Genomic DNA, 141,712 nt, shown 5'->3' with positions numbered 1-141,712 from the left:
CACCTTCTGGAAGTTCTTGTTGGCTGACTGGCCAGTTGACTATTGTCACCCAGGAGGCAGGTCTGCATGGGGTGTCAGGCCCTTCTTGGAGAGCTTTAGGTGAGCCTGACATCAGTGAGGGGCTGGGTAGGACAGTTTGAAACACCTGGAAGCCCAGGCCCTTGTGCAGGCTTTAGTAGGGTGATGCACCTCCCTTTTCCTCTACAACCCCCCTCTTCCCTCTAATTCTGCTGGCACTTTTCTCTTTGACAGAATGACTGTTTGGCTGCAGTCAGGAACTCAGGTTCCCTGCTCTTGCCCTGGGTTAGCTTTGGTTTTGGGGTTGACTCGTGTACATACTATCTGTCATTGCTTAGGTATGCACTTAAAAGTAGATGAGAGCTGGTGGGTAGCCTGTAGTCACCCTACTCAATCGCCTAAAACATTTTAGAAATAATTAACTGTTAGGAAAACTAATGATTTGAGCCATAAGCATTTTCTTTTCTAAAAGGACCACTGTATCATTTTTTTTTATTATGAAAGTGTTGAAAAGGTATTATTAAGGTCCAAAGCTCAGAAAATGGATATAAGTAGTTTTTCAAGTTTTCCTTTCTTATTCTTTTCCCTTTTTCTTTTACCAGGGCACTGCCTAGCTCTGGCTTATGATGGTGCAGGTGATTGAATCTGAGACCACAGAGCCTAAGCCATGAGGCTCTATATGTTATCTCCCTTGTCTGATATAAGTAACTTTAAAAAAAATATTTATTCATTAATGAGAAAGATAGGAGGAGAAAGAGAAAGAACCAGACATTATTCTGGTACATATGCTACTGGGGATTGAACTTGACAACTCATGCTTGAGAGTCCAGTGCTTTATCCACTGCACCACCTCCCAGACCACAATATAAGTAACTTTTCATTTAAAATGTCAGGTCTGGCAGAAGTGTGGAGGTGGCTCAGTGGGTAGCGTGCAATATTCGTAAGCATGAGGCTCCAGGCTTGATCCCAGGCACCTCATATGCTAAAGTGGTTTTCTGGCACCCCACCCCACACTGACTCTATCTCATAAAATAAGCCTTTATTTATTTATTTTTAAATTATCTTTATTTATCTATTAGATACAGACAGCCAGAAATTGAGAAGGGGGAGATAGAGAGGGAGAGAGACAGAGAGACACCTGCAGCCCTGCTTCACCATTCACAAAGCTTTCCCCCTGCAGGTGGGGACCAGGAACTTGAACCTGGGTCCTTGCACGCTGTAACATGTGCGCTCAACCAGGTGTGCCACAAAATAAATCTTTTTTAAAATTTCTTTTTTTTTTTTCCTCCAGGGTTATTGCTGGGGCTCCGTGCCTCCATGAATCCACTGCTCCTGAAGGCCATCTTTTTTCCCATCTTTTGTTGCCCTTGTTGTTGTAGCCCTGTTGTGGTTATTATTGTTGTTGTTGATGTTGCTTGTTGTTGGATAGAACAGAGAAATATGGAGAGAGGAGGGGAAGACAGAGAGGGGAAGAGGAAGATAGACAGACACCTGTAGACCTGCTTCACTGCCTGTGAAGCGACTCCCCTGCAGGTGGGATGCCAGGGGCTCAAACCAGGATACCTACTCTGGTCTCTGCGCTTTATGCCATATGCGCTTAACCCGCTGCGATACCTCCCAACCCCCTTAAAATTTCTTTTTAATTTTATTTATTTTTATTTATTTATTGGGGAATTAATGTTTTAAATTCAACAGTAAATACAATAGTTTGTACATGCATAACATTCCCTAGTTTCCCATATAACAATACAACCCCCACTATGTCCTCTGTCATCCTTCATGGACCTGTATTCTCCCCACCCACCCACCCCAGAGTCTTTTACTTTGGTGCATTACGCCAATTCCATTTCAGTTTCTACTTGTGTTTTCATTTCTTTTTTTTTTTCTTTTTTTTTTTTTTTCTAGGCTGCACCCATTGCCAGACCCATCTTCCTTAAGTGGTAGAGAATTTTGGTCCAACCTCCCTTCTGAGAATGGGTCAGTCTCTACCATTGTTGATCCACATTGAGGGCAAGGTCCTATAGAGGCCCATGTAGGGGTCCATTATATTGTTCCTGATGGAGATGACCAGTGACGGGGAGAGAGGGATCTATTAGAGGTCTAGGTACATCATGTCTGTGTGGGAATCCCAGGATTCCCTGACTAGGGTCCGAGGAGATAAGGTAGTCTGGTAGTAAGCCAAAAAGCCATCATATAGCAATATGCCATCATGTAGCAATCTCTTGCCCTTATCCAGTTTTTGTAGTCCGTACTTTGTCTGACCAGGTTAGCCTTGGAGTGATTGAGGTAAATGAAATAGGAAGTAGGTGAGGAGGGTATCCAGGTCTAAGTAGGAACTATTTGATTAAGTACTTTATGTTGTCTTTTTTAGGTCTTTCTACTTGCTTGCTGCACTTACTGGGTCACTACAAACTATTGTGTACTTTTGTTTTAAGGTTTATATTTTCAGGGGCAAAGTTTCATGAGCAGTGCTGTAGGTGTTTCTCTTTCTTTCTTCCTATCTTCCCTTTCCTTCTCTATTTCTTTCTGTCATAAATAAATATAAAAGAAGAATGTGAGTTAGAAGTAAAAACCAAATGGGGAGACTGGACTGGACTGCCCTGCTGAAGGGAGGGTGGATAGGGCTATGGTCATCAGAGACCTCACCCCAAGGAGCCTTCCATTGCCATTCCCCTCTACTCTGAACTCTCTTCAAGTTTAACCTCTCCCCCTTCAGTTCTCAGCATTAGGTAGGGAACATACCCGGGAATGGGAGTTCACATTGGTAAATTACAGCAACCGTGTGGAAGGAAGGTTTTTTGTTTTTTGGGTTTTTTTGTGTTTTTTTATTGGGGTTAATGGTTTACAGTAAATGGGGCTGGCTGGTGGTGCACCTGGCTAAGTGCACAAAGTTACAATGCACAAGGGCCTGGGTTCGAGCCCCTGGTCCCCACCTGCATGGGGAAAACTTCAAGAGTGGTGAAGTAGTGCTGCAGGTGTCTCTCTGACTCTCTCCCTCTCTATCTCCACTGCCCCTCTTGATTTATGGATGTTTCTATCCAACAAACAAATAAAGATAATACAGTAAATACAGTTGTTGGTTCATGTGTAAAATTTCTTAGTATTCTCCAAAAACACTCTAACCCCCAGCCTAGGTCTTTCTCCACCATCTTGAACCAGGACCTGAAAAACCCAACCTCCCCCAACCACCAGTCTTTTTACTTTGATGCAGTTCACCAAACACAGTCCACGGTCTTATTTGTGATTCCCTTTTTGTTCTTACTTCTTAACTTCTGTCCATGAGTGATATCATCCTATATTTATCCTTTTTCTGGCTCATCTTGCTTAATATGATTCCCTTAAGCTCTGTCCAAGGTGAAGAAGGTGAAGTCATCCTTTTTTTTTTTTTAAATATTTATAAAAAGAAACACTAACAAAAACCATAGGATAAGAGGGGTACAACTCCACATGAATTCATCATTCTTTTTTTTTAATAATTTATTTATTGGGGAATTAATGTTTTACATTCAACAGTAAATACAATAGTTTGTACATGCATAACATTCCCCAGATTCCCATTTAACAATACAACCCCCACTATGTCATTCATCATCTTTCATGGACCTGTATTCTCCCCACCCACCCATCCACCCCAGAGTCTTTTACTTTGGTGTAATACTCCAATTTCATTTCAGGTTCGACTTGTGTTTTCTTTTCTAATCTTGTTTTTCAACCTCGGGCTGAGAGTGAGATCATCCCATATTCATCCTTCTGTTTCTGACTTATTTCACTCAACATGATTTTTTCAAGGTCCATCCAAGATCGGCTGAAAACAGTGAAGTCACCATTTTTTACAGCTGAGTAGTATTCCATTGTGTATATATACCACAACTTGCTCAGCCACTCATCTGTTGTTGGATACCTGGGTTGCTTCCAGGTTTTGGCTATTACAAATTGTGCTGCCAAGAACATATGTGTACACAGATCTTTTTGGATGGATGTGTTGGGTTCCTTAGGATATATCCCCAGGAGAGGAATTGCAGGGTCATAGGGTAGGTCCATTTCTAGCCTTCTGAGAGTTCTCCAGACTGTTCTCCACAGAGGTTGGACCAATTGACATTCCCACCAGCAGTGTCCTCCTAGGGTTCCTTTGACCCCACACCCTCTCCAGCATTTGCTGCTGTTACCTTTTCTGATGTATGACATTCTCACAAGAGTGAAGTGATATCTCATTGTTGTCTTTATTTGCATTTCTCTGACAATCAGAGACTTGGAGCATTTTTTCATGTGTTTCTCAGCCTTTTGGATCTCTTCTGTCCATGTCCTCCCCCCATTTTTGGATGGGGTTATTTGTTGTCTTGTTGTTGAGTCTGGCAAGCTCTTTATATATGTTGGTTATTAAACTCTTATCTGATGTATGGCATGTAAAGATCTTCTCCCATTCTGTGAGGGGTCTCTTGGTTAGGGTAGTGGTTTCTTTTGCTGTGAAGAAGCTTTTTAATTTGATATAGTCCCATAGGTTTATACTTGCCTTAGTCTTCTTTGTAATTGGATTCGTTTCATTGAAAATGTCTTTAAAATTTATGCAGAAAAGAGTTCTGCCAATATTTTCCTCTAAGTATCTAATAGTTTGTGGTCTAACATCCAAGTCCTTGATCCACTTGGAATTTACTTTTGTATTTGGTGAAATACAGTGATTCAGTTTCATTCTTCTGCATGTTTCAACCCATTGTTTCCAATACCATTTGTTGAAGAGACTCTGCTTTCCCCATTTAATAGTCTGGGCACCTTTGTCAATATTTATTTTATTTGATAGGACAGAAAAATTTAAAGAGAAGAAAGAGATAGAGACATGCAGATCTGCTTCACCACTTGTGAAGCTTTTCCCCTGCAAGTGGGGACCGGTGGAGTGAACCCAGGTCCTTGCACGCTGTAATGTGCACTGAACCAGGTACACCACCACGCAGCTCCCTAAAGTAAACCATTTTCTAAAATTCTTTTTAATTTTTTAAAAGATTTTATTTATTCATGAGAAAGAGGAGGAGAGAGAGAAAGAACCAGACATCACTCTGGTACATGTGCTGTTAGGGATTGAATTAGGGACCTTATGCTTGAGAGTCCAGTGCATTATCCACTGCGCCACCTCCCGGACCACTCTTTTTAATTTTTTTTATGATAGAGATAAATTGAGAGGGAAGGAGGAATAGAGAGAGATACACAGACACCTACAGCACTGCTTCACCACCTGCGCCCTGGACATGGGAATCCAGGGATTTGAAGCTGGATCCTTGGTTCAACCAAATGTCACCACTCCCAAAATAAACCTTTAAAAAAAAAATAGAATCTTGGGCGGAGGGTAGATAGCACAATGGTTATGCAAACAGACTCTCATGCCTGAGGCTCCAAAGTGCCAGGTTCAATCCCCTGTACCACCATAAAGCCAAAGCTGAACAGTGCTCTAGTTAAAAAAAAAAAGAATCTCGGGGGCTGAGCTCAGCAGGTTAAGCGCACATGGCAGGAAGCACAGGATCCTGGTTTAAGTTCCCGGCTCCCCGCCTGCAGGGGGGTCGCTTCACAAGTGGTAAAACAGGTCTGCAGGTGTCTATCTTTCTCTCCCCTTTTCTGTTTTCCTGTCCTCTCTCGATTTCTCACTGTCACAACAACAGTAACAATAATAGTGGCAATAAGGGCAACAAAAATGGGGGGAAATGGCCCCCAAAAGCAGTGGATTTGTAGTGCAGGCACTGAGCCCCAGCAATAACCCTGGAGGCAAAAAAACAAAATAAGTAAGTAAATAAATAAATAAATAAAATAATAAATTAACTAATTAATAATAATACCTCCCATCCTGGGAGGTAGCACAGCAGGTTGATTGCCAGATTCAGAAACAGTGCAGTCTCAAGCTCTGTCCCCAGCATCGCAAGTGCTGATGTAATGATCTGGTTCTTTCTCTCTCTCTCTTCTTTTCTATTGCTCTTATCCCACAATCTTGTTGATCATTATTAAATTACTACTAATAATAAAAAAGTTGAAAAATAAGGAAACACAAAGCAAAACTTGGACTGGGTTTGGTGTAGTGCACCAAAATAAAGGGCTCTGGGGTGGCGGGGTGGGGGGGGGTGGTCCTGGAACATGATGTCACAGGACCTAGAGGGGATTTAATTGTTATGTAGAAAACTGAAAAATGTTATTAATGTAAAAACTACTGTTTTATTTTTTGTTACTATATTTTATTGTTGACTGTAAATCATTAATCCCCCCAATAAAGAAAAAAAATTGGGGCTTCCATGTAGGAAATTTCCTTTTAAAATTATTCCCTTTGTAGATGAGGAACTCAGTGGCAGTCTTAGGGTAAGAGGGTCATGAGTCTGGGAGAGGGGGGTTAAAGTTGCTGGATTTCAGACTTTACCACTTAGAGTGCAGAGTGACCCAGTAATGAAGGAAACCAAGCTGTGAATGCTGTGCTTTGTCACCTCTTTGGATGTTTTCCTTGGAAAGTGAAATGTACTAACTTACTGTCTGCTTTGTCTGCTAGAATATTCAAGATAAGCTTGTGGTAAAAGTGGTTCATATCTGTTCTAGAGATGAGCACATAACAAGTCAAGTCAGAGAAAGGCTCTGTTTCTGATGATGTCCCCAGAGTCCAGCAGCCCTGAATCCCTGGCAGCACCCACTCATGCCCATCATTGGTTCTTGGTCTGGACTGGCAGTGTGGCAGCTGTGTCATAGAAATTAAAGAAGAGTTGGTTTTTCCTTGGTAAAAAGGTTAAAATCCTGTCTTTCAACATCATGCATTGACATCTGGGTCTTTACCATAGGAATATCCAACCCTCACAACCTTCTTCGAAGGAGAAATAATCAGCAAAAAGCACCCTTTCTTAACCCGAAAGTGGGATGCGGATGAAGACGTTGACCGGAAGCACTGGGTAAGTGCTGTGGAGCTGAGAAGCTTAACTCCAGAGACTTTGTCACTTTCCCCCAACCCCCCTGCTTGCTGTCTATCTCCTGTCACTGTCTTCAAGGGTTTTCACTGGGTGTCACACCAGTCTTGTGTGTGATGAAGCCAGTAAATTTAGACCTGAACCCTGGAGTGGGGCAGTTCCAGGGATGCCTGTCTAGTTAAGATGACCCAAGGCATGAATGATTCCAGAGTCTATTTGGCAGGGTACTTGCCCACAAACAAAGCCAAGATTGACTAGCTCCCAGTAAACAAATCAACAGAACCAGTCTGACAAGTCCCAGGGGAGAAAGGGTTTAGGAAGTGGGGTCTTCTGTTACAATGTAGTGGTTTGGGGTCAGTTTGTTTGTAGAAACTGTCTCTGATTACAGTTTACAGTGGAAAAATTACAGCACAGAAGCTTCCACCAATGCAGTGGAGGCCAGGCTCAAACCTGGCCACACAGATGGCAATGCAGCACACCAGGTGAGCTATTTCACCAGCCCTGAAATGAAGTTATCACTGGCCTTCAGAGATTGTGATTTCTATAGGATCAATTTGAAATGAGAATCAAAGTTGAGTAGGAAGCAAGACCTTCTCACGGAGACTGTCCAAAAAAGGAAGGGTTCATCTTCTGAGGTGGTAGGCCACACAGGAAAGGCTAGTGCTGGGCAGGGAATGGGAACAGAAAGCACAAAGGAGCCCTCCATCTCTCTCTTCTGACACTGGCATCTCAGGCACTACTAGGGTTCCTTCATCTCTTTGATAATTGGATTTTATTCCTTCTCTCAGATAAAGACTGAAAACTGTCTTTTAGTTTCTATTTGCTATAAAGTCAAATATTTTAAGGAGTTTCAGCTGGGTCAACAAAGTAGCTCACTGGAATAGCATACTGATTTCACCATGTGTGCAACCTAGGTTTGAGTCCAGCCCCCGACTCACTGTAGTCTCCTATATTATATCTTTCTGCCTCTATCATAAATATATAAAAATTCAGTTTAGGGGCTGTATGCTTATCTGGTAGGGTGCAACTTTTGTGATGCATGTGGACCTGGGCTAGAACTCTACTCTGGCATCACATAAGAGCATCATACATGGCACCAAGGGGAAGCTGTGGTATCTCTCCTCTCTCTGCAACTGAAAGAATAAAACTAACTGCCAGGAGCAGTGAAATGGTGCAAATACAAAGCCCTGGTAGCAATATGTAAAAAAAGAAAAGAAAAGAAAAGCTTAAGTTTTAAAATTTAACTTTAATTGAAGGGTCAGCAAAATAGCTCACTTTGATTGTGCGCTTCTTTGCCATGTGTGTGACCCAGGTTCTTGCTTTTGTTGGGCCCACATTTGTCAGCTTCTTGCCTCTGAAAAGGCAGTGATCACAACTGGGCTTAGAAGGTGTTCCCAACACCTATCTTCTTTCCTTGATCAGTTCTCATAGAATTTATTTATTTGTTTATTTGTTTGTTTTTGCTTTCAGGGCAAATTCCTAGCCTTTTATCAATATGCAAAATCATTTAATTCAGATGACTTTGATTATGAGGAGCTGAAGAACGGGGATTATGTCTTCATGAGGTGGAAGGTAAGGTGAGGTCCCAGGCATTTACCACCTTGCCAGTACTTCCAGAGTATTCCCCTCATCCTCCTACCCCCCAACACACACACACCCCTGCTTCCCAGAGATAGTGCTTATCCCTGCTCATCTTTAAGGCAATGTCTCCACATGCTTAGAGAAGGCAGCACAGTAGATACACTTTCCTTGGGTAGACTATCTAGTAGTTAGTGCTCACCCCCCACATTGTTGTTGGTGTTTTTCCCTCACCTTTCTACTGCCCAGAAACCCTTTTGACCTTCCAGGTAGAATAATTCCAAGGCTCTTGTCAAGTCAAAGGAGAGTGGTCCCCACTCTCTATTCTCAGCAAGAGGCTGAAATGTGAGAACCAGCTCTGATAAGATAGCTCCATAGTCCCTTTATTATGGCCACATGACAATCAGCTCACTTTGTGATGTATATCCGCCTCTAAATCTTACCAGCTTTCAACAGATAAATCATTGAATGCTAGTTTCTAGTCTTTGTTCTGTGTGGCTAATAATTTGGGAGCTGGGGAAGAGGTCACTGTCTCAGTAGATATTTGCTAGGTGCAGAGAAGGAGTGCTGAGCCCTACCTACATGACTATGCCATCTAGCTATTATTTATTTTTCAAATTACGACTTCAGCAGTTGAGACGGAAGGAGAATGTCTTCAGAAAGTGACTGGGTCACAAAAGTGGTCCAGTTTTCTAAAAGGAACCAGAGCCCTGGTGACAGTTACTAGGGTGGAGCAAAAACGAGCTCTCTCAGCCCCTTCTGCTCATGGACTTAGACAGGCAGGCAGTGAGGGAATGGGACTGAAGTGTTGGACTGTGGTACTTACTGCTTTTAGTTGCTGCCCCTGCAATGAGCTCTAGACATAGTCCACCCAAGTTATAGGTTACTTGAATGACACATAGATTCTGTTGAAGATCAGCCAAGATGCATAGGTGTGATAACAGACCTTCACAAACCCTGAAGATTGGCAGGGAGAACCAGAGGCAGAGATAGCATGCCATCTGTCACTGTCCCTCTTCCATCTCTCTGTAGGAACAGTTCCTGGTGCCAGACCACACAATCAAAGACATAAGTGGTGCTTCCTTCGCTGGGTTCTACTACATCTGCTTCCAGAAGTCAGCAGCATCCATCGAGGGCTATTATTACCATAGGAGTTCAGAATGGTAAGGGGCCACTTGCCAGAGCAGGAACCAGCCACCCAGCTCTCCCCTGGCTTACCAATTCCTAAAGGAAATCTCTTCTCATGCCTCTGCAAAGACTATGTGCTTTGTCCACATACTGAGACCCTCTTGAATGATACCATTTGTTCCCTGTAGGAGCTCATCCCTGGCCCAGATAAAGTGCCAGGTGATGGAGAATGAAGTGCCAGGTGAAGAAACCTACTGCTAAATGCTGTCATGCAGTGCCATATTGCCAGCAGTGTGTACCTGTTCCTCCCAAGTGTAGCCAATAACTAGAAAATAAGATCTGGCAATCAGCAGCCTCTCTCTCCCTTTATGTCCCTTTACATTCTGTAGACACTGGTCCCCTGGTGAACTCAGGGCCCATGTGAGTTGACAGTCCTGTCCCATGAGGAAGGACAGAATGCCATCTCACAGACTTTCATGCTCTCCATGGTCTTTCCAGCCTCACTGCCACTTTTTTTTTTTTTTTTTTTTTTTTGTCTCCAGGATTATTGCTGGGGCCTGCACTACGAATCCACTCCTCCCGGAGGCTATTTTTTCCCTTGTTGCCCTTGTTTATCCATTGTTATTGTTGTTGTCGTTGTTATTGTTATTGTTACTGCTGTCATTGTTGTTGGATAGGACAGAGAAATCAAGAGAGGGGAAGAGAAAGATAGATACCTGCAGACCTGCTTCAGAACCGCTGTAAAGCGACCCCCCTGCAGGTGGACAGCCATGCTTACGCTGGTCCTTGGGCTTTGTGCCATGTGCGCTTAACCCCCTGCACTACTGCCTGGCCCTCCTCACTGCCACTTTTTTTTTTTTTTGCCTCCAAGCTGACTGTTGGGGCTCAGTGCCTGCACCGCAAATCCACTGCTCCTGGAGGCTATTTTTTTGTGTGTGCCAGAGTGATGCTCTTGTTTTCTCTCTCTCTCTCTCTCTCTCTCTCTTTCTGCCTCCAGGGTTCAGGGTTATTGCTGGGGCTTGGTGCCTGCAATATGAATCCACTGCTCCTGGAGGCCATTTTTTTTTTTTTTTTGCACACCAGTCTGTAATTTTTTTAAAAATATTTATTCCCTTTTGTTGCCCTTGTTTTATTGTTGTAGTTATTATTGTTATTGATGCCATCGCTATTGGAGAGAGAAATGGAGAGAGGAGGGGAAGACAGAGAGGGGAGAGAAAGATAAGACACCTTCAGACCTACTTCACCGCTTGTGAAGCTACTCCCCTTTAGGTGGGGAGCCAGGGGCTTGAACCAGGATCCTTACGCCAGTCCTTGCACTTTGCGCCACCTGTGCTTAACCCACTGCGCTACCGCCCAACTCCCTCAGTCTGTAATTTTTTTTTTTTTTTTTTTTTTTTTTTTTTTTACATGCATAACATTCCCCAGATTCCCATTTAGCAATACAACCCCCACTATTTCATTCATCATTTTTCATGGACCTGTATTCTCCCCACCTACCCACCCACCCCAGAGTCTTTTACTTTGGTGTAATACTCCAATTCCATTTCAGGTTCGACTTGTGTTTTCTTTTCTAATCTTGTTTTTCAACTTCGGCCTGAGAGTGAGATCATCCCATATTCATCCTTCTGTTTCTGACTTATTTCACTCAACATGATTTTTTCAAGGTCCATCCAAGATCGGCTGAAAACGGTGAAGTCACCATTTTTTACAGCTGAGTAGTATTCCATTGTGTATATATACCACAACTTGCTCAGCCACTCATCTGTTGTTGGACACCTGGGTTGCTTCCAGGTTTTGGCTATTACAAATTGTGCTGCCAAGAACATATGTGTACACAGATCTTTTTGGATGGATGTGTTGGGTTCCTTAGGATATATCCCCAGGAGGGGAATTGCAGGGTCATAGGGTAGGTCCATTTCTAGCCTTCTGAGAGTTCTCCAGACTGTTCTCCACAGAGGTTGGATCAATTGACATTCCCACCAGCAGTGCAGGAGGGTTCCTTTGAGCCCACACCCTCTCCAGCATTTGCTGCTGTTACCTTTTCTGATGTGTGACATTCTCACAGGAGTGAAGTGATATCTCATTGTTGTCTTGATTTGCATTTCTCTGACAATCAGAGACTTGGAGCATTTTTTCATGTGTTTCTCGGCCTTTTGTATCTCTTCTGTGGTGAATATTCTGTCCAATTCCTCCCCCCATTTTTGGATGGGGTTATTTGTTGTCTTGTTGTTGAGTCTGGTAAGCTCTTTATATATGTTGGTTATTAAACTCTTATCTGATGTATGGCATGTAAAGATCTTCTCCCATTCTGTGAGGGGTCTCTTGATTTGGGTAGTGGTTTCTTTTGCTGTGAAGAAGCTTTTTAATTTGATGTAGTCCCATAGGTTTATACTTGCCTTAGTCTTCCTTGTAGTTGGATTCGTTTCATTGAAAATGTCTTTAAAATTTATGCGGAAAAAAGTTCTTCCAATATTTTCCTCTAAGTATCTGATAGTTTGTGGTCTAACATCCAAGTCCTTGATCCACTTGGAATTTACTTTTGTATTTGGTGAAATACAGTGATTCAGCTTCATTCTTCTGCATGTTTCAACCCATTGTTTCCAACACCATTTGTTGAAGAGACTCTGCTTTCCCCATGTAATAGTCTGGGCCCCTTTGTCAAAGATTAGATGTCCATACGTGTGGGGCCTCATTTCTGGGCTCTCAATTCTATTCCACTGGTCAGTGTGTCTGTTCATGTTCCAGTACCAAGCAGTTTTGATGACAATGGCCCTATAATACAGTTTGAGATCTGGGAGTGTGATGCCTCCGGTTCTGTTCTTTTTTCTCAAGATTGTTTTGGCAATTCTAGGTCTTTTCTGGTTCCAGATAAACATTTGTAGCATTTGTTCTATTCTCCTAAAAAATGTGCTTGGGATCTTGATGGGGATAGCATTAAATTTGTAGATGGCTCTGGGTAATATATTCATTTTGATGATGTTAATTCTTCCAACCCATGAGCATGGAATATCTTTCCACTTCTTTGTGTCTTTTTCAATTTCTTTGAGTAGTGACTCATAATTTTCAGTATACAAGTCTTTCACTTCTTTGGTTAGGTTTATTCCTAGATATTTTATTGTTTTTGTTGCTATAGAAAAAGGAACTGATTTCTGGATTTCAATTTCTTCTAACTTAGTGTTTGCATAGAGGAATGCCACTGACTTTTGAATGTTAATTTTATAGCCTGACACATTACTGTATTGCCTGATGATTTCCAAAAGCTTCTTGCTAGATTCCTTAGGTTTTTCCATGTATACTATCATGTCATCTGCAAATAAGGAGAGTTTGACTTCTTCTCTTCCAATCTGTATTCCTTTAATTCCTTGCTCCTGCCTGATTGCTATGGCAAGAACTTCCAACACTATGTTGAATAGTAATGGTGATAGTGGGCAGCCCTGTCTAGTACCTGATCTGAGGGGAAATGCTTCCAGTTTTTCACCATTGAGTATGATGTTGGCTGTAGGTTTGCTATATATAGACTCCACTATCTTCAGGAATTTTCCATCTATTCCTATTTTTTGTAGTGTTTTGATCATAAAGGGATGTTGTATTTTGTCAAAGGCTTTCTCTGCATCTATTGATATGACCATGTGGTTTTTGGTCTTGCTTTTGTTGATGTGGTGGATCACATTGATTGATTTACGTATATTAAACCAACCTTGCATGCCTGGGATAAACCCCACTTGGTCATGATGAACAATCTTTTTGATATACTGCTGTATCCGGTTGGCTAGAATTTTGTTCAATAGTTTTGCATCTATGTTCATCAGAGATATTGGTCTGTAGTTTTCTTTTTTGGTTGTGTCCCTGTCTGCTTTTGGTATCAGGGTGATGTTGGCTTCATAGAAGCTGGCAGGGAGTGTTCCAGTGTCTTCAATCTTCTGGAAGACTTTTAAAAGTAGAGGTATTAGTTCTTCTTTGAAAGTTTTGTAGAATTCATTTGTAAAACCATCTGGTCCAGGACTTTTATTTTTGGGAAGATTTTTGATAACTGTTTCAATTTCATTAGCTGTGATGGGCCTGTTCATGTTATCCACTTCCTCTTTACTTAGTTTTGGAAGTTGGTAGGTATCTAGGAAATCATTCATTTCTTCCAGGTTCTCTAACTTGGTGGCATATAGTTGTTCATAGAAGCCTCGCATGATATGTTGAATTTCTGCAGTGTCTGTTGTGATATCTCCTCTTTCATTTACTATCCGATTTATTTGGGTCTTCTCCCTGTTTTGTTTTGTGAGTCTGGCTAAAGGTTTGTCGATTTTGTTTACTCTTTCGAAGAACCAACATTTACTTTCATTGATCTTTTGTATGGTTTTCCTATTCTCAATGTTATTTATTTCTGCCCTAACTTTAGTAATTTCTGTGCTTCTGGTTGCTTTAGGGTTCCTTTGTTGTTCTTCTTCTAGGTCTTTAAGATGTGCAATCAGGCTGTTTATTTGTGCCTTTTCTTGTTTCCTAATGTGTGCTTGTATAGCTATGAACTTCCCTCTTAGGACTGCTTTAGCTGTGTCCCAAATATTTTGATAGCTTGTGTCTTCATTTTCATTGAACTCTCGAAACATTTTGATTTCTTCCTTGATTTCCTCTTTGACCCAGAAGTTGTTAAGAAGTGTACTGTTGAGCTTCCACATTTTGGCACTGTTACTAATCTTTTGTTGATTGTTAAGTGTTAGTTTAATTCCACTGTGGTCTGAGAAGATGCTTGGGATGATTTCAGTGCTCTTGAATAGGCTGATGCTGTCTTTGTGGCCTAACATATGGTCTATCCTTGAGAATGATCCATGTGGATTTGAGTAAAATGTGTATTCCAGTTTCTTGGGATGAATGACTCTGAAAATGTCCAATAGTTCTAGTTTATCTATCTCTTCATTTAGCTCCCTTATGTCTTTACTGATTTTCTTCCTGGATGATCTGTCAAGTTGAGAGAGTGGGGTGTTGAAGTCCCCTACTATGATTGTGTTACTGTTAATATATTGCTGTAGCTCTTTCAGTAGAAGTTTGATGTATTTAGATGGCTTCTCATTGGGTGCATAGATATTAATAATTGTTAAGTCCTCTTGATTGACTGATCCTCTGAGCATTAAGTAGTGTCCATTCCTATCTTTTTTAATCTTATCTATTTTAAAGTCTATCATGTCAGATATGAGAATAGCTGTTCCTGCCCTTTTTTGTGGGCCATTGGCTTGAATGATAGTTTTCCATCCTTTCACTTTAAGTCTGTGTTTGTCTTGTTGCGTTAGGTGAGTTTCCTGTAGACAACATATTGTTGGGTTGTGTTTTCTGATCCATCTTCCTACTCTGTGTCTTTTAATAGGTGAATTCAGGCCATTCACATTTATTGATATCAAAGATTGAAGATATTTTAACGCCATTCTTGTAGAGTTTTAGAGTGTTCTGATATATGTTCTATTTGTGGTGGTCTGGTTGTTTATAGGAAACCTTTCAGAACTTCTTTCAAGGCAGGCTTGGTGATGGTTGCTTCCTTCAACTGTTGCTTGTCTGAGAAGGTTTTGATGCTTCCATCTAGTCTGAATGACAATCTAGCAGGATATAGTATTCTTGGCTGAAAGCCTTTCTCATTGAGCACTCGATAGATATCTTGCCATTCTCTTCTGGCCTGTAGTGTTTGTATGGAGAAGTCTGCTGCTAATCTTATGGGTTTTCCTTTGTAGGTGACTCTTTGTTTTTCTCTTGCAGCCTTGAGGATCCTTTCTTTATCCTTATTCCTTTCCAATCTAAGTATGACATGTCTTGGTGTCTTTAGGTCTGGGTTAATTCTGTTTGGGACCCTATGGGCTTCTTGAATCTTTATGTCTTTGGTGTTGTCTAGACTAGAGAAATTTTCAGCTATTATGGCCTGGAGAACGCTTTCTTCCTCCCCTTCTCTTTCTTCCTCTGGTAAGCCAATAATGCGTATATTGTTTCTTTTGAAGTCATCCCATAGGACTCTGTTGTTGTTTTCAGCATCTCTTAATCTCTTTTTGAGATCTCTTACTTCTTTTTTAGTTGTCTCTAATTCATCCTCAATCTTGCTAATTCTGTCTTCAGCCTCATTGATTCTATTCTCTCTGCCCTCTACTGCTTTCTGGAGTTCATTTATTTTGTTGCCCTCCTCTGATACTGTTTTAGCTTGTTCAGCTAGTTGCCTTCTTAGCTCAGCAATTTCAGCTTTCAGCTCTCTAATAACCATGAGATTATTAGAATTTTCTTCCATAATCTCATTTGTTGTTCCTGCAGTTCTGATTACAATTTTTTCAAATTCTTTACTCACTCCTGTTATTATTTCCTTAGCTAATGTTTGGATGTTGAACTCGTTGTTTTGTGCTTCGCCCTCTAGAGGACTTTTAGCTGGACTCTTGTCCTGGTTCGAGTCTCCATTATTTTTTCTTGTTGTTTTAACCATTTTATATAAGTTAACAGTTTTTTCAATCCCTGAGTTGGAGTTCAGTGGTGTAAAAGCCTTTTTTTTTTTCCCCTGTAGGCTATGGTAGCCTGAGGGCTTTTAAACTATCAATAGGCTTCTTGGCTTAATCAATGACTCCTGACCAAGAGATAAAGCAGGGTGTGGCAGAGATAATCCAATGGTTATGCAAAGAGACTTTCACAGCCCTTCAGCTATGCCACCGAGGTATAGGTCTTCTCCTGAGTTTCCTGGTTAGATCTCTGTGCCCTGGTGTCCCTCCCTGTTGCTGCTCCAGATTCTGAGGGTAGTAGCAATGGAGACTCAGAGTTGTACTTGGTGAGTCTCTGGGGAGTCCTTTCCTCCCTTCAGCTGTCCCCTTGTTGGTGGAGCAGACTGGAGGTGGTGTCTCCACTGACAAACTGTCTAACTGTTAGCAGTCACTTAATCTCTCCTTAGGCCCCTCTCTCCTCTCTGTCACCAGCCACGCGTGATTGTACTCACGGGTGATTTACTGGGTTTCTGTGGTCATTCTAGTCCTGTCTTGTTTCGGTCCGGGTGGTCTCCTTTGGTATTCCTAGTTGATCCGGGAGAGGAGAGGAGAGGAGAGAAAGCGATCTGGAGTCTGTAATTTTTAATGAGTATTGATGATAAGATACTACCTTTCAAGTCTGATTGAGCTTAACAGTGTTTAACAGTTGCTTTATTAAATGAGTGAAAGTATTCAACATTAAGTTCAACTTGCTTCACATTAATGTTGCAAATACATTATTAGCAATTGTAAATATTTCACACCAATCAACTTGAAGTAGGAAAGACTTGCTCTCAACTTTTCTGAGGTGACATGAAATCTGAAAGAAGCCTATGACTTGAGTCCATGTCTCTAACCAACAATAACTAAATCATCACTGGTGAATTCATATGAGGCAACTTCAAGGCTGAGCGGTGCAGGCCCCTTCCTGATTCTGCCAGATGTATCATAGTGTGACCCATAGCAAAGGCAGTAATAGCCACCAAAATCTCCTGCATTTGCAATGGGTACACAACCAAGATGAGTGCAAACACCTATCAGGATAACCCATTCAGGCTTCTTTACTCGATCTAAGTCATGGGACACTTCAACTGCAGCTTCTTGGTCAATTTCCTTCTGGGTTCTATGGTGCACAGACAGGGGTTTGCCTCTCCATTTGAAAGCTGTGTATTTGCCTTCTGGAATATTGGATAACGATTTCAATTTTTGACAAAGCTAGCACATCAGCAGAAGCACTCATGCTGGAAAGAAACTGGGAGACAAAATTCTTGGCAGCATATGCAACACCCACTGTAGTTGTTGTAGTTACCAAATAGGAAAAACCTTTTCTTGCTTTATTTACTGCTGTCATTTGAAGATTTTGTACTAACCCTTTAGCACAATGATAGTCAGAGAAGTCAGGCACTCTGATGTCTGTATGAGAATACTGAACAGAAGCAGGGTCATTGAGGCCCACAGAGGCAACCAAAGGTCGGGCTGTGGCCTGGCCATTCAGCGACTCCTAGTACAGGAAAGGCTGCTTCACATCCAGCGCTGGTGGTTCCGGGGTGGCAGGCACTGTGGCCTGCATCAGGGACTGCAGTGTGCCTGCCACCCTGCAGGAGGTGGCCAACAGGACCAATGCAAATGTTTTTTTTTTAATAAGGTAAGACAGAGAGAAGTTGAGAAGGGCCAGGAAAATAGAGAGGGGGAGAGAAAGATAGAAACCTGAGGGCCTGCTTCACCTCTTGTGAAACGACCCCCCTACGGGGGGCGGGGAGCAGGGGGCTCAGATTGGGACCCTTGTGTGGGTGGGTCCTTGCACTTCATATACTATGTGCACTTAGCCTGGTCCTCCTCACTTTCTATCCTTCATAAATAAAGTCTTTAAAAAGCTATCCATGCAGAGTGCCAAGCTGTTTTAGTGGCTCTGCCTGTGGACTCTGAGGCAGACAGAGCTTTAGGTTCAAAACCTGTCCTCACCAGAAGCCGGTGGTTCACAGCTCCAGGGGAGAAAAAAAAAAAAAAGACTAAAAAGCGATCCATAGAATGCAAAACAGACATGTTTATATTTTATTTTATTATTATTTTTATTATTATTTATTTTCCCTTTTGTTGCCCTTGTTGTAGATATTGTTGTTGATGATGTCATCATTGTTGGATAAGACAGAGAGAAATGGAGAGAGGAGGAGAATACAGAGGGGGGGAAAGAAAGATAGACACCTGCAGACCTGCTTCACAGCTTGTGAAGCAACTCCCCTGCAGGTGGGGAGCTGGGGGCTTGAACCGGGATCCTTACGCCGGTCTTTGCACTTTGCACCACGTGCGCTTAACCCGCTGCACTACCGCCTGACTCCCCAGACACCCATGTTTAAAATATTATTCATAACAGCCAAAAGGTGGAAACAACCAAAGTGTCCATCAGTTGGAAAGTGGGAAATAAAATGGGTTCTATTTTCTATCATAAAATTTTATGATAGAAAATTTAGCAATGAGAATCAAGTATTGACATATGCTACTACATGGGGAACCTTCAAAGCATTGGGCCAAGTGGAAAGAAGCCAGGCAGCAATGTAAAGTGGAATCCCACTCACACTAACTACTCAACACAGGCTGGTCTACACATGAATAAAATTAACCAACAGTTGCCTTGGAAAGTTGTGAAGAAGGCTAAGAGGTGAAGACCTCTTCCTTCCTTCCTCCTTCTTTCTTTCTTGGGCAGAGAGAAAAATTGAGGGGGGTGGAGAGATAGAAAGTGAGAGAGGCCCGCAGTCCTGCTTCATCACTTGTGAAGCTGTCCTCCTGCAGGTGGGGACCAGGAGCTTGAATCTGGGTCCTTGTGCACTGTAACGTGTGCTTAATCAGGTGTGCCACCACTTGTTCCCCAGGCCTTTTTCTTTTTTTCGTAAATATTTGGATACGAAAGATAAGAAGAGACAGAGAAAGAAGCAGGCATCACTCTTATACAGGTGCTTCCAGGGACTGAACTCAGGACCTGATGTTAGAGAATCCAACACTTTATCCACTGCACCCACCACCTCCCAGACCATGGTGCAGGTCTTTTTCTTGTGGTGATGAAAATTTTGTGGGGATTGTGAATCTAAAGCTGACTGTGGTGATGGCTGCTCTCTGCAGTGACTTGTCTAGTGTATGATTCAGTTCTCAATTAAGCTGTCATTTAAAGAAGGATACAGTAAAAGCTTTCCTATACTCATTTGAAGACAGAATAATACTGAGAATATAAGCTGGTGGCTCTGGGAGCTGAGGCTGCATTTATCTGCAGATGTCATTGATTGTCACTAAACAAGGAATGAGTCAATCAAGGGTAGTGTCACTTACAAGTCGCCTAAATGTGAAGGTGTGAAAGGAAACAGTTTCTACCTTCAGAGAGGGGATCAGATAGTTTATATAGGGTTTGACCTTTGGTTAGTCTGATGCCTTAAAAAAGTGGCAGTAGGGAGTCGGCGTAGCGCAGTGGGTTAAGTGCACATGACGCAAAGCACAAGGACTGACACAGGGCTCCCGATAAGAGTCCCTGGCTCCCCACCCGCAGGGAGGGTCGCTTCACAAGCGATGAAGCAAGTCTGCAGGTGTCTATCTTTCTCTCCCCCTCTCCATATTCCCCTCCCCTCTCTATTACTCTCTGTCCTATCCAACAACAATGACATCAATAAAAACAATAATAACCGGGAGTTGGATGGTAGCGCAGCGGGTTACGCACACGTGGCGCAAAGTGCAAGGACCAGCGTAAGGATCCTGGTTCAAACCCCCGGCTTCCCACCTGCAGGGGTGTCGCTTCACAGGCGGTGAAGCAGGTCTGCAGGTGTCTCTCTTTCTCTCCCCCCCTCTGCCTTCCCCTCCTCTCTCCATTTCTCTGTCCTGTCCAACAGCATCAATAACTACAACAATGATAAACAACAAGGGCGACAAAAGGGAATAAATAAATAAATATTTTTTTAAAAACAATAATAACCGGGAGTCGGGCTGTAGCTCAGCGGGTTAAGTGCAAGTGGCGCAAAGCACAAGGTCGGCATAAGAATCCTGGTTCGAGCCCCCGGCTCCCCACCTGCAGGGGAGTTGCTTCACAGGTGGTGAAGCAGGTCTGCAGGTGTCTATCTTTCTCTGCCCCTCTCTGTCTTCCTTTCCTCTCTCCATTTCTCTCTGTCCTATCTAACAATGACAACATCAATAACAATAATAACTACAACAACAATGAAAAACAACAAGGACAACAAAAGAGAAAATAAATAAATAAAATATTTTTAAAAAAACAATAATAACCATAACGATAAAACAAGGGCAACGGCAGTCGGGCGGTAGCGCAGCGGATTACATGCAGCTGGTACAAAGTGCAAGGACTGGCGAAAGGATCCCCGTTTGAGCCCCTGGCTCCCCACCTGCAGGGGAGTCGCTTCACAAGGGGTGAAGCAGGTCTGCAGGTGTCTATCTTTCTCTCCCCTCTCTGTCTTCCCCTCCTCTCTCCATTTCTCTCTGTCCTATCCAATAATGATGACATCAATAACAATAATAACTACAACAATAAAATAACAAGGGCAACAAAAGGGAATAAATAAATAAATACTTTTTTAAAAATTACAGACTGGTGTGCAAAAAAAAAAAAAAGGCCTCCAGGAGCAGTGGATTCATATTGCAGGCACCAAGCCCCAGCAGTAACCCTGGAGGCAGAGAGAGAAAAGAGAAAACAAGAGCATCACTCTGGCACAAGTGATGCTGGAGTTGGAACTTGGGCTTATGCTTGTAAGTCTAGCAATCTCACTTCTGTACCACCTCCCAGGATGCTGAGTTCCATGTTTTTATTTCCATTGAGAGTGGGGTTGCTGGACTGTGTGTTCATTTCACAAGCACCTCGGGGACTGGGAGAGAGTTCTCCCATGCATGGAGTCCAGGGTTAAAACCCCACGCACTCTGGGAGCATCATAGATAACACCAGGGAAGCCCCATGGGTATTGTAATACTGCTGTATTATCTTTCCTCTCTCTTCCTCCTCTCTAAATAAATAAATGAGGGGGGTGGTGTGTGCCAACAAGGTAACTCAACTGGCTAGACATCTGTTTTGCCATGGGTGCATCCTAGGTTTGAGTCCAGCTGCTACTGCACTGGAAGAAGCTTTGGTGCTGTGGTGTCTTTCCCTCTCCCTCTGTCATTATCTCTCTCTACCTGAAAAAGTTATTCTCAAAGTAATAGTAGCCCTCTCAGAAAGAAAGAAAATGGGCTTGTGTGGTAAAATGCAGATTAGGATGGTTGTAAAGTACCCTTTTCCCTGTTCTCATCAGCTTTCGAGAGAACTGGGATGTGCCTGTAGCTTTGAGGCTATTACCACCCAAACAGGACTAGTTGCCCAGATCACACTGGGAGTCAGAGCAAGCCCTAGGAGCAGCAGGGGAGGGTGGCTTCAAGAACTCACACAGGCTCTTGATTTGTGAGACATGGTGTAATTGCTTCACAGAGCAGCAGGCCTGTCAGTAGCTTGCCTTGTGTATTGTTGGGGGAGGGGGGGCTAATCAAGGAGAAAATAAACAAAACCAAGAGGTGTAAAGCTCACACATAATCATGCAGGAGGACCCAGTTTCAAGTCCCTAGTCCCCTCCTGAAGGGAGAAAGCTTCACAAGTAGTAGAGTAAAACCGCTCTTCCTGTCTCCCTCTCCCTCTCTATCTCTGTTGTTCTATTAACAAAAACAGTGTGTGGGGGGTAAAATGGTTACCAGGGGGGCTAGGTGGTGGTGCACCTGGTTGAGCGCACATGTTATAATGCACAAGGACCCGGGTTCAAGCCCCTGGCCCCCACCTGCAGGGGGAAAGCTTTTCAAGTGGTGAAGCAGTGTTAAAGGTGTCTCTCTGTCTCTCTTCCTCTCTATAATCCTCTGCCCTCTCAATTTCTGACTGTCCAGTAAATAAAGATAATACAAAAAAATTTTTTTAATGGTTACCAGGAGTAGTGCAGTCATCAAGCTATAGCAATATATAAACACGTATTGATAATTAATATCAAACTAGGTCCAGCTAAAGAAATATGAATTAACCAAACTTGTGCTCTGGTCCCAAGTCCAGGTTTACAGGACCCACTGGCTAGTTGCTCCTCACATCCTCTATCCTGTCTTCAGGAAACTTAGCTAGTTACCTGGGTTTCTGTCTCTCTCCCCTGTTGCAGGTATCAGTCGCTCAACTTAACGCATGTTCCTGAACACAGCGCGCCCATCTATGAGTTCCGGTGACAGCGGTTCAGGACAGCAACTAAATAAAACTGAACTTGGCAGAAAAACAAAAGAACTTTGCCCAGAAAGTTGTGTCCCGCCAGAAGCAGGAGAGCGTGTGTTCCTGTTTCTTCATAAGCAGACCCGCATCTGAAAGCATGAATGTTGACCCACGGACTCCAAGGAGCATGGCTGAGCAAGCAGTGGGGCAGATGGTGGGCATGGCTCCAGCCTCCCTCCATCCCAGCCTCCCTATGGCAGAGGGTCTCCATCTGCTCTAAGCTACCTTAATTGCACTTTCCCTCCTGCACAACTCACCTCTGCTACACCCTCACACCCAGTCCTTCCTTCAGCCCCTTCCTCCTCAGCCTTGGTGCTCCCACATCATCCCTCAACCTCCAGCTGCTTAGTCTGGTAGCTTGAGAGATGGCTGAGACCCGGGCTCTGTGCACAGCAACAGCCAGAGGCAGACCCTCGCAGCTCAGCCCTGTAGCACTGATGCCAGGCTGGCCCGCCCTGCAGGTGCCCTGGGCCAGCCAACAGGGATCTCTACCTTTGAGGTTTCCAAGATCCTTGGCAGGAGGAGATGCCAATCCTGCCCATTCAGCATGTTCTGCTCCAAACTTTTGAACTTGAGGGCAATACTAAACTTTAAAAGAAAAAAAAAGATTTTTTTATTACAAAAATTATTTTTATGGTCCCTCGAGGGAGGACCCTAGGGCAAATGCACAAATTATTCAGAATTACCTTTTAGTGTTTTCACATTGAAAACAGCTAATGTTGACTTAGTAATTTTTTACCTATATCTCTATGGAAATGTATATTTAACCAGCCAGCGGAAGTTCATGGTGAGTTATCCTGGTACAAGTTTTTGCAGTGTTGCGCAAATGGCCGTGCCAGACAGAACTGTCTGGGGGAGTTGAGTTAGTGTTGGTGCCCTCTCTTCCTGCTATTTCAAATAGCAGTGCTACTGTAGCTGTCTCAGCAGGTGGAAGGCACCACCCTTTTCTGAAACAGCAGGTCTGAAATCTGGGACGGGGAGGGTTAGGACAAGAACATGCTTAAATAACTCGGGGCTCATGTGCCAAAGTGTGTGTGTATTTTGTTTCGTTTTGTTTTGTTGTTCTGTTTTTGTATGTCAGAGAAGCTTGGTAGGTTGGCACCAGCTGTAACCCACAGAGTTGGCCACAGCTCTGAGAGAGAGACTGGCATTTGCTGGGGGTTTATAAATTTTAGCTCAGAATCCAAGAGAGGAAAGCTTTAAACACAAAAGATCATTCTAACCCATAGGACTGAAAGCAGGCAGGAAGTTGGCTTGTCCAAGGGCAGTATGAAAACACACACACACATACACTTTAGGTACATGATGGAGAGGTTTTCCATTCTGTAAAAAGTGACTTTACTATGTATGTATTGTACATTACTGAGAGTGAATGTTCGGGGAAGCCTTAAAAGAGAAGGATTTAGGAGAGCTGTCAGGACCTTTGGGGTGTGTGGTTGTTCCTAAGGCTTTATCAGAGGAGTAGCGAAGCTTTCTAGAAGGGCCAGGGCCTTTGAATTCTGGGGAGCAGTCCTGGTGACATCAGATGAATCAAACAGGCTTTTTGATTTTGAAACCTCAAAGACAAGCTGGCTGGCACTGGTGACACACAGCTGGTGGCCCTTTAGCCAGGAGACTGTGCCTGCTGTGGTATCAAGTCAGCTGATGGGGTTGCCTTCCAAAAACTCCCATGATGTAAATGGCAAATGGAGGAGAGTCACACCCTAGAGCTGGGTGGTTTTCATCTGTGCAGCTCTTAGAGGTGTGAGTCTGGGGAAGTAGGGGCAGGTTGTCGTAGTGTTTCTTCTTTTAGTGAGGTAAAGGCATGCTCCTCCCCTTGTACCAGGAGGAAATGGATTAATAGCTTCATTTCACCTTTTGGACACATCTGTGCTAAAATCTCACCTGTGTGATGATCTGACCACCAAGGATCAGAAAGGGATGGATCCCTTCCCACCTCCTCATAGTGACTCCTGAATGGTTGGCATTGACTCCTCTCCTTCCTCTTCGGTTCTGGAAGAAGTGCCGGGGGTCCTCCTTCCTGAACCTTCTTATTGGTTTACACACCTCTGGTACTATGTGCAATATTTTTGGTTGACACTGGTATTCATCATTGAGAAATTAGCACAGATTTTTCTACCGTCTTCCATCACCCAAAAATAAAAACCTGCCATGACAGGTAGAGTCCCAGGGATAGGGCTGTTTTCTTACTCCACTGCTCAGAAAGCTTCCATTCTGTAGCGCCAGCCTCTCCTCTCCCTCTCTCCCTCCCTCCCTCCCTTTTCTCTGTTGAAGTTGTCCCTTCCTATTCACCCAGCATCAGACTTTCAAGCAGCCCAGCTGAAGTCCAAAATTTACTAAGCAATGCCCGACATTGAATAGAGTATTGAAGTCATAAACTCTAGGGGAACAGTGAGGCTTTCCAATATCTATTTGCTTTTCAGAAACAGGGAATTTCTATTTCTATGGCCTTGAATTGATTTATTTTCCTCATAAAATAGTTTGATAAGCTAATTTTTTTATCTTTTAAAAGAAATGCCATTAAGTCTGTTGCATTGTGGTTTAAAAATTACTAACGAGTTCTGGAACAAAGATATTTAATTTTGAGACTTCATGTTTTTAAAAAATTATATTTGAGTGGATGCTGAGTGTGACTTTTTTTTTCTTTTTTGTTTAAGAGGGAGGACATGTGGGAAGGGTTGGAGGGCTTGGGATGGGAGAAGTATTTTACAGAGCTATCAATGTCCAAATAATTTTTTTAAAATAATAAAGGTATTTAAGCAGTGAGTTTGTTCCTTTCTAAATAAAATCTGTTGCATTGGGGTGACCAGGAAAGGGATGTGTGGAGGGAAGCAGCCTGGGGGATAGAACACTGAACTCTCAAGCATGTGGGCTCTCAAGCATGAGGTCTTGCGTTTGATCCCCAACATCACATGCCACAGTGAAGCTCTGGTTCTCTATCTCTGCCATTAAAATCAAGCCCTGCAAAATAGCTCACTTGGATAGAGAGCTGCTTTGCTATGTGTGCAATTCAGGTTCTAGCCCAGCCCACACTATTGAAAAGAAGCTTCTAAGAGTTGAGTGTTAATGCGGGTTAAGCGCTTATGGCTCAAAACGCAAAGGCCGTCGTAAGGATCCCGATTCTAGCCCCCGGATCCCCACCTGCAGGAGGTCGCTTTGCAAGCGGTGAAGCAGGTCTGCAGGTATCTATCTTTCCTCCTCTCTGTCTTCCCCTCCTCTCTCCATTTCTCTCTGTCCTATCCAATAATAACAGCTATGACAACAATAACAACTACTACAAGCACAACAACATGGGCAACAAAATGGGAAAAATAGCCTGCAGGAGCAATGGATTTGTAGTGCAGGCACCGAGCCCCAGCAATAATCCTGGAAGCAAAAAATAGAATCCTTTGTCTCTCTAAAAATAAAAAATAGATTAAATCTTTTTTAGAATCACATGGGTCAGAAGATAGCTTAGTGGGTACAGTGCATCTTTATGGTGCATGAGAGACCCTGGCACCAGTGGAACTTGGGATAGTGACATGGTACATAGGTATCTTTCCTTCTCTGTCTCATCCCTTTTCTCTCCTGCTCCCCTCCCCCAAATATAGATTAAAATTGGGCCAAGGAGACTGCTCACCGGTATCACAAAAAGGGGCCCTTGGTTCATTTTCTGGCACAGTTAAAAATACACAGTCACTCCCACCTGCAGGGAGAGTCACTTCACAAGCAGTGAAGCAGGTCTGCAGGTGTCTGTCTTTCCTCCTCTCTGTCTTCCCCTCCTCTCTCCATTTCTCTCTGTCCTATCCAACAACAACAACAAGAATAACTACAACAATAAGGGCAACAAAAAGGGAATAAATAAAAAAATAAAAATACACAGGGCTAGGTGGTGGCACATCTGGTAGAGTGCCCAAATTACCATGCTTGAGGACTCAGATTCAAGTCCCTGGTCTTTACCTGCAGAGGGGAACTTTATTTTATTTATTCATGAGAAAGGAAGAGAGAAAGAACCAGACATCACTCTGATACATATGCTGCCAGGGATTAAACTCAGGTCTTCATGCTTGAGAGTCAGTGCTTTATCCACTGTGCCACCTCCTGAGCCACATAGGGGGACATTTTATGCATAATACTTCAGGTATCTATCAAAGGAGGTGGTGGGGGAAGAACTCTGGGAGCAGTGGAGTTGTGTAATCATCAAGCCCCAGTGATTATCCTGATGGCAAAAAGGAAATAAAACACTTTACCAACTGCTTCACAGACTGGTGCTGCTGGCACCAGTGGTGTGGACAGGCACAGGCTTCAGGCCACCTCCATGCCAGGCCTGGTCCTTGGAGAACATGCTGAGCCCCACCACCACCACTGCAGTCCCAGGTGTGGGCAGCTGCTCTGCCCTTGGTGTTCCTACACCCTGTGACTGAAGATCTTCACCCAATCCATTGCACTTGACCGTGAGAAGCTACCCTGACTGCTGCCTGCACTCACTGGCTCTCACTCCAGTGTTGGTTTCAAACACTACCTCCCTGGGCACTGCCAGGGAGCACAGCTGGAGTCACCATCTGAATTTCTAGAACTGTTTAGAACTTTGACAAATTTGAAGCTTTAAGCAGACTGAATGCACAGGAAACTCACACCAGCATCAGGGTCAAGTCCCCCTGTGTGTGCAGAGTATCATCTGGTCATTTTTCTTAAAGGTTTATTTGTGAGAAGCAGAGGATTGAACTCAGGAGCTCATGCTTGAAAGTCCTTTGCATCACTTCCCTTGCTGCTGACTGTCATCTTACGTGGTTTAAACAATGATAGCCAACTTTTTTCTCCTAAGATGGCATATGATGCTGTTCTCCTATAGCTGAAGACACCACCAGCAAAGTCACTGGCAAGGGGTTGTGTGGTATGTGTGTGGTGGGGTGGAAGTAGACATTACACAGATTCTCCTACCTCTGTTCTTAATCCTGATATGACTTCCTGTTCACTCACTAAAAACTGACCAGATCTCCTCACCTGTAAGGTGAAGCAAGACACCTCTTCCACCTGCACCAAAGCATTGTTGGAGGATTCCTAGAGAAGCTCCTGAGAACATGCTGCACATTAAAAATTCTTCAGGAGGCAGTCAGGCGGTAGCACAGCGGGTTAAGCGCACGTGGCGCAAAGTGTGGGGATCGGTTAAGGATCCCAGTTCGAGCCCCTGGCTCCCCACTTGCAGGGGAGTTGCTTCACAGGTGGTGAAGCAGGTCTGCAGGTGTCTATCTTTCCCCTTCTCTGTCTTCCCCTCCTCTCCTCCATTTCTCTCTGTCCTATCTAACAACAACGACATTAATAACAACAACAATAACTACAATAACAATAAAAAACAAAGGCAACAAAAGGGAAAAATAAATAACCTCTCATTCCAGAGGTTGCAAGTGAAGCAGAAATAAACCTGTTTCCTTGCTCAGGAAGCTGGGACTCATTCCTATAGGCAAAAAAAAAAAAGGTTTCAATGAGAGAAGCAGAGCATCACTGGTACATTGCTGGGGATCAAACCCATGGACCTCATACTTGAGAGGTCAATACTCTATATTCACTGCCCTTTAGCTTGTTTTTAAGTTACCCATATAACAGAATGTGTATACTCAGTGAAGTGAGAAACCAACAAGCAGAAATTAATATCAGCTTTCAAGGGTGCATAACGATTCTGTGCAAAAAAAAGAAAAGAAAAGAAAAAGAAAGAAAGAAAAAAAATTCATGCTTGAAAATCTGGAGTTCCAGATTCAATCCACAGCACCATCACCGAGTAGTGCTTCACAGATGTGAGAAAATAAATACATAAATAAATAAATTAAATAAATGCTTAGAGTGGAGAAGGGAGGATCTGGCTTACGTGGTAGAGTGCAAACATCATGTGCAAGGACCCAGGTAACCTGGGTTAGAGCCCCAAACCACCACATGGGAGCACTTGGTGGGGGGTGGAGTGGGAACTCCATGAGTGGTAGAGTGGTACCTCTCCTCTTTTGTTCTCTTTTCCTGTCTCTCCACTTCTCACCCTCTAAAAGAATATATATATATATGTCAGGAGCAGTGGAGTTGTGCAGGCACTGAGTGCCAGCAATAACCCTGGTGGCAAAAAGAAAGGGAAGGAAGGAAGGAAAGAAAGAAAGGCTGCATCTGTTTCTTTCATGGTCTGTGCACAAGTCCATTAGGACTTTCATTCACTGAGCAAATACTCTTGAGCACTTTATACTAGCTGCTGTTCTATGCTCTTGGGATGCATTTGTACATAACAAAAGAGCCAAGAGGGCTGGGGAGATAACATAGTTGTTATACCTACAGACTCTCATGTTTGAAGCTCCCAGGTCCCAGGTTCAATCCCCAGCACCATGTGCATACACCAAAGCTAAACAGTGAAAAACAAAACAAGAATGGCCAATGTTCTCTTGGAGAGAGCTAACAGCAGACATAACTCACATGGATTTAGAGAGAAAGCTCACCACATAGTGGTAGATGCCTTGAAATGTGCACCAGCTGGGTTTAAACCCTGGCACCACAGAGAAGGTGCTATGGCACTGGAGGAAGTGGTGTGGTATTTTTCCTCTCTTGTTTCTCTGAATAAAAAAAAAAGTGACTCAGAGCAGTGATTAAGGCTGTGCTCTGCAAAATTCATCTAAGATGGGATGTGATATTAGCAGAAAACAATGTCCTAGAGTAAGCAATGTTTCAGCAGAGGGAACACAGCACAGAGGTCCTGGGGAATGGACCACTGGTGCCAGAGTAAGAAGAGAAAATGAGGGAGGGCAGAGGTGCCAAGGAGATTGGGGACCTTGCTGCTTATTGTCATAAAGATCTGTCCCAAAGGGTGAAAGGTGGCTCACCCAGTAGAGTGTGCATGTTACCATGTAAGAGGACTCGAGTTGTGGCTTGGAAGATGGCCCAGTGGCTATTGCTTTGGACTTAAAAGCATAAAGTCCAGAGTTCGACCCCCAGCATAACATGTGCCAGAGCAATGCTCTGGTTCTCTTTCTCTTACTTTCTCTGCTCCTCTCATATTCATAGATAAATCTTAAGGGGATGGGGTGGGTGGTAGCAACTAGTTAAGTTTACATGTTACCATGTGCAAGTACCTGGGTTCAAAATCCTAGTCCCCACCTACAGGGAGAAAGATTCACAAGCAATGAAGTAGTGCAGCAGGTGTCTCTGTCTCTCTCCCACTCCATCTCTCTTCCCTCTCAATTTCTTTCTACCCTATAAGGTTAACTAATGTTTAAAAAATTGGGAGAGGGGGAATATGACTTGAGTTTAAATCTTCAGCCTTTACATGAGAACACCTGCAGGGAGAAAAGCTTCAGCTTCACCAGTGGTAGAGCAGTGTTGAAGTAGTTCTCCTCTCCCTTTCTCTTACCTTTTACCTTAAAATCCTCTGAGAACATGAATCCCAGAGATAAACCTGATGGCAAACAAAAAAAGGGGGGGAGGGAGAGGCAGAGGAAAGGAAAAGTTTTTTTATTATTATTAAAGATTTTATTTATTTATTAATGGAAAACATAGGAGAAAGAACCAGGCACCACCCTGGTACATGTGCTGCCGGGGATTGAACTCAGGACCTCATGCTTGAGAGTCCAGTGCTTTTTCCACTGCACCACCTCCCATACCACAGGTTTTTGGTTTTTTTCTAACTTATTATTATTATTATTATTTATTTTCTCTTTTGTTGCCCTTGTTGTTTTTTATTGTTGTTGTAGTTATTATTGTTGTTGTTGCTGATGTCGTCATTGTTGGATAGGACACAGAGAAATGGAAAGAAGAGGGGATAACAGAGAGGGGGAGAGATATACATCTGGAGACCTGCTTCATCACCTGTGAAGCGACTCCCTTGCAGGTGGGGAGCTGAGGGATCAAACCAGGATCCTTACACTGGTCCTTGCGCTTAACCCACTGCACTACCACCCAACCCCTGGGGTTCTTTTTTTAAATGTTTATTTATTTATTCATTTATATATTATTATAGACAGAGGGAAATTTGAGAGGGGAGGAAGAGATAGAGGAGAGATACAGAGAGGCACCTGCAGCCCTACTTCACCACTCATGCAGTTTTCCCCCTGCAGGGGGGGACCAGGGACTTGAACCTGGGTCCTTGCACACTGTAATGTGTGCACTTAACCAAGTGTGCCACCACCTGACCTCAGTGAAAGGGGTTCTTTAATTTTTTTATATTTATTTATTTATTTTTAAAAGATTTTCTTTATTTATGAGAAAGACAGGAGAGAGAAAGAACCAGACATCACTCTGGCACATGTGCTGCTGGGGATCAAACTCGAAACTTCATGCTTGAGAGTCTAAAGCTTTACCACTGCGCCACCTCCTGGACCACTATTTATTTATTTTTAACCAGAGCACTGTTCAGCTTATGGTAGTGTGGGGGATTGAACCTGGGACTTTGGAGCCTCAGGCATGAGAGTCTGTTTGCATTTCCATTATGCTATCTACCCTCTACCCAGTGAAAGGGGTTCTTACTTCAAGAGAGTTGTAACTAGAAGATGTGTGTAGTGGTCTGGGAAGTGGCGCAATGGATAAAAAGCAATGGACTCTTAAAGCATGAGGTCTTGAGTTCGATCCCCAGCAGCACATGTACCAGGGTGATGTCTGGTTCTTTCTCTCTCTCCTATCTTTCTCATCAATCACTAAATAAAATCTTTTTTAAAAAAAAAGATGTGTGTAATAAATAAATAAAATGTGTGTAGAGGAGGGCTGCCATCAGACTTGGGTGTAGATGATATGGAGCTAAAGGACTTCAAGAGGAGCAAGCCACCAGTCGAGGGAGAGCAGTGAAGACGCCATTGTAAAACCTGTGGCAGACAGGACTTATCAGCAAGAGCACCTCTATCCAGGGGAATGCTGACATTTGTGACTTTGGCAGCTAAAAAGATGGAATGGCCGTGTGTGTGTGTGTGTGTGTGTGTGTGTGTGTGTGTGTGTGTGTGTGTGTGTGTGTGTTTGTGTGTGTGTGTGTGTGTGTCTTAGGCACACACATGCAGGATTTCACTGCTCTGGGTCAAATTTTCAGCTAGAAAGAGACAGAGGGAGATACAAATTACTTTGTTCCATTATGTGTAGTCTTTTTTTAGTTGCGGTAAAATGTATGTAATATAAAATGTATCACCTTAACAGTTTATTAGTATTTTTGCCACAATTCCCAGAGGATTACCTCTGGGACTTGATGCCTGTACAGCTCCACCATTCCTAACAGCTATTTTCTCCCCTCTAGATAGAGGATAAGAGATGGGAGAGTGAAATACACACACACACACTCACACACACACACACACACACACACACACAGATGGAAAGGAGAGACATCTGCAGTACTTTCCACCACTTGTGAAGTTTCCCCATGCAGGTGGGGTCTGGGGGCTTGAAACCAATTTTTTATCATTGTAAAATATACTCTAGTAACTGTGCCACCACTCATCCCTGAGTATTCTTTTTTGTTTTGTTTTGTCTTCACATTCCAGGCTGACTTCAGACAGAGAGAGACAGAGAGAACCACAGCACTGATGCCTATACCCTCCACGCCCCCCCACACAAGTGTGTGGAGGCTGGAACCTGGGTCATCTACATGGCAAAGCAAGTGAGACTTGCAAGTCTGGAGTTGCCTGTTCAGTCCCTGGTACTCCATGTACCATAGTAATGCTCTTGCTTCTCTCTGTTCTCTATGTTGCATATGAAACTCTCTCTCATATGTAATAGTAATAATAGTAATAAAAGACATAGGGGGCTGGGTGGTGGCGCACCCGGTTAAGTGTACATAGTACGAAGCACCAAGGACCCACAGGAGAATCTGGGTTTGAGTGCTTGCTCCCCACCTGCAGGGAGTAGGGCACAAGTAGGGCAGCAGGTCTGCAGGTGTCTAGCTTTCTCTCTCCTGCTCTATCTCCCCTCCCATCTCAATTTCTGTCCTATCCAATAAAATGGAAAAAATGACTGCCCGGATGGTGGATTCATAGTGCAGCCATCCTGGAGAGAAAAAAAAAAAAGACATGCTTCTGCATAATCACATCCAGGAAAATTAAAAAAAAAAAAAAAACTTGCTAGGAACAATGGAGTCCTCATTCAGGCACTGAACCCCAACAATAACCCTGGTGGAAAAAATTTAAATCTTCAAGTAGAATCCAAGCCGGGTCTCCACCTTGCTGTTATATTTAACACCTTTTAATCGAGGGAGTCCTCCTGCCTCCCCTGCCTCCATCTATCATCAATACTTCTGAAGGTCACAGGACGTTCTCTTTTACTAAAGGGCGTGGAGCATAACATACGATGCAATGCTGGGGATTAAACTCAGGGCCTGCTGCTTGAAATTCCAGTGCTTTACCCATTGGGCTTCCTCCCAGGCCGTTCAGTGTATTTTTTCTTTTTTTTAATTATTATTTTTTTTATAATTTATTTCTTTATTGGGAAATTAATGTTTTACATTCAACAGTAAATACAATAGTTTGTACATGCATAACATTCCCCAGTTTCCCATTTAACAATAAACCCCCCACTATGTCATTTATCATCCTTAATGGACCTGTATTCTCCCCACCCACCCACCCCAGAGTCTTTTACTTTGGTGCAATATGTCAATTCCATTTCAGGTTCTACTTCTGTTTTCTTTTCTGATCTTGTTTTTCAACTTCTGCCTGTGAGTGAGATCATCCCATATTCATCCTTCTGTTTCTGACTTATTTCACTCAACATCATTTTTTCAAGGTCCATCCAAGATCGGCTGAAAACAGTGAAGTCACCATTTTTTATAGCTGAGTAGTATTCCATTGTGTATATATACCACAACTTGCTCAGCCACTCATCTGTTGTTGGACACCTGGGTTGCTTCCAGGTTTTGGCTATTACAAATTATGCTGCCAAGAACATAAGTGTACACAGATCTTTTTGGATGGATGTGTTAGGTTCCTTAGGATATATCCCCAGGAGAGGAATTGCAGGGTCATAAGGTAGGTTCATTTCTAGCCTTCTGAGAGTTCTCCAGACTGTTCTCCACAGAGGTTGGACCAATTGACATTCCCACCAGCAGTGCAGGAGGGTTCCTTTGACCCCACACCCTCTCCAGCATTTGCTGCTGTTACCTTTTCTGATGTATGACATTCTCACAAGAGTGAAGTGATATCTCATTGTTGTCTTTATTTGCATTTCTCTGACAATCAGAGACTTGGAGCATTTTTTCATGTGTTTCTCAGCCTTTTGGATCTCTTCTGTGGTGAATATTCTGTCCAAGTCCTCCCCCCATTTTTGGATGGGGTTATTTGTTGTCTTGTTGTTGAGTCTGGCAAGCTCTTTATATATGTTGGTTATTAAACTCTTATCTGATGTATGGCATATAAAGATCTTCTCCCATTCTGTGAGGGGTTTCTTGGTTAGGGTAGTGGTTTCTTTTGCTGTGAAGAAGCTTTTTTAAAAAAATATTTTATTTTATTTATTTATTCCTTTTTGTTGCCCTTGTTGTTTTATTGTTGTAGTTATTATTGTTACTGCCGTCGTTGTTGGATAGGACAGAGAGAAATGGAGAGAGGAGGGGAAGACAGAGAGGAGGAGAGAAAGATAGACACCTGCAGACCTGCTTCACCGCTTGTGAAGCGACTCCCCTGCAGGTGGGGAGCTGGGGTTCGAACCAGGATCCTTATGCCGGTCCTTGTGCTTTGCACCACCTGCGCTTAACCCGCTGCGCTACAGCCCGACTCCCTGAAGAAGCTTTTTAATTTGATGTAGTCCCATAGGTTTATACTTGCCTTAGTCTTCTTTGTAATTGGATTCGTTTCACTGAAGATGTCTTTAAAATTTATGCGGAAAAGAGTTCTGCCAATATTTTCCTCTAAGTATTTGATACTTTGTAGTCTAACATCCAAGTCCTTGATCCACTTGGAATTTACTTTTGTATTTGGTGAAATACAGTGGTTTCATTCTTCTGCATGTTTCAACCCATTGTTTCCAACACCATTTGTTGAAGAGACTCTGCTTTCCCCATTTAATAGTCTGGGCCCCTTTGTCAAAGATTAGATGTCCATACGTGTGGGGCCTCATTTCTGGGCTCTCAATTCTATTTCACTGGTCAGTGTGTCTATTCATGTTCCAGGACCAAGCAGTTCTGATGACAATGGCCCTATAATACAGTTTGAAATCTGGGAGTGTGATGCCTCCGGTTCTGTTCTTTTTTCTCAAGATTGTTTTGGCAATTCTAGGTCTTTTCTGGTTCCAGATAAACATTTGTAGCATTTTTTCTATTCTCCTAAAAAATGTGCTTGGGATCTTGATGGGAATAGCATTAAATTTGTAGATGGCTCTGGGTAATATATTCATTTTGATGATGTTAATTCTTCCAACCCATGAGCATGGAATACCTTTCCACTTCTTTGTGTCTTTTTCAATTTCTTTGAGTAGTGACTCATAATTTTCAGTATACAAGTCTTTCACTTCCTTCGTTAGGTTTACTCCTAGATATTTTATTGTTTTTGTTGCTATAGTAAAAGGAATTGTTTTCTGGATTTCAATTTCTTCTAACTTAGTATTTGCATAGAGGAATGCCACTGACTTTTGAATGTTAATTTTGTAGCCTGACACCTTACTGTATTGCCTGATGATTTCCAAAAGCTTCTTGCTGGATTCCTTAGATTTTTCCATGTATACTATCATGTCATCTGCAAATAAGGAGAATTTGACTTCTTCTCTTCCAATCTGTATCCCTTGAATTCCTTGCTCCTGCCTGATTGCTATGGCAAGAACTTCCAACACTATGTTGAATAGTAATGGTGATAGTGGGCAGCCCTGTCTAGTACCTGATCTCAGTGGAAATGCTTCCAGTTTTTCACCATTGAGTATGATGTTGGCTGTAGGTTTGCTATATATAGACTCCACTATCTTCAGGAATTTTCCACCTATTCCCATTTTTTGTAGTGTTTTGATCATAAAGGGATGTTGTATTTTGTCAAAGGCTTTCTCTGCATCTATTGATATGACCATGTGGTTTTTGGTCTTGCTTTTGATGTGGTGGATCACGTTGATTGATTTACGTATATTAAACCAACCTTGCATGCCTGGGATAAACCCCACTTGGTCATGATGGACAATCTTTTTGATATACTGCTGTATCCGGTTGGCTAGAATTTTGTTCAATATTTTCGCATCTATGTTCATCAGAGATATTGGTCTGTAGTTTTCTTTTTTGGTTGTGTCCCTGTATGCTTTTGGTATCAGAGTGATGTTGGCTTTATAGAAGCTGACAGGGAGTATTCCAGTGACTTCAATCTTCTGGAAGACTTTTAAAAGTTGCGGTATTAGTTCTTCTTTGAAGGTTTTGTAGAATTCATTTGTAAAACCATCTGGTCCAGGACTTTTATTTTGGGGGAGATTTTTGATAACTGTTTCAATTTCATTAGCTGTGATGGGCCTGTTCATGTTATCCACTTCCTCTTTACTTAGTTTTGGAAGTTGGTAGGTGTCTAGTAAATCGTCCATTTCTTCAAGGTTCTCTAGCTTGGTGGCATATAGTTGTTCATAGAAGCCTCACATGATATGTTGAATTTCTGCAGTGTCTGTTGTGATATCTCCTCTTTCATTTACTATCTGATTTATTTGGGTCTTCTCCCTTTTTGTTTTGTGAGTCTGGCTAGAGGTTTGTTGATTTTGTTTACTCTTTCAAAGAACCAACATTTACTTTCGTTGATCTTTTGTATGGTTTTCTTATTCTCAATGTTATTTATTTCTGCCCTAACTTTAGTGATTTCTGTCATTCTGGTTGCTTTATTGTTCCTTTGTTCTTCTTCTTCTAGGTCTTTAAGATGTGCAATCAGGCTGTTATTTGTGCTTTTTCTTGTTTCCTAATGTGTGCTTGTATAGCTATGAACTTCCCTCTTAGGACTGCTTTAGCTGTGTCCCAAATATTTTGATAGCTTGTGTCTTCATTTTCATTGAACTCTAGAAACATTTTGATTTCTTCCTTGATTTCCTCTTTGACCCAGAAGTTGTTAAGAAGTGTACTGTTGAGCTTCCACATTTTGAGACTGTTACTAATCTTTTGTTGATTGTTAAGTGTTAGTTTAATTCCACTGTGGTCTGAGAAGATGCTTGGGATGATTTCAATGCTCTTGAATTGGCTGATGCTGTCTTTGTGGCCTAACATTTGGTCTATCCTTGAGAATGACCCATGTGTATTTGAGTAAAATGTGTATTCCAGTTTCTTGGGATGAATGACTCTGAAAATGTCCAATAGTTCTAGTTTATCTATCTCTTCATTTAGCTCCCTTATGTCTTTATTGATTTTCTGCCTGGATAATCTGTCAAGTTGAGAGAGTGGGGTATTGAATTCCCCTACTATGATTGTGTTACTGCTAATATATTGCTGTAGCTCTTTCAGTAGAAGTTTGATGTATTTAGATGGCTTCTCATTGGGTGCATAGATGTTAATAATTGTTAAGTTCTCTTGATTGACTGATCCTCTGAGCATTAAGTAGTGTCCATTCCTATCTTTTTTAATCTTATCTACTTTAAAGTCTATCATGTCAGATATGAGAATAGCTGTTCCTGCCCTTTTTTGTGGGCCATTGGTTTGTATGATAGTTTTCCATCCTTTCACTTTAAGTCTGTGTTTGTCTTTTTGTGTTAGGTGGGTTTCCTGTAGACAGCATATTGTTGGGTTGTGTTTTCTGATCCGTCTTCCTACTCTGTGTCTTTTAATAGGTGAATTCAGGCCATTGACATTTATTGATATCAAAGATTGATGATATTTTAATGCCATTCTTGTCGAGTTTTAGAGTGTTTTGATATATGTCCTATTTGTGGTGGTCTGGTTTTTTAAAGGAGACCTTTCAGAACTTCTTTCAGGGCAGGCTTGGTGATGGTTGATTCCTTCAACTGTTGCTTGTCTGAGAAGGTTTTGATGCCTCCATCTAGTCTGAATGACAGTCTAGCAGGAGATAGTATTCTTGGCTGAAAGCCTTTCTCATTGAGCACTTGATAGATATCTTGCCATTCTCTTCTGGCCTGTAGTGTTTGTATGGAGACGTCTGCTGCTAATCTTATGGGTTTTCCTTTGTAGGTGACTCTGTTTTTCTCTTGCAGCCTTCAGCATCCTTTCTTTATCCTTATTCATTTCCATTCTAAGTATGATATGTCTTGGTGTCTTTAGGTCTGGGTTAATTCTGTTTGGGACCCTCTGGGCTTCTTGAATCTTTATGTCTTTGATGTTGTCTAGATTAGAGAAATTTTCAGCTATTATGGCCTGGAAAATGCTTTCTTCCTCTCCTTCTCTTTCTTCCTCTGGTATGCCAATAATGCGTATATTGTTTCTTTTGAAGTCATCCCATAAGACTCTGTTGTTGTTTTCAGCAACTCTTAATCTCTTTTTGAGATCTCTTACTTCTTTTTTAGTTGTCTCTAATTCATCCTCAATCTTGCTAATTCTGTCTTCAGCCTCATAGATTCTATTCTCTCTGCCCTCTATTGTTTTCTGGAGTTCATCTATTTTGTTGCCCTGCTCTGATACTGTTTTAGCTTGTTCAGCTAGTTGTATTCTTAGCTCAGCAATTTTAGCTTTCAGCTCTCTAATAACCATGAGATAATTAGTATTTTCTTCCATATTCTCATTTGTTGTTCCTGCATTTCTGATTACAATTTTTTCAGATTCTTTACTCACTCCTGTTATAATTTCCTTAGGTAATGTTTGGATGTTGAACTCGTTATTTTGTGCTTCAGCCTCTGGAGGACTTTTAGCTGGACTCTTGTCCTGATTCGATTCTCCAATATTTTTTCTTGTTGTTTTAACCATTTTATATATTATGTTATGAGTTCCCTTTATCAGAACTTTTCAAATTATTGATCACTATTGCCTGGATTGACTTGTGTCTAAGTAAGTTAATTAAAGGGTTCACAGTGGTGGAAGTTAACAGTTATTTCAATCCCTGAGTTGGAGCTCAGTGGTTTAAAAGCCTCTTTTTTTTTTTCTTCCCTTTAGGCTATGGGAGCCTGAGGGTTTTTAAACTATCAATAGGCTTCTTAGCTTAATCACTGACTCTTGACCAAGAGATAAAGCAGGGTGTGGCAGAGATAATCAAGTGGTTATGCAAAGAGACTTTCATAGCCCCTCAGCTATGCCACCGGGCAAACGCTAGAAGAAGAAATTATGCCACCGAGGTATAGGTCTTCTCCTGAGTTTCCTGGTTAGATCTCTGTCCCCTGGTGACCCTCCCTGTCGCTGCTCCAGATTCTGAGGGTTGTAGCAATGAAGACTCAGAGTTGCACTTGTTGAGTCTTTGGGGAGTCCTCTCCTCCCTTAAGCTGTCCCCTTATTGGTGGAGCAGACTGGAGGTGGTGTCTCAACTGATAAACTGCTGAACTGTTAGTAGTCACTTAATCTCTCCTTAGGCCCCTCTCTCCTCTCTGTCACCAGCCACACATGTTTGTACTCACCCGTGATTTAGTGGGTTCCTGTGGTCATTCTAGTCCTGTCTTGTTTCAGTCCCGGGTGGTCTCCTTTGGTATTCCTCTATTTATTAATTTTACCAGAGCACTTACTCAGGTCTAGTTGATGGTGGTGCAGGGGATCAAACCTCTTCTTCTTCTTTTTTTTTTAATATGGAACGCTTCACGAATTTGTGTGTCATCCTTGCGCAGGGACCATGCTAATCTTCTCTGTGTCGTTCCAATTTTAGTATATGTGCTGCCGAAGCAAGCACTCAGTGTATTTTCTATTCACCAGCAAATCACTACGGACCCGCAGGCCAGACAACGCCAGACCCCCTCTGCTTTCTCGCCTGTTTTTTAGCCTTGCCCTGCCCCGCCCCTCCCTGTAGTTCCCAGGCACGCTGTTACAGCGGGCGGAACAAATACCTGGCTAACTTGTCGCCCACCCGGACTCTGAATCCTAGTGCGCTAGGTGTGCGCGAACAGTATTCTCTGCGGACTTCCGGTCTTTGGGCCGCTACGGTTAATGAGCGCTCAGAAGTTCCGCCGCCATGGGGATCCTAGAAAAGATCTCCGAGATCGAGAAGGAGATCGCGCGGACGCAAAAGAACAAGGGTGAGGGCTGGCAGGCGGAGTTCCCCGCGCCTATCACGGGTTTTCTGCCTGTACCGCGGGGGGCGGGCATCGGAGTAGCCTGCAGGTGGCCGGACAGAGACATCTCTGCTCACAGGAGACCGGAAGCGCAGGGCGGGGGCCCGGTGCCCGCAGCTCCTCTCATGGCGCCGCCTCCCCGCACAGCGGGCCCTGGGGTCAGTGTGTGTTAGGAGGGTGGGGTGGGGGTCGACCCGGGTCTGAACCCCTGCGCCACTATGCGCCTCCTGGTTTCCCCTGGGAATGTCCTTTGAGCCTCAGATGTCCTGACCCGGAGACGAGAACCGAGCTCCCTGCCCCGTGCAGCTCACAGCCAGGTGAAATCAGGACACGTCTGCTGGGCGCGGGCAGGAGAAGCGAGGAGAGACTGGTTACACCCGGGAAGGGTGAATAGGATAAATACATCTTGGGGGACTCGGGTGGTAGCGCTGCGGGTTAAGCGCATGTGGCGCAAAGCGCAAGGACCAGAGTAAGGATCCCAGTTAGAGCCCCCAGCTCCCCACCTGCAGAGGAGTCGCTTCACAGACGGTGCAGCAGGTCTGCAGGTGTCTATCTTTCTCTCCCCCTCTCTGTCTTCCCCTCCTCTCTCCATTTCTCTCTGTCCTATCCAACAATGACAAGAATAACTACAACAATAAAACAACAAGGGCAACAAAAGGGAATAAATAAATATTTAAAAAAATACATCTTGGGCCCAGGAGATAGCTCAGTGGGTAGAGTTTATGCCTCACTGTGCTTAAAGTCCTGGATTTGATCCCTGGCACGTGAAGAACACCATGGACAGTGAAGTGGTGCTTTGCTTCTTTTTTCCCTCTCACATAACCTTCTCTGAATATATAGAATTAAAAAAAAAATTAGACCAGGAAGGCATGAAACCCTCCATCCATTTCCCTGGCACCACATAAAATGTTTCAAAATAAATAACTTAAGAGCATTGCTTATCTGTGGCTTACGGTAGAACTGGGGGTCGAACCTGTACCTCAGTTCAGGCTTAAGACTTTTTGCATAACCACTATGCTGGCTTTTTTGTTTGTTTGTTTTTTGCCTCCAGGGTTATCTGGGGCTTGAATCCACTGCTGCTGGAGGCCATTTTTCCCATTTTATTGCCCTTGTTATTGTTGTTACCATTGCTGTTGTTGGATAGGACAGAGAGAAATCAAGAAAGGAGGAGAAGATAGGGGAGAGAAAGATTGACACCTGCTTCACTGCCTGTCAGGCTACCCCACTACAGGTGGGGAACTGGGTGCTGGAACCGGGATCCTTATGCTGGTCCTTGTACTTCATGCCATGTGCGTTTAACCCATTAAGCTACTACCTGGCCTGCCACTATGCTGTCTTATCTCCTAAAGAGGGGAGATTAATGGAGAAGTGGGAACAAAGCTGTAGGTGTTTCTTCTCTCAGTTTCTCATCACTTACCTGTACAGAAATAAAAGGCTACTGGAAATAGTGGAGCTGTACAGACACCAAGCCCCAATGATAATGCCAGGGATAACCCAGTGGCTAAAATAATAATGTTTCCACTGACTACCCTGTGTAGCATCATCTGTAGGGCTATCAAGAAAGGGTCTAGAACCTTTCAGAAACTTGCGACGTGAGCAGTGGTAGAGGTGAGAAATGTAAAGCTAAGACCTCATCTTGTTCTCTGAAGATGCTTAGAATCATTTTAATAAGTTATTACTATTATTACTGTCCTCACTCAGGCTTCACTGCTCTGAGCTGACTACTACTACTTATTATTACAATTATTTTCCAAGTAAGAAAGTAGCAGAGACAGGGAGAGAGGGGAAGACCCCACGGTTCCAAAGCTTTCCCCAGTGTGATAGAGACCAGGCCCAAACCTGGATCATGCACATGGCAAAGCAGGTACACTATCTAGCTGAGCTATCTTATTGGCCCCTTTAAGAAAATTGTTTTGTTGTGGTCCAGGAGGTGGTCCAGTGGATAAAGCATCGGACTCTGAAGCATGAGGTCCTGAGTTCAATCTCCGGCAGCACATGTACCAGAGTGATGTCTTGCTCTTTCTCCTGTGTTTCTCATTAATAAATAAATAAAATCTTTAAAAAAAAAAGTAAGAAAGAAAATTGTTTTCTGGTCCAGGAGGTGGTACAGTCAAGCATGAGATCCTGAGTTCAATCCCTGGTAGCATATGTACCAGATTGATGTCTGGCTCTTTCTCTCTCCTCCTATGTTTCTCATTAATAAATAAATAAAATCTTTAAAAAATAAAAGAAAAATGTTTTAAGATTTTATTTTTTCATTGCATAAGATTTTATTTATTTTTATTCATGAGAAAGAGAAGGGAGAAAGCATCATTGTGGCAAATGCAGTCTCAGAAATCAAACCCAGGACCTTCTGATTTTAAGTCCAATGTTCCAGCCACTGTGACCTACAGGCTACAGTGTCTCAGAACCTTGAGCCAAGTTGACAAAAAGAGCTGTGTGGACCTGACTGCTATTTTAGGCCTTTTTTTAAAAAAAAAAAAAAAATATTTATTTATTTATTTTCCCTTTTGTTGCCCTTGTTGTTTTTTCATTGTTGTTGTTGTTATTGATGTCATTGTTAGATAGGACAGAGAGAAATGGAGAGAGGAGGGGGAGAAAGACAGGGGGAAAGAAAGACAGACACCTGCAGACCTGCTTCACTGCCTGTGAAGCGACTCCTCTGCAGGTGGGGAGCTGGGGGCTCAAACTGGGATCCTTACTCTGGTCCTTGCGCTTTGCGCCACATGTGCTTAACCCGCTGCGCTGCCACCCAACTCCTGACCATTTTTTTTAAAAAACAGAGTACTGCTTAGCTCTAGCTTATGGTGGTGTAGGAGATTGAACCTGGGACTTGGGATCCTCAAGGCATGAGAGTCTGCATAACCATTAGACCACTTCTATTTATTTATTTATTTTGAAATATTTATTCCCTTTTGTTTTCCTTGTTTTATTGTTGTAGTTATTGATGTTGTTATTGTTGGATAGGACAGAGAGAAATGGAGAGAGGGGAGAGAAAGACACCTGTAGATTCGCTTCATCACTTGTAAAGCGACTCTCCTGCAGATGGGGAGCCGGAGGCTTGAACTGGGATCCTTACGCCGGTCCTTGCACTTTGAGCCACATGCGCTTAACCCACTGGGCCACCGCCCAACTCCCTATTTATTTATTTATTTTATTTATTTAAATTTATTTTTATTTATTAATGAGAAAGGAGGAGAGAGCAAAAGAACCAGACATCACTCTGGTACATGTGCTGCTGGGGATTGAACTTGGGACCTCATGCTTGAGAGCTCAATGCTTTACCACTGTGCCACCTCCCAGACCACTATTTTAATTTATTTATAAAAAGGAAACAATGACAAAACCGTAGGATAAGAGGGGTACAACTCTACACAATTCTCACCACCAGAACTCCCTATCCCACCCCCTCCTCCCTCTGGGAGTATGGACCCAAGGTCATTGTGGGATGTAGAAGGTGGAAGGTCTGGCTTCTGTAATTGCTTCCCCGCTGAATATGGGCATTAACAGGTCGATCATACTCTCAGCCTGCCTCTCTCTTTCCCTAGTGGGGAAGGGCTCTGGGGAAGCCGAGCTCCAGGACACATTGGTGGGGTTGTCTGTCCAGGGAAGTCTGGTTGGCATCATGGAACCTGGTGGCTGAAAAGAGAGTTAACATATTAAAGCCAAACAAATTGTTGACTAATCATGAACCTAAAGGCTAGAGTAGTGCAGATGAAGAGTTGGGGAGGGTCTCCCTTTTGTAGGTAGCTAGTAGGCATATTTTAGTTATATTCCAAAGGGCCTGTGGCTATACTAGTTTGTTTTGTTTTCCCCTGAGCCTGAAATGCAGGTGGATCCAAGTTGTTGTCTGGGGAGATAATGTCATGGCTGGAAAAAGGACCAGAAAGCTGGATCAGGGAAGAGAGTAGCTCCCAAATATGGGAAAGGTATATAAATATTGTTGACTGTAAACCCCATTGATTTGATGTGATCTGGAGCCCATATTCAGCTTAGGAGTCTATGTGACCTCTGCATCCCTATAGATCTGAGCTCCCATTCTGTGGTCATGAGTAGGGATGTTCCAAGCTGCCCCAATATCAGGACCCATCTTCCTCAGGTGTAATGGAGTATGTTGTCCACCCTCCCTTCGGAGGATGGAACATTCTCTACCATTGTTGATCTAAGTTGAGGGCAAGGTCCTATGGGGCCCCACAAAGGGTTCTGTTTTGTTGTTCCTGATAGAGATGACCGTAGACCACTTATTTTTTTTTTCATAGACCACTTAATGCCATCTGTTACATATTCACTGACTGAAACATCTCCTGAGCACACACACTGGGCTAGGACGTGGAGATACAGTCTAACAATTCCTGCCCTGTTAGAGTGGGAGAGGTGAAAAATCAATATGGCTTCAAATGTAGTAAGAGGGCCGGGAGAGAGCTCAGCCTGCTAGAGCACAGAATTTGCATGTCTAAGGCCCCAGAGACTGTAGGTTCAATCCCAGTACCACCAACTGCCATAGCTGAGCAGTTCTTTGGACCCTTTCTCATAATAAATAAATACAGAAGTGAATGAATGAACCTTTAAAAAATAAATACCCAGGAGCAGGAGTAGATAGCATAATGGTTATGCAAACAGACTCTCATGCCTGAGGCTCCAAAGTCCCGGGTTCAATGCCCCGCACCACCATAAAACTGGGCTAAGCAGTGCTCTGATAAAAATAAATAAGGGAGGGAGTCGGGCTGTAGCGCAGCGGGTTAAGCGCAGGTGGCGCAAAGCACAAGGACCAGCATAAGGATCCCGGTTCAAACCCCGGCTCCCCACCTGCAGGGGAGTCGCTTCACAGGCGGTGAAGCAGGTCTGCAGGTGTCTATCTTTCTCTCCTCCTGTCTTCCCCTCCTCTCTCCATTTCTCTCTGTCCTATCCAACAACAACAACAACAACAATAATAACTACAACAATAAAACAACAAGGGCAACAAAAGGGAATAAATAAATAAAATAAATATTTAAAAAATTATTAAAAAAATAAATAAATAAGTGAGCTGGGCGGTAGCCTATCGGGTTAAGTGCACATGAAAAGCACAAGGGCTGGCGTAAGGATCTCAGTTCGAGCTCCCAGGCCCCTACCTGCAGGGGGTCGCGTTGCAAGTGGTGAAGCAGGTCTGCAGATGTCTTTTTTTTTTTTCTATTTAAAATTTTTTTTTTTTTTTTATTTAAAATTTTTTTAAATTTATTTATTCATGGGAAAGATAGGAGGAGAGAGAGAGAAAGAACCAAACATCATTCTGGTACATGTGCTGCCAGGGATTGAACTTGGGACCTCATGCTTGTGAGTTCAACACACTATGCACTGTGCCACCTCCTGGACCACATATTTAAAAAAAAATTTCTTGTGTGGTCTGGAGATGGCTCAGTGGTTAAAGCACTGAACTCTCAAGCATGAGGTCCTGAGTTCAAGCCCTAGCAGCACATGTACCAGGGTAATATCAACAACAACAATAATAACCACAATAAGGCTACAACAAGGGCAACAAAAGGGGGGGGGAAATGGCCTCCTGGAGCAGTGGATTCATGCTGCAGGCACTGAGCCCCAGCAATAACCCTGGAGGCAGAAAAAAAAAAGCTATAATGCAAAGGGTTAGGTATTAGTGCACTTGGTTAAGTACGTTACCATGCATAAGGACCGAAGGCGCAAGGCCTTACTTGCAGTGGGAAAGCTTTGCAAGCAATGAAGTAGTGCTGCTACTTTTCTACCACTTTTCTTTCCATTTCTCTGTTTCTATCAAATAAATAAAAAAATTTAAATGGGTGGGATAGATAGCATAATGTTTATGCAAAGAGACTCTCATGCCTGAGGCTCCCAAGTTGCAGGTTCAATCCCCCATACCACCATAAACCAGAGCTGAGCAGTGCTTTGATTTTTTTTCTTAAGTGTGTATACTAAAATTTAAAAATAAAAAAAAAAAGAAATAAAAAAGCCTTGAGGCACAGAGAGGAACCTGGGGAACAGTGGGGGTTAATTAACTGTGGGGAGTCGGGCGGTAGCGCAGCAGGTTAAGCAGGTGGCACAAAACACCAGGACCGGCGTTAAGGGTCCGGGTTTGAGCCCCTGGCTCCCCACCTGCAGGGGAGTCACTTCATAAGCAGTGAGGTAGGTCTTTCTCTCCCCCTCTCTGTCTTCCCCTCCTCTCTCCATTTCTTTCTTTCTTTTTTTTTTTTTTTAAAGATTTTATTTATTAATGAGGAAGATAGGAGAGAGAAAGAACCAGGCTTCACTCTGGCACATGTGCTGCCAGGGATCAAGATTTATCACTGTGCCACCTCCCAGACCACTCCTCTCTCCATTTCTCTCTGTCCTATCCAACAACAACAACATCAATAACAACAATAACTACAACAATAAAACAACAAAGGCAACAAAAGGAAATATGTAAATATTAATAAAATAAATAAATAATTATTGCCCTGGTGGTGGCGCAGTGGATAAAGTATTGGACTGTCAAGTCTGAGGTCCTTAGTTTGATTCCTAACATCACATGTGCCAGAGTGATGCTCTGATTCTCTCTCATTAAGTGATAAGTCTATCTTAAAAAAAAAAAAAACCTTTTTCTGTGTGCTTACTATGTGCTAGTTGTTGTACGTAGTGTTTTCTTTATGTCTCAGAAACCCAGTATACTTATCAATGTTAATATTTTTTTTTTGTTTTGCATGGGGTCTCAATTGCCAGCACCACCATAAGCTACAGCTATCCAGTGTTCTAGTCTCTCTGTAACCTTCCTCTCATTAAAATACAAGAAATAAAAAACTTAAAAAGAATATTATTTTACAGGTTAAAGTGAGGGGGTTGGGCAGTGGCACACCTAGTTAAATGAATGTAATACCAGGAGCATGAGCCCTAGTCCCCACCTGCAGAAGGGATGGTTCACAAGTGGTGAAGCAGGTCTACAGGTGTCTGTCTTTCTCTGTCTCCCCTCCTTTCTCAATTTCTCTGTCCTATTGAATGAAAAAAAAAAAAGAGAGAAGAAAAGAAAGAAAGGGAGACGGGCGGTAACGCAGAGGGTTAAGCGCAGGTGGTGCAAAATACAAGGACCGGCATAAGGATCCCTGTTCGAGCCCCTGGCTCCCCACCTGCAGGGGAGTCACTTCACAAGTGGTGAAGCAGGTCTGTAGGTGTCTTATCTTTCTCTCCCCCTCTGTCTTCTCTCTCCATTTCTCTCTGTCCTATCCAACAACGACATCAATAACAACAATAATAACTACAACACTAAAACAAGGGCAATAAAAGGGAATAAATAGATAAGTAGTTATGCTAATAGACTTTCATGCTTGAGGCTCTGAAGTCTCAGGTTCAGTCAGTGCTCTGGTTTTAAAATTTTTTTAAATCAATGAATAGGGGAGACATAATTGTTACACTAAAAGACTGTCACGCCTGAGGTTCCAGTTCCCATGTTCAATCCTGGCACCACCATAAAACAGAACTGAATGGATTTTCTCGGGGCTGGGGGAGAGATACCACAACATTGGAGCTTCCCCCAGTGCTGTGGCACTCCCATGTATGTTGTACCAGAGCTCAAACCTGGGCAAAGTACACACTGTACCCAGTGAACTTTTCATCACATTATTTCTTGATCTTGACAAAGGCTGTGATCTGGTTCTAATGTTCCCATCCAGTGCCTGCCTGTGTATGGCCCCCACTTGCCTTCTGGACTTGGATGACCCCGACACTGACCTTCATTCTCACTTGTCTTTTCTTTAGCCACTGAGTATCATCTGGGCCTGCTGAAAGCAAAGCTTGCCAAGTACCGAGCACAGCTCTTGGAACCTTCTAAGTCGGCCTCATCCAAGGGAGAGGGCTTCGATGTCATGAAGTCAGGAGATGCCCGTGTGGCCCTGATTGGCTTTCCCTCTGTGGGTAAGGTCAGTGATGGTCAGCGTGGGCATGTTTGGGAAGGCCACTCCTCCTCTTTCTAATAAGACATTGTGCCATTTTATCCTTATGCATTTGCTCTGAGCACCTGCCTTCCCAGTGTCAGCCCAACCTTCATCCTGATGTGTTTATGTCTCTTCCACAGAGGTCTTGTCACCTGTCTCCACTTATAGTACACAAACATCAAGCCAGGCTGGGCAATGAGGAAACATTAAAAGATCAGTTATGGGAGTCGGGTGGTAGTGCAGCGGGTTAAGCGCACGTGGTGCAAAGTGCAAGGACCAGCATAAGGATCCCGGTTCGAACCCCCGGCTCCCCACCTGTAGGAGAGTTGCTTCGCAAGCGATGAAGCAGGTCTGCAGGTGTCTGTCTTTCTCTCCTCCTCTCTATCGTCCCTCCTCTCTCTATTTCTCTCTGTCCTATCCAACAACAATGATAACTACAACAATAAAACAAGGGCAACAAAAGGGAATAAATAGATAAATATTTAAAAAATAATAAAAGATCAGTTATGTCAGTGGTGAGGATAGCCCTGGATCTGTATAGGAGTGGAGGGCCAGCAGTGCATGCCAAAAGGTTCAGGGAAAGCTGCTCTAGTGAGCAGACATTCTAGCAGCTCAGAGATTCTCCAGAGCTTGGTGAGCTCTTAGTTGTGATCATTCTCTGCCAAGAGGACAATGTGGGCTAGGTGTGAAAGAGCTGCAGGAGACAGTAGCCTTGAGGCTTTGGCTCTCAGTGAAGAGTGAAGCAAGAACCACTACGCTGTTTTCTAGGTTTTCTTCAGGTTTCTAAGATCCATTAAGTTCCTTATTAGTTTATTAATCTTAAAATACTTATTTAATGGGAGTCGGGTGGCAGTGCAGCGGGTTAAGTGCAGGTGGTGCAAAATGCAAGGACCAGCATAAGGATCCTGGTTCAAGCCCCTGGCTCCCCACCTGCAGGAGAGTCACTTCACAAGCAGTGAAGCAGGTCTGCAGGTGTCTTTCTCTCCCCGTCTCTGTCTTCCCCATCTCTCTCAATTTCTTCCTGTCCTATCCAACAACAGCATCAATAACAACAATAATAACTACAACAATAAAACAAGGACAACAAAAGGCAATAAATATTTTTTTTAAATCTTTAAAAAAAAAAAGCACTTGTTTAATGAAAGAGAGATACAAAGAGAAAGGCCAGAGCACTACTCAGCTGTGGTTTATGGTGGTGCTGGGGGTTGAACCTGGGAGGTCAACCCTCGGGCATAAAAGTCTTTTGTATAGTTATGTTATCTCTCTAGCCTTGATTTAATTTTTAAGTGAGAGTAGTATAAATATTGCAGGTGAGTAGAAGAGGGAATGAGGTTTTGTTGTTTTTTACCAGAACACTTCTCAGCTCTGGCTTATGGTGGTGCAGAGGATTCAACCTGGGATCTCAAGAGCCTCAAGCATGAAAGTCTTTCTGTATAACCATTATACTGTCTCCCCAGCCCACCTTTCTGTTTGTTTTATAGTCTTACATTTTAGAATAGTCTTACATTTACAGAAAAATTACCAAAATAGCAGAGCACTCCATAGTACCCCACACCCACTCTCCCTATTGCTCATTTTGTACCCTAATGCAGTACACTTGTCACATTGCATGAATCCATGTTGCTCTGTTAGGAGCTAAAACCCACACTCCAGATCGCTTTGGTTTTTTTCTCTGTTTTTTCTGTTCCAAGAGTTCACATAACACTCAGTTGTCATGGCTCCTTCTGTTCCACTAGACTGTGGCTGTTCTTAGATTTGCTTTGATTTAACGATCTGAACAGTCTTGAAAAGTACTTGTTCTTGTTTACTTAATTTTAATTTTTGTGTGTGTGTGGTTCTTCTGGAACTGGGGCCTTCTACAAGTGCAGTTTCACCACCTAAGGACACTTTCTCTTTTCATTGAGATAGAAAGACAGAGGGAGGGCAGAGAGTAGATAGCATAATGGTTATACAAACAGACTCATGCTTGAGGCTCCAAAGTCCCAGATTCAACCCCCCGCACCACCATAAGCCAGAGCTGAACAGTACTCTGGCAAGAAAAGAAAAGAAAAGAAAAGAAAAGAAAGACAGAGGGAGACACCATAGCACTAGAACTTTTATTGGTACTCTGACCTGATTTATAATTTGAGAAGTGTTGCACTGAGACTTCAAATCTGTATTTACCACACCTTCCTGGTAGATGTTCTTTCTTTTTAAATTTAAGACAGAGAAGGGCTGGGGAAACAGCATAATGGTTATGCAAAAACTTTCATGTCTGAGGCTCCCAGGTCTCAGGTTCAATCCCCAGTACCACCATCAGCCAGAGAAGAGAGACTGGGAGGGAGAGGGAAACAGGAGAGACACCACGATACTCCTCTGTGGTACTGGTGCTGAAGCCCAGGTCCTCGCGTGGTAAAGTGTGTGTTCTGCCCTGTGCCTCAAGCATGTATTGCTGAACAGCCTCCTTGCCCAGTGTTTTCATTCTTGATTTCTTTGATAGAGAAGAGAGAGGGACAGACAAAAAGAGTAGAGACACCATAGCACTGCTCAGTGAAGATAGTGATCAAATGTCTATCCCTCCATCCTTCACCCTCTCCCCCTCCCTCCATCCTTCTTTCTCACTAAAATAAATGAAATGTACTGTGTGTGTGTGTGTGTGTGTGTGTGTATGATATAGACAGAGAAACTGAGATGGGAGGGGGCGATAGAGAGGGAGAGAGAGTCACCTGCAGCACTGCTCCACTGCTTGTGAAGCTTCTCCCCTGTAGATGGGTACCTAGAGCTTTAACTCAGGTCCTTGTGCATTGTAACATGTGCGCTCAACCAAGTGCCACCACCCAGACCCTTTGTAATTTTGAATTGTAACAGCAGTCATGAAAGAATACTCCATCCCCTGTTCTGTCTGCTCTGAATCTACATGGAGTTTGAAAAGAGCTCAGATTTAGAGCTTCAGCATCCTGTCTTTAGTTCAGAGGATGGAGTTTCTTACCCAGGATACCCAGCCAAGGGGGCATCCAAGCCCAGCCTGCTGACTTCTGACCAGTTCACCCCCATCCCCATGGTGACCTGGAGCATAGCCTATCTTGATCCTCCCAGCTCACCCCCTATTTCAGCCCCTTCCTCCCACTACTGGCCCTTACAAATCAGAACGTGGCTTTCCACTCCCTGGTGAGCAGTAACTTCCAGTGCTCAGAGTCTCTGGGACTCATAAAGGTTCTGGAAGGTTCTGTGGAGCTAGGAAAATGTCATCCTTGAAATCAGGTCCCTGCATCCACCTCACATGGCCTTGAGGACATTTCCAGCTATCCTCTTTATACCATCAAGCTGAGGCCCAGGGGGCTTCCTGCTGCCTGCATCAAGCTGAGGCTCAGGGGGCTTCCTGCTGCATGCACCCATGAGTTTTCCCAGGAGGCCGAGCGTCTTCCTCACTGTGGTGCCTGCTTCACTTCCTAGTCCACCTTCCTGAGTCTGATGACCTCCACAGCCAGTGAAACTGCATCCTATGAGTTCACTACCCTGACATGTATCCCTGGTGTCATTGAGGTGAGTCAAGTGTACTTGTGTCAGGGAGGTAAGGACTGAGCCCTTTGCCTTTGTGCACTGGCACAGCTTGGGGTTCTGCCTGTGCTGGGTCCCCAGTGAGGCCTGGGATCCTTACTGTTCCCAGGAGTTGAGCTCCTGGTCTGCTGCTTCCATACTCCCCAGCTGGAGTTACTTGGCTGGTGGCTGGACCCTGGTTCCCATGAAGCACTGGGATCCTGGCAGCCACCATCCTGTGGCCTGGAGTCCCCACACGGAGGCAATTACTGTGTGAGAGCTTGTGTCACAGGGCTGTGGAAGCCCACAAACCTTTGCCTGGATGGATGGCTATTGTTCAGCTTTCACTGAGGGATGCTGGAGGCTGCCCTTAGATGCATGGGTCCAAGCCTGGGACAGGTATAGGCCCTCCACACCCCCCTGTGGTGGCCATCCCCCCGACCTGCTTCTCCTTGGCATCCCAGTACAAGGGGGCTAACATCCAGCTCCTGGACCTCCCCGGGATCATTGAAGGCGCAGCACAGGGTGAGTAGTGGGAGACCAGGTTGAGTGGGGGGCTAGCAGTGGGGGGCTGTTGTGCTTCTTGTGGGCCCTCCCTGTACCTACCTCCCTTCCTCCTGTCTAGGCAAAGGCCGTGGCCGCCAGGTCATCGCTGTGGCACGCACCGCTGATGTTGTCATCATGATGCTGGATGCCACCAAAGGAGAGGTGCAGAGGTGTGTTAGTGAGGTGGGATGGTAGGCAGACCCAGTGCTTAGACACTGGATCCACTGACATACATGTCTCTAGTCCAAGGTAGACAGTCGAGGGGGGCCTGGCCCTCTCACATGTGGCAGTAGAGACAGGACATGGACCAACCCAGGCATGAAGCCTGGAGTCCTCTGCAGGCTTCCATCCAGCACATACCTCAGGAGAGAGAGCCCCTTAGTGCCACAAGTTATGTGGGGTCTGGCTCTGCTCCTGCCCACAGTGGCCCAGGTGCCCAGCCCCAAGGAGAGGCCTACTCATGCCCTGGTGCCTTTGGGCAGTCAGGGAGAAATGTCCTGTGTTGCTAGGGCTGGCTAAAGGAGGACCTTTATGCTAAAGGAGGACCTAATGCTGGTGGGCAGCTTCCCCCCTCCCCCATGTCACATGGCAGCATACAGCTGTGACAGCTTCAGGCTCTGCCCAGGTCTCTGCTGGAGAAGGAGCTGGAGTCAGTGGGCATTCGCCTCAACAAGCACAAGCCCAATATCTACTTCAAGGTGAGACCCTCTCCCCTGAGGATGGCCTGAGGGCAGTGGGGGTATAGCAGTCCCTTCACCTTGTTTGCCTCTCTTGCAGCCCAAGAAAGGAGGCGGCATCTCCTTTAACTCCACCGTCACTCTGACCCAGTGTTCAGAGAAGCTGGTGCAGCTCATCCTGCACGAGTACAGTATCCTTCCTGGGAGAGTGGGGGTAGGACAGGGCTTGGGTACAGTGATCATCAGGTCTAGCTCCAGGCTTTACCAGCTCCCCTACCTCTTCCCATGAGGTCTAGGCTATTAAGTCCGACAGATAAAGCAGTGGCCTGGCTCCTCGCTGAGCACTGTAAGCTATAGTGGCTGGAGAAAGGGTGCAGCAGTGATAGGGACAGCCCCGAGGACTCTCTGGAAAGGCCTTGGCCACCTGCACATATGACTAAAGTTGTGGTGGGAACCTTAGAGAACAGGCAGGGCCCTCCAGTCGAAGAGGAGCTTGTGCAGGACAGAACACCTACCCAGGTGGAAAGGCACTGATGCACCGATAAGAGCGTCCTGCTGTGGGTGTGGGGGCACACGGCCTGACCTAGATACCACTGAGGTGTCAGGGCGATGCCGGTGAATGCTTTTCTCTTGCCTGACAGCGATGATTATTTTAAGGTTAATTTTGTTATTTAGTAATAAAAGAGGAGAAAGAAAACCAGAGTATCATTCTGGTACATGCACTGCCAGGCATTGAACCTCAGAACTTGATGCTTCAGAGCCCAATGTTTTATCCATTTTGCCATCCCCTATGTCACTCTATTCTTATTGCTTAATCATCTTTAAATTTAACTAATTATTAATTTTAGAATGAGAGGAAGGGCGATAGAGCATCACCCTGGCATGTGTGACTCCAGTAATTGAACTCAGGACCTCATGTTTGAGAGTACAATGCTCTAACACTGCACCACCTCCCAGTCCTCAACAGTGACAATTTAAACAGGAGTTCCTTTTGGGAAGAAAATTGGGAGGCTATTTTCCCTTTTAAATCCTGTAAACCCATGGTCTGGGAGGTGGCACAGTGATAAAGGTTTGGACTCTCAAGCATGAGGTCCTGAGTTCAATCCCCGGCAGCACATGTGCCAGCGTGATGTCTGGTTCTTTCTCTTTCCTCCTATCTTTCTCATTAATAAATAAATAAAATCTTAAAAAAAAAAAAGTTTAAAAAAAAATCCTGTAAACCCAAGAGCTGGACCATGCAGTATCTTGGGTTCAATCTGTCTCTGTCCCTCTCTATTCCTACCTTCCCTTTCAATTTCTCTCTGTCTTTATCAAATAAATATTAAACACACACAAAAATAAAACTTTTTTTTTAATCTTATAAAGCTTCACAAATAGGTAGTCTCTAAGGTTACTTCTGGTTGCTGTTGGGGGCAACACAGTCCCCCTTAACCTAGGCCCTCAGAGATCTTCAATGCCGAGGTGCTCTTTCGGGAAGACTGCTCCCCTGATGAGTTCATCGATGTGATCGTGGGCAACCGAGTGTACATGCCCTGCTTATACGTGAGTGAGACCAGCCCCAGGGCTTGAGAGGGACCCTTACCATGTGTCCCCTGAACACCCCCCCTTTGGCTGCTTGAGTCCTGTGGACGTGTCTAGCTTGACACTGGAGTCCTAGTCCAACCTTTCTTGCTGGAGTACCTGTGACCCCAGCTTCTCGAGTCTCCCCCTGGCTTTGAGTTAAGCGGCACCAGGAAGATTCCTGCTGGGCAGAGCTAACCCCTTTGTTCCTTTCTTGCTACACACCTACTTTGGCCTGCTCAACTCCAGGTCTATAACAAAATCGACCAGATTTCAATGGAGGAGGTGGACCGCCTGGCCCGGAAGCCCAACAGTGTGGTCATCAGGTGAGGCTCCAGCCCTACTCTCCGCATCCTTCCTCTGGGGCCCCACAGGCAGACTCCCCACCCCTGCTGCTAGGCAGAGATTCTCTCGATAGCTCCAGGTTCCCATGACCTAGGCCCACCCTGAACCAGCAGGGACAGGATATGTGGTATAGGGTAAGCCATGGGTAGGATGATAGATGGGTGGCAATGAAACCCCCTAGCTTAGTAGGTTACCCCATGCCACCCCCCAGGGGGCCCCTAGGTGTGAGCTGGTGCTCCAGATTTCCTTTCTGTAAGAGGATGAGACTTTTGTCACTACAGAGGAGGACAGCATCCACTACCTGCCCTTCTTCATGTCCACTGTCACTTTGGTAACAGGCAGATGTCTTTGTGTGTTCCCACCCACCCACCCACCTCCACCACCCATGCTCCTAGTGCCCAGGCAGCTATTGAAGTCCTGGCAGCTGGGCCATTAGAAGCCTGGAAGCCACAATGCCATTGGGCAGGCCACCCCGGCTGGAAATTGCTCCCTGCTGTCACCCTGTACCTGGGGCTCCTTTGAAGACAGCTTCCTCCCCACCCTTCCCCCTAAAGCTGCGGCATGAAGCTAAACCTGGACTACCTGCTGGAGATGCTCTGGGAGTACCTGGCCCTGACCTGTATCTATACCAAGAAGAGAGGACGTGAGTAGGCCACCTGGCAGAGAGGGGTCCTGGGGTCCCTGAACACCTCTGCTCTGCTTCCCCCTGGAGCCTGCCCTACCTAAGCCCTGTGGACAGGGTGCTCACTGGGAACCCTGGCTGTGGGGGCAGTGGGATGGGGGCCATCCTGGAGCTTCCCAGAGGTAACACTGGATTAGGGTTAGTAGCTCCCCCCCACACACACACACCCAGCAAACCCCATGCTAAGACTTTAGGTGACTTCACAGTAGCCTCTGCTGGGTCCTCACACTCCACACACCCCTAGGGCCCCGTGGCTAAGTTCTAGTAGTTTGTATTGACCATCCCAGTAGGGCAGAGCTGGCTGCCCCTGGTGGAACCCCAGCCAGTTATTTTCTAGAGCTAAGGCCTTGCCCATGTGTGATTTCACAACCTGTAGGTTGACTTCTTTATTCAGGCAGAAAGACAGACCAGAGCTGTGTTGCCACAGGATACTGGGGCTTGACCCTGAGCCATACACACCCTACCCTAGGAACTAGCTCCCCACCCCACCCCACCTTAGCCAGCTTAGTCTGGACTTCAGTTTCCTTAATTGGGCTAAGGCAGAGTTAGAGGAGTCAGCTTGGGGATCCCTAGGAAAAGTGGGGTAAAGGTGATGGGAGGCCAGGCCTCTTCCCCTTAGAAAATGGAGCCTTACAGTAGCAGGGAACACTTAACTGACTCCTTTCCTGCCTGTCTACTGCAGAGAGGCCAGACTTCTCAGACGCCATCATCCTGCGGAAAGGGGCCTCCGTGGAGCACGTGGTGAGCTAGGCCATCTGAGGGCAGCTACCCAGCCATGGGGGGGCACTAAGGTCCCATCCTGTGTCCCCCCATGGGTGGGCATGGCTGATATGGGACATCCTAGGTTACAGCTGGGGACAGAAGGTAACGGACATCCAGGTGGGTGCCACCTGCCTGGCATCCAGATCCTGAACCTTACTCTAAGAACATTCCTCACTGGGTGCACAGCTGATTGGCAGATGTGGAAGCGGAATGTCAGGGTAGCCTTGTGTGTGTCTTGAGCACCAGGCTTGGAGGTTGGGGGTGGGGTATGGCCAGGTAGGGCCTGACAATGCTATGTTGATTTTTTGGGCCCCCAGTGCCACCGCATTCACCGCTCCCTGGCCAGCCAGTTCAAGTATGCGTTGGTTTGGGTGAGTGAGTGGAAATCCCTGGGGTGGGCAGTGCAGAGCCCTGGCATATCTTTATGCACCTCTGTCCCTCTGTGTGCCTTCCCACTGTCACACTGAGCCAGGCTGGGGATCATAGGGCCATACCCCCTTGGGGCCCCCTCTAGCACAGCCTGCAAACTGACTGTCCCCTCTGCTCATCCCCGTCCAGGGCACCAGCACAAAGTACAGCCCGCAGCGGGTGGGCCTGACGCATACTATGGAGCACGAGGACGTCATTCAGATTGTCAAGAAGTAGTGGCTGTGCTGCCGTCCCCTGGGGCCCTTGACCAGTGGGTCTGCTGACACACACATATATAGTCCAGTCCCTGGGTGCTTCCTGTTTCCAGAAGTCTCCCCAGCACCTGGAGAGGATGTTGAAGTGGTCAGGCAGGGGGAAGAGGCTGGGACTCTAGGCATGGACTTTGGGTGCTGCCCGTGAGGCCACCCTAGGTTGGGGGTCTGAGTGTGGGCTCTGGGCCTGTGCCACAGCCCTGTCCCTAGGGGCAAGCAAGAGCTTGCCCTCCTGAAGGAGTGACTGGGCACTTTCAGCTCCAGCTAGTTTTTTCTGGCATACAAGGCAAGGGCTCCTCAGGATAAAATGCCACCCTCCCAATTCCTTCTGGAGAAACCAGAGGTCTGCAGCTCTGAGGGCCCAGCTTCTCCTTCCAGTCTGAAAGGGCCCTAGAGCACCAGGGACCTTGGAATGCAGGCTTTGTCTTCTCTTTGTAAGCCCCCCAGTCTAATTCTTTCTAAAATAAAGGTCTCAAATGATTCCTGTTCAGACTAAAGGCAGTACATGTGTAAACCCGGTCACCAAAACTGGCATTTGAACCCGAGGCTTCTGAACTTGCAGCAAGGAAGGCTTCTTGAGGGTTTGTCTCTTTAGAAGGAGAGTAGTGCCAGTTTTGAGAGGCTGCCAAGCATATGGGGCATGCCGCAGGGGTAGGGCACTCATCTGGGGGGTCTTAGGCTGGGCCTGAGTGTTTCCAGGCTGTTCCCAGCTCCTCTGTCACTTGCCTGGGTTCCTTTCCGGAGACAAAACAGGAATAATAGACACCATTAAATATACACGAGGCCGCAGGCGGTCGGCGAGGTGGGCTGGGCCTCCCTTCCCTACCACTGAGCAGCTCCTCTGGGTCCTGGGCTGGCCACAGGCCCCTCACTGAACTGGGTGAAAGCAGGAGACAGTCCTTGGGACCCAGGTAAGGGAGAACTGGCACCAGCCACTTGGTCTGTTGGGAAGAAGAGAAAAGGGAGTAGCTGGGTCCTTGTTCCTCACTGTAAGAGGCTCTTTGGGCCCTCATATTAATTGAGCATGATGGTGTCTCTGCATGTCTCTTGTTGATAGGACAGGTGAGAGTTTCTGCTACTTCTTTGGTTTACAAGCTCTGCCTGTCTGGGGGGCTGCCTGCAATAGAGTGGGGGCAGTCCTGGGTGCCCTTGGCAATGTGGAGTCCTGAACCTCTGAACCTGTGGCCATCTCTCCTGAGGCTGTGAGAGCCAGGGAAATTGCCTGAGAAGCCCTCACCCCATACCCACCATCTTGCTCCTGGCTCACAGCTCATCCCACTGGGCCTTCTTTGGTGTGTGCTTCTGCTCAGCCTTTGTGAAATTCAGAAGCCCGGGGCTTGGGAAGTCTTCTGTGTCCTCATCTCAGAACCTTCTACAAGAAACCCTCAGCTCAAGAATCGCTCCCTTGGACTCTGCTTTGTTTTGTGCACAGGCCAGGTTCTAGTTGCCCCTGACCACAATGGGGGAAGGTTCAGTGCTGTGGTTTCTTTCTGTCTCTATCTGAAAAAAGAGCCATGAATCCCCAGAGATAACAAGAAAGAAAGAAAAAGAGGGGTCAAACGATAGTGCACCAGGTTAAGTGCTCACATTACAGTGCGTAAGGACCCAGGTTCAAGTCCCTGGTCCCTACCTGCAAGGGGAAAGCTTCATGAGTGGTAAAGCAGGCCTGCAGGTGTCTCTCCTGCCCCTCTCAATTTGTCTCTATCCAATAACAAAATAAATAGGAAAAAAAATGAAAAAAGGATGAAAAGTAGGGAGGAGAATAAAGTGGGGGGGGGAGTGGCCAGGCGGTAGTACACTGGGTTAAGTACTCATAGTATGAAGCACAAGGATCCCATTCTAGCCCCTGGCTCCCCACTTGCAGGGGTGTCATTTCACAAGCGGTGAAGCAGGTCTGCCGGTGTATCTTTCCCCATTTTCTGCTCCCCTTTCAGTCCCTCTCTGTCCTATAAAAAAAAATTGCCCCAGGAGCAGGGATTTGTAGTATAGGCACCAAGCCCCAGTGATAATCCTGACGGCAAAAAAAATAAAGGGAACCTTCAGGTCATCTGTTTTTTCTTTATTGGGTGATTAATGGTTTATAATTGACAGTAAAATACTGTAGTTGGTACATGTATAAAATTCACCTGTTCTTGTGATCCTGTTTGACTCAGCCCCGGAGTACTGGTGGGGGGTGTGTGTCTTGTTCTACCTGGGACTACTCAGGTATCCTTTAGTCTTCTAAACCTATTCCACTCCCCATCAACCCCTAGCTAGAGAGCTCCTCACTTTCTCCAGACACCTTGCAATCATCTACATCCTTTTTCCTCTGCTGAGAAAAGAGGACTTAGGGACCCACATACTCCACAGGTGATTCTACTTACCCTCAATCTCTCCTTGTTCTCCCCTCTTCCCATCTGTCCCATTGGTCTGCTGCCAGCTGTACAGGCTGTACTAAGACTGATAACAGCAAAGGACTATAGACTGGAGTTGAATAGAGCTGTTCTGTTTTGCTCAAGCTTGTGCTGGGGTTTGAACCTGGGACCTCAGAGCCTCAGGCAGGAAAGTTAAGATTTTATATATTTAGTAGAGAACCAGAGCATCACTCTAGCACGTGCAATGCTAGGGATTGAGCTCAGGACTTCATGCTTGGTGGTCCAGTGTGAACCTCCCAGGCTGATTTTTTTTTTTCTTTTTTTTTTTTGAATAGAGAAAGAGTGAAAGAGACCACAGTTCCCAGGTTCAATCCCCTGCACCACCATAAGCCAGAGCTGAATAGTGCTCTGGTTTAAAAAAAAAAAAAAAAAAGAACAACAACAATAATAATTACAACAATAAAACAACAAGGGCAACAAAAAGGGAATAAATATATTTTTTTAATTTTTAAAAAGAGAGACCACAACATCAAAGCTTCCTCCAATTTGGTGAGTCTGTTCTTGAACCTGAGTAACAGACATGACAAAGCAGCACACTATCCAAGTGAGCTATTTTATGGACCATTTGTGTGTTAATTATTGTGTTGTCAGAAAAGTCATGATGTATTTTTTTTTTTTTGCCATAATCATATATATTAATGAGAGAGATGGGAGGAGAGAAAGAACCAGACATCATTATTCTAGTACATATACTGCCGGGGATCAAACTCAAGATCTTATATTTGAGAGTCTGACACTTTATTCACTGCACCACCTCCTGGATTTTCCCAGTATCAGAGAGATTGAAGAGACACCAGATTGAGGTGTGGGTGGGTTGCATCACTGGGAAAGATGCAAGGCAGGCCCAGGGTGCCACAGCAAATTTCTGAGTAATGAAGAAAATTTAAAACTGGGAAATGTGACAATCCAAATGGCCATGGGCATAATTTATAAAGTTGTAGTAACAGTACATGGCAAGATTGATCTTGGTGCAGGAATGGTTATGAATTTGACCTCAAAGAGTCCATGAAGGAGACAATTATGAAGCCTCTTGATCATAAGAATCGATCTTGCCATATTTTGCTGATGTACATGTGACAGAAAATGTTTGTAGCCTATAAAGGAGAATAGTCCCTTTAGGGATTAATAGTATATACAATAATAATGACAATAATTTGGGGAAGCAATTACAGAAGCCAGACTTTCCACCTTCTGCACCCCATAATGATCCTGGGTCCATACTTCCAGAGGGATAAAGAATAGGAGAGTTTGGGGGGGGGGACAGGACGCAGATGGGATAGGGAGTTCTGGTGGTGGGAATTGTGTGGAATTATACCCCTCTTATCCTATGGTCTTGTCAATATCTCCATTTTATAAATTAAAAGTTGACAATAATTATAGGGCTTAATACTATCAGAGGCAGTTTATTTCTAAATTTGAAAGTTTTTATTCCTTTAAACTTTTTTATTATTATCTTTATTTATTGGATGGAGACAGCCAGAAATCAAAAGGGTGATAGGGAGAGACAGACAGAGACCTGCAGCACTACTTCACCACTCACAAAGCTTTCCTCCTGCAGGTGGGGACCGGGGGCTTGAACCTGGGTCTTTGCACATTGTAATACATGTGCTCAACCAGGTGCGCCACCACCCGGCCCCCTTCCTTTGAACTTTTTAAAAAAAATATTCCCTTTTGTTGCCCTTGTTTTTTATTGTTGTAGTTATTATTGATGCCGTTGTTGGATAAGACAGAGAGAAATGGAGATAGGAGGGGAAGACAGAGAGGGGAGAGAGAAAGACAGACACCTGTAGATCTGCTTCACCTCTTGTGAAGCGACTCCCCTTACAGGTGGGGAGCCGGGGGCTCAAACCGGGATTCTTACGCCAGTCCCTCCGCTTTGCGCCACATGTGTTTAACCTGCTGTGCTACCACCCAACTCCCCTTTTGAACTTTTAAGAAGTCATTCATCCCATCATACCTCCATATTTTGTTCTGGAGAGCCTAGCTTATTGAAGTCATTGTAAGACCTGACTCAAATTACTTTCAGTTTCAAAACAAATTTTTAATGTGTCTAGAGTATCATTTAGAGAGCCTTTTATCTATAAAGATCTCACTGCATTTTCATCTAAGTGATTTGGCATGAAATTATTTGAAATAAATCTGTGGGGCCAGGGTGGCACACTGGTTAATTACTGTGCTTAAGGACCCATGCAAAGATCCAGGTTCAAGCCCCCAGCCCCCACCTACAGTGGGAATGCTTCACTAGCAGTGAAGTAGGTCTACAGGTGTCTGTCTCCCTCTCTGTCTCCTTCTCTTATTTCTCTGTCCTATTGAATAAAAAAGTAAATATAGCCTCTGGGAGCCATGGATTCATAGTGCTGGCATCAAGCCCCAGTGATAATCCTGGAGGGGGGAAAATTATTTTTTGTTGTTTTTTTTCCTATGATAATTTTTCTTGGTGTAATATGAGTGTCAGAAATGTTTATAAGATCTCACATTGTGAATCTTATAAAAAATGAAATATACTACAACAATAAAACAACAAAGGCAACAAAAGGGAATAAATAAATATTTTAAAATATCTTGGGAGTCGGGTGGTAGCACAGCAAGTTAAGCACACGTGGCGTAAAGCACAAGGACCGGCATGAGGATCCTGGTTCAAACCCCTTGGGCTCCCTACCTGCAGGGGGGTCGATTCACAGGTGGTGAAGCAGGTGTCTTATCTTTCTCTCCCCCTCTCTGTCTTCCCCTCCTCTCTCCATTTCTCTCTGTCCTATCTAACAATGACAACATCAATAACTACAACAATAAAAAAACAAGGGCAACAAAAAGGAAAATATTAAAAAATTTAAAAGACTATATTTATAAAAAGTCTTAAGATAAAAATATGGGTGACTTCAAAACCTGGGGTGGGGGGGGAGAACCAGATCATCAATCTGCCACATCAGTTCCCGGGATTTAATTTTTCTCATTTTATTGCAGAGAGAAAGAGGGAGTGTGTGTGTGTGTGTGTGTGTGTGTGTGTGTGTGTGTGTGTGTGTGTGTGTTTTGATGGGGATGAAACCTAGGGCAGACATGCATTCTACTCCCAAAGCTCACTGGGCCATGACTCATCACCTACAGTTTGTTCGTTATCTCATAGGTACACCTGTGACCATCATGGTCCTTTTATTTATTTTTTTTAAAGGTTTGTTCGTTTTATTATTTTTTTTAAATTCTTTTTTCTTATTTATTAGATACAGAGAGAAACTGAGAAGGGAGGGGGATGGAAAGGGAAAGAGAGACACCTGCAGCCCTGCTTCACCATTTGTGAAGCTTTCCCCCTGTAGGTGAGGACCAGGAGCTTGAATCTGGGTCTTTGCACATTGTAATGTGCTCTTAACCAGGTACACCACCACCTGCCCCCTAAAGGTTTGTTTATTTATTTATTAACATGAACGAGAAAGAACCAGAACATCACTCTGGCTATGCGTTGCTGGGGATCAAACTCAGGACCTTCTGCTGGAGAATCCAAACCTCTACTGCTCTACCTCTTGGGTCTTAACCATGCCCTCCCCTCCACTCCACTCCCTTCCTCTCCATTCCCCTTCCCTTTTTCTCCTTGTTGCCAGGCCTTCACTGGGGCTTCCCACCTGCATGATTCCACCACTCCTGGGAGACTTTTTTGTGCCCCAGATAGAAGGTGAAAGACAGAGAAGGGAATAGACTGGAGGAAAGAAAATAGACATGATAACACTGCTTCACTTTTGTTTGTTAATTGTTGCCATTGCTGTTTATTGGGTAGGACAGAGAGAAATTGGGTAGGACAGAGAGAAATTGAGAGAGGAGGGGAAGACGGGTAGAAAGATACAGATACCTGAAGATCTGCTTTACCACTTGTGAAGCAACCACCTTGCAGGTGGAAAGCCAAGGGTTCAAACCAGGATCCTTATGCTGGTACTTGTGCTTTGTGCCATGTGTGCTTAACCTGCTAAGCTACCATCCGGCCCCCCTGCTTCACTTTTTTTTTTTTAACTATTTACTTTGGTGAGAAAGATAAGAGAACTAGACTCTGGTACATGTGCTGCCAGGGATTGAACTCAGAACCTCGTGCTTGAGAGAGTCCAATGACATATCCATTGTACCACCTCTTGCTTCAGTTTATGTGATGCTCCCATGAGAAGGCTGGGAGTTTGAACTTGAGGTTTTTTTTTTTAATAATTAAAAAAATAAATTTATTTTCCCTTTTGTTGCCCTTGCTGTTTTATTGTAGTTATTATTGTTACTGATGTCGTCATTGTTGGATAGGACGGAGAGAAATGGAGAAAGAAGGGGAAGATGGGGAGAGAAAGATAGACACCTGCAGACTTGCTTCATTGCCTATGAAGTGACTCCCCTGCAGGTGGGGAGCCAGGGGCTTGAAACGGGATCCTTACGCTGGTCCTTGCGCTTTGTGCCATGTGCGCTTAACCCACTGAGCTACTGCCCTACTTCCTGAATCTGAGTCTTTAAGCATAGTATAGTGTTTGCTTTAGCAGGTAAGTCATCTTCTAGCTTCCCTTCCTGCCTCCCTCCCCATCTATTTTTGTATTTATTTATTAACCAAAGCACTGTTCAGCTCCGGTTTTTGGTGGTGCAGGGGATTGAACCTGGGACTTTAGAGCCTTAGGCATGAGTCTCTTTGCATAACCGTTATGCTATCTATCCCCACCCTTTTTGTTTTCATTACCACCAGGTTTATCGATGGGGTTCAGTGCCAGCATTACAAATCCACTGGTCCCAGTAGGCTTTTTTCCCTGCAGACTTGCTTCACTGCTCATGAAGCATCTCTCCTGCAGGTGGGGAGCAGGGACTCAAACCTGGGTCCTTGAGTATTATAACATGCATGCCCAATTGGATACACCACCCCCACCCCTGTCCTTTCTTTCTTAAACCCTTTCTTGAAATAGCCCACTTGGGTAATGTGCTGCTTTGCCATATGCTGATCCCAGGTTCAATCTGGCCCCCACCACATTGGAGGAATCCTTGATGCTGTGGTGGCCTTCATTTCTCTGCCTCTATGAAAAACAAACAAGAAACCTCCCACTAAACTATAAGCACTTCACCCACACCATCCCACTGGGGTCTCCCAAATAGCTCTAAGGTGACTGATAGTCCAATGGTCATCTCACACTAGCCTCACCAAGGAGCCCAGGTCTGCCTCCTCAGCCACTCCACGCTTCCTTGGCCCCAGACCTCTGCTGCCTCACTTATATCGTCAGCCCCATTGCTGCCCAAACCCTGACCTTGCCAGAGAGACATCTGTGTTTTATTTTATTTTACTCATTATTTTATTTTATTTTTTAAGTAGAGAGGCAGAGAAAGTTGAAGCTTTCTTCATTGAGGTAGGAGCCAGGCTTGAACCTGGGTCATGCACATGGCAGAGCAGCACACTGTTCAGCTGAACTATTTTACCAGCCTGTGTCCAGTCAAACATCTGAAGTCTGTGCCCACTGCCTGCCCTCCCCCAGCTCATAGCCTCTCCTCTCTACTCAGCCAGGAAGCCTCAGAGGGACCTGCCTGTGAGCCCCCACCCAACTCTGCTTACAAAGTAAACTAGTGCTCCTACTTCTATTACTGCCCCTGCCTGGTCCTGCACCCTCCTTCACCTGGGCTCCCATGTTAGTGCCAAATGAGCCCCACATCTGTCCTTAAACCACAGCCACAGAGCCTATGAAAATGCAGGTCTAAGCACATCCCTTTTCTGCCACAACCTCCCAGCCCAGGCTCAGTGACAGTCAGTGCCAGGAACTCACACAGGGACAATCTCACTTCCTAGACTTCTCTTCCATCATCTGTCCACCCAGAGAGGGAGAGACACCCCAGCACTGGAGCTACCTTTGGTGCCATACTATCTCCCATTATTCTTCATTTTAGAGTGAGAGACAGACAGACTGAGAGAGATGAGACACTCTAGCACCACTCCATCACCTTTGATGCTCTCAGATGGTGCCAAAGCTCAAATCCAGGGCTATGTGTGTAATAGGAAGTTCAATCCACCATGTGGGTGCTCCCCAGGCTCCACAGCTTAGTGTTCCTATATATCTATCTCTATCTCTCTCTATCTCTCCTCTCTCTCCTGCCTCTCTCGTTTGCTCGCTCGCTCTCTCCACTGGTACACTGCTCAGCTCTTGTTGATGATGGTGCTAGGTATTGAACCTGGGATTTCAGAGCTTCACGCCTGCAGGGCTTTTTACAGAACCATTATGCTATTTCTCCAGCCTGACTTAGTCTTGTCAGTGCAACTTCTCCAAAGCAAATTGCACTGCCACTTGGCCCAGGGATACTGTCGGGTAAGGCATCCCCTGATGGGAATGGTCACACAGCTACTGTCTCCTCAGCTTGGGAATATGTGGAGAGACCAGGGCCATCAGGAACCTTAACTTCCTCTCTGCCAATGCAACAAGGCACTCTTGGATCCCCACTGTCCAGAACAGAAGAGCAAGACCCACAGAGGTCCTGGGGCTTCACTGGCCATTCAGTCAATCAGCAATGGCAGAGCTGGGGACCAAAGCCAGGCTTCTCACACTCTGTTTCTGCCCCTCTGCTCCCCAGCTTGCTGCCCCACAGTCCACAGAGCAGTCTCCACTGTGTTGGCCTCCCTGTTGCATTATTCACACAGAGAACTAGCCAGCTCTGGTTCCACTGCCCACTCCCTCCTCCCCTTCCAGGGGCTAGAAGGGCCAGGTCCCCCCGCCCCAGAGGGTTTGGGGGATGGGTTGTGTTGGAGAAGCCCATCTGGGTTCAGGAGACCAGGTCAAGCCTAAGACACCAACACAGATATGCTGGGGAGTGGGACTTCAATGATCTCTGGGGTTCCACTTGTGCCTCTGACCTGGCATTGACCCAAACACTCTTTTGGCCTCACTGAGGCACAGGAAGGGCCCCATTGTCCTGGTGGCTCTTAGATTTGATTGTCCTGTGGCAACTCTACAGCCAGAAATGATGTCCCCAGCACAGTCCTGGGGGACTGGGGGTGGTACACCTGTAAACTGCGTGTGAGTGCGCGCTCGCTCACACACACACACACACACACACACACACACACACACACACACTTTCCACCATTGCCTGGGGTGAAACCTAAGGAGCCAGGCAGAGGAGATGAATTATGGATCCGCTCTCAGAATCTGTCCTGGCCAGAGGCAGCTCGGCCATTTCTCCTAGGCCAGCCAGGCAGTCCCAGCAGCTCAGAGCCGGGCCCTGAGACTCCTGAGTTCAGGAAGGTGGCCCCAGACCCACTGAGTAGGAGACCACCATGGCAAAGGAGGAAGATGAGGAGAAGAAAGCCAAGAAAGGCAAAAAGGGCAAGAAGGCCCCAGAGCCTGAGAAGCCCAAGCGCAGTCTCAAGGGCACATCACGCCTGTTCATGGGCTTCCGCGACCGCACCCCCAAGATCTCCAAGAAGGGGCAGTTCCGCAGTGCCTCAGCATTCTTCTGGGGCCTGCACACTGGCCCACAGAAGACTAAGCGCAAGAAGAAGGCACGCACAGTGCTCCAGTCCACTTCCAAGCTCATGACACAGATGCGCATGGGCAAGAAGAAGCGGGCCATGAAGGGCAAGAAGCCTTCCTTCATGGTCATCCGCTTTCCTGGCCGGCGCGGTTATGGCCGCCTGAGGCCCCGTGCCCAGTCACTCAGTAAGGCCTCCACCGCCATCAACTGGCTCACCAAGCGCTTCTTGCTGAAGAAGGCTGAGGAAGCGGGCAGCAAACGGGAAGCTGTGGATGCCTGGATGTCTCGCTCTGACGGCCGTATGGGCTCCCGCAAGCTGCCCTTCCCATCGGGCGCAGAGATCCTGCAGCCAGGTGGCCACCTGCGCCGCTTCCCACGCAGCCACAGTATCTACTCATCCGGGGAGCCTGTGGGTTTCCTGCCCTTCGAGGATGAGGCCCCCTTCCACCATGCTGGCTCCCGCCGCTCACTCTACGGCCTGGAGGGTTTCCAGGACCTGGGCGAGTACTATGACTACCACCGTGAGGGTGATGACTACTATGACCAACGCTCGCTCTACCGCCATGGGGAGCCCGACCCCTGTCTGGACCCTTACCTGGACCCTTACCTGGACCCCTACCTGGACCCTTACCTGGACCCCTACAGCCCCGCCTGGCCACCCTACGGAGACTACCTGCACAGCTACCCCCCTGGGAACTCCTGTGACTACCACCACCCTGACTACTACAACTACAACGGCCCCTTCTACCCTCCCTATGGCTATGGAGACTATGAACCCCCCTATGCCGCTCCCACAGGGTACACCTCCCCCTACAGCTACTACGACACACTTGAGGCCGAGGCCTACCCACAAGGCTACTACCTGGACCCCTACACACCCTTTGAGGTGCCCTATCTGCCGTATGATGTGCCAGGGTACAACTTCCCAAGCGATGCAGCCTACACAGGTGTCTACAGGACAGCCCCCTATGATGCCCCCTACATGCCCTACGCTGGTGGTCTGCAGGGGGACCAGGCCATCTATGCCCCCAGTGTGCCCTACATGTACCCAGGGGAGCAGGCCCCGGCCTACCCCTGGGCTCCGCCATCTCTGCTGTTGCCCCATAACCCCTACGCACATCCTATGGATGACATCGCTGAACTGGAGGAGCCTGAGGAGGTGGACAGGGAGAGGCCCAGCACATCCTTCCGCCTGCCCAGCGCTGCCTTCTTTGAGCAGCAGGGCATGGACAAGCCGGCACGCTCCAAGCTATCCCTCATCCGTCGCTTCCGCCTCTTCCCTCGGCCGCAGGTGAAGTTGTTTGGGAAGGACAGGCTGGACGTGTCACTACCCCCATCTCTGGACATCCCGCTGCCCCTGGGCGATGCTGACGAGGAGGAGGAGGACGAGCTACCTGCCCGGCTGGCACCCTACCCCCAGCCCTTCTGGCGTCTCCTATCACCCACACAGCGCCACCTGCAGCGTGCCCTGTCTGCCTTTGGGGCCCGAAGCACCCTGGGTTTCTCCGACCTCACACACCCCTCCGCTCAGCCTGCCACTTCACTGGCGCGTTTCCTCAAGAAGACGTTGTCAGAGAAGAGGCCGGTGCCCCGGCTCCGCACCAGCGCCCAGGCCCGCCTGGGCACGGCGCCAGCCTGTGAGGCTGCCTACAAGCGCTTCGGCTACAAGCTGGCAGGCATGGACCCAGAGCGCCCCAATACGCCCATCATGCTGCGCAGGACCCAGGCTCAGGCCCGCAACAACAACAACTTGCACTGCCCAGCCTCGCCCCGGCTTGTACCCAGGCCCGTACCCAAGCCAGCACCACCCAGGCCCACACCGAGGCCAGTGCTCACACCCGCGTTCTCTCACTGGAGCGCCCTCCTGTCCCCTCCGTCTGCCCGACGGCCCCCCAGCCCAGGCCCACCACCCACTCCGCCTTTCTCCCCTGTGCTCTCAGGCCTGCCTCGGCTCACCTCCCCCTACAGCTCCCTCCGACGGCATCCCCCACCTTGGGCCGCTCCTGCCCACGTGCCGCTAGCACCCCAGGCTAGTTGGTGGGGCTTTATGGAGCCCCCACCCCTGAGGCCGGAGCTGCCCTCTGAGCTGCTGGCCTTCCCTGGCCCCCGGCCCTCCTTCAGGGGCTCCCGTCGTCGAGGGGCGACCATGGGCTTCCCACGCATGTCGCCGCAGGCCTCGCTCAGACGGGCCTGGAGTCCCCGGCCCTCTCGGCAGCCCTCGCTGAGGTGCCTGCCCAGCCTGGGTTACCGCTCCCCGTGGGGTCCCATGTCTCCGCAGCCGTCAGTACGCACCGCGTTCCCACCGCCCCTTTCGCCCCCGCCACGTCGTCCCCACTCGCTGCGGGAGTCCCTGGCTCCACGCAGGGGTTCAGGGCGTCTGGGCCCGCCCTCCTCGCCCGTGCTGGGCTCTCCACGGCCCTCCTTGCCGCCCCCGGGGTTGGGCCCCCGGCGCGCCTCTCTCCACCTGCCCTCGCGCTTCCCGCACACATGGCGCAGGCTCAGTGAGCCGCCCACCAGGGCCGTGAAGCCACGAGTGCAGCAGCCTTTCCATCCACCCTCGGGGAGCCCGACCTGGCCAGGCTCTGGCTTTGGACACCAGGAGAGCCAGCAGGAGCCAGAGGATGAGGACGTGCCCTGGACAGTGCCCCCGCTGGCCCCTAGCTGGGACGTGGACCAGCTGGCCTCCCAGCAGTCACCTTCGCCCTGGCCGGGAGGCCCCGGCAACCACCCCAGCTTCTCCAGGCCGCCCCCTGTACCAGAGGACCCCACCACTGATGCTGACAGTCTCTTTCTGGGCAGACACCACGAGCTTGGAGCTGGGCAGCTGACTGAGTCTGCCTGCCCGGGCCTGGAGAAGTCAGGAGAGGAGGCTGCCCTAGAGAACCCTAAGTCACCAGTGGGGCCTGAACTCCAGAATCAGATAGATTCCAAGGACAATGACCCCTCAGAGACAAAGGCTTTAAGGCCCAGCCTTTCTCACCCACTGGCCAAGTGTGACCAAGCAAGGGCCACGTGGGTGCCATGGCATCGCTGGCAAACACTGCCTGGGGCACGAGGACCTCTCCCCAGAGGAGACAAGCAACACCAGGTGGGCCCTGGGCGCTTTGCTGTGGTTAGGCCACAGGTGCAAAGGCTGAGCTCTTTCCAGACTCCTTGCCCTGATGCCCTGCAGCCCTCCACCCAGCCGCCCCAGGGCTCCCAGTCTGGGCCCAGAAGAGCATGGGGTCTATTCTGGTCTAGCCTCTGGCTGCATCCCCAGGCCCACAGACCCCAGCCACAAGTGCACACAGGAGACCTGCCCTGCCACCCAGGCTCTGACATGCCCTACCTGCCTCTGGGGGCTTCCCGGAAAGAAGTTAGCCACCAGAGCTGGTGGGATAAGGTATGGGGGACTGTTCTGGGGGAGGGCTTGGGGGTCTGTCCTGGGGGAGAGGGCAGGAGACAGCCATAGGGAGCTGCTCACACTGAGTGTCAGTCTTTTTATCTCTAAGTTGGGAAGAGTGGTCTCAGGTTCCCAGTGTCTTGGGGGGAGGGGGTCATTCACTAAAGGGGTGCTTAGGAAAGTAAAGGCAGGTACAGGGCAAAAAGGCTGGAACCCCCCCTCACTGAGGGCTTCCAGCTTAAGTCCAGGCTTCTGCACTGAGAATAGAGAGTCCAGGAAACAAGTTTCCAACTTCCTCTCTATTCTGTGGGCAAACTGAGGTCCAGAAGGCAGCACAGTGGACCCTAGAGTGGGCCAGGAGTCCATCTGAATCCTTTGTGGCTCAAGGACAAAACCGTGTCTCCCAGGGGTGCCAGACCAGGCATTGCTGCCATGCTCATAGCGGAACATGAGCCCTCCAGCAGGTGGCCCTGTAAGAAGGGGGGTGGTCACCGGAGCCTCCCCCGGGATACCCAGGCTGGGCGGGGCGCACAGGGGCTGCCTGCCGGCTCTGCACACGGCCCAGTGGAGCAGGCAATGGCGAGTGGGGCAGCCTGGCTGCTGGGGGGGCCCTGGCCCCGGCGGCGGGTACCCCGTGCTGTGTGGGCTGCAGCTCTGAAGGAGCGAGGCACTGGGCGCCCAGGACTGAGGGGCAAGGATGCTTGGGCCCTCCTCACCCTGGAATACGTGAGTGGCTGAATTATTTAGGGTGTGTGGCCATGGCCGCCGGGTGGGCAGGGGGCCAGGCCTTGAGGATGATACTTGCTGTGTCCTACTTACTGCTGGGTGACAGGCACATGCCCATGGGGCTTCCTCCTAGTGTCCCCTTTCCTGACCTGCTTGGGGAGGGGTGCAGGCTAGAAAGGCAGAGTGCCAGTCACATGCTGGCCTCAGTGGCTATAAGGTGCCATCATCAACAAAGAAACACATGCATGCCCTGAAATGGAGATCTGTCTTTATGGGGTCGTATTGCTCAGGCTGAGGACTGACAAAGACACTGGCGGCCCAAAACAGCATTGGACTTCTCCCCCAAACCCCCTAATGTGGGCAAAGCCCACAGGCCTGCCTGCATGTTTGCAGACAACTTAGGGCCTGTGAGCATGGGAGCTGGCTCAGCTGCAAATACCACTGCACATGGGCTCAAGGACCCAGGCTGGTGTGTGTCCCTGGCTGAGGCTCAGGGCTGAAAAGGACAATTTTGGTCTGAGTGTTGCCAGAGACTTCATGCATCAAAAGAGGAATATTGATCAGGCTGGGGAGATAGCATAGCAGTTATGCAGTCATCTTTCATGCCTGAGCCTCTGAGTTCCTAGGTTCAATCCCTCCTCCACCACCACTACCATAAGCCAGAACTGAGCAGTGCTCCAGGGAAAAAGGAGGAGGAGGAGGAGGAGGAAAGAGAAAATAAAGGAATTTTTTTAATATTTATTTTATTTTTCCCTTTTGTTGCCCTTGTTTTTTTTTAATTGTCGTAGTTATTATTATTGTTATTGATGTCATTATTGTTAGATAGGACAGAGAGAAATAGAGGAGGGGAAGACAGAGGGGGGAGAGAAAGACACCTGCAGACCTGCTTCACCGCCTGTGAAGCGACTCCCCTGCAGGTGGGGAGCCAGGGACTTGAACCGGTACCCTTACGCTGCTCCTTGCGCTTGGCGCCACGTGCGCTTAACCTGCTGCCCTACCGCCCAGCTCCCAATAAAGGAATGTTTATCTCGTTGTCATTTAAGCAGAGCCACACAAGACCCACCAGGAGAGAGTGTGTGTTCTGAGAGCATGAGGTGGGGAGGACCTCTGGGAGCTCTGAGGGAGCAGTGCTTTTGCACCCAGACTTGTCCTCCAGATGTCACCAGTCATGATGTGAGGTATCAGGAGATGTGAGTGGAGGGTAGGCTGTGTCCCCATGAGCAAGGCCTAACTGGGGGTTCCCTTCCCAGCAGTGGGCATGGGGGAGGTGGCAGCCTTGTGCTGGCCACTGGGAGCCTTCCCATGGCTGACCCCCACCTCTTCAACAGATGCACTCCATCCGCAACCTGCCCAGCATGCAGTCCCGCCAGCAGTGCATGGAAGACGGCGTGGAGGACATGACACAGCTGGAGTGAGTGAGCAGGTGGTGGGGCCTGTGCGGTTGTGAGTTACTACGTGTGTGGACTCAGGTTCATGCCTGTGGTCTCCACCTGCAGGGGAGGAGCTTCACAATCAGTGAAGCAGTGTTGCAGGTGTCTCTCCTTTCTCTGTCTCTCATGCTTTATAAAAAAATAGAGGAGGGAGGTGCTACTGGGAACAATGGAGTCATGCAGAGGCACTGAGCCTCAGCCAAAGATAACCCTGGTGGCAAAAAGTTAAAATTATTTCTTTCTTTTTTAATTTCTTTAGTGGGAGATTAATTGTTTATAGCTGATAGTAAAATACAATGGTTTGTACATGGATAACATTTCCCAGTCTACTAGGTCCTCCTCTGCCATCATGTTCCAGGACCTGAACCCTCCCTCAACCCCAACCCCAGAGTCTTTTACTTTGGTGCAATACACTTTTTGTTTTTTTCCCTTTCTTACTTTATTTGACAAGACAGAAATTGAAAGGGAAGGGGAGATAGAGAGGGAGCGAGACTGTAAACCATTAATCCCCCAGTAAAGAAATTTTAAAAAGAGAAGGAGAAAGACATCTGCAGACGTGTTTCATCACTCATGAAAGTGTCCCCCCCTTGAAGGTAGGGAGTGGGGGTCTTGAACCTGGGTCCTTGTGCATGGCAGTATGTGCCTTTTTTAAAAAAAAAAATTTTGTCTTCATTTCTTTCTTTTTTAAATATTTATTTATTTATTCCCTTTTGTTGCCCTTGCCCTTGTGTTTTACTGCTGTAGTTATTATTGTTGTCGTTGTTGGATAGGGCAGAGAGAAATGGAGAGAGGAGGAGAGAAAGATAGACACCTGCAGACCTGCTTCACTGCTTGTGAAGTGACTCCCCTGCAGGTGAGGGGGGGGAAGCTGGGGGCTCGAACCAGGATCCTTAAGCTGGTCCTTGCGCTTGGCGCCACCTGCGCTACCGCCTGACTCCCTAGTATGTGCACTTAACCAAATGCACCACTGCCTGCCCCTTTTCCCCCAATTAAAATTTTCAGCGCCATCTTTTTCTAGCTTGAGGACCTTGGACAGAGAGTTTTGCCTCTCTGCTTGAGTTTCTCAAACACAGATTGGGGGTGGGGTGTGTAGTGAGGGAGCCAGCATGCCCAAAGTGCCCAAAATGTGAGAACTACTCTGGTCAGTATTGTCCCCAAACATGGTGACTCAACCCTCTGCCACATGTACTCATGTTCCAGAAAAATTACTGCAGAACAGCTCCAAGTGTTACAGCTCTAAGTGTTACAGCTCTGAGTATTACAGCTCTAGAGTGTTTCAGCTCCAGGGTGCATCAGTTTTTTTTGTTTGTTTGTTTTCATGTTCAGGGTTCAATTTAACAAATGCAACCAAATTTGTCCAGTATTAAAGTTACAAAAAAAAAAAGTCACTTGTCACAAAATCTAGGGAATTCTTAACAACAAGCATATGCCAACATTAAGATATAAATATTGGTACTCTGCCACTCAAAAGAGACTGGTCTTGAAATAAGTGCAGCCTAGAATATTCCCAGCTGTGACCATGGACTGAGAACACAGACTGACAGGGACTAAGAAGCCACACAGGCTCCTGTGCTAAATATATATATTTATATATATATGCCCTAGGTCAGATCAACAGGGTAAACAATTAGTGGTATATATATTTTTTTCTCATGTTTGTGATCTACTCTTTGCCCTAATCCAGATATCTAGCACTATTCTTTTTTTTTTTTTGACTCTGACTTTTTTTTATTGGGGAATTAATGTTTTACATTCAACAGTAAGTACAATAGTTTGTACAAGCATAACATTCCCCAGTTTCCCATATAAGAATACAACCCCCACTAGGTCCTCTGAATCCTTCTTGGACCTGTGTTCTCTCCACCCACCCACCACAGAGTCTTTTACTTTGGTGTGATATGCCAATTCCATTTCAGTTTCTATTTGTGTTTTCTTTTCTGATCTTGTTTTTCAACTTCTGCCTGAGAGTGAGATCATCCCATATTCATCCTTCTGTTTCTGGCTTATTTCACTTAACATGAATTTTTCAAGGTCCATCCAAGATTGGCTGAAAATGGTGAAGTGTATATATACCACAACTTGCTCAGCCACTCATCTGTTGTTGGACACCTGGGTTGCTTCCAGGTTTTGGCTATTACAAATTGTGCTGCCAAGAACATATGTGTACACAGATCTTTTGGGATGGATGTGTTGGGTTCCTTAGGATATATCCCCAGGAGAGGAATTGCAGGATCATAGGGTAGGTCCATTTCTAGCCTTCTGAGAGTTCTCCAGACTGATCTCCACAGAGGTTGGACCAATTGACATTCCCACCAGCAGTGTAGGAGGGTTCCTTTGACCCCACACCCTCTCCAGCATTTGCTGCTGTTACCTTTTCTGATGTATGACATTCTCACAGGAGTGAAGTGGTATCTCATTGTTGTCTTTATTTGCATTTCTCTGACAATCAGAGACTTGGAGCATTTTTTCATGTGTTTCTCAGCCTTTTGGATCTCTTCTGTGGTGAATATTGTGTCCATGTCCTCCCCTCATTTTTGGATGGGGTTATTTGTTGTCTTGTTGTTGAGTTTGGAAAGCTCTTTATATATGTTGGTTATTAAACTCTTATCTGATGTATGGCATGTAAAGATCTTCTCCCATTCTGTGAGGGGTCTCTTGGTTTGGGTAGTGGTTTCTTTTGCTGTGAAGAAGCCTTTTAATTTGATGTAGTCCCATAGGTTTATACTTGCCTTAGTCTTCTTTGTAATTGGATTCGTTTCATTGAAGATGTCTTTGAAATTTATGCGGAAAAGAGTTCTGCCAATATTTTCTTCTAAGTATCTGATAGTTTGTGGTCTAACATCCAAATCCTTGATCCACTTGGAATTTACTTTTGTATTTGGTGAAATACAGTGGTTCAGTTTCATTCTTCTGCATGTTTCAACCCATTGTTTCCAACACCATTTGTTGAAGAGACTCTGCTTTCCCTATTTAATTGTCTGGGCCCCTTTGTCAAAGATTAGATGTCTATAGGTGTGGGGGCTCACTTATGTGCTCTCAAATCTATTCCACTGGTCAGTGTGTCTATTCATGTTCCAGTACCAAGCAGTTTTGATGACAATGGCCCTACAATACAATTTGAGATCTGGGAGTGTGATGCTTCCAGTTCAGTTCTTTCTTCTCAAGATTGTTTTGGCAATTCTAGGTCTTTTCTGGTTCCAGATAAACATTTGTAGCATTTGTTCTATTCTTCTAAGAATATGGTTGGGATCTTGATGGGGATAGCATTAAATTTTAGATGGCTCTGGGTAATATATTCATTTTGATGATGTTAATTTTTCCAACCCGTGAACATGGAATATCTTTCCACTTCTTTGTGTCTTTTTCAATTTCTTTGAGTAGTGACTCATAATTTTCAGTATACAAGTCTTTCACTTCTTTGGTTAGGTCTACTCCTAGATATTTTATTGTTTTAGTTGCTATAGTAAAAGGAATTGATTTCTGGATTTCAACTTCTTCTAACTTAGTGTTTGCATAGAGGAATGCCACTGACATTTGAATGTTAATTTTGTAGCCTGACACCTTACTGTATTGCCTGATGATTTCCAAAAGCTTCTTGCTGGATTCCTTAGGTTTTTCTGTGTATCATGTCATCTGCAAATAAGGAGAGTTTGACTTCTCTTCCAAACTCTCCTGCCTGATTGCTATGGCAAGAACTTCCAACACTATGTTGAATAGTAATGGTGATAGTGGGCAGCCCTGTTAGTACCTGATCTGAGTGAAAATGCTTCCAGTTTTTCACCATGGAGTATGATGTTGGCTGTAGGTTTGCTATAGATAGACTCCACTATCTTCAGGGATTTTCCATCTATTCCCATTTTTTGTAGTGTTTTGATCATAAAGGGTTGTTGTATTTTGTCAAAGGCTTTCTCTGCATCTACTGATATGACCATGTGGTTTTTGGTCTTGCTTTTGTTGATGTGGTGGATCACTTGATTGATTTACATATATTAAATCAACCTTGCATGCCTGGGATAAACCCCACTTGGTCATGATGAACAATCTTTTCAATATATTGCTGTTTCCGGTTGCCTAGAATTTTGTTCAATATGTTTGCATCTATGTTCATCAGAGATATTGGTCTGTGTTCATCAGAGATATTGGTCATCAGAGATTTTGGTTGTGTCCCTGTCTGATTTTGGTATCAGAGTGATGTTGGCTTTTAGAAGCTGGCAGGGAGTATTCCAGTGTCTTCTATCTCCTGGAAGACTTTCAAAAGTTGCGGTATTAGTTCTTCTTTGAAGGTTTTGTAGAATTCATTTGTAAAACCATCTGGTCCAGGACTTTTATTTTGGGGGAGATTTTTGATAACTGTTTCAATTTCATTAGCTGTGATGGGCCTGTTCATGTTATCCACTTCCTCTTTACTTAGTTTTGGAAGTTGGTAGGTATCTAGGAAATTGTCCATTTCTTCCAGGTTCTCTAGCTTGGTGGTATATAGTTGTTCATAGAAGCCTCACATGATATGTTGAATTTCTGCGGTGTCTGTTGTGATATCTCCTCTTTCATTTACTATCTGATTTATTTGGGTCTTCTCCCTTTTTTGTTTTGTGAGTCTGGCTAAAGGTTTGTCGATTTTGTTCACTCTTTCGAAGAACCAACATTTATTTTCGTTGATCTTTTGTGTGGTTTTCTTATTCTCAATGTTATTTATTTCTGCCCTAACTTTAGTGATTTCTGTCCTTCTGGTTGCTTTAGGGTTCCTTTGTTCTTCTTCTTCTAGGTCTTTAAGATGTGCAATCAGGCTGTTTATTTGTGCTTTTTCTTGTTTTCTAATGTATGCTTGTATAGCTATGAACTTCCCTCTCAGTACTGCCTTAGCTGTGTCCTGGGTGCAGCAGTTCTATAGGACAAGTCTGAGACTGTGACCAGCATTGTCTAGTGAACTGCTGCCACTCCAGACCACTTACTGATTTGGAAAGCCACTTATATACCCTTCAAGCTGGGCACAGTGTGCATTTGACTGGTTACAAGGTGGTACATTTGATTGGTTACAAAGTGGTACATTTGATTGGTTACAAGGTGGTACATTTGATTGGTTACAAGGTGCACCAATCAGGTGTGATCAAGGGTAATGTGCGAACAGATTGGTCACATTGTGAGTCATCATATAAGACAAAGCATGAAGTGGATTGATTAGTTCCACACCCAATCTGGGCTGCCAAGATGCAAGTGAATAGAAAATGAAACATACAATTTGGTTGGCTACATTGTGCGAAACGAAATGCTTTAACTGGATTGGTTACCTTTCTAGTCTCCTAGGGTTGCTGAAGTGCAGGAACAGCAGACACACCTGTCTGTCTATTGTGTGATTAATTGGGGAATGTTTTATTTCACTCATGCCCTCACCCCATGAGGATGGCCACCATCATACTCATCCCAGGCAGAAGAAGAAACTGAGGCACAGAGAAGTTTAGTGACTTGTCAAAGGGTTTCTACTTGCTCAGCATCAGCGATAGGAGTTGAACGTAGGCCTATTTCTTTTTAATTTAAAAAATTTTTTAAATATTTATTTATTCCCTTTTGTTGCCCTTGTTGTTATTGATGCCATTGTTAGATAGGACAGAGAGAAATGGAGAGAGAAGGGGAAGACAGAGAGGGGGAGAGAAAGATAGACACCTGCAGACCTGCTTCACCACCTGTGAAGCGACTTCCCTGCAGGTGGGGAGCCGGGGGCTCAAATCAAGATCCTTAAGCCGGTCCTTGTGCTTTGCACCACCTGCACTTAACCCGCTGCGCTACTGCCCGACTCCCAAACCTAGGCCTTTCTAACCACAGAGTCCCTCTCTCCTTGCCCTCCTAGAGACCTCCAGGAAACCACCGTGCTGTCCAACCTCAAGACCAGATTTGAACGAAACCTTATCTACGTGAGTCCCAGAGCTGGTTCTGTCCTGAGATCAGGTCCTGAAGGCACTTGGGGAGATGGTGCAGTGGGTAGAATGGTAGACTCTCAAGCGTGAGTTCCTGAGTTCATTCCCCAGGACTGCAAGTACCAGTGATGCTCTCCTTCTTTGTGTGTCCTCCTCCTCTCATAATGAATAAATAAATCATTTATTTATTTATTTATTGGATGGACACAGAGAAATGGAGAGGGAGATGGAGACTGTGGTTTGGGAGGTGGTGTAGTGGATTCTCAACCATGAGGTCTCAAGTTCAATCCCCAGCAGCATATGTACCAGAGTGATGTCTGATTCTTTTTTTTTTTTGCCTCCAGGGCTATTGCTGGGGCTCAATTCCTGCACCATGAATCCACTGCTTCTGGAGGCCATATTTTCCCCCTTTTGTTGCCCTTGTTGTTGTAGCCTTGGTGTGGTTATTGTTGTTGTTGTTGATGTCGTTCGCTGTTGGATAGGACAGAGAGAAATGGAGAGAGGAGGGGAAAACAGAGAGGGGAGAGAAATATAGACACCTGCAGACCTGCTTCACTGCCTGTGAAGCGAGTCCCTGCAGGTGGGGAGTCAGGGCTCGAACCAGGATCCTTATGCCGGTCCTTGTGCTTTGTACCACATGCACTTAACCCGCTGCGCTACCGCCCGACCCCCAATGTCTGGTTCTTTCTCTCTCTCTTGTCTTTCTCATGAATAAATAAATAAATAATTTAAGAGAAAGAGAGACACCTATTGCACTGCTTCACCACTCGTGGAGCTTGCCTCCTTCAGTTGGGGACTGGGGACATGAACCTGAGTCCTTGCACACTACACTGTGTGTACTCAACCATGTGCACCACCACCTGACCCTATAAATCTTATTTTAATGTTATTTATTGAAGTGAAATTGAGAGGGAAGGGGGAGATAGGGAGAGACAGAGACTCATACAACACTGCTTCACTACTTGTGAAGCTTTTCTCCTGAAGGGGGCTAGAACCCAGGTCCTTTCATATGGTAACATGTGCACTCAGCCAGGTGCCTCACTGCCAAGCATCCCCCCAAATATATACATTAAAAAACAAAACAGAAGACAAGGAGTCGGGCAGTAGCACAGCAGGATAAGTGCATGTGGCGCAAAGCACAAGGACTGGCATAAGGATCCCAGTTTGAGCCCCTGACTCCCCACATGCAGGGGAGTCGCTTCACAGGTGGTGAAGCAGGTCTGCAGGTGTCTATCTTTCTCTCCCCTTCTCTGTCTTCCCCTCCTCTCTCCATTTCTCTCTGTCCTACCAAACAACAACAACAAAAACTACAACAATAAAACAACAAGGGCAACAAAAGGGAATAAATAAATAAATACTAAAAAAAAATAATAATAAGACAGCTGGGCTGGCTTCCCTCCCTGCCTCTTGGGGCCAAAATGGGAAGCAGGCCCCACACTGTGGCTTCTGGTCTGTGCAGTAAGGTTGATGCCATCTGTGCATAAAAGTGCTACACCCCAGAGCTCTAAAATTTAAAGTCATTTAAATAAAGTTATTTATTCATTTAATATTTATTTATTTATTTTATTGCTGCCAGGATTATCATTGGGGCTTGGTGTTTGCACTACAAATCCACCACTCCTAGGAGCCATTTTTCCCTTTCCTTTTTCTTCTTCTATTTTACTTTATGGGACAAGAGAAATTGAGAGGGGAGGGGGAGATTAAGAGAGAGAAAGTCACCTGCAAACCTGCTTCACTGTTCATGAAACCTTCCTCCTGCAAATAGGGAGCAGGTCCTTGCTCATGGTAATGTCTGTATTCAACTGGATACCCCACAACCCAGCCACCTCATTTTCTTTCTTTCTTTTTAATATTTATTTATTTATTTATTCCATTTTTGTTTCCCTTGTTTTTTATTGTTGTAGTTATTATTGTTGTCATCGTTGCTGGATAGGACAGAGAGAAATGGAGACAGGAGGGAAGACAGAGAGGGGGAAAGAAAGATAGACACCTATAGACCTGCTTCACTGCTTGAAAAGTGACTCCCTTGCAGGTGGGAAGCTAGAGGCTTGAACGGGGATCCTTATGTCGGTCCTTGTGCTTTGTGCCACCTGTGCTTAACCCAACTCCTTCTTCCTTCCTTCTTTCCTTCCTTCCTTCCTTCCTTCCTTCCTTTCTTTTTTCTTTTTGCCTCCAGGGTTATTGCTGGGGTTTGGTGCCTGCACTACAAATACACTCCTCCTGGAGGCCATTTTGACCCATTTTTGTTGCCCATGTTGTTATTATTATTATTGTTATTGCTGGTTTTGTTGTTGTTGGGTAGGACAGAGAGAAATCGAGAGAGGAAGGGAAGACAGAGAGGGAGAGAGACAGACACCTGCAGACATGTTTCACCACTTGTGAAGTGACCCCCCTGTAGGTGGGGAGCTGGGGGCTCGAACCAGGATCCTTGTGAAGGTCCTTGTGCTTTGCGCCATGTGCATTTAACCTTCTGCACTACTGCCCATCCCCCTCATTTTCATTTTCTTTTTTTTTTTTTTTTTTGCCTCCAGGGTTATCTCTGGGGGCTCGGTGCCTACACTACAAATCCACTGTTCCTGGAGGTCATTTTTCCCCCTTTGTTGCCCTTGTTGTTCATTGTTGCTGTTATTATTGTTGTTGCTATTGCTGTCATTGGAGAGGACAGAGAGAAATATAGAGAGGAGGGGAAGACAGAGAGGAGGAGAGAAAGATAGACACCTGCAGACCTGCTTCACCTCTTGTGAAGCAACCCCCTGCAGATGGGAGCCAGGAGCTCGAATCAGGATCCTTAGGCTGGTTCTTGTACTTTGCAACATGTGTGCTTAACCCACTGCACTACCACCCAGCCCCCTCTTTTTTAAAGAAACCTTTTTCTTTTTAAGTGCACCACCACCTAGCCCCTCCCCATTTTCTTGTAAGTGTTAGAGAGAGGATCAGAGCACTACTTAGCTCTAGCATAAGGAGGTGCTGAGGATTGAACCTGCAGCTTCTGGGCCTCATGCATGAAAGTTGATGCTCTAACAGCCTGAGCCATCTCTCTGGCTCTAAAATCCAAAGTCTAAAATCCAAAGTCATAAGATCCAGGGTCTGAGGCTAGTGATTACCAGGGCAGATCCCTACACTTAGACCAGGGACCCAGAAATATATCCCATTTGCCTCTACCTTTGGAGTTCAAGAATGTTTAGGTCTGGGTTATAGAGAGAAGGGAGATTGGACCAGGATGAGGGGTGGAGGGAGGTTATTCAGAATGGAGGTCCAGAGGCCTAGAACCAAGATGTGGGAGGAAGGGCAGAGCAAATGACCCTTCGAGTAATGGAGGGATCCAGGTCCAGATACTGAGGCCCAATAGCCAGGCATGCTTGCCTGTGGACACTGGGGTCCAGGCTCCAGGGCTGGTGGAAGGAGTCTTTGGATCTGAGGCTGTGGTCTGTCAACAGACATACATTGGCAACATCCTGGTTTCGCTGAACCCTTACCAGATGTTTGGGATCTACGGGCCAGAGCAGGTGCAGCAGTACAACGGCAAGGCCCTGGGCGAGAACCCTCCGTGAGTGTCTGCAGGGGTAGGGGTATGTCTAAGCTGTACCTGTCCCCCCCCCCCCCAGCCACTGCCCAGCCCAGTAGCCTCTCTGTGGGCTGGAGCACTGTGGTTTAGCCCAGGATGGGAGAGAGAGCACTTCTCTAAGGGACCAAGGGGGTGGCACAGGAGTGGGTGTGTGGCCAGGCAGAAAGCCATCCTGCCCCCCAGCCCACTGCTGGTAGGTCTGGAAGCTCAGAGGCAACAGTGTTTGATCTCTGTAGGCACCTCTTTGCAATTGCAAACCTTGCCTTTGCCAAAATGCTCGATGCCAAACAGAACCAGTGCATAATCATCAGGTGAGTGGGCCTCCGCTGGGGTCCCATGCATGCCTGTTAATGTGGGGTGACTAGTGGAGGTAGGGGTGACAGTCACCTGCCTGTGCCCAGGGTAGACTGACTGTCCCCCCTCCATGTGCTCAGTGGGGAAAGTGGCTCGGGGAAGACGGAAGCCACCAAGCTGATCTTGCGCTATCTGACCGCTGTGAACCAGACTCGGGGAATCACACAGCAGGTGGGTTTGCCTACCACATGCTCTGTCCATTTGTCTCTCTGGGACCCCTAGGCACACTCCTAAAGGCAGACTTCTTGTCCACTTGGAGGTAGGATGGCTTGTAGGATTCAAGGCACTTTGACTTTTGGGGGCCCCCTATGGCTCTGGGCCCACTCCTAGGCCAGCTTAAAGGAGAGTGGAGGCTTCATGGGCAGGGGCATAACCTGACTGCTTCTACTTGGCCTGGCCTTCTGGCTTGGTCCTTGGGTTACTGAAGGGGGCAGCATGGACCTGGGAGTGGAGGGTGGCAGCAGATGCTAGGATGGAAACTTCAAGGGTATTTGGGACACCAGGTCAGAGTCTATGCAAGACTAGGGCCCTGTGGATGCGGTGGTGCTGGGTCTTCTGAACCTTAGAAAAAATTCCCTGAGGCCCAAGTCAGGCTAGGTACTCAGGAGGTAACCCCTACTCAGTCAGCAGATGGGAGCTTCATTCTAATGCAGGAGATATAAAGGAAAAAAACACAAGTAAATTATATGTCTGTGGCAAGGACTGTCCAGTACACTATCTCACTGGGATATCTACAGAGAAAGCATAGTCTCAGGGGATCTGGACACAGAGCACGTACAAAGGTGCCATGCATATGGGCAAGGGAGGATGGTGGTATAGGCCCTGGAGGTGGTGAACACAGCTCAAAGGTCAGGCAGCAACATGTGGAAAATTCGGAGTGGGGTGTGAGAGTGGTCAGCACCAGGCCAGCTGTGTCAGCCAGAGCCATAGGCAGCACAGAGTTGCTGTCAGACCTGTGCCAAGGGCAGTGGGATTGAGGAGGTGGGCCGGTTAGGCATCTTCACATAGGCAGTGCCTGGATTTCAGGGAAAGGACAGCCAGAGGCTGGCAAGCACAGAAGGTGGAGGAGCTGGGGTTTGGAGGGCCTTCTCGAATGCCATCTGGGCAGGGGCCAGGGAGATGTGGGTTGTGTCGGAATCTAGAAGTGTTTGTGTAGTCACACAGGAGACATAGAAGTACAGGTCTGCAGGTCGGTGAAAGGCTTAGTTCCTGGCCACCACTCTTACCCATGGCCACCTATGCCTTTCACTTGTGCTCCATCAGTCAGAAAACTGGTGCCACAGTACAACTACCCAAATCTCCCAACCTGCCATCGAGTCCTAACACTGAACTGGTTTTGACTGCATGTCCATGCTGGGCCTTGACTGACAGTGACTTGGCCCCTGGCTCCAGCCTTGGAATGGGAAGGTGACAAGAGCTCCCTGATGGGAGGCTGGATGGAACTGGATGCTGCCCTAACCATAGGTCAGACCCTCCTGGGACCTGGCTGAACAACCACAAAGGACCAGAGGTTCACCCACCCAGCCCACTGGAGGCATGCCCTTGCCCAAGAGTAAAGAAGCTCCTGCTCAGAAGGTAGATAAAACACTGGTTTCTCAAGCATGAGGTTCTGAATTTGATCCACAGCATCACATGTGCTGGAGTGATGCTCTGGTTCTCTCTCTAAATCTGTCTCTTATAAGATTTTTTTTAAGAAAGTAAAAAAGAAGGAAAAGCAGCTAGCCCACCCTGGATGTCTGGGGCCTCAGAGAAGGGATAGCACAGGAAGCCTGACCCACTGAGCCCCCACCTCTCCCCAGGCCTCAGGCTACTCCTCTGTATAATGGGCACAGAATTTCCCAGGTCATGGAGGTAGACAGTGGAGGGAACTGGCAATAGACAGGGCCTTTCCTGCCTGTTCCCTGAGTCAATGACTGGGCCCAGCTCCACCCTGCTCCCCATAGTTTCATGTGACCTCAGATTCTGCAGCCTTCAGCTCAAGACCTCATCTTCCTTCACCCCACCCTCCTATAAAATGGTCTATAAAATGGGGACACAGTTTCTCCCTACTTCAGAGGGCTGTCAGCAATGACACAGAGCAAAGGGCCTGGCACATAGCAGGTGCTCAATGAACAGGAACCCTGACTAGATTGGCGCTCAGCTGTTCTGTTATTGTAAGATGCTATTCCTGCTTCATGCAGTTAAAAATAACACACACACACACACACACACACACACACACACACACACACACACACACACACACACGATTCTTTATTCCTGCACGAGGAAGAAGAGAGGGAGATCCACAGCATCACTGATGGCCTTGCAGTTGTCCTATTCTTAGGGGCCACATGCTGTCTTCAGGCCTGGGTGCCCTGGGTCCCCGAAGCACCTGGCATGGGGGACAGAAGGACCCTTCCTTTGGGTGACACTTCTCAGTTCTTGTCCTTTCTTCCTCTCTGTCCTGTCGTTTCCTGAAGATAAAGGTACGAAACTTGTGGTGTGTGCATGTTTGTGCAGTGTGTTCACACCCCTGTGAGATGTATGTGCATGTGTGTGTACTAGGTGGGGTAGTGGGGGGCACTGTGGGACCCTAGAGTTTACAGAGAACTCCTCCCTATCTCTTTGTTACCATACAAAGGAGGTTATTAGGGAGACCTGTGTCTGGGGAGACTAGAAGTCGCCCTAGCCACATACCCCAACTCTAGGCCCCAGAGCATTCCTAAAACATCTTCTTCCTGGGTCAGATCCTGGAGGCCACCCCCCTCCTGGAGTCCTTTGGGAACGCCAAAACTGTCAGGAATGACAATTCTAGCCGCTTTGGGAAGTTCATGGAGATCTTTCTAGAAGGGTGAGTGGGGGTGGCAGTGGGAGAACTCCCCCAGGCTGTGCTGCCATTGCTCTTGTCCTTGTGTGGCCCCCATCACCCCACAAACTGACTGTGCCCCCTCAGGGGGGTGATCTCTGGTGCCATAACCTCCCAGTACCTGCTGGAGAAGTCCAGGATTGTGTTCCAGGTGAGCAGGCCCTGGGCAGGAGAGGGAAGGGGCAGGCTGAGGTATGAAGGACATGTGCAGTGTGTGTGTGTGTGTGTGTGTGTGTGTGTGTCTGAGATGTGACCTGTCCCCTCATATCCACCACAGCAACATCCAGCAACATCTCTGAACCACCCTAGACCCTGCTTCAATCTTTTTTTTTTTTTTGCCTCCAGGGTTATTGCTGGGACTCAGTGCCTGCACTACGAATCCACTTCTCCTGGAAGCGATTTTTCCCCATTTTTGTTGCCCTTGTTGTTATTGTTATTGTTGTTGGATAGGACAGAGAGAAATAGAGAGAGGAGGGGAAGACAGAGAGCAGGAGAGAAAGAGAGACACCTGCAGATCTATTTTACAACTTGTGAAGTGATCCTGCTACAGGTGGGGAGCCGGGGACTTGAATGAGGATTTTTGTGCTTTGTGCCATGTGCACTTAACCCACTGTCCAGTCCCCTTTTTTCTTTTTTTTTTCTCCTTTCTTTATTTCTGTGAGTCCTGTGCTGCAGGCTGCTTTTACATTCAGATAGCTAGAGAGAGAGAGACCACAGTATTAGAGCTCCCCCCAGTCCCATGGCACCTCCCATGTAATGCCTAGGTTAGACTCTGAGCCATGTGCATGGCAAGATAAACACTCCACCCGGTCAGTGAGCTCTCTCTCTGGCCCTGCCTCACAAATTTTGCACAGGCCTGGCAGAATAGTTCATTTGGACAGTGTGTTACTTTGCCATATTTGAGCCCAGGCCCCACTACATTGAAGGAAACTTCTATGCTGTGATATTTACATTCTTTTTTATTCCTTTTTTTTTTTTTTTGAGTGTTTTAAAAAATTTCTTTATTGGGGAATTAATGTTTTACATTCAACAGTAAATACAATAGTTTGTACATGCATAACATCTCCCAGTTTTCCATATTTACATTCTTTTTGTCCCTCTGTCTCTGTCTATAAAAGCAAAGCAAAGGAAAGAAGAGTACCTACTATCCCTTTTATCTGGAGCCCTCACACTCCCCAAACATCACTAGCTCCCACCTCCAAGGCTCCCCTGACTTATAACAGAGTAGGCTGCCTTTAGAAACACAGCCCCCTCCCCCTTTACTGGGGCTCCCTGCCTGGCCCAACCCCCCAAACACACATCCCACCCCCTTTTGTGTAGACTATGGAGGGCTTGTGTGTGTGTGTTTATGTGTGTGAGGGGGAGCACCCTGGAGCCAGCATGTAATGCTGGGGGTCACCTAAGTGGGTAACTTCCTGCTCCCTACCCCTGTCCACCCCATAGGCCAAAAATGAGAGGAACTACCACATCTTCTATGAGCTGCTGGCTGGGCTGCCTGCACAGCTACGGCAAGCCTTCAGTCTGCAGGAGGCAGAGACCTACTACTACCTGAACCAGGTAAGCCTGCCGGGGACAGGTGAAGGGGCAGGGAATCCACTGCTTCTGCTATTTATTTTCTCTTCTTTTTTCTTTCTTTGATAGAGACAAAGAGAAATTGAGACAGAAGGGGGGAAATAGAAAGATAGAGAGACAACTGCAGCACTGCTTCACTGGTTGTGAAGCTAACCCCTGTAGGTGGGGACCAGAGGCTTGAACCTGGGTCCTTACACATGGTAATGTGTGCACTCAATCAGGAATGCCACCACCCAGCCTCATGGGAGCACAGTTTTTGGGGACAGAGTAAGAACTAGCTGGGCATGTGTGGAGCTCTGGTCACAGAGTCTGACACCTTCACCTGCTGGGCTTCTGGCCCTGGGTACAGAAGGGGAGGCTAAACCATGACCTGACTCTGCCAGGGAGGGAACTGTGAGATCTCTGGGAAGAGTGATGCCGACGATTTCCGCTACCTGCTGGCCTGTATGGAGGTACTGGGCTTTAGCGGGGAGGACCAGGACAGCATCTTCCGCATCTTGGCCTCCATCCTGCACCTGGGCAACGTCTACTTCGAGAAGTATGAGGTGGGTCTGACACACAGGAGCCACTTGTGTTTGTCTCTCAACACCCAGCTGCCGTTGTCTCCTCCTTCCCCGCTTTGGAAGTGTTATTTCTACTTTTTTTTAAAGACTTTATTTTTCCTATTGAGAGAGAGAATTCCACAGGAGAAAGGAGAGAGAAGGAGAGAGAGGAAGAGAGGTAGAGAGAGAATGATTAAAGAAAAACTCTAGTACAGACCAGGAGGCTCAGGCATGCAGGTCCAGTTGATCCATTTTTTAAACTATTTTATTTATTTATTTATTTATTTATTTATTTATTTATTAGCTAGAGACAGAGAGAAGTTGAGAGGAGAGGGAGAAGATAGAGAGGGAGAGAGACAGAAAGACACCTGTAGCATTGCTTTACCACTTATGAAGCTTTCTCCCTACAGGCGGGGACCAGGGGCTTGAACATTTGTCCTTGTGCACTGTAACATGAGTGTTTAACCAGTATACCACTGCCTGGCCCCAGTTGATCTATTTATTTCCCCAGTCACAGGTCTTTCTTGCTTCTGGTTGTTTTTTTTTCCCCCTTTTTACCAGAGCACTGCTTAGCTCTGGCTTATGGTGGTACGGGGGATTGAACCTGGGATTCTGGAGCCTCAGGCATGAGTCTCTTTGCATAACCATTATGTTATCTACCCCCACCCTCCACGGTTCAGTCTTCTTCTTCTTATTATTATTATTATTTGATTTTCCCTTTTTTTTTGCCCTTGTCTTATTTTTATTGTTGTAGTTATTATTGTTGTTATTGATGTCATCATTTAGATAGGACAGTGAGAAATGGAGAGAGGAGGGGAAGACAGAGAGGGGGTGAGAAAGATAGACACCTGCAGACCTGCTTCACCACTTTTGAATTGACTCCCCTGCAGATGGGGAGCCAGGGGCTCGAACCAGGATCCTTGAGCCAGTCCTTGTGCTTTGTGCAACCTGCACTTAACCCGCTGTGCTACAGCCTGACTCCCCACACAGTTCATTCTTTTAAAAAAATTATTATCTTTATTTATAACTTATTAGATAGAGATAGCCAGAAATTGAGAGGGAAGAGGGTGATAAGGGAGGGAGAGAGACAGAGAGACACCTGCCTCATTGCTTCATCACTCACAAAGCTTTCCCCTTGCAGGTGGAGACCGGGGGCTCAAACCCGGGTCCTTGCACATAGCAACATGTGCGCCACCATCTGCCCCCCACAGTTCATTTTTTTCCTTCCTTCCTTCCTTGTTCATTCTTTTTCTTATTGATATATGAGAGCTTTTTTCATACGTTAAGGAAAATCAACCCTTTGTCTGAGATATGAATCCTAATATCTTTTCTGGCTGGTCATCTATATTTTTTAATTTTGTTCACAGGTTTTAGTCTGTTTTTTTTGTTTGTTTTGTTGTTGTTTTGCCATGCATCTTTCTTTACTGCCCCTTGGGTTATCGATGGGTCTCAGTGCCTGCAGGATAAAACCACTGCTTCAGGGGTTCGGGCAGTAGCGCAGTGGGTTAAGCGCACATGGTGCAAAGCGAAAGGACCAGTGTAAGGATTCCAGTTTGAGCCCCCAGCTCCCCACCTGCAGGGGAGTCACTTCACAAGCAGTGAAGCAGGTCTGCAGGTGTCTGTCTTTCTCTCCCCCTCTCTGTCTTCCCCTCCTCTTTCCATTTCTGTCTGACCTATCCAACAATGACAACAACAACAACTACAACAATAAAACAAAAGGGCAACAAAGGGGAATAAGTAAATAAATAAATATTTTAAAAATAAATAAATAAAAACCCACTGCTGCCAGTGGCCTTTTTTTTTTTTTTTTTCTTGTAGAGACATAGAAAAATTGAGAGGGAAGGAAGGGATAGACAAGGGAGACACCTGCAGTACTGCTCCACCCCTTGTGAAACCTCTCCCTCATGGAGACCAGGGGCTTGAACACAGGTCTTTGTGCATGCTAACATGTGCGTTCAACTGGATGTGTCACTGCTCAGCTTCTGCCATGAAATTTTTAAAAGATTATCTTCAGGCATTTTGTTGATTATTTTTTTTCTTGGCTACATTTTAGACTTCTATTCATTTTTAGCAAGATGTACCTCTGTAAAATTATAGGAGCCTTCTATAATTTCTTAAAGAATTTTGTGGGTTTTGCTTTTTTTTTTTTTTTTACCAGCTGAGTAATGAACAAAGGGATTCACATGTACATAGTACCACCAACCAGCCTGCCTGGTCCAATTTTTATTTAACTCTATATAATCAAAAAGAGAGAGGTTATAACATTGCTCCACCCACTCTGGGATTTTTGTTGTTGCTGCTGATGTCCATGGTGCTCCCGTGTATGTCAGGGCTTGAAACCAGAGTCTCATGCGTGGTAAAGCATGCATTCTACTCACTGAGCTATCTCTAAATTCCAAGATTTAAGTCTTTGATTCATCAGGAATTTATCCCAGATGTGTGAGGTAGGAATTTACCTTCTTCCATGTGGTTACTCAATAATACTAATCCCCCAATTGAAGAAATTCATATTTATCAAGTACTAAATTCATGTATAGGTCCTTTTCTAGTCTGATACTTCATTTAAAAATTTATTTATGTGTTTGTTTATTATGAAAAAGAAGGGGGAGGAGACAGAGCACTGTTCAACTCTGGTATGAGGTGGTGCCAGGGACTGAACCTAGAACCTCTGGGGTCTCAGACATGCAACTTTTTTTTTTAATTTATTTATTGGGGGGATTAATTAATGGTTTGCAGTTGACAGTAAAATATAATAGTTTATATATGCATAATAATTCTCGGTTTTCCTCATAAGAATTCAACCCCCACTAGGTCCTCCACTGCCATCATGTTCCAGGACCTGAGCTCTCCCCTCTACCCCACAACCAGAGTCTTTTACTTTGGTGAAGTAAATCAACTCCAGTGACATGCAACTTCTATACTTTAGTAGGCTGAGTTACATTCCTGGTCCTAATTCTGGACTTCCTATAAAGGTTCATTAATCTGCATATATATATTATATCACTGTTAATCACATTTTCTTTTTAAAAAAGATGTAGGCTGGAGAGATAACATAATGATTATGCAAAAAGACTTTCATGGGCTCTGAGGCCCCATGTTCAGTCCCTAGCACCAGCATAAGCCAGAGCTGAGCAGCTCTGGTGTATATGTGTGTGTGTGTGTGTGTGTGTGTGTGTGTGTGTGTGTGTGTGTGTGTGTGTGTATGCGTGTGCGAGAGGGGGAATATTAAAAAATAAAGGGTAGCTCCCAAATATGGGAAAGGTGTATAAATATTGTTGATTGTAAACCCCATCGATTTGATGTGATCTGGAACCCATATTCAGCTTAGGAGCCTATGTGACCTCTGCATCCCTGTAGATCTAAGCTCACATTCTGTGGTCATAAGTAGGAACATTCCAAGCTACCCCAATATCAGGACCCATCTTCCTCAATGGAACACTTTGCTTTCACATGAACATTAAAGTCAATGTATGAGCTCTGCCCACATTCTGCTTGCTGTTTGCAGACAGGAGCACAGGAGGTGGCCTCAGTAGTGAGTGCCCGAGAGATCCAGGTGGTGGCTGAGCTGCTACAGATTTCCCCAGAGGGCCTGCAAAAGGCCATAACCTTCAAAGTTACAGTGAGTCTGGACACCTGGGAGTTTCCCCTACCCCCAAGCTGCTGGCTAATGCCAAAAAAAAACCTCTTCTCTCTCTCCTCCACTTGTCTCCTTCTGGTCCTTGTCACACTTCTGGGTTGGGCCCAGAGGAGGGGTTACCTTAGACCCCAAAGATAGTGGCTCCCTGTCTCTAAACCTCTGCTGTAGTACTGTCATTTGGAGAGATCTTGGTATCCCTGGCTGACCTCCCTATGCCTGTGGATCCTTCTATCCCCTCCACTGGCCAGGCCAGGGCTGGAGTATATGCATGCCCCCAGGTCTCCTTCCCACCAGCTGACTCAGCCCATCCCTCCAGCTGCCCTTTACCCTGTCCCACATCCCTGCTGTCACTCAAGGTCATGCCCCTCCCCAGGAGACATTGCGAGAGAAGATTTTCACCCCCCTGACTGTGGAGAGCGCAGTAGATGCCAGGTGAGACTGCTTCCTCCCTGCCTGAGTCCCTGGCCCCCCAGCATTCCACACAGTGCCCCCTATGCCCACACCCTCTGTACTGCAGGGATGCCATCGCCAAAGTCCTGTACGCACTGCTGTTCAGCTGGCTTATTACCCGGGTCAACGCACTGGTGTCCCCACAGCAGGACACTCTGTCTATTGCTGTCCTGGACATCTATGGCTTTGAGGTGGGCCTGGGGGGTGTCTGGGGAAGTGCTAATGCTGCAACACTCCCATGTCTCTCTGCCTCAAGTTCTCTTCCTTTCTCAGCTCCCTTGTCTGGGGCACAGAGGGGTCACCCAAGCTCATGCAGTCAGGACATGGCAGAACCAAGATGAGAACCAGACAGAAGTTTCCAAGACATAAGTCTCTCTCACTGTCTTTCTCTCTTTTAGATTTGTTTTATTATATTTTAAGAGGGAGAAGGAGAGAAAAAGAAGCAGAACATCACTCTGGCACATGCTATGCTGGGAATTGAACTCAGGACCACATGCTTGAGAGTCCAGTGCTTTATCCAGTGCACCACTTCTGGGGCCTTGTGTCTTTTCCATAACACCCACACCCACACATACTTTATTTATTTCTTTTTTTTTCTGGTTTTTTATTGGGGAATTAATGTTTTACATTCAATAGTAAGTACAATAGTTTGTACATGCATAACATTCTCCAGTTTCCCATATAACAATACAACCCCCACTAGGTCCTCTGAATCCTTCTTGGACCTGTATTCTCCCCACACACACACCCCAGAGTCTTTTACTTTGGTGCAATATGCCAATTCCAGTTCAGGATCTACTTCTGTTTTCTTTTCTGATATTGTTTTTCAACTTCTGCCTGAGAGTGAGATCATCCCATACTCATCCTTCTGTTTCTGACTTATTTCACTTAACATGAATGTTTCAAGGTCCATCCAAGATCGGCTGAAAACGGTGAAGTCACCATTTTTTACAGCTGAGTAGTACTCCATTGCCACACACACTTTAAATGGGGTTAGGAGGAGAGAAAGAACCAGAACCCATTACTTTGGCACTCACAATGTCAGGAATGGAACTCAGGACCTCATTTTTAGGAGTCCAAGACCTTATCCCCTATGCCCCTTCCAGGTCACCATCATGAAGGAATCTCTTAGCACTCATTACCTTTGCTGCCCTGATCAGGGAAGTTGTCTGGCTGAGCAGGGGCCTGAGGGTGGGGAAGGCCCTGGGTGGGACCAGACTTATGCCCCTACCCTCCCACCCACAGGACCTCAGCTTCAACAGCTTTGAGCAGCTGTGCATCAACTATGCAAATGAGAACCTTCAGTATCTTTTCAACAAAATTGTCTTCCAGGAGGAACAGGTGGGCAGACCTTGCCACAGACACACCTCCCCGATGCACCCCTTCATGCCTCCCAGGAGTCAGATAGACAGATTGACTGTTTAGAGCAAAGCTGAGCCAGTCAGTGATGAAGGGGAGATGTGCTAGGGTATGGAGCCTGGAGAGACCCTTGTGAGCACCCCTACCCTCTTCAGAGCCTCCTAGATGGAGGGGGAAGCAGGTCCCAGCCAGGCCCCTGGGGGAGAACTCAACTGAGCAGGCAAGGCAGGTGGGCACAGGAAAGACCTACAGGCTGAGCTTGTTGCCTGCTGCCTGCTGCCCCAGGAGGAGTACATACGCGAGCAGATCAACTGGCGTGAGATCACCTTTGCTGACAACCAGCCATGCATCAACCTTATTTCGTTGAAGCCATATGGCATCCTGCGTATTCTAGATGACCAGTGTTGCTTCCCCCAGGTGAGCCACAGGGAACTCAGTAGCCACCCCACCCCCCAACTCTGGCCAGGGGCCGGGGCTCAGGACACCCATCCTGCCCCACCCATTAACCATCCAGGAGCCACCCAGGTGGGACAGGCTGCACCAGCCTGGAAGTCACAGAAGAAGACTGCCTGGAGGAGGCAGCCTCTGATTTTGATTGGAAAATGCAAGAGTAGCACCCTGGGTAGTGGAACTAGGCAGTAGCCTGGGAGGGAGTGCTGTGGCAAAAGCATTGGACTCTCAGTGATGAGGTCCTGAGTTTCATCCTCAGCATCACATGTGTCATAGTGATGCTTGGTTCTCTCTTGTTCCTTCTCTCTCTTTTTTTTTTTTTTTTAACCACAGCACTGCTCAGCTCTGGTTTATGGTGGTGCAGGGGATTGAACCTGGGAGTTTAGAGCCTCAGGCATTAGTTTCTTTGCATAACCATTATGCTATCTACCCCTGCCCTCATTCCTTCTCTCTCTCATGTTAATAAATCTTTAAAAAATAATAATAGAGGGAGCTGGGCAGTAGCGCAGCGGGTTAAGCGCAGGTGGCGCTAAGCACAAGGACCGGCATGAGGATCCCGGTTCGAGCCCCTGGCTCCCCACCTGCAGGGGAGTCGCTTCACAGGCAGTGAAACAGGTCTGCAGGTGTCTATCTTTCTCTCCTCCTCTCTGTCTTCCCCTCCTCTCTCCATTTCTCTCTGTCCTATCCAACAACGACGACATCAACAACAACAACAATAAAACAACAAGGGCAACAAAAGGGAATAAATATTTTAAATAATAATAATAATAATAGCCCCCACCAGCTGAGGGAGCCTAGAGTAGTGAAGTAATACTGTGGGTGACTTTCTCTCCCTCTCCTGGTTCCCTCTCAATCTCTGTCCAATAAATTTTTAAAAACTTAATAATAATAACAATAGCAGGATCAGAGAAACAGCATAATGGTTATGCAAAATATTTTTATAACTGAGGCTCTGAAATTCCAGGTTTAATCCCCAGCACTAGCATAAGCCAAAGCTGAGCAGGGCTCTGGTAGAAATACATACATACATACAATGTATTAAACTGATAAGAACAGATACTACACTTGATCTTAGTCAAAAGGCCGAGCAGCAATACAATGATAATGCTAATAGATTGCCAGGCTGGGTGCTAATCAGACATACCAATCTGCAAGGGTCCACTGAGGCCCCCCTGACCTTTGGTCATGGGTAGCTAGGTCTCATGCCTCCTTGATGATGACTGGGGACTAGTCAGGGCCAGAGAGCTTGGCCCCAGCTCCCTGGCCACCACTGACGCTCACCTGTCCCCAGGCCACAGACCACACATTTCTGCAGAAGTGTCACTACCACCATGGCGCCAACCCACTCTACTCCAAGCCCAAGATGCCACTCCCTGAATTCACTATCACTCACTACGCAGGCAAAGTCACCTACCAGGTGAGGGCTCAGTCCAATAGCTGTCCCCAGCTGCCAGCACCCTTACCTAGATCAGAAGGCTGAACGTAGCTTAGGGGCTGCTTTACTAGGCCCCCAGACAGGAGTCAAACTCCAGTACCACATGGGAGTGCCACAGCACCAGGGGGAACTCCAGTGGTATAGTGTCTCTCTCTTTGTGTGTATCTCCATCTGACTTTATGTGTATCTCCATCTGAAACAAAAAGAAACAGGATCAGGAGATATCTCACCAGTTAGGGCACCTGCCTTGCCATGTTCGTGGCCTGGCTTCAAGCCCAGGTTCTAGCCTCTTGGCTCTGCTAGTCTGAAGCTGAAGGGGCTTCACCTCTAGCCCTTCAGGGTCTCCTCTCCTCATTTGTAGGCCATGAGGGTAGAGAGGGCTGGGGCAGGTGGCCCAAACCTGAGTGGCATTGCCTGAGACAGGTGCACAAGTTCTTGGACAAGAATCACGACCAGGTGCGGCAGGATGTGCTGGACCTATTTGTGCGCAGCCGAATGCGGGTGAGCCACCCTTTGACACATCCCTCATCCATACTGGGTGCCCACAGCCAGGTCCCCTCAGAGTAGGAGACAGGCACACCTGGCCCACCCCAGACTCCTCCCATGTGCAATGCTGTGCGCTCTTGCTGCCTGCTACCTTTCTACACTGCTGACCCCCAAACCTGACAGCTGCCTCACTCATCCATACCCCAGCAGCCACCACACTGGGCTTCTTCCCATAACCTAAGGACATCCAAGAGAACCAGAGGCCATGGGGACTTAGGGCTACTCTGGGCTCCTCCAAGGCTCAGACACCTCAGTGCAGATACTGGCTGGCAAATGACCCCAACAGCACCGGCCTGCCACACACCCACAACACTTCATACACCCCTCACACTCCTTACACATACCTCACACCCATCACAAACTTCACTCACACTTCTCAACATACCTCACATACTTGACACGCATCTCTCACTCACCTTAAACACATCCCTCACAATCCTCATACCTCACATACCCCTCACTCAGCTCACATACCTCACAAGTCCCACACAGCTCACACACACCTCACATCCTTCACACACATCTCACAAACATCACATACACCTTATATCTCTTTTTTTTACATTTAAATTTTTTTTACTATCTTTATTTTATTTACTGGACAGAGACAGCCAGAAACCAAGAGGGAAGGGGTGCTAGAGAGGGAAAGACAGACACCTGCAACACTGCTTCACCACTTGTAAAGCATTCCCCCTGTAGGTGGGGACTAGGGGCTCGAACCTGGGTCCTTGTGCACTATAATATGTGCATTCAACTGGGTGCACCACCGCCTGGCCCCCACCTTCTATCTTTCACACAACTCACACACTTCAAAAACAGTGCACATATCTCACAACCCTCACACCTTACACACATCTCACACAACACTCACACACCTCTCTCACATTCCTCACACATTTCTCACATACCTCACTCACCTTACAGCTCATATACTTGACAAACATATCCCTCAGAAACCTCACATACCTCACACACAATTCATACCTCACACACTTCTCACACCCTTCACACAGCTCAAACATACAGTTTAACACCCTTCACACAGATCACATACACCTCACACACCTCAAAACAGTTCGCTCACCTCACACATCTCACACAATACTCACATACCTCAAACACACCTCATACCCATCATACTCTTTATACATACCTCACACTCTCAAATACCCCTCACATACTCCTCACACCCTTCACTCATACACTCATTTTTTAAAAATTATTTATTTATTTATTTATTATGAGAGGGGTAGGAGAGAGAGAGAAAAAAAAAAAACAGACATCACTCTGGTACATGTGCTGTCAGGGATTGAACTCAGGACCTCATGCTTGAGAGTCCAGTGCTTTTTCCACTGTACCACCTCCCAGACCTCACTCATACACTCTTCACATACCTCTGACAGTTCAAACACACCTCACAACCCTCACATACCCCTCACACACTTCACACCCCTCACATGCCTCACACACAACTCACACCCCTCACACAAACCCTTATCATCACATTCCTCGTGTACACCACACACCTCACATAACACCTCACACAGCTCATATGCACCTCACATCCCTCACACACCCAATACCCCGCATAAATCCCTCAAACACTTCACATACTCTTCACATACCTAACACAATACCTCACATATTCAAAATCCCACACAAACCCTTCACACACTTCACATATACCTTTCACACATACTTAACACACAATTCACACATCCCTCACACACATCCCTCACCCCTCACACAGTCAGTCTTAAGTACTGTGGGCCTCCCCCTGTAGTCACAGCAGAATCTGGAGCCAAGCAGCCACTGTGGGCCCTGGGCTGTGAGTGCCCTGAAGACTTCCTACAGAAGGATCCGGTGGCCTTGCAGAGACCTGGGAGGAGGCCAGCGGCTGTGTCATGTGGCACCTGCCACCCTGGCTCCTTGTCCTTTCCCTTTTCCCCTGTTAGGTGGTGGCACACCTCTTCTCCAGTCAGGCTCCACCACAATTGGCCCCCCAGCGCCTGGGCAAGAGCAGCTCCATCACATGGCTGCACAAGGCACACACCGTGGCTGCCAAGTTCCAGCAGTCGCTCCTGGATCTGGTAGAGAAGATGGAGAGGTGGGTGGGCCCCCACACTGACCTCACACTCCCCAACCTGTAAGCATCCTCCTTCTGGGAACCTTACACTGCCCTCACTCCACTCTCCCCAGGTGCAACCCCTTGTTTGTGCGGTGCCTGAAGCCCAACCACAAGAAGGTACATGATGGTCCAGTTCTCAGGGATGTCTCACACAATTTCTCCCCTCTGGAGGAGGGCCTGCTGCACCCTACCTGCCCAGCCCCCTGGGTCACTGTCAGATCTGTGATCTGGGTACCCCAACAGGAACCAGGCCTCTTTGAACCAGACATAATGATGGCACAGCTGCGCTACTCAGGGGTTCTAGAGACGGTGCGGATCCGAAAGGAGGGCTTCCCGGTGCGGCTGCCCTTCCAGATGTTCATAGACAGGTATTTCTGTCAGAGTGGCTTCTGCATCCCACAGATTCACTTCCCCATAGTGCTTGGGGTACACAGCTCAGGCAGCACAGGGCTAACCCCATGCAGCTCCTTAGGGTGCACATTGCATAAGACCTGCAGCACTCATGGTCATGTGATAGGCAGATGTGCTATTTGCCATATTGCAGATATTTAGTCTCTTGTGTCAGATGCTGAGTGATTCTCACAGTTATTGTGACACATTTTCAGCAGATGGCAGTGAAGTAAGACCTGTTACAATTTTCCAGCTGCGGGACTCCAGACTGTTGAGGATGAAGGGCATTTTCCTTCCTTCCTTCCTTCCTTCCTTCCTTCCTTCCTTCTTTCCTTCTTTCCTATCCTCCTTCCTTTCTTGTTTTCCTTCTTTTTTATTATGTTTTTTAATTATTATATATTTTAAAAGAATTTATTTATTCATGAGAAAGGAGGAGAGAGAGAAAGAACAAGACATCACTCTGATACATGTGCTGCTGGAGATTGAACTCAGGACCTCGTGCTTGAGAATCCAATGCTTTATCTACTGCGCCACTTATTATTTATTTATTTATTTGCCTCCAGGGTTAGTTATTGCTGGGGCTTGGTGTCTGCACTCCAAATCCACTGCTCCTGGAGGCTTTTTTTTTTTTCCTATTTTTGTTACCCTTTGTTCCTTTGATGTAATTATTGTCGTTGTTATTGCTGTTGTTGGATAGGACAGAGAGAAGTTGAGAGAGGAGGAGAAGACAGAGAGGTGGAGAAAAAGACACCTGCTTTACTTCTTGTGAAGCGACACTCCTGCAGGTGGGAAGCCGGGGGCTTGCTTCATGCCATATGTGCTTAACCTAGTGTGCTACTGCCCTCACCTCCTTTTAAAAAATTTATTTAGGAAGTCGGGCGGTAGTGCAGTGGGTTAAGCACAGGTAGCACAAAATACAAGGACCGGCATAAGGATCCCGGTTTGAGCCCCAGGCTCCCCACCTGCAGGGGTGTTGCTTGACAAGCGGTGAAGCAGGTCTGCAGGTGTCTATTTACTCTCCTCCCCTCTGTCTTCCCCTCCTCTCTCCATTTCTCTCTGTCCTATCCAACAAGGATGACATCAATAACAACAACAATAATAACTACAATAATAAAATAACAAGGGCAACAAAAAGGGAATACATAAATATTTTTTAAAATATATTTATTTATTAGAGAGAAGTGGATGTGATGCCAGGAATTGAACTCACACTTGAGAGTTCATCATGTCACAGCACCATCTCCTAGGTCATTTAAACATTTAAACAAATATTCATTCATTCATTAATGAGAGAGAAGCAGACCACTTGCAATGCCAGGTATTAAACTCAGGATGTCACGCCTGAATGTCTGCCACTTAACCCACTGTACTCCCTCCTAGGCTGCTACAGAGCCTTTTTCTGCTTAGCAGGTGCTATGAGCACAATCCCTGTGGGGACCTGGGGCTTTTGGAGAGAGAGTCCCAGGTGAGAATGTAGCAGTGTCTGGCAGCCGGGTTGCCCCCAACCCCAGACTAAATGTGGGCCCTGCAGGTATGGCTGCCTTGTGGCCCTTGGGCATAGCCTTCCAGCCAGTGGAGACATGTGTGTGTCGGTGCTGAGCCGCCTGTGCACGGTCATGCCAAACATGTATCGTGTAGGTACCAGCAAGGTAAGCCTCCTTGTCCACCTGCAGTACCAGGAGTCCCAAAGCCCAGGGTTCTACAACTGGAGCCTAGGACATGTGTCCCCTTTCCCGAGGCTTGAGAGCCCATTGCCCACCCCCCAGCTATTTCTGAAGGAGCACCTGCACCAACTGCTAGAAAGCATGCGGGAGCATGTGCTGCACCACGCAGCCCTCACCCTACAGCGCTGCCTGCGTGGCTTCCTCATCCGTCGCCGCTTCTGCTCACTACGCCACAAGATTGTCCAGCTGCAGAGCCGGGCCCGTGGCTACCTGGCCAGGTACACAGTCAGGGTGCCTCCACCCCACCCCAAGATCAGGTATCCTCTGAAACTGCTGGAGAGAAACTGTGGATGAGCCTGGGAGTGAACTCACCTTTCCTGGAGGCATTCAAGCTGGGGGCAGGGAGTGTCTGTCCCATCTAGCCCTGGCCCTTGGCACTGCTAACTGGGAGTCTGACCCTGAGAATATCCCCAGCCTGATGGGAAGGCCCTGATACAGGTGCTTTAATCCATCCACACTCCTCCTCATTGCTCAACTTGCTATGTGACCTTAGCCAAATGGACACCCCTCTCTGATCCCGAGTCAAAAAATGCCAGAAAGAAACAGGAGCTCCCAGTCCAGGCTGTCTTGGTCACCCCTGCCCCTTGGTAATCCTACCCCCTGTGCTCCTCTCAAGGCTCTACTGTCCTCCCACACCCTCAGGCAGCGCTATCAGCAGATGAGGCAGAGTCTGATCAAGTTCCGGTCCCTCGTACACACATACATGAGACACCGTCGTCACCTCAAGGTGCAAACCCCACCCCTGCCCTTGCCCAGGAGCTGGGCTCTGCTCCCTTGGGTCCAAAGAGCAAGGGAGGGGACTGTTGGCCTTTGAGAGACTTCGGTTTGAATCCCTGCTCTGATCCCTAGCTATGTCACCTTGGCCTTTCCCCCACTGGTGCCTGGGGTTTTGGGAGAGGGTTGGGGTTGTGGGGGGATGAATGGAGGGTTTGGCCTGCTGGTGGGTTCACCAGCTTTTGTCACCTGCCTGTGGCTGTTCCCCCATGAATGTGCCTGATCTGGTCTGATTGTGGTAGTTCAGCAGGCTGGGCCCAGCAGGGGTGGATGGAGAGCTAGCCTGCTTGGCTATACTAGATGTGGCTCTTGGTGTCACTCAGAGATCTGGGGGAGGGATGTCCACACAGACCTACTTCCTGAAACCAGCTGTTGGTTGGGTCCCCCCTTCTCCAGAGCCCACTCTCTCGGCCCCTGGCCCCTGTCTCTTGCTCTGTTTTCCTCCTCTCCTTGTCTGTGTGGCTGGGGTGGGACAGTCGCTGCCGAGCCTGTTGCCTCTGCCCACGGCCTGGTGCCCCGTCACCGTGACCGTCTGCTCCCCGCAGCTGAGGGCAGAGCAGAGGCTCCTGGTGGAGGAGGCGCGGCTGTGGGAACAGGAGGTGGGTTCGGGGCCTGGGGTGGGGGCAGACAGGGGACCAGTAAACGGCCAGGGTATGGCAGGCCTGTCCTCTCACACTCACCTCCCCCAGGAGCTGAGTAATCGGGAGGTGGTGGCAGTGGGTCATCTAGAGGTGCCGTCGGAGCTGGCCAGGCTGCTGCATGCTGCAGAAGGTAGGTCAGCCCTGGGGGGTGGGGGGGGGTGGTGGTATCTATCTGAGTGCAGGGCAACAGGGGAATTGGGTGCCCCATGCATTCTCCCTCTTCAGGCCTCAGGTTGAGTCGGAGGCCTCGCGTGGGCCCAGTGCGGACACCCCGGCTGCTGGCTGAGCCCCGAGCCACACTGCCCCTCGATGTCAATAACTACTCCATGGCCAAGTTCATCAGGTGCCACTTCATGGTGAGTGGGGTGAGGCCAGACCAGCTTGTACTCCCTCAAGCATCTACTCTGTGGGTGGCCACCTCCAAATCTGACTGCTGGAAAGTGAGGGTCTGTGGGCTCTGGAGACTTGGTCAACAGGAGAAGGTCTCTATGGAGAGAAGTCCCAAAGTAGAGTTGCCACAGTTGTCTGGGAGGAGCTGCCAGGGGCCCACATGTCTGGCACCTCTATCTCCCTCCTCAACTCCCTGCTGCCCAGCTGTATCCCCTTGCTCTCTGTGTCCCTCAGGAGCCGGCCTTCGGGATGCTGACCATGCCCCTGCAGTCACCCCTCATGCGGCTGCCAGCTGAGTTCCACGTGGAGGCTGTGAACATCTTCAAGCTGGTACGCCTCTGCCCAGAGGATGGGGTGGGGGCAAGGCTGGGCCTCCTCTCTAGGATGGGGCTTTTTTCTGCTCTCAGGAAGCTTCCTGCCAAACAGCTGGCTGTAGGCCTTCCTGGAGTTTTCTAATAACAGGCCAGGCTGAGGACTAAGAAATGGCTCACCTTGTTGGGTCCAGGATTTGAGACATGGATTTGAACTCTGAACACCATGTAGGAACACCTGCATTGGGGGGGGGAGAGCTTCATGAATGGTGGAGCAGTGCTGTGGTACCTCTCCTACTCTCTTCTCTCTCTCTTCCTCTGTCACTTTCTATCTAAGAAATTTTTTTAGAAAAAGTCTGCTTGTAGGGAATCATTCAGATACAGAGCCCCAGTGATAACTCTGGTGGCAAAATAAATAAAAGAGCAGGTCAGGCCTTCCCCTTCAGGACTTCCTAGTCTGTGGAGGGAGATGGAGCAGACCTGAGCAGTGGCCAGCTGCATGAACAGGGGGAGATATGGATACTGAGTTCAGATGGGGTCCCTAGCCCAGTCGTGATCAGAGACAGAGAGGGCTTCCTGGGGAAGGTGACATCTTTGTCAACATGGAAGAAATCATGCTCTGCCAGCAAATGGAAGAAAGCACCAAGAAGATGCTGGTGTGGGCAGAACAAGATGACAGAGAGGGAAGGAGACAGAAAGGAGACCCAGAGCTCAGATTCCACCCCAGGAGATCTCTAAGAGACCAAGGAAGGTCTCTGTGGAGCTATGGAATGTTATGAGATGCCCTCAGGCCTTCCCTCTTTGTCATCTTGATCTGCCCACACCAGCATCTTCTTGATGCTTTCTTCCATTCTCTGGCAGAGCATGATTTCTTCCACATTAACAAAGATGTCACCTTCCCCAGCAAGCCCTCTGGAGGAAGAGAATATAGGAAAAGGGGTGATCTTGGATCCTTGGGAGTCAGCCCCCAGCCAGTCAGGACAGCAGGACCTGGGAGCAGGACCCACAAAAAGAGATTCCCCAAGCACCAGAAGAGCTTGTCTGCTCCCAGGTCCTGCGCTTCATGGGTGACCCCTGCCTGCATGGCATGCAAGAGACCATCTTCGGGAACTATGTGGTGCAGCGGGGGCTAGTGTTGCCTGAGCTGCGTGATGAGCTCCTGGTACAGCTGACCAACCAGGTGTGGCACAACCCCAGTGTCCACAATGCTGAGCGTGGCTGGCTCCTGCTGGCCGCCTGCCTCAGTGGCTTTGCACCATCCTCGCGCCTCGGCAAGTACTTGCTCAAGTGAGTAAGGGTGCGTGTGTCTGTGTGTGTTGGGGAGGTTACTGATGAAGACAAGGGGCAGGGAGTGAGGGAGCAAGCCAAGAGGGGAAGGACTTCACCAAGAAGGATGGGAGCTGTGAAACCAAAATAGCTCACCTGGACAATGCACCTACCTTGCCATATGTGCGACATAGGTTCAAGCCTGGCCCCCACTGCACTGGAGGAGCCTCTGGTGTTGTGGACTCTTTCTCTTTCTCCATCTTTGTGTCTCTTTCTAGCTGAAGACATCAGTCCAGAGTGATGATGCCTCAGCATCAGCCCAAAGCTAAATCAAACCCAAACAAAACAGTGAGATCAAACACAGGAAATCCAGTCCCCAGAGGATGGCAAGACCAGGATGGAGGGAATTTGGGGAATCGTGGGGGTAGAGTAGGGTGGTAGTTAGGAGCAAAGGTCCTGCACTCATTCTGAGGTTGAACTCCAGTTTAGCCACATATAAGCTGTGTGATCTTGGACAAGCTTGTCACCTATAAAATGGAGATAATGAGAGGAGCTACTGGTGACAGTGACCTGCTAGGTGACAAGACTGACTTGTGGGCCTGGGAGACAGCATAGTTATGTTTTTTTGGTTTTTTTGCCAGAGTACTACCTAACTCTGGTTTATGGTAGTGGTGGGGATTAAACCTGGGACCTTTGGATCCTCAGGCATGAAATTCTCTTTTGCATAACCATAATGCCGTTTCCATAGCCTATGGAGAAACTTTCCTGCCTGAGACTCAGAGGTCCCAGGTTCACTTCCTGGCACCATAACCTGGAGCTGAGCAGTGCTCATGTGAAAATAATAATAATAAAAATCTCAATGTACATTTTGCGGCCTGGGTGGTGGTTCATTAGGTAAAGCATCAGACCTAAGAACTTGGAAGTCCTAGTTCAATCTCCAGTATCACATGTAACACATGGTTCTCTCTCTCTCACTAATAAATTATGTATCTTTTCTTTTTTTTTTGCCACTAGCATATTGTAGAGTGTGGTGCCTGCATGGTGAATCCACTGCTTTGGTGGCCTTTTTTTTTTTTAAATTAGAGACAAAGAAATTGAGAGGGGAGAGGAAGAGAGATATAGACGGGGCTAGGTGGTGGTGCACCTGGTTCAGTACTAAGTGCAAGGACCTGTGCAAGGATCTGGGTTAAACCCCCAACACACACACACACACACACACACACACACACACACACACACATATGCAAGGGGAATGCTTCAAAAGCAGTGAAGCAGGTTTCTATCTTTCTCCCTCATTCTCTATTTCCCCTTCCCTCTCAATTTCTCTCTTTCATTTTCCAAATAAAATGGAAAAAAATGGCTGCCATGGGCAGTGGATTCATAGTGCTGGCAGCAAGCCCTAGCAATAACCATAAAGAGAAGAGGAGAGAGAGAGAGAGAGAGAGAGAGAGATCTGCAGCACTGTTTCACCACCTTTAAAGTTTCTCCCTTGCAGGTGGGGACCAGGGGCTTGAACCAACCTGGGATCCTTTCATGTTGGCCTTGGAACCTTGGGCCTTACCAAATCTTGTTCAGCATCATCCTAGAGCTCTGGACTGGAGCTAGAAATCCTTCTGAATTAACCTGATACCTTTTCTTTCACTTATTAGTTTATTTTTACTTCTGAAAAAAAAATTTGGACAGGGATAGATAGCAAAATGGTTATGCAAAGAGACTCATGCCTGAGGCTCCAAAGTCCCAGGTTCAATCCCCCACACTACCATAAGCCAGAGCTGAGCAGTACTCTGGTAAAAAATAAATAAATATATATATATTAACCAGAGCACTACTCAACTCTGGTTTATGATCAAACTGGGGATTGAAATTGAAACCTCAGGACTGGGGAGACAGCATAATGGTTATGCAAATGACTCCCATGCCTGAGGCTCTGGCGGTCCCAGGTTCAGTCCCCAGTACCACCCTTAGCAAGAGCTGATCAGTGCTCTAGTTTCTCTCTGTATATTTCTCTCTCATTAAAATAAATAAAGTACTTAAAGAGAGAGAGAGAGAGAGGAATTTGTTTTTAAAAAGGCAAGGGTGGGGTCTGGGGAGTAGCACAGCTGGGTTAAGTGCACATGGCACAAAACGCAAGGACCAGCGAAAGGATCCTGGTTCAGTCCTCAGCTCCCCACCTGCAGGGGTGTTGCTTCACAAGCGATGGTCAATTCACAAGCGGTGAAGTAGGTCTGTAGGTGTCTATCTTTCTCTCTGTCTTCCCCTCCTCTCTTCATCCTATCCAACAACAGCAACTATAACAACCACAACAAGGGCAAGAAAATGGGAAAAATAGCCTCCAGGAGCAGTGGATTCATTGTGCTGGCACCAAGCCCCAGTGATAACCCTGGATGCAAAAAAAAAGGGGGTCAGGTAGATAGCATAATAGTTATGCAAAGAGACTCTCATGCCTGAGGCTCCAAAGTTCCAGGTTCAATCTCCCCCACAATAAGCCAGTTAAAAAAAAAATAGAAAAGATAAAACAGAAACTGAACTGAAACCTCAGAGTCTCAGGCATGAAAGTGCTGTCTCCCCAGCCAGCCCTTTTTATTTATTTTTAATATTTTATTTACTTATTGAACAGAGACTGAGAAATTGAGAGAGAAATGGGAAAGGGAGAGATCTGCAGGCCTGCTTCACTACTCATGAAGTTTTACCCTCTGCAAGTGGGGACTGGAGTCTTTCCACACGGGATTGTGTGCACTCACCTGGATGCACCACTGCCTAGTCCTGCTACCTTTTCTGTTAAGATTTGTATTTATCAGTGAGAGAGAACGGGGAAGAGGGAGAGAGGGAAAGAGAAGCAGAGCATCACTTTGGCATATGTGATGCTGGGGATTGAACTTGGGTCCTCAAGCTTGAGAGTCCAACCACATCCCCTCCCAGGCCACAGCTGTTCAGTGTCCCCTTAAGATTCTGGGCTGGCCTCCACCTCCCTCAGGCCTCAGAGTCCTCCACTCCCCACCCCCCACTGTCTAGTGTACCTCCTCCACCCTGCCCCACTCCCCCACTAGGTTTGTGTCTGACTATGGGCCAGGAGGTTTCCAGGCTGTGTGCCAGCACCGAATCATGCAGGCCCTGGGCCGGGTGCAGCAGCAAGGTTCTGCAGCTGCCCGCACCTTCCCACCAAGCCAACTTGAGTGGATGGCACTGCGAGAGAAGGCGGGCATGGCACTGCTGGTGGGCTGCTTCAGTGGTGAGGCTCTGAGGAGGGGCCTGCTGGGGTGACCAAGAGGGGTCACAGTACAGGGTGGGCCAGGCTAGGCCTGGGGGATTTGAGGGGCTGGCCAGTGTGCATTCTGGCCCTGGGTCTAAGTAAAAGGGAAGGCCAAGCCAGCACCCACTGCTGCCCCAGGTGATCAGTTCTCCTGCCCAGTGCACTCCTGGAGTACGGGGGAGGAGGTAGCCGGAGACATCCTGAGACACAGGTACCTGGGACGCCTGGCCCGACATACCCTCCTACTACTGAGCATAAAGAGCTGGGGGGAGGCAGATCCCCCAAAGGGTCTCTGGGCCTCCCTTTGACCCCATGTACCTTTCACCCAGGGGCCTGGCAGAGGGCTGGCGGGGCTGGACAGTGGCCCTGCAGAATGGGGCGCAGTGGACAGAGCTGGCAGGTCATGACTATGTGCTTGACCTGGTGTCTGACCTGGAGCTGCCCCAAGACTTCCCACGTCAGAAGTCCTACTTCATTGTGGGTGTGGAGGGAGCCAGGACCAGCAGGGGCAGCCTCCGAGGGTAGGTGGCTTCCTGGGCCCCTGCATCTGGATAGCCTCTCCTGACTAAAAGAACCCCTCCCTCCCAGCTGCTGGGAGAGGCTAAACTCCAGCTGATGCCCCACTCCCCCCAGGACATGGAGCTCACCAAAGGGATCTTCCATTCTCTTTCTTCTCCTGGGTCAACTTTTTAGTTCAGATGGAGAGATAGAGAAGGAGAAAAGACACCACTGTGGTGTTTCTGGGGCCAGCTGCTCCCTGTCCCTCCACTCAGGGTATTTGGGGACTGCTGGGATAAAGAGGCATCCCCACTGCCCCAACCACAAGGGCACCTGCCAGCAGTGGTAGCCTGATGGATGCTGACACTAGAGCTTCCCTTAGTGCTGCAGCACCTTCCGTGTACTGGGACTGAACTTAGGTCATAAGAATGGTAAGGCATGCTTTACTCTGCAAACTATCTCTCCACTTAAATATATATTTATGAGAGAACCAAACTATCACTCTGGTACACTCAATGCCTTAAACTGAACTTGGGGCCTTATGCTTTATCTACTGTGCAACCTCCTAGTCCACCGGTCCCACTTTTTAAGGGAATAGATCCCCCCAATTCAAGGGCATGAGGAGAACTAGGGTGGGGCTCGAGGAGGACTGTAGTGTTTCTGTAGCCAGCTACTCTCTGTCCCTCCACTCAGGGTATTTGGGGACAGCTGGGATGAGGAGGCGTCCCCTCAGCCCCAACTACAAGGACACCTGCCAGCAGTGGCAGACTCTGACAGATGCTGCAGCCACAATGAAGACGGTACACATAGAGGGACTGAGGCCAGAGAGAGAAAGTAGCCCACTAAGCTCACCCAGCTGTGGCCTCTGAGAGCCTGGGGGCTGTGGGAGCTGGGAATGCAGGTTGAAACCACCATGACCCTTGTGTCCCCCCCCACCCCCACAGATGCAGACAACTTCAATGAGCCCGCTGTGCCCCAGAAGGGCTTGGACGGCTACCTGGACAACCTTTTCCACCCTGTGCTGTCTTGTGGGGACACGGTAGTGGGGATGGCGGGAGGCACGAGACCATGTGGCTTATTGCAGGGGTGGGGGAGGGGGGTAAGACTGAGTAGAAGGGTATCTCCAAGGATGGAGCTGCCCCATCTCACCCCAGGAACAGCCACAAGTCCAGGCCCTCCACTGGCGGGGAGCCAACCCCCAGGGCCACTGAGCTCCTGGAGCTTGGTGGATGACCCTGTTGTTGGAGTCCATGAGATGCCCCCCCCACACACACATGTACACACAACATTGTGCACTCAGGAAGGCACTCAGGAGACACACACACATACACACCCAGCTTCAGTGGCAGCCCTGAGCAGGATGTGACCCTCTTAGAACCTCAGTTTGTAGTCCTGGGGGAGGACTATGGGGAGCATTGACTGTGCTGGGCAGTCGACCCTCACTCTACCAGCAGGAGGTCCCGGGCATGCAGGAGGTGTCAGGTGCCTGTTGCCTTGTAACCCTGGGAGCACAGCCCTGGGGCGGTCACTCGAGCCACCTGTCACCCCAGGATCTGGAGAAGCCAACAGCCATTGCCTACCGCATGAAGGGTGGAGGCCAGCCTGGAGGAGCTGGCAGCAGCAGCAGCACCGAGGACCCCCACAGGAGATCCCCAGAGCCAAAGCCAAAGCCCAGTCAGTTCCCTGCTGGGATGCAGCATTGGAGGTTGAGGGGAGGGGCCCTTGCTGGTTCTCTAGGCAGCCTGGGTCCCAGGGGCTGAGTGGTAGGTGGGGACGCTCTGACCTGCCCCTGTCTCTGGCCCAGTCCCTGGCCTAGATGCCTCCACATTGGCCCTCCAACAAGCCTTCATCCATAAGCAAGCTGTACTGCTGGTGAGTGGGGGACATGGGGTGGGGGTCCCATGCCTGGGTCCCCTAGTCATGGCCTCTCTCCCCAGGCCCGGGAGATGACCCTGCAGGCTATGGCACTCCAGCAGCAGTCCCTAAGCCCAGTCCCCCAGTCTCTTCCCCTAGAGGTGAGTGTTCCAGGGCATGCAGGTTTGACTGTGGGGTGCCCCAGGCCCATCTGTGGGGCACCCCAGGAAGCCCACCTCCTATCTGCTCTCTGCAGAAACCCCTGGCCCCAGAGGCACAGCCGAAGTTTGTGGGTGTGGGCCCCCCTGCCAAGCCAGTGCTCCTGTGTTCCTCCTCCATTGTGAAGCCCCTGGTGCCAGCCCTTTTGTCCCGAGCCCCCAGACCACCCCCCAGCAAACCTGTGGCTGCCCCCATTCTAACTCAGGACCGAGCTACCGCAGAAACCTGTGAGTGTCCTGTGTGGGGAAGGATGGGGCTGGCTGGGGGGTGCCCCCACTTCCAGGCCTAAACCTGCCCCCATCATCTGGCCTACAGCCTTGCCCTCCTCAGAGCTGATCCGCTACTCCACACTCAACTCAGAGCACTTCCCCCAGCCCACACAGCAGATCAAGAGCATCGTGAGACAGTGCCAGCAGCCAACCCGTGGTGCCCGGCCTGGGGCCCTCAGGTCAGCCCCCAGCCCTAACAGGGGTGCTTGCTCTAGGTGCCCATCTAGCATCTGGCACCCAGTGCCCACACCCAGCCTTTAGGGAGTGGCCTGGGGTGGGAGGAGGAGACTAATTCCTACCCACAGGAAGGATGGCGGGAGGGTGTTCGTGACTCGGCCAGACCCCCACGCAGAGGCCCTGCTGATCCTTAAGGGGCAGATGAGCCAACAAGCAGCAATGCTGGGCACCCAGGTGAGGCTTGGCCATCTGGGTCCCTGAAGGGCAGAAGGCTGAGGGAGGATTCTGGGGCTAAGCTCCAAGTTCTACTCACTACCTCCTTCTGAGCACTGTCCTTGGGGTGGGGACAGGTGCCCAGAGAGGCTGTGGCCCTGGTGAAGCCAGTGACCAGTGCACCCAGGCCATCCACAGGGCCCACCCCAGGTAATGGGCCAGGAGGGCTGGGGGCGGTTGTCAGGTGGCAACAGGGGAGGTATCCAGGTGTGTACACACAGGTGAGTCTCCCTGTACAGGTCCCTGAGCCCCGTGGACATGAGTGTGGTTATATGACTTCAAGTCTGACATCCCAATACTGTGCTCAGCCAAATTTCCCACTATGTGAGCAGGGAGATGGCACAGTGAATAAAATGCTGAGCTTTCAAGCCTGAGGTTCCAGATTTGATCCCAAGCATCATATGTATCAGAGTGATGCTCTGGTTCATCCTCTCTCCTCTTTCCTCTCTCTTGTCTAGACCATAAATAAATCTTTTTTGTTTTTTTTTTTTAGAATTTTTTTTCTTTCCTTGCAGGTTTTTTCCCCCTTTATTTATTGGATAGAGACATCCAGAAATCAAGAAGGAAGGGGGTGATAGGGAAGTTGAAAGATAGACACCTGCAGCGTTTTTTTCAGCACTTGTGAAGCTTTCTCCCTGCAGGTGGGGACCAGGGTCTCGAACCTGGGTCCTTGTGCATTGTAACATATGCACTCAACCAGGTGTGCCACCACCTGGCCGCCAAATCTTTTTTTTTTAATTCCTATTAAAACACTTCAAGATTGTACAATTCTTACTGAAATGTTAAACATGGGAGAAGAGGAAAGTTAAATGCCTTGCTTGAGATGACACAGCTTACAAGTATCTGATCAAAGATAGAAACCAGGTTTCATAGTGTCACAGTCAGAACCTTACCCCCATACCCTCTGCCTCACAGTAGCCACCATAATCTTAAAAGATATACATCAGGGGAGTCGAGCGGTAGCGCAGCGAGTTGAGTGCACATGGAGCAAAGCGCAAGGGCTGGCACAAAGATCCCAGTTTAAGCCCCCGGCTCCCCACCTGAAGGGGAGTCGCTTCACAGGTGGTGAAGCAGGTCTGCAGGTATCTATTTTTCTCTTCCCCTGTCTTCCCCTCCTCTCTCCATTTCTCTCTGTCCTATCCAACAACAACAACAGCAATAACAACAACAGTAATAACTACAACAACAATAAAAAAAACAACAAGGGCAACAAAAGGGAAAATAAATTAATTAAAAAAAAAAAGATGTGGTCCGGGAGGTGGCGCAGTGATGTCTTTGGACTCTCAAACATGAGGTTCTGAGTTCAATTCCCAGCAGCACATGTGCCAGAGTGATGTCTGGTTCTTTCTCCTCCTGTCTTGCTCACTAATAAGTAAATAAAAACTTTAAAAGAAAAAGATATACATCAGGGGCTGGGATGGTGGCACACCTAGTTGTGCCCACACGTTACAGTGCACAAGGACCTGGGTTCAAGCCCAAGTCCCCACCTACAGATGGGAATCTTCACAACTGGTAAAGTACTTTCTTGCTTCCTCTCCATCTCCGTCTCTCCTCTCAACTTCTCTCTGTCTCTATCCTGTAAATAAATAAATAAAAACAAACTTAGGGGAGTCGGGCGGTAGCACAGCAAGTTAAGCACACGTGACATGAAGTGCAAGGACAGGAGTAAGGATGCCGGTTCCAGCCCCCAGCTCCGCACCTGCAGAGGAGTTGCTTCAAAAGTGGTGAAGCAGGTCTGCAGGTGTCTTACTTTCTCTCCCCCTCTGTCTTCCCCTCCTCTCTCCATTTCTCTCTGTCCTATCCAACAACAATGACAGCAATAACAACAATAATAACTACAACAATAAATCAAGGGCAAAAAAAGGGAATAAATAAATATTTTTAAAAATTAAAAAAAAATTAAGAAAAGAGAAGCATTACAAAGTGCAGGGAGAGGCACAAGGACCCTGGTTCGAGTCCCTGTAGGAGCATCATTTCACAAGCAGTGGAGTAGTTCTTCAGGTGTCTTTCTCTCCCCTTCTCCATATCTCATATCTCAATTTCTCTATGTCCTATCCAACAATAACAGCAACAATTACAATAATGGAAACAATGGCTTCCAGGAGCAGTGCAGGCACTGAGCCCCAGTGATAACCCTGGAGGCAAAAAAAAAAAAAAAGGGAGGCTGGGCAGTAGCACACCAGGTTAAGTGCAAGGACTGGTGCAAGGATCCCGGTTCCAGCCCTGGGCTCCCCGCCTGAAGGAGATCTCTTCACAAGTGATGAAGCAAGTCTTAAGGTTCCTTTCTCTTCCCTTCTCTGTCTTCCCCTCCTCTCTCCATTTCTCTCTGTCTTATACAACAACAACAATGGCAGCAATGACAACAATAACAATAATAACAAGGGCAATAAAAATGGAAAAAATGGCCTCCAGGAGCAGTGGATTTGTAGTGTAGGCACCGAGCCCTAGCGACAATCCTGGAGGGGAAAAAAAGAAAAGAAAAGAAGGAAGAAAAAAAACAGAAATTGAGAAAGGGATAGACTCCTGCAGACCTGCTCCACCACTTGTGAAGTGACCCCCCTGCAGGTGGGGAGTGAGGGGCTTGAACCACAATCCTTGAGTAGGTCCTTGCTCTTTATGCATTGTGTGCTTATCCTGGTGTGCTACTGCCCGGCCCCAGTATAAGAGTCTTTTGCAGAACTTAATGATGCTCTCTCCAGCGAGTCTAGCACTTTAGCTACTGTGCCACCTCCTAGGCCGCAGCACAGGAGATGTTCTATGTGTGTCTCACAAAAGCTGAGCATCATGTGTGTGTGTGTGCAAGCTAGTGTGACTGGGTGCCCCCCTCCCAGCCCCTTCCCACATCCTCTGTACCTCCAGTGCTGCCTTCTCGATCCCTGGAATCCATGGAGGAGCCTATCCAGACCCGGCTGCACCACCTCAACCCCAGCTTCTATGGCTACCATGATGCCCCCTGGCGGCTCTTTCTGCGCAAAGAGGTGCCCAGAGCTAGGGGAGAGGCAGGAGAAGGGCAGCTGCCTGGTGTGGTGGTGGGGGGGGGAGGTTTTCTGAGAGAACTGAGCCTGGGAGCTTCAAGGCTAGCTGTATCTCAAGTGGGCAGGGTATGCAGTCAGGGAAGTGCTGCCTAGAGCTCCTCATGAAACCCCCACACATAGGTGTTCTACCCCAAGGACAGCTACAGCCACCCCGTGCAGCTGGATCTCCTGTTCCGGCAGGTGAGGAATCCTCTGCCTTTTTTCTTTTTCTTTTTTAATTTAATTTAAGGTGCTGGGAGTGGGACAGATAGCATAATGGTTATGCAAACAGACTTTAATACCTGAGGCTCCAAAGTCCCAGGTTCAATCCCCCACACCACCAAAAACCAGAGCTGAACAGTGATCTGGTAATAATAATAATAATACCCCACCTGCAGGGGGAAAGCTTTGCACGTGGTGAAGCAGTGCTGCAGGGGTCTCTCCCCCTATCATTCCTTCTCTCTCAATTTCTGGGTATCTCTATCCAATAAATAAAGATAATTTTTTAAAAAATAATAATAATTTAAGGGGGACAAATGGTGGTGCACCTGGTTGAACACACGTTACCATGCACAAAGACCTAGGTTCAAGCTCCGAGTCCCCACCTGCAGGGGAGAAGCTTCAGAAGTGGTGAAACAGATATCTCTATCTCCCTCATCTACCTTCCCCTCTCAATTTCTCTCTGTCCTATCACAAAGAAAGACAGAATGAGTGATCTGGGACATGATGCAGTGGATAAAGCATTGGACTCTCAAGCAGGAGGTCCCAATTTCAATCCCCGGCAGCACATATACCAGAGTGATGTCTAGTTCCTTCTCTCCTAACTTTCTCATTAATAAAATCTTTTTTAAAATATTTATTTTATTTTTTATTTATTCCCTTTTGTTGCCCTTGTTGTTTTATTGTTGTAGTTGTCCTTGTTGAATAGGACAGAGAGAAATGGAGAGAGGAGGGGAAGACAGAAAGGGGGAGAGAAAGATAGACACCTGCAGACCTGCTTCACCACTTGTGAAGCGACTCCCCTGCAGGTGGGGAGCTGGGGGCTCGAACCGCGATCCCTCAGCTGGTCCTTGCGCTTCGCGCCACTTGCGCTTAACCCACCGCCGGACTCCCAATAAATAAAATCTTGAGAGAGAGAGAGAGAGAGAGAGAGAGAGAGAGAGAGAGATTGAGAGAAAGGAAGACAGGTATGCAGAGCCCTCTTCCTGTGGACAGGTCCACGAACCCACACTTCACTCCAGCCAGACTCAGTGAGTCCTGATAGTCACCCAGCGCTGAGTTCTCAGTGGGCTGCAGGGAGAGGGAGAAGAGAGGGCCTTGTCATATAAATGATTCTGTTGCCTGGGTTTTGGAAGGGAGTCGTGCCCCACCCCCACCCCTCACCACCAGTCACGGCCCCTCCCCACAGATCCTGCACGACACCTTCTCTGAGGCCTGTCTGCGCATCTCCCAGGAAGAACGGCTCCAGATGAAAGCACTGTTTGGTACCCGGCAGGGCATGGGGGGCAGGGGAGGACAGTACTGCCAGGCCCTGTGAGCCCCCAGACTTCCTGTCCTGTCTGCTGTGACCTGCCTCCCTGCCGCCTGCAGGCTGGCAGGGGCAGACCCGGTGTTCTGACCTGCTTTGGCGTCTCCCAGCCCAGAGCAATCTGGACACGCAGCGCCCCCTGGTGACGGAGAGCATGAAGAGGGCTGTGGTCAGCACCGCACGGGACCACTGGGAAGTCTACTTCTCCCGCCTTTTCCCCGCCACGGTGCGAGCCTCCCCACCCTCCAACCCCACGCCTGAGGGGCTTTGGGGATGCAGCTGGCAGAGCCTCACACGCCCCTGTCCATGCCCAGGGAAGCGTGGGCACTGGCGTGCAACTCCTGGCTGTGTCCCACACTGGCATCAAGCTTTTGCACATGGTTCAAGGCAGCGAGGCCAGCAGACGGCTGCGAGTGCTGCGTGCTTACAGGTAACAGAGGCAGGAGGGCCAACTGGAGGGAAGGGTGCCTGGCAGACTGCACAGCCCCTGCCAAGTGCTCACAGTGTACAGCTTCTATGCCAGGATTTCTTTACCCAACCTGTTGTAAAGATGCATTTATTTATTAATCAATGACAAGGAGAACCAAGGTGTTATCTGGCAGTGTGATGCTGAGGATCGAGCTCAGGACCTCATGGTGGAGAGTCCAGTGGCTTATCCACTCTGCCTCCCTTGAACCACGTAAATCCATTGTAAATATGATTGATTGAGCATCAGAAAGACCAGCTGCTTATCTCAGGTCTCACAGTCCAGCAGTTGCAGGAGCAAGGGCCCATCCCGAGGCCAAGGCCTCAGCTCAGCTCGTCCCCTTTGGTGGGGCAATTGTGTGGTCACAAGTACCATCTGATGCAGCCAGGTGGGGAGAAAGGGTGATTCCACATGAGACTTATGTAGTTTTTGGTCCCCTCCTTGTCAGCAATCAATCCCTGAATATATATATATATGTGTGTGTATATGTATATGTATATGTATATGTATCATTGGATAGATACAGAGAGACATTGAGAAGGGGGGGAGATAGAGAGGGAGAGAGACAGAGCTTTTCCCTCTGCAGGTGGAGATGGGAGCTTAAACCTGGGCCCCGGGAGTCAGGCGGTAGTGCAAGCGGGTTAAGCGCACATGGCTCGAAGCGCAAGGACTGGCATAAGGATCCTGGTTCAAGCCCCTGGCTCCCCACCTGCAGGGGAGCCGCTTCACAAGTGGTGAAGCAGGTCTGCAGGTGTCTTTCTCTCCCCCTCTGTCTTCCCTTCCTCTCTCCATTTCTATCTGTCCTATCTAACAACAACAATGAAAAACAACAAGGGCAACAAAAGGGAAAATAAATAAATAAATATAAAAAGAAGAAAAGAAAAAAAAAACCTGGGCCCCTGTGCACTGTACTGTGTGCTTTTAACCAGGTGCACCACTACCTGGCCCCAGTCCCTGACTTTATTTCTTTTTTTAAACTTTATTTTATTTTAATGAGAAAGAGATACCACTCATTTCTGGCTTGTGGTGGTGCTTGGGATTGAACATGTGACCTCAGAGCCTCAGACAAAAAAAAAAAAGAAAGTCTTTTTGCAGAACCATTATGCTCTCCTCCCTGCCCATCCCTATTTTCTTTTAGAGCATGAGGACAGGGATAGACCCTCACCTAGCAGGTATGTGCTTTGAAAGATGGGAAGAAGGGCAGCTCAGGAAGTGGCACCATGGATAAAGTGCTGGACTCTCAAGCATGAGGTTCTGGGTTCAGTCCCCAGCATCACATGTACCAAATCACAAGTAGTGGAGCAGTGCTACATGTGTCTCTCCTTTTCTCTTTCACTCTTTCTCAAAAATAAAGAAAGAGTTATGGGACTGGGTGGTGGTGCACCAGATTGAACACACATGTTACCATGGGACAAGGACCCCAGTTCTAGCCTTCACTCCCCACCTGCAAGGGGAACATTTCACAAATGGTGAAGCAGGTCTACAAGTGCCTTTCTCTCCTTCTCTCTCTCTCTTAATTTTAATTTTATTTTTTTTACCAGAGCTCTTCTCAACTCTGCCTTATGGTGATGGGAGGGGGGGGTGTTGAACCTTGGACTCTGGAGCCTTAGGCATGAGAGTATCTTTGCATAACCATTACATTATCTGCCCTCTGTCCTTTCTCTCCCCTTCTCTCCCCTTCTCAATTTCTCTTTGCCATATCAAATAAAATAGAAACAAAGAGGAAAGGAGGCAGGTGGTGGCACACTTGGATACATGCACAAGAATCCGGGTTTGAGCCCCTATACCCCACCTGCATGGAGGATGCTTCACAAGTGGTGAGGCAGGTCTGCCGGTGTCTGTCTTTCTCTCTCCCCTCCCCTCTCAAATTCTCTCTGTCCTGACAAATAAAAATGAAATAGAAGGGGGGAAAAGGAGAGGCCAGGCGGTGGTGCACCCAGTTAAGTGCACATAGTACTTTGTGGAAGGACTCATGCAAGCATCTGGGTTTGAGCCCCCACTGTCCACCTGCAGTGGGGACACTTCACAGGGAGTAAAGTGGGTTTACAAGTCTTTCTCCCCCCTTATTCCCCCTTCTCCTCTCAATTTCCCTTAGAAAGAAAAAAAAAAGATTAAAAAAAGAAAAAAGGAAAAATTGGCCACCAGAAGTGATGAATTTCTAGCGCCAGCACCAAGCTCCAATGATAAATCTTGAGGGGAAAAAATGGGAAAAATGGCTGCCAGGAGCTGTGGATATGTAGTGCTGGCATCAAGACCCAACAATAATCCTGATGGCAGTTAAAAAAAAAATGAAGGAAGAAACGAAGGAAGAAAGAAAGAAAGAAAGAAAGAAATAAAAGAAAAGAAAGAGGGGGGTGGGCAATAGCACACCTAGTTAAGCACACACAGTGTGAAGAGCAAAGGCCAGCATAAGGATCCGAGGATGGAGTAAGGATCCCAGTTTGAGCCCCTGGTACCCCACCTATAGGGGGTCGCTTCACAAGCGGTGAGGCAAGTCTGCAGGTGTCTATCTTTCTCTCCTCCTCTCTGTCTTCCCCTCCTCTCTCAATTTCTCTCTGTCCTATCCAACAACAACAATGGAAAAAAATATGGCCTCCAGGAGCAGTAGATTCATAGTGCAGGCACCGAGCCCCAGTGATAACCCTTGAGGCGAAGGAAAGAAATAAACGAAGGAAGGAAGGAAGGAAGGAAGGAAGGAAAGAAGGAAGGAAGGAAGGAAAGAAAGGCTAATGTGTGGGCAAAATATAGGAGGCTAGGGCTGTTGAAATAGCTCATTCGGGTAGTGCGCTGCTTTGGCATGTGCACAGTCCAGATTTGATCCCAGCTCCCACTGCACTAAAGAAAGCTTTGGTGCTATGGTGTCTCTCTCTCTCTCTCTGTCTGCCTCTATCTACAAACTAACTTTTTCCCCCCTTTTTGTTGCCCTTGTTGTAGCTTCGTTGTGGTTATTATTATTGCCCTTGTTGACGCAATTCGTTGTTGGATAGGACAGAGAGAAATGGAGAGAGGAGGGGAAGACAGAGAAGGGGAGAGAAAGATAGACACCTGCAGACCTGCTTCACCGCCTGTGAAGCGACTCCCCTGCAGGTGGGGAGCCGGGGGCTTGAACCGGGATCCTTACGCCGGTCCCTGCGCTTTGCGCCACATGCGCTTAACCCACTGCGCCACCGCCCGACCCCCAAACTAACTTTTTTTAAAAAAAAATTTTATATTTATTCATTTTCCCTTTTGTTGCCCTTGTTTTTGATTGTTGTTGTAGTTATTACTGTTATTGATGTCATCATTGTTAGATAGGCCAGAGAGAAATGGAAAGAGGAGGGAAGACAGAGAGGGGGAGAGATAGATACCTGCAGACCTGCTTCACCGTCTATGAAGCGAGCCCTTGCAGGTGGGGAGCCAGGGGCTCAAACCAGATCCTTAAGGATCCTTAAGCCTGTCCTTGCGCTTTGCGCCACGTGCACTTAAGCCACTGCGCTACTGCCAGACTCCCCAAACTCATTTTTTTAAAATACAAAAGGCTGGATCAAGAAGCACAGACAAACAAAAGGTGTAGAGGTCCTGGGGTGTATGTCAGCCTGTGAAAGGTGATGAGCTGAGACCACTGGCAGGATAGGGGTCCCCAAATCCTGGCATGGTTGATGTCACAGAGCTAAGTAGTGTCCAGGTTTCACGAGAGGGTCAGGACAGGAGTAAAGGGAACCTGTTAGCTGGGAAGGGCACCCCTCTGGCCCAGACACCCTACACTCATACCCTCTTCCCCACCCCCAGCTTTGCCGACATCCTGTTTGTGACCATCCCCTCCCATAACATGCTGGAGTTCAACCTGGTGAGCGAGAAGGTCATTCTCTTCTCTGCCCGAGCCCAACAGGTCAAGGCCCTGGTAGACGACTTCATCCTAGAGCTCAAGAAGGTGGGAGACTCCCCAATGCTCCTCTACACCAGGGTCTTGTATCTGCCAGGGCCACACTGCCTGGGCATTTGGGTGCCTATGTGTGTCTATGTGATGCTGTGGTGCTGTGGGCCTGGGATGCCTTCTGCCAGGGGCAGAGAGTACCTGGGAACCAGAGCAGGACCACAGCACCCCAACCTGTACCTGACCACCCCAGGACTCAGACTACGTGGTTGCTGTGCGGAACTTCCTGCCAGAGGACCCAGCACTACTGGCCTTCCACAAGGGTGATATCATCCACCTGCAGCCACTGGAGCCACCTCGGGCAGGTCAGCACGTGCAAAGGGAGTGACAGGCCCTGGGAGGGGCTGGGACATCCTCCCGCCAGTGCTGACCCAGCCGCCCCACAGGCTACAGTGCAGGCTGTGTGGTCCGCAAGAAGGTTGTATACCTGGAGGATCTACAACGTCGAGGACCTGACTTTGGTGGGTACTGTGGGGTGTCCCCAACCAGCCTCTAATGGACCCCAGACCTCAATAGGGTTCAGCCTGGCCCCTCAAGCCCTGACCATAGAAGAGGGAGGATTTCTAATGCTTCCCAGGGGCTTATGTGAAGTTGCTTGGGCAGGATTACCTTCATGTTTGTGACCCATGTCTGTGCTTGAGGCTCAGGGCCTCCTGCTCCATCTCCACCCAGGGAGCACCTGTTCTCATTTCACACACCCCTCTAGGGAGCACTCATGAAGGTGGCTCAGCCAGTGGAGAGCAATGAAGTTCTCTGAACACAATCCATTAACAGTGGAGTGGTGTTGTGGTGTCTCTCCTCCCTCTCTCCTCTTCTCTCTGCTGGGAGCAGAGGAATAGGACACTGATAGGGAAAGAAAGATGTTCAAGTGTGGTCCAGGAGGTGGCACAGTGGCTAAGGCACTAGACTCTCAAGCATGAGGTTGTAAGTTCAATCCCCGGCAGCATATGTACCAGAGTGATGTCTGGTTTTTTCTCTCTCTCTCCTATCATTTCTCATGACTCAATAAATAAAATCTTTAAAAAAAAAAAAAAGAAAGATATTCAAGTGTCTCTCTCCTGGAACACTAAGGTCTCAGAAGGAGATGCTCCTTTTTAAGATTTTTTTTCTTAATTAAAAAATTTGGGGGGCCAGGCAGTGGCACACTAGGTTCAGCTCACATATTATAGCACATAAGGAACCAGGTTCAAGCCCCTGGTCCCCACCTGTGAGGGGAAATCTTCTCAAGTGGTGAAGCAGGGCAGCAGGTGTCTTTCTTTTCTTTTTTTTTAAATTTTTTAAAATATTTATTTTATTTATTTATTCCCTTTTGTTGCCCTTGTTGTTTTATTGTTGCAGTTATTATTGTTGTTGTCGTCGTTATTGGATAGGACAGAAAGAAATGGAGAGAGGAGGGGAAGACGGAGAGGAGGAAAGAAAGATAGACACCTGCAGACTTGCTTCAGAAGCAACTCCCCTGCAGGTGGGGAGCCGGGGTTCAAACCGGGATCCTTATGCCGGTCCTTGTGCTTTGCGCCACCTGCGCTTAACCCGCTGCGCTACAGCCCGACTCCCTGCAGGTATCTTTCTGTCTCTCCCTCTATCTCCCTTGCCCCCTCAATTTCCATTTGTCTCTATCCAATAATAAATAAATAGAAACTTTTAAAAAATTTTTTAATCTTTATTTATTGGATAGAGACATCCTGAAATTGAGAGGGTAAGGGCAGATAGAAAGGGAGAGAAACAGAGTCACACCTACAGCATTGCTTCATCACTTGCAGAGTTTTCCCTCTGCATGTGGGGACCGGGGGTTCAAACCTGGGTCCTTGTACATTGTTACATGTGCATTCAACCAGGTGCACCACCACCCAGCCCCTTAAGATTTTTTTCCCTAAGATTTATTTATTTATGAGAAAGAAAGAATCAGAACATTACTCTGGCACATGCGATGCTAATGATCAAACTCAGGTCCTCGTGCTTGAGAGCCCAATACTTTATCCACTGCACCTCCCAGGCCTCAAGTTTTATTTAGTAATTAGTGAGAAAGAGATAAAGAGAACCAGAGCATCACTCTGGCACATGGGACTTCAGAGTTGAAACTTAAGACCTGGTGCCACAGGCAGGGGTAGATAGCATAATGGTTATGTAAACAGACTGTCATGCCTGAGGTTTGGAAGTCCCAGGTTCAGTCCCCTGTACCACCGTAAACGAGAGCTGACCAGTGCTCTGGTAAAAAAAAAAAAAAAAAAAAAAAAGACCTGGTGCCTGAGAGTCCAGTGCTCCATCCATTGTGCCTCATTCCTGGCTGCTGCCTCAACTGTCTTACCCACCCTGTAGGCTGGAGGTTCGGTACCATCCACGGGCCAGTGGGCCACTTCCCGTCAGAACTGGTGCAGCCAGCAGCTGCCCCCGACTTCCTGAAGCTGCCTGCAGAGCCAGGCAGTGGTCTGGCCGCTGCGGTGGCGGCTGCAGTGGCGTCCACCACCGCAGCCCGGGAAGTGGGCCGCAGGAGAGAGGTGAGACCAAGGGCCTAGTGAGTGGGAGGAAAGAGGGGAAACCGGTACACCGAGGGTTTGGCCAGGCCTGGAAGAGGGCGATGGAGGCTGAGCTGGCAGAGGTGAGGTGCGAGGCCCCAGGGGTCGGGGGTGGGGGGGGGTGGGAGGGGAGGGTCAGCGGAGCGCTGTGACTAGTCTGTAAGTGAAGCCAGCCTGCGTGGGGTGGGGTGGGGTGGGGTGGGGTGGGGTGAGCGGGAGGCCACGGAGGAATCTAGGCCAATGTAAGCAGCTAGATGCAAGGTCTGAGGGTACAGGCGCCTGGAGGCAGGCCCTTTGGTGGGCGGGGCCAGTGGGACAGGGGCGGGGCTACCCGTGCAGGGGATGGAGGGGGGTCAGTGGTGGGGCGGGGTCTGAGTGAAACTGGCTAGAACCACATCGCTGCCCTTTGGCAGGGCCCTCGGGTCAAACCTGGCTCCACAGATCGTAGGGAGGACGGCCTGGCCCTCCCGCCATACACCATGCTAGAGTTTGCCCAGAAGTATTTCCGAGACCCCCGGAGGAGACCCCAGTGAGTTCTCAGGGATCCTGAAGAGCATTCCTCTAGGGTTCCTACTACTGTCCACACTGCAAGACTGGGAAGCCCATTTGGGGGTGAGGATGGGGGTGAGGGATGTGAAGTAAAGAGGATGAGAAACCAGGGCTGCCTGGAGAAATGCTGAACTCTCAAGCACGGGGTCCCCAGTTCCATCATCAGTATCAGGGGCCAGAATGATGCTCTGGCACTGTCTCTCTGCTTCTCTTTCTCTCTCATAAATAAGTAAAGCTTAAGAAAAAAAAAAAAACAGCCCAGATGTGAGGTCCTGAAAATTCAGCTCCCAGAAACCCTGCCTTGCTAGTGACACTGGGTTAAAGACACAGCTACGGTCACAGAGGCTGAGTGACATCTGCTTTTATCACAGGGATGGCCTGAGGCTGAAGCCCAAGGAGGGCCTGGAGTCCAGGAGCCTAGAGGACATGCTCTGCTTCTCCAAGGTGCCCAGCCCTGGTGTTTGCCCTGCTAAGCATGGCCCTGGGATGGGCAACCTTGACTGCAGTGCACCTTCCCCATGAATGCCTGAGAGGACATCAACCTGGTTCCTTTCTGCAGTGGGGACCCTTCTGTCCTATGACAGGAATCACACAGCAGCCCTGTGTGTGCTGCCCCTTCGTGATACAGCCCCTTACCCTCCTCTAACCCCCACAGGCTCCACTCCAAGAGTCCCTCATCGAGCTCAGTGACAGCAGCCTCAACAAGATGGCCACTGACATGTTTCTAGGTGTGGGGGCAGGACTGTAGCCAGAGCCTCCAACCGGGTGGGACCAGCCATGAAGCCCTGTCCCACCTGGTCCTCATAGGGTGCCCTGGGGCAGGGGGTGGGCAGCAGGGGTCTGGTAGCCTGAAGGTGATGATCTCATCAACAGCGGTGATGCGGTTCATGGGGGACGCCCCATTGAAGGGGCAGAGTGAGCTGGATGTGCTTTGCACCCTCCTGAAGGTCAGTCCCCCTGATCTGGTCCTTGGTTTCCCCAATCAGCTGGAGCTCCAGGACATGGGAGTGGGAGATCCGAAGAGGAATGCATGCCACCAGTGGGGAGTGGGCATTGGAGCTTAATTTTTTAATATTTATTTTATTTATTGATGAAAGAGAAAAGCAGAGCATTATAGGTGCATGTGATACTGGGGATTGAATCTGGGACCTCATGCTTGAAAGTCCAGTGCTTTATCCACTGCGTACCTCCCTAGCCACAAGTCCACCTTGTTTCTATGTGCCTGGTATGTGGCACTGGGCCAAGCCTGGCCTGGCTTTAGCATGTGACCTGGCCTCCCTTCTGCAGCTGTGTGGGGACCATGAGGTCATGCGGGACGAGTGCTTCTGCCAAGTTGTGAAGCAGATCACAGACAACACCAGCACCAAACAGTGAGTGAGCTGGGCACTCTGCCTCTTCCTCCTGACCCAGGAGGACCTAGTCTAGTCTCATGTCTCCCCAGGCAGGTCCTCTTCTTCAGCCAGCAGAACACACGTGTGGGATGTCTTAGTCTGGGTCAGCCATTCCTCTTCTTTTTTTTTTTTAATACTTATTTATTTTCCCTTTTGTTGCCCTTGTTGTTTTATTGTTGTAGTTATTGTTGCTGTTGTTGATGTTATTGTTGGATAGAAGAGTGAGAAATGGAAAGAGATGGGGAAGACAGAGAGAAGGAGAGAAAGATAGACACCTGCAGACCTGCTCCTGCTTCATCTCCTGTGAAGCGACCCCCCCTGCAGGTGGGGAGTTGGGGGTTCGAACCGGGATCCTTACGCCAGTCCTTGCGCTTTGCACCACGTGCGCTTAACCAGCTAGGCTACCGCCTGACTTCCCATTCCTGTTCTTTTTAAGATTTATTTTATTTAATGAGAGGGAGAAAAAGAGCAGCACTCCAGGACACATGAATCTCAGGGTTTAACTCAGGATATCATGCTTGAGAGCCCAACGCTTTTTCTACTGCTCCACTATATACAGTCTATATGCAGTCAGGGATTTCCTGCCCTTTCTTCTGACCTCCTATTGTGACTCCAGCTCCCCAAGAGGACATGCCTCCTGGGTTACTTGCCCCACCCTCACTAGAAAGGATGAAGCACCTCAGAAGGAGCAGCTGCCTCACAGCTGGAATCCCTAACCCCACCCCATGAGGTGCTCAGTGCAGCTTCTGGTACCAGGTCAGTGGTGATGGTGCAGGTGTGTCCCCACAGGGATAGCTGCCAGAGAGGCTGGAGGCTGTTGTACATTGTGGCTGCCTACCATAGTTGCTCTGAGGTGCTCCGGCCCCACATCATGCGGTTCCTTCAGGATGTGAGCCAGACCCAAGGTGCACCCTTCCAGGGTGAGTGGCCCAAGTGTACACACCTATACTCACACACTTATGCATGCTTACACACACACACACTCACAGACACACTTATGCACTCTCACACACACTTGTGCATGCTCACACAGTAAATGGTTGATGGCAGAGGTGCCCTCTCTCTTTGGTCCACGTCATGCAAGGTCTGGACTCCCATCTTCACAGGCATTGCCAAGGCCTGTGAGCAGAACCTGCAGAAGACCTTCCACTTTGGTGGCCGTCTGGAGCTGCCCAGTGCCATGGAGCTTCGGGCCATGCTGGTGAGCAGGGCTGCAGTTGGAGGCAGGCGAGTGTGTGTGTGTGTGTGTGTGTGTGTGTGTTTAACTGAGCTTTGTGAGCATGTACAGTAGGTGTACATGTGTGAATGAGCTCTGTGAGCATATACAAATGTATGTACTCAAGTGATTGTGTGTGAGCATGTATGACTGTGAGTTCATGTGTATGTATGTGTTGTGAGCATATATTAGTGTGTCTGTGACTGTTATATGTGAGTGTGTGGTTGTGTGTGAGTGTATAAAAATGTATGTGTGAGTGTATATGGTTGTGAGAATGTGTGACTGTGTGTGTGGGTGAGTCCCTGACAGGTGCACGCTCCATAAGGGGGTGTGTGGATGAGCTCTGTCAGGCTTATGTACACCTGTCCATAACCTTGTGACTTGGCCTCCAATGGCGGGCCCATACCCCAGGCTCTATTCTCCTGACCCTCTCCTGTCTCCCCATTCCTAGGCTGGCCGCAGTTCCAAGAGGCAGCTTTTCCTTCTCCCTGGAGGCCTTGAACGCCATCTCAAAATCAAAACATGCACTGTAAGTGAAGGAACATCTGTGGTAGGTGGGCACTAGAGGGCAGGGGCACTCCCATCTTTGGAGTGAGGCCCCTGCCCAGTGCTGAGTCCCTCCCAGGATTTTCATAACCACACAAGGTAGGTGTTAGTCCTTAGAAACACAGACAAAGCCTCGGAGAAATGATGGCTGTAGCTCAGGGACACAGAGACCTGAGCATGTAGGGAAAGAGGCCAAGTCCAAGCCTGGGTTCACAGCATCAGTAGCTGCGCTGCCTCCACACACGAGGGCTCAATTCAGAGACCTAGAGCTGGGCTCTTTGGGCAGGCAGGGTGACAGGAGCCGGTGGCCCTCATCCTTCCCTCCCCCAGGTGGCCCTGGATGTGGTGGAGGAGATCTGTGCAGAGATGGCCCTGACCCACCCGGAGGCATCCCATGAGTATGCCGTCTTCGTTGTTACCAACCGAGGTAAGCAACCAGAAGGGGCTGCACACCAAGTGCATGCCCTCAACTCAACCTTGAAGGCCCAGATGTGGGCAGACGGGGTCTTGCAACTAGTGGTATGAGCCTGCATGAAGGACTTGAATTTTTATTTTTGTTTTTATGTCACATTTTTATTTACTAACAGGAAGAGAGAGCGAAACAGAGCTTCACTTTGGCACACTCAATGCAAGGGATCAAACTCAGGACCTCGGGTTTTTTTTTTGTTTTTTTTTTTTGCCTCCAGGGTTATTGCTAAGGCTCAGTGCCTGTACCATGAATCCACTGCTCCTGGAGGCCATTTCCCCCACCACCACCACTTACTGCCCTTGTTGTTGTAGCCTTGTAGTTATCGTTGTTGTTGATGTCATTCCTTGTTGGATAGGACAGAGAGAAATGGAGAGAGGAGGGGAAGACAGAGGGGGAGAGAAAGATAGACACCTGCAGACTTGCTTCACCACCTGTGAAGCAACTCCCCTGCAGGTGGGGAGCCAGGGGCTTGAACCGGGATCCTTATGCGGTCCTTACGCTTTGCGCCACCTGCGCTTAACCCGCTGCACTACTGCCCGACTCCTGTTTGTTTTGTTTTTAATCAGAGCACTGGTCAAGTCTAGCATATGATGGTCTGAGGGATTGATTCTGGGACTTTGGAACTTCAGACTGCATGTCTCTTTGCATAACAATTAAGCTATCTTCCCCATCTGCAACAGACTTTCATGCTTGAGGCTCTGAGGTCCCACATTCAACCCCCATCAGCACTGTCAGCCAGAACTGAGCAGTGCCCTGGTAGGGAAAAGAGAAGGGGACATTGTCGGATAACCCAGGGCACTCCCCAAGTCCTGAGCACATTTCACCCCCAATTTAGCATCCCCTGTGGCTTGCGCTTTGTGCCATGTGCGCTTAACCTGCTGCGCTACCATCCGACCCCCAGGACCTCGGGTTTTAAGTTCAGAGTTCTGGTCACTTCACCACTTCCCAGGCTCAAAACTTGAGTTCTTTCTTGCACTGATATCTCTATATTCCAAATTTTACCGAAGATGATGAGAAAGTCCAAACTCATAAATCAGACTTTCAGGGCTCACATTTCAACTCTGTGACTTTGGGTAGGCCTGTCATTTTCTTTATTTTTTTAAAAAAATTTTTTGAAGATTTTATTTATCTGTTAATGAGAAGGAGAGAAAAAACCAAACATTACTCTGGTACATGTGATGCCAGGGATTGAACTCAGGACCACATGTTTAAGAGTCCAGTGCTTTATCCTCTGTGCCACCTCCTAGACCACTAGGACTATCATTTTCTTGGGAGGCCCTAGTCCCCATGTGGAAGGACCCTCTATGTCTCTGGAACCCCTAGCCTCTGCTCTGTTTCATGTGTGCCTCCTAACAGACTGGGCATTAGTGGAAGCCTAGGCCTTCTTGAATGCCTCCTTCTGTACCTTGGAGATGCCTGGTGGGAGGCCTGGCCTTAGCAGATACTACCTCCTGGAGCCTCTTCTGCCACTGTGCCCTAGAAGTGCCCACAGTAGTCCCTTTTGAGGTCTAACTGGCTGTTCTTTCAGGTTCCCAGGGCCTCCTCACATGCTCAGAATCCCTTTCCTGGCCACCTCCCACTCTAGATTATGGTCTCACCTCTTGCCACAAGCTGGGTGTTTCCATGTTCCTCCAAATAACTCTCCTCACTGAAGCCTCAGCCCTGTGTCCCCAGAGTCCTGTCAGGATGCTGGGCCAGAGGAGATAATGAGAACACAGGCCTCATAGCTGATATTTATGGAGCAGAGGCTGATCTTCCTGCTTTCTTATAAAGATGTAAAGAGTCCACCAGTCCACCCACAAAATTCAGAGCACTCTCCTCAGCTCAAGATCTTTAATTTCATCCATTTCCAAAGTGCCTTTTATCTTGACAGCAACACAGTCACAGGTTCTTCGGATTTGGACATCATTAGAACAGAAGGACATTATTCAAATTGCCGCAGAAGTTGAGAGACTTACCCAAGATCAGACTGTAGGGGAAAGGCACAATGGTTTATGCAACAAACTTTTATTTTGTTTTGGTTTTTTATTCCTCAGAGCACTGATCAACACTAGCTTATATTGATTTTTATTTTCCCTTTTTGTTGCCCTTGTTGTATTTTATTGTTGTGGTGGTTATTATTGTTGTTATTGATGTCGTCGTTGTTGGATAGGACAGAGAGAAATGGAGAGAGGAGGGGAAGACAGAGGGGGAGAGAAAGACAGACACCTACAGACCTGTTCACTGCTTGTGAAGTGACTCCCCTGCAGGTGGGGAGCCAGGGGCTTGAACCGGGATCCTTATGCTGGTCCTTACGCTTTGCGCCACCTGCGCTTAACCCACTGCACTACTGCCCGACTCCTGTTTGTTTTGTTTTTAATCAGAGCACTGCTCAACTTTAGCATATGATGGTCTGAGGGATTGATTCTGGGACTTTGGAACTTCAGACTGCATGTCTCTTTGCATAACAATTAAGCTATCTTCCCCATCTGCAACAGACTTTCATGCTTGAGGCTCTGAGGTCCCACATTCAACCCCCATCAGCACTGTCAGCCAGAACTGAGCAGTGCCCTGGTAGGGAAAAGACATTGTCGGATAACCCAGGGCACTCCCCAAGTCCTGGGCACATTTCACCCCCAATTTAGCATCCTCTGTGGCTTTGAATAGAGATGGAGGCTCCCACCCAGCACCTGCACCACCTCCCCTGCAGGTCAGCATGTGTGCCCACTCAGCCGCTGCGCCTACATCCTAGATGTGGCCACAGAGATGGAGCAAGTGGAGGGCGGCTACATGCTGTGGTTCCGGCGCGTGCTTTGGGACCAGCCACTCAAGTTTGACAATGAGTTCTATGTGACCATGCACTATAACCAGGTCAGTGCCAGCTGGCCACTTCTGCTCTGGAAACTTCTGGGCTGCCTGGGGCCTGGAAGATCAGGCTTTACAGCTTTGCATGTGGGGCCTTCATCATGTGTGAACCAGTGACATTCCCAGCACAGTCTTCACCCACATTACCTCACCATCATGACTTTGTATATGCTGTACCTCACTGTGGCCAGTGCCTCATCTTCCATGCTGCCTCTGACCCCACCTTTCTCCTGGTCACTTCCTCCTTGCAGCATATGGCCTGTCCCTTGCTCAAAGTTCAGAACATCCTTTAACTGTCATTGTTATCTTTGCAATTCCCCTTTGAGACTCTGACAGCTTCTAAATGGGGTCATAGAAATTTGCAAAAGCTGGGTGTCCTCTCTTATTCTGTGCTCATGAAAATTCTTGGGTACTAGTGCCAAGGTTTGGCAGCTCCCAGTACAAACTATAATCCCTTCACTTACTGTGCAGCTGGGGACAGGCCAGCCGCAGTGTGATCCTGGAGTCAGCAGCCTGTCTTGCCTCATGACTGGTGGATCAGAATCCAAGGGTGTGGGTCTGTCTCAGTGACTGCTCTGTTTCCAGCATCCCTGGCCCAGCAGGCCCTTCTGCCCTGGGCAACATGGATACATATCCATCTTCCTGGGCCACTTTGGGGACTCCCGTGGGGATCCCAAGGCCACAGCCCTCCCCTCACATATCTCTGTGCTTACTTCTCACAGTCCAGGCAATGGCAGACCACACCCCACCCCAGAAGCAGCTGGAACTGCAGCCACTATAGATTGACCTGTGCAGCTGCTGTGGCTGAGGGCTGGTCAGTGCTGCTTCTCATGGAACCCCTCCCACAGGTCCTACCCGACTACCTGAAGGGCCTCTTAAGCAGTGTATCATCCAGTCGGCCCAGTGAACAGCAGCTGCAGCAGGTGTCCAAGCTGGCTTCCCTGCAGCACCGTGCTAAGGACCACTTCTACCTACCCAGCCTGTGAGCACCTGCCCAGCCTGGCCCCAGCCTGGCCCCTGTACATCACTCCTGCACTGGGGAAGCCAGTGTGATCCGGGGAACCTCAGCACCTGGCCCTGGGACCTTAGCACCTCCCACAGGTGTTCTCTGGCTGGTATTAAATACTAAGAGCAGGGCTGATGATATAGCTCACTTGGATAGTGCTCTGCCTTGCCATGTTCAAGTTCAAGCTCAAGCTCAAGCCCAGCCCCCACCACTTTAGAGGAAGATATATATATATATATATATATATATATATATATATATATATATATATATATATATATATATATTAGAGGAATCAAAAACAAAAACTCAGAATACATGGTAGAGAGGCTTTCAGGGCACAGGTTCCCCATGGCCCCAGGAACATATGTGGCTGGGATAAAGGCCTGGAACACTGACACTTTGGCTCCAGTGGTCCAGGCCTTTATCCCAGCCAAACAAACTTCTATGCTCTAAGTGTTGAGCTGCCATTTTTTTAAAAAATATTTATTTATTTTCCCTTTTGTTGCCTTTGTTTTATTGTTGTAGTTATTGTTGTTGTTATTGATGTCGTCATTGTTGGATAGGACAGAGAGAAATCAAGAGTGGAGGGGAAGACACAGAGAGGGAGAGAAAGACAGACACCTGCAGACCTGCTTCACCACCTGTGAAGCAACTCCCCTGAAGGTAGGGAGACAGGGGCTGGAACCGGGATCCTCATACTGGATCCTTGTGCTTCACCACATGCACTTAACCAGCTGCGCTAACCACCCAAATCCTGACTGCCATTTTGTTGTCTTGAACATAAGACCTGAGAGGGGCTGGGTAGTGGTGCATCTGGCTGAGTATACATATTACAGGTTTTTAAAAATATATTTATTTTATTTATTTATTCCCTTTTGTTGCCCTTGTTGTTTTTTTCATTGTTGTTGTAGTTGTTATCGTTGTCATTGTTGTTGGACAGGACAGAGAGAAATGGAGAGAGGAAGGGGAAGACAGAAAGGGGGAGAGGAAGATAGACACCTGCAGACCTGCTTCACCACTTGTGAAGCGACTCCCCTGCAGGTGGGGAGCCAGGGCTCGAACTGGGATCCTTACACCAGTCCTTGCACTTTGCGCCAGCTGCGCTTAACCTGCTGGGCTACAGCCTGACTCCCCATATTACAGTTTTTAAGGACCCAAGTTCAAGCCCCTGTCCCACCTGCAAAGGGGAAACTTCACAATCAGCGAAGCAGTGCTGCAGATAGACTCCTTTCTCTCTCTCTCTCTCTCTCTCTCTCTCTCTCTCTCTCCCGTCTCTCTCTCTCCCTCTCTCTCTCTCTATCTCTCTCTATCTCTCTATCTCTCTCTCCCTCATCAGTCCCTTTCCTCTAAAATTCTATCAAAAATTAAAGGAAGGAGGGTGGGGGATAGATAGAATAATGGTTATACAAAGAGACTCTCATACCTGAGGCTCCAAAGTCCCAAGTTCAATCCCATGCACCACCATAAACTAGAATTGAACAGTGTTCTGGTAAAATAAATATTATTTCTTAAAAAAGAGAGGTAAAGAAAGGAAGGAAGAATAAATGAATCTAACAGGAAACAAAGATTATGAAAAAAATTAAAAACTAAGACCTGGGAGTCTGGCGGTAGTGCAGCAGGTTAAGCGCACGTGGCACAAAGCGTAAGAACCAGCGTTAAGGATCCCGGTTCAAGCCCCCAGCTCCCCGCCTGCAGGGGAGTTGCTTCACAAGCAGTGAAGCAGGTCTGCAGGTGTCTATCTTTCTCTCCTCCTCTCTGTCTTCCCCTCCTCTCTCCATTTCTCTCTGTCCTACCCAACAAAGACGATATCAAGAACAACAACAACTACAACAATAAAACAACAAAAGCAACAAAAGGGAATAAATCTAAAAAAAAAAAATTAAAGTTAAAAAAAAATAACTGGGAGTCGGGTGATAGCGCAACAGATTAAGCACAGGTGGCGCAAAGCACAAGGACCAGAGAAAGGAACCCTGTTCGAGCCCCGGCTCCCCCACCTGCAGGGGAGTCGCTTCACAAGTGGTGAAACAGGTCTGCAGATGTCTATCTTTCTCTCCCCCTCTCTTGTCCCCTCCCCTCTCTATTTCTCTGTGCTATCCAACAGCAACAATAATAACTACAACAATACAACAACAAGGGCAACAAAAGGGAATAAATATTTTTTAAAAATTATAAAATAAAAACACTTGGGAGTCGGGTGGTAGCGTAGTGGGTTTAGCGCAGGTGGCACCAAGTACAAGGACTGGCGTAAGGATCCTGGTTCAAGCCCCTGGCTCCCCACCTGCAGGGGAGTCGCTTCACAGGTGGTGAAGCAGGTCTACAGGTCTCCCCGTTTCTGTCTTCCCCTCCTCTCTCCATTTCTCTCTGTCTTATCTAACAACAACATCAATAACAACAGTAATAACTACAACAACAATAAAAAACAAGGGCAACAATGGAAAATAAATAAATATTTTAAAAATAAAATAAATAAAATTTTCAAAAAAATAAGATTAGTAAGGACATGATTCAGCAATGTAGTCTTGGGAACTTTTGTTATTATTATTATTTCTTTATTGGGGATTAATGCTTTATAGTCTATAATAAACACAGTAATTTGTATGTGTATAATATTTCCCAGTTTTCCACATAACAATACAACCCCCACTAGGTTCTCTGCCATCTTATTCCAGGACCTGAACTCTCCTCCCCAACCACCCCAGACTCTTTTACTTTGGTGCAATTCACCAACTCCAGAACAAGTTCTGCTTAGTGTTTTTTCTTCTGATCTTATGTTTTAGCTTCTGCCTGTAAGTGAGATCACCCCATATTCATCTTTCTGTTTCTGACTTATTTCACTTAACATGATTTCTTCAAGCTCCACCCAAGATGGGCTGAAACCGGTGAAATCACCATTTTTAACAGCTGAGTAGTATTCCATTGTGTATCTATACCACAACTTGCTCAGCCACTAATCTGTTGTTGGACACCTGAGTTGCTTCCAGGTTTTGGCTATTACAAATTGTTCTGCTAATCTTTTTGGATGGTGTGTTTGGTTCCTATTTATTAAAAAAATTTCCAGAGTTATCCTTAATGCCTACATGATGAATCCACCATTCCTGGTTCCCCCCCCATTTTATTTTATTTTATTTATTTTATTTTAGAAGAAACTATTTATTTTTTAAGTTTTTTATTATCTTTATTTATTTATTGGATAGAGACAGACAAAAATTGAGAGGGAAGGGAATGATAGGGAGAAAGAGAAGACACCTACAGCACTGCTTTACCACTCACAAAGCATTCCCCCTGCAGGTGGGGAACAGGGGCTCAAACCCAGATCCTTGAGCATTGTAACATGTGCATTCAACCAGGTGCACCACTGCTTGCCCTCTTCTCTCTTTATTTTATAATACAGGACAGAGAGAATTGAAAAGGGAGGGGGAGGTAGAGAGGAGGAGAAACAGAGACCTGCTCATGAAGCTTCCCCCCTACAGGTGGAGAGCAAGTGATTGAGTCTGGGTCTTTGCACATGGTAATGTGTGCAGTCAACCCGGTGCACCACCACCCAGCCCACAAATATTATTTTAAAAATATTTATTTATCAGATCTGGACAGTGATGCAAACTGTTGAGCACACATATTGCAATGTGCAAAGACCCAGGTTCAAGCCCTCAATCCCCTCCTGTAAGGGGACTGCTTCCTGAGTGGTGAAGCAGTGCTGCAGGTGTCTTTCTCTCCCTCTCTATCTCCCACTTCCTTCTAGATTTCTCTCTCTCTCTCTCTCTCTCTCTCTCTCTCTCTCTATATATATATATATATATATATATATATATCTCCAATAAATAATAAATAAAATGCTTTAAATGTATTTTATTTACTAAGAGAAAGGATGAGGCAAAAGAGAGAAGCTGAGCATCACTGTGGCACATGCAATGCTGAGAATCAAACTCTGGGTCTCATACTTCAGAGTCCATTGCTTCATCTACTGTGCCTCTTCCTGGATCACTTTCACTTATTTTTATTTTTATTTTTTAATATTTATTTATTTCCCCTTTTGTTGCCCTTTTTTTTTTTTAACATTGTTAATAGCGGAGGGGAAGACAGAGAGGGGGAGAGAAAGACAGACACTTGCAGACCTGCTCACTGCTTGTGAAGCAACTCCCCTGCAGGTGGGGAGCTGGGAGCTCGAACCGGGATCCTTATGCTGGTCCTTGTGCCACATTTGCTTAACCCGCTACTCCACCGCCCGACTCCTTATTTTTATTTTTTTATTGCCTTCAGTGTTATTGCTGGGGCTTGGTGCTTGTACTTATAAATCTACTGCTCCTGGAGGCCATTTTTCCCATTTTATTGCCCTTATTGTTACCCTTGTCATCGTTATTGTTATTGTTGTCATTGCTGCTGTTGTTGGATAGGACAGAGAGAAATTGAGAGAGGAGGGGAAATAGAGGGGGGAGAGAAAGATAGATATCTGTAGACCTGCTTCACCACCCATGAAGTGACTCCCCTGCAGGTGGGGACCTGGGGGCTTGAACCAGGATCCTTATTCCAGTCCTTGAGCTTTGTGCCATGTGCACTTAACCTAATGTGCTACTGCCCGACCCCCGGTCACTTTCACTTTTAAGATATGTGAGTATTGTATTTCACCAAAGTAAAGGACTCTGGGGTAGGGAGAGTGTTCAGGTCCTGGCACATGATGGAGGAGGAAGACCCAGGTGGGGGGATTAGAGTGTTATGTGGAAAACTGAGAAAAGTGATACAAGTACCAACTACTGTATTCTACTGTTGACTGTAAACCATTAATCCTCCCAAAAGAAGAAAATAATAATTAAAATAGATAGGAGCCAGACAGTGGCACAGCTGGTCAACACATTACAGTGCACAAGAACCTGGGTTCAATCCCCTGGTCCCCACCTACAGGAGGTGAAGCTTCACAAGTGGTGAAGCTGGGCTGCAGGTGTCTCTCCATCTCTCCCCTTTCTATCTCTGCCCTCTCAATTTCTCTGTCTCTATCCAATAATAAACATGTTGTAAGAAAATTATATATATGAGTATGAGAGGAGAGTTAGGGAGAGACAAAGGAAAAGAGACACCACAACATTGTTGTACTGCTTGTGAAGCTTCCTCTGTGCAGATGCTCCCATGTGGTGGCTAGGGGCTCGAACCTGGGTCCTTGTGCTCTTCCATCTCCTATTTCTCCTGAGTCTCTGAGTCAGGGGCACTATGGCTCTGTCCACTCATCTCTGCCCCCCCACATTCCCCAGCACAGAGTCTTCTGTGAAGCTGCAGGTTCAGGACATTATCTCCTTTCCCCACAGGCAGGAGGTCCAGGAGTACATCCCAGCCCAGCTCTACTATACTGTGGCTGGCTCCACCTGGCTCAACTTACTCAGCCAACACCGGCAGCAGACACATGCCCTCAGCCCTCACCAGGCACAAGCCCAGTTTCTAGGTAAGAGGCCTAGGCTCGGGCTGGAGGGATAGCTCACCAGGTAGGTTGCTTGCTTTGCCACACCCTCATCCCAGGTCCAAACCCTGACATCACATAGGAGGTGCTGTGGCACCAGGGGAAATCCTGGTACTGTATAGTATCTTTCCTCTGTGTTCCTGTTTTGATCTGAATGAAAAAGCAGCCTGGAGTGGTAAAATCATGCATGTGCAAGGCCTAGGGTTTGCAGAAGCAAAAAAAGAAAGAAATAGGAGAGTTCAGGATTACAGGGAGAGAGAGAATATTATGGGGGTCTCTGCCAAGCAGGGGGTCCTGGAAGGTGGGGCTGAACAGCTCCCTGGTGGAAGGCCTCTGTATCCTTAACCCTGGGATACACCAAGGCTCTGGGCCACCCTAGGTGGCCTGGACAGAGAGAGATAGGAGTGACAGGGAGAGCAGTGAGCAGGCACCAAGGAAGAGACAGGAGGCCAGAGAGAGGGCAGGAGGCCCAGCAGGGCCTCGGCCTTCATGAATGACAGTCTCTCTGTCCACACAGGCCTCCTCAGTGCTCTGCCCATGTTTGGCTCCTCCTTCTTCTTCATCCAGAGCTGCAGCAGCTCCTCCGTGCCAGCCCCATGCATCCTGGCTGTCAACCATAATGGCCTCAATTTCCTCAGCACCGAGACACATGTGAGTGGCTTCTATGTGGCCCTGCCCTTGTTCCCCCTCTGGCCCTCACCCCTGCATTACTTCTGTGCCAAATGGGAGGAGAGCAGCTGACAGTGTAAGGTAGAAAAAATACACACACACACACACACACACACACACACACACACACAAGAAAGGAGAGAGAGAAAGAAAGAAACAGAGCATCACTCTGGTACATGTGATGCTAGGGATTGAACTAAGAACCTCATGCTTCAGTGTGTGAGGTTTCATCCACTGCACCACCTCCTGGACTGTAAGACTGATTTATTTAATGCAAAAGAGAGAGTGCAATGTCAGGGATTTAACCTCTGTGATACTCATGAGCCACCTCCTCAGCCTCGCCCCCTACCCAAAATCAGCTGTGCTCTGGGTCTGGTCTGCAAGAGAGAGATGAGGGTGGGTGATATTGTCCAGTCCAGTCTGTCATTCCCCCCTTCCTGCCCCCAACCGCAGGAGCTGATGGTGAAGTTCCCCCTGAAGGAGCTGCAGTCTATGCGAACCCAACAGCCTATTGCTAGTTCCAGCTGCCCCTACGTGGAGATGTCTTTGGGAGATGTGAACACGCAGCATACTGTGCAGCTACAGCTGGAGCAGGTGGGTTTCCCATGTGGCCCCCCAGAAACCCATTCTAAGAGGTCAGATCGTGTGAATGGGGTCTTGGGAAAGGACCCAGCTTGTTTACAAAATAAAGAAGAGCTTGGGGTGGGGGTATAGCATAATGGTTATGCAAAGAGACTTTCATGCCTGAGGCTCTCAAGTCCCAAATTCAATCCCCCACACTGCCATAAGCCAGAGCTGAGCAGTGCTCTGGTTAAAAAAAAAGAGAGAGAGAGAGCTTGATGGGGCATTTGGACTCTAATCTCCCCTCCCCTCCCCTCCCTTCTTTTCTTCCACCACCTCCTCTTCTTTCCCACCCCCCACCCCCCATCATCACTGGAGCGTCACTGCTCAAGGCCTTTTCAAAGCTTCCCCCAGTACTGCTGTGCTCCCAAACCTAGGGCTATATGCACTACAATGAGGGGAGCCTGGACAGGGTACATCTTGAGGGTCAAGCTAAGAATTTGGGACTTTTTCTTGAGGGCACATGGGAGCCAGAAGGTTAGTAAGAAGGCAGCAACATTGGAAGTTTGGGAAGATTCACCTAGGCTGAAACTTGGAAGCTGGATTGTGGGGCCTGGGGTTCATGGGGAAGGGGGTCTCTATGTAACAGACAGGGAAACTGAGGCTGGCCTGCCCCTGGGTCTTCTGGTGCTTACAGCAACAGTGGCTGCTCCTTAAAAGGACTGAATGAGGGAGTCGGGCGGTAGCACGGTAGGTTAAGCGCATGTGGCACGAAGCACAAGGACCCGCATAAGGATCCCGGTTCCAGCCCCCAGCTCCCCACCTGCAGGGGAGTCGCTTCACAGACGGTGAAGCAGGTCTACAGGTGTCTAACTTTCTCTCCCCCTCTGTCTTCCCCTCCTCTCTCCATTTCTTTCTGTCCTATTCAACAACGATGACATCAGTAACAAAAACAATAATAACTACAACAATAAAAACAAGGGCAACAAAAGGGAAAATTTTAAAAAAAAAAGACTGGATGAGTAGGGCTCCTGACCAAGTCCTCCAGCTCCCGGGGTGTGGGGCAGGCCCTTGTGCTTACCCAGGAAAGGGCATGATGGGGATCTGGGGTAACACTCCCTTTCCAGCCCCTCGCCTGACAGCTCTTCTTGCCCTGCCTCCTGCTGCCCCACCTCCTCCCCTGCTCCTAAGGCCACATCCCTCCTGCCCCTTTCCCTATTGCCAGGAATGCTCCTCCCAGGCTTCTTCCCAGCTCAGCTCTCCCTTTATTTGGGCTCCAGCATAAACACCTCCTTCTAGAAGCTTCTCCTGCCCTCTTCCCCCATAGTTCAGGTGTCATGTGTCTCCCCCACCTAGAACCCCAGCACCCTGAGGAAGCTGTGTAGCTATTGTCCTATCCACAGCTCAGTGTCAGAGCCTATTTGGCAAGGGAAAGGGGGGAGGGCCTGTTGGCTTCTTCATGCTTTTGAACACCAACCCCCCATGCTCAACCCCTGCCTCTGCCTCTATGCTTTATGGCTGGTTCTTTTTTTTTTAATGTTTATTTTATTTATTCCCTTTTGTTGCCCTTGTTGTTTTATTGTTGTAGTTATTATTGTTGTCGTAGTTGTTGGATAGGACAGAGAGAAATGGAGAGAGAAGACAGAGAGGGGGAGAGAAAGATAGACACCTGCAGACCTGCTTCACCACTGTGAAGCGACTCCCCTGCAGGTGGGGAGTCAGGGCTCGAACCGAGATCCTCATGCTGGTCCTTGTGTTTTGCATCACCTGTGCTTAACCTGCTGTGCTACAGCCCGACTCCCTATGCCTGGTTCTTGTGTGTAGTACTGTGGTGTCTCTCTCCCCCTCTTCCTATTTGTGTCTATATCTAAAAACAAAAAACAAACAAAACAATAATAACAACAGGGACCAAGGGACCAGTGAAATAGCTCACTTGGCTAGTGCTCTGATTTGTCACATGTTCAACCCAAGTTCATGCCTGTTTCTCACTATACTGGAGGAAGTGTCTGTGCTATAGTCTCTTTCCGTTTCATTATTTTTGTCTTAAAAAAAAAAATCAGCCAGGGTCTCTCTGTGTGTGTGTCTCTCTCTCTCCCTCTCTAGCATCCCTTCCCTCTCAATTTTCGGCTGTCTCTACCCAACAAATAAATAAAGGTTTTAAAAAGTATAAATAAAAAAAAAATTTAAATCAGGGGGTCGGGCGGTGGCGCAGTGGGTTAAGCGCACATAGCGCAAAGCGCAAGGACCGGGATAAGAATCCTGGTTCGAGCCCCCGGCTCCCCACCTGCAGGGGAGTCGCTTCACAGGCGGTGAAGCAGGTCTGCAGGTGTCTATCTTTCCCTCCCCCTCTCTGTCTTCCCTTCCTCTCTCCATTTCTCTCTGTCCTATCCAACAACGAACATCAACAATTTAATAATAATAACCACAACGAGGCTACAACAACAAGGGCAACAAAAGGGGGAAAAAATGGCCTCCGGGAGTGGTGGATTCATGGTGCAGGCACCGAGCCCAGCAATAACCCTGGAGGAAAAAAAAATTAAAAAAAAAATCACCCTACAGCAATGAAACCCTGGATATGACATGATGATGATGATGATGATGATTATGGTGATGGTGATGATGATGGTGATGATGGAGAGCATTTTCCCCTTGAGGACACTGGATGTTCTCATGGACTATGCCTTGTCAAAGCTAAGGTTCTTCAAGTATTGCCTCTGTCAGGTTTTTTTTAATATTTATTCATTCCCTTTTTGTTAATCTTGTTTTATCATTATAATTACTGTTATTGATGTCGTTGTTATTGGATAGGACAGGGAGAAATGGAGAGAGGAGGGGAAGACAGAGAGGGAGAGAGAAAGATGGACACCTGCAGACCTGCTTCATCACCTGTGAAGCGACTCCCCTGCAGGTGGGGAGCCTGGGTCTTGAACCAGGCTCCCCACCTGCACTTAACCCGCTGTACTACTGCCTGACTCCCTGCCTCTTGTCAGTTTTACCCTACCAGTCTTGGGAAATTCCAGGGGGATTCTTCCCCTATCTCTGGCCTGAGAAGCAGATGTGATTTCCCACAATTCCCTTCTGTCAAAGTAGGACACCTGAGGTGAGGGCTGATGCCAGGCTGCAGAGGCCAGTAGTAACCATGGCAACCACAGTAGGACACTGTTATTGCTGAATGGGCTAAAAAAAAATTTTTTTTTTAGAGACTGAGGAGAGAGTTAGAGAAAGATAGTGAAAGAGATCACAGCACCAAAGCTTCCTTTAATGCTGTAGGGACTGTACTTAAAACTGGGCTGTGCATATGACAAAGCAGGGCACTGTCCAATTGGCTATTTTGCCAATCCCTAAAAAAGATATTTTATTTTAGAGAGAGACACCAGAGCACCACTCAGCTCTGGCCTATGGTGGCGCTGGAAATTGAACTTAGGATCTCACCATCTTTTGCACAGCCATTATGCTATCACCCCAGGCCCCCAAAAGATTTATTAATAGGTGTGGTAGAAAGCAGAGGATCACTCTGGTTGCTGGGGATCAAACTCAGGATCTCATGCTTGACTCTAAAGCTTATCTATCCACTGTGCCACCTTCTGGGCCACTGGGCTAATGCCTTTCTTTTGTTTAATTTAATTTTTTCCCAAAGATTTTATTTATTCATGAGAAAGATAGAAGAGAGAGAAAGAAAAGACATTACTGTGGTCCGGGAGGTGGCGCAGTGATAAAACTTTGGACTCTCAAGCATGAGGTCCCGAGTTCGATCCCCGGCAGCACACGTGCCGGAGTGATGTCTGGTTCTTTCTCTCTCCTCCTATCTTTCTCATAAATAAAAATGAAATCTTTAAAAAAAAAAAAAAAAGAAAAGACATTACTCTGGTACACATGCTGCTAGGGATTGAACTAAGGACCTCATTCTTTAGAATCCAGTGCTAAATCTACTGTGCCACTAATTTTTAAAAAATATTTATTTATTCCCTTTTGTTGCCCTTGTTGTTTTATTGTTGTTGTTATTGTCATTATTGTTGAATAGGACAGAGAGAAATGGAGAGAGGAGGGGAAGACAGAGAGGGGGAGAGAAAGATAGACACCTGCAGACCTGCTTCAGCACTTGTTCTTTTTTTATGCTTTTTTAAAATTTTAATTTATAAAAAGGAAACACTGACAAAAACCATACTATAAGAAGGGTACAACTCCACACAATTCCCACCACCAGAACTCCGTGTCTGCGTCCCTTCACATAATTGACATGGAACCACCTTCTCTAGGAATAATATAAATATTTTTGTCTTGTTAGTGGATAGAATAGAGGGTTGTGAGGCAAAAACAAGACAAAAGTTAAGTGGGGGATTAACAGTAATAACCCACCCCCAGAGAGGTGAGAGCAGGTAGACTGTGAAAAAGAGGCTCTGCATCAAAGCTGTAGACTTCTGGCTTTATGGGTTTTTCTTTTTGCTTCACCACTTGTGAAGTTACTCCCCTGCAAGTGGAGAGCAGGGGCCTTGAACCAGGATCCTTACGCCAGTCCTTCCGCTCAGCACCACCTCGCTTAACCCGCTGCGCTACCTGCCCGATTCCCATCACTAATTTTTATCTTTTAAATCAGAGCACTGCTCTGGTTTAGGGTGCTGTTGGGGATAGAACCTGGGCTGTCTGAGCTTCAGGCACTAAAGTTGTTTTGTATAGCAATTATGCTATCTCCCCAGCCTTGGGCTAAGTGCTTAAGTCTAAAGACTGTCATGCAATAGATGCTCAGGGAGTCCTCACCATGACTTCATACGGTTACTCTTGCTTCTCCCTTCCATTGCTCCTGCCAGTCAAGTGTTCTTTTTTTTTCTAAAAGAAAAGAAAAAAAAAAAAAAAAAAACGTGGTCCAGGAGGTGGCGCAGTGGATTAAGACGTTGGACACTAAAGCATGAGGTCTTGAGTTCCGGCAGCACATGTACCAGAGGGACGTCTTGTTCTTTCTCTCTCTCCTCCTATCATTTCTCATGCATATAAACGCTTTAAAATAAACTCTTTAAAAAAAAACTCTTTAAAATAAACTCTTTAAGAAAAAAACAAGAATTTATTATCATTTATTGGACAGAGATAAATTAAGAGGGAAGGAGGAGATAGCATAATGGTTATGCAAAGAGACTGTCATGTCTGAGGCTCCAAAGTCCCAGGTTCAATCCCCTGCACCACCATAAGCCAGAGTTGAGCAGTGCTCTGGTGTTTCTCTGTGTCTCTTTTTGCATCTCTCTCAAAAATAAAATAAGTAAAATATTTTAAAGTGAGTCAGAGACATCTGGAACACTGCTTCACCACTCATGGAGCACATGGGGACCAGGGGCTTGAACCTAGATCCTTGGGTACCATGTAATGTGTATGCTTAACCAGGTGCCCCACTCAGTCCTGTCAAGTGTTCCTTCTGCCAGCTTTTCATGGGTCCCAGAACCCCAGAATCCCTCTTGCCCCATGAAAGTTGGGGAGCTGGTAGGATGACTCCCTGCTTCCTCCACAGGGTCTGGAGCTGTGCCGCATAGTGGCCGTGCACGTGGAGAGCCTGCTGAATGCCTGTGAGAAGCGGCTCACGCTGCCACCCAGTGAGATCACACTGCTTTGAGTACCCCTCCCAGAAGCCAGAGCCTGGGGAGACCAAGGGAAGGGAGGAGGAGCACTCAAGCTCCAAGGAACTGGAGAGGACCAGCCCAGACTCTCTGAGCCAGACTGTAGGAAGAACTTCCAGATCAGCTGTGCCCAACACACTTCCTGTCATGAACAGAGCTTCCAGCCAAGACCCCTATCCCCACTCTCTAGTCCCTGGGATGAGCCACATGGGGTTAGAGACTGAAGAGAAAGAAGTTTCATCTCAGGGGCTGGGAGGCAAAGTCTGGTAGGACTTCCTAGAAAATGGACTTTGGGCTTAAGTTTTGAAGAGTAGTATTTTCCTTTGAATAAGGAAGGTAAGGGAAATAAACATCCCAAAGAGAGAAAATTCTGTTGTAGTTTCAGAGGCTAGGACAATGTCTACCAGAATGCAAACTTAAAAGATATCTGCCTTGATCTGGGGGTGAGGGGGATAGTGGATAAAGCACTGGACTTCAACCATGAGGTCTTGAGTTCAATCCCCGGCAGCACATGTACCAAAGTGATGTCTGGTTCTTTCTCTCTCTGCCTATCTTTCTCATAAATAAATAAATTCTTTAAAAAAAACAAGTCTTGGGAGTCAGGCTGTAGCACTACAGGTTAAGCGCAGGTGGCGCAAAGCACAGGACCGGCATGAGGATCCCGGTTCGAGCCCTGACTCCCCACCTGCAGGGGAGTCCCTTCACAAGCAGTGAAGTAGGTCTGCAGGTGTCTATCTTTCTCTCCCCCTCTCTGTCTTCCCCACCTCTCTCCATTTCTCTCTGTCCTATCCAACAACTAGGACAACAATAATAACTACAACAATAAAACAACAAGGGCAACAAAAGGGAATAAATAAATAAAATAAAATATTAAAAAAAAAGTCTTAAAAAAAAAAAGCACTGGACTCTCAAGCAGGAGGTCCTGAGTTTGATTTCTGGCATCAATGTGCCAGACTGATGCTCTGGTTCTCTGCTTTCTCTCATAAATAAATAAATCCTTTAAAAAATGCCTGTCAGATTAATGAAAAAATAAATCAATGAACTAACATGAGGGAAAGTGATGTTGTAATTTGGGGTGGGAGTGCTGGGCTTAGGAGTAGGATGTTGGGAGAGGTAGTTGGGCATAATTGATTCATGGTGTCAAGACTGATATATTCACTCAATACTTATTAAGCACCCACTGCAAATGTAGGGAGATGCTCTGGGTTAGTACTGCTAGAGACCAGTACAAGACCTTGCAAGTTGCAGGTGGGGAGAGGAGGGAACAGCATTCTAGATAAAAAGAACAGCATGTGTGGAGCCCCAAGGTAGACATTATTGAGAGGTGGTTGTTCCCAGAGACAGAACTTGAGAGTGAGCATGTTAGCTTTGATGGGCTGTTTCACTCTCAAGAGCACTCTGACCACAGAACAGTTGGAGTGGGGGGTGGTTGTCCAGAGGGGAGGCTGCTGTGGATGGGAGAACCTGTGGCTTGGACACCAGTGGACAGAGGTGCAAAGAAGCTGCTAGCTTGGGAGAGATTTAGGAGGTCCAGAAGGGGTGAGAAGCGCGAATGTGCGTTGGTCCCAGTGGGATATCTGGGTAGGAGGGCCGCAGGGACCTGGAGAGGTGATTCCAGGTGTCACTGGGTGGGCGGTTCCTGC

At 47.3% G+C, this 141,712-nt stretch overlaps 3 protein-coding genes, 1 non-coding gene and 2 pseudogenes across 6 annotated transcripts in view; 3 read left to right on the top strand and 3 right to left on the bottom strand.

Annotated features, from left to right (window-relative positions):
- Positions 1–25,130, top strand: part of GID4 (GID complex subunit 4 homolog) — a 42,824-nt gene extending 17,694 nt beyond the window's left edge. The window contains exons 3-6 of one of the 2 annotated variants that reach the window (XM_007526197.2): positions 6,816–6,923; positions 8,409–8,510; positions 9,549–9,679; positions 22,261–25,130. In XM_007526197.2, the coding sequence (XP_007526259.1) occupies positions 6,816–6,923; positions 8,409–8,510; positions 9,549–9,679; positions 22,261–22,324 (405 nt within the window). In that variant the 3' untranslated portion in view covers positions 22,325–25,130. The remainder of the gene's footprint in view (positions 1–6,815; positions 6,924–8,408; positions 8,511–9,548; positions 9,680–22,260) is intronic. The other variant, XM_060203222.1, reaches the window with a different exon arrangement.
- Positions 16,837–17,732, bottom strand: LOC103116328 (cytochrome b-c1 complex subunit Rieske, mitochondrial-like; annotated as a pseudogene).
- Positions 25,131–38,933: 13,803 nt separating the features above from the next.
- On the bottom strand, positions 38,934–39,040 carry LOC132542219 (U6 spliceosomal RNA). Its single transcript, XR_009553325.1, has one exon. It is a non-coding gene; the product is annotated as a U6 spliceosomal RNA (small nuclear RNA).
- A 189-nt stretch (positions 39,041–39,229) lies between these two features.
- Positions 39,230–56,583, top strand: DRG2 (developmentally regulated GTP binding protein 2). Of its 2 annotated transcripts, XM_007526195.3 has the most exons (13): positions 39,230–39,383; positions 47,160–47,320; positions 50,768–50,857; positions 51,316–51,376; positions 51,477–51,567; positions 52,023–52,095; positions 52,175–52,265; positions 53,519–53,616; positions 53,884–53,960; positions 54,534–54,622; positions 55,344–55,402; positions 55,741–55,794; positions 55,982–56,583. In XM_007526195.3, exons 1-13 carry the CDS (start codon positions 39,320–39,322, stop codon positions 56,066–56,068), a joined length of 1,095 nt encoding a protein of 364 aa, XP_007526257.1. In that variant the 5' UTR covers positions 39,230–39,319; the 3' UTR covers positions 56,069–56,583. The 2 variants fall into 2 exon arrangements, with proteins under 2 accessions (XP_007526257.1, XP_060059202.1); XM_060203219.1 differs by lacking the exon at positions 55,741–55,794.
- A 9,189-nt stretch (positions 56,584–65,772) lies between these two features.
- On the top strand, positions 65,773–140,648 carry MYO15A (myosin XVA). Its single transcript, XM_060203202.1, has 65 exons — positions 65,773–69,351; positions 71,406–71,488; positions 77,350–77,413; positions 80,854–80,963; positions 81,218–81,292; positions 81,416–81,506; positions 83,798–83,803; positions 84,065–84,168; positions 84,271–84,334; positions 85,627–85,740; positions 86,139–86,300; positions 89,803–89,916; positions 90,308–90,366; positions 90,452–90,575; positions 91,630–91,725; positions 92,029–92,160; positions 93,485–93,610; positions 94,052–94,129; positions 96,130–96,281; positions 96,374–96,419; positions 96,546–96,670; positions 98,224–98,341; positions 98,459–98,634; positions 99,059–99,143; positions 99,736–99,789; positions 99,880–99,961; positions 100,057–100,187; positions 100,456–100,551; positions 101,584–101,819; positions 104,846–105,027; positions 105,187–105,259; positions 105,378–105,569; positions 106,240–106,379; positions 106,476–106,585; positions 107,097–107,220; positions 107,351–107,418; positions 107,484–107,561; positions 107,657–107,846; positions 107,935–108,067; positions 108,194–108,299; positions 108,416–108,488; positions 111,198–111,316; positions 111,494–111,553; positions 112,761–112,836; positions 112,991–113,106; positions 113,195–113,310; positions 117,115–117,256; positions 117,453–117,564; positions 117,646–117,720; positions 119,576–119,754; positions 120,186–120,301; positions 120,693–120,765; positions 120,977–121,049; positions 121,195–121,268; positions 121,609–121,691; positions 122,502–122,632; positions 122,819–122,913; positions 123,380–123,457; positions 123,805–123,901; positions 126,633–126,793; positions 127,636–127,769; positions 133,091–133,224; positions 133,757–133,890; positions 134,362–134,502; positions 139,964–140,648. Exons 1-65 carry the CDS (start codon positions 65,773–65,775, stop codon positions 140,063–140,065), a joined length of 10,572 nt encoding a protein of 3,523 aa, XP_060059185.1. The 3' UTR covers positions 140,066–140,648.
- Positions 93,125–93,288, bottom strand: LOC132542184 (U2 spliceosomal RNA; annotated as a pseudogene).
- Positions 140,649–141,712: the final 1,064 nt, after the last annotated feature.

The sequence above is a fragment of the Erinaceus europaeus genome, chromosome 12, assembly GCF_950295315.1.
Source record: "Erinaceus europaeus chromosome 12, mEriEur2.1, whole genome shotgun sequence".
NCBI lineage: Eukaryota > Metazoa > Chordata > Mammalia > Eulipotyphla > Erinaceidae > Erinaceus > Erinaceus europaeus.
This window is presented reverse-complemented; position numbering and strand designations above follow the sequence as displayed.

Bases quoted from the DNA above. Each gene is read 5' to 3' on its own strand.
- DRG2 (XM_007526195.3), top strand. From the start codon at position 39,320: ATGGGGATCCTAGAAAAGATCTCCGAGATCGAGAAGGAGATCGCGCGG. The intron at 39,384-47,159 runs GTGAGGGCTGGC...TCTTTTCTTTAG, and splicing joins GCGGACGCAAAAGAACAAGG to CCACTGAGTATCATCTGGGC. The intron at 53,617-53,883 runs GTGAGTGAGACC...GCTCAACTCCAG, and splicing joins TGTACATGCCCTGCTTATAC to GTCTATAACAAAATCGACCA.
- MYO15A (XM_060203202.1), top strand. From the start codon at position 65,773: ATGGCAAAGGAGGAAGATGAGGAGAAGAAAGCCAAGAAAGGCAAAAAG. The intron at 84,335-85,626 runs GTGAGCAGGCCC...TCCACCCCATAG, and splicing joins AGTCCAGGATTGTGTTCCAG to GCCAAAAATGAGAGGAACTA. The intron at 107,847-107,934 runs GTGAGTGTCCTG...TCTGGCCTACAG, and splicing joins CCGAGCTACCGCAGAAACCT to CCTTGCCCTCCTCAGAGCTG.